This window comes from Oncorhynchus tshawytscha, unplaced genomic scaffold (assembly GCF_018296145.1).
Source record: "Oncorhynchus tshawytscha isolate Ot180627B unplaced genomic scaffold, Otsh_v2.0 Un_contig_10183_pilon_pilon, whole genome shotgun sequence".
Lineage (NCBI taxonomy): Eukaryota > Metazoa > Chordata > Actinopteri > Salmoniformes > Salmonidae > Oncorhynchus > Oncorhynchus tshawytscha.
In genome coordinates, this window is record NW_024609252.1 from 1 (window position 1) to 128,190 (window position 128,190).

Below are 128,190 nucleotides of genomic sequence, written 5' to 3' on the forward strand. Positions count from 1 at the left end.
GACTGGGACTCAACACTAGGTCTACGTCAGGTTAACAACAGACTGGGACTCAACACTAGGTCTATGTCAGGTTAACAACAGACTGGGACTCAACACTAGGTCTATGTCAGGTTATACACAGCACAGATCTGGGACAGACTAAACCCTAAAGAGTCAGCAGAAGCACTAAGTCTGGCAACTTAAAGAGACCCAACTACATCACAGTATTATTTTGTCATTGAGCAGACGCTCTTTATCCACAGCAGCTTAAAATTAACAATTAGAGTTAAGTGCCTTGCTCAAGGGCATGTCGACATAATTGTTTTTAACCTCGTCGGCTCCGGGGATTTAAACCAGTGACCTTTCGGTTACTGGGCCAACGCTCTGGACAGCTCTAGGCTATCTGCCACCCTGATTATCAGCAGAAAATCATGACGTGTTGTTTGGAGAAATAGAGAGAAGCCAAGAATAACATGAGTGAGGACGTTTTAATAGTATGACATCACAACACATGCTCAGAGCCTGGTGATGTCATCTTCCCCTGGGTGACACATGGGAGGTGGGGGGGGGGGCAGAAATACTTCTGAGCTGTGTTGTCTGACCATGTTAACTTAAACATCTAACGGGACAGATACATAAATAATAAGCAGTATCTGCGTCACACAGCTAGTTAGCTACAGTCACACAGCTAGCTAGCTACAGTCCGACCAGTCCCACAGCTAGTTAGCTACAGTCCCACAGCTAGTTAGCTACAGTCCCACAGCTAGTTAGCTACAGTCCCACAGCTAGTTAGCTACAGTCCCACAGCTAGTTAGCTACAGTCCGACCAGTCCCACAGCTAGTTAGCTACAGTCCCACAGCTAGTTAGCTACAGTCCCACAGCTAGTTAGCTAGTCACACTGCTAGTTAGTTACAGTCCGACCAGTCCCACAGCTAGTTAGCTACAGTCACACTGCTAGTTAGCTACAGTTCGACCAGTCACACAGCTAGTTAGCTACAGTCTGACCAGTCACACAGCTGATTGGCTACAGTCCCACAGCTAGTTAGCTACAGTCCCACAGCTAGTTAGCTACAGTCACAGTGCTAGTTAGTTACAGTCTGACCAGTCACACAGCTGATTGGCTACAGTCCCACAGCTAGTTAGCTACAGTCCCACTGCTAGTTAGCTACAGTCCCACAGCTAGTTAGCTACAGTCCGACCAGTCCCACAGCTAGTTAGCTACAGTCCCACAGCTAGTTAGCTACAGTCCACAGCTAGTTAGCTACAGTCCGACCAGTCCACAGCTAGTTAGCTACAGTCACAGCTAGTTAGCTACAGTCCCACAGCTAGTTAGCTACAGTCCGACCAGTCCCACAGCTAGTTAGCTACAGTCCACTGCTAGTTAGCTACAGTCCCACAGCTAGTTAGCTACAGTCCCACAGCTAGTTAGCTACAGTCCCACAGCTAGTTAGTTACAGCTACCAGACCCACAGCTAGTTAGCTCCAGTCCACAGCTAGTTAGCTACAGTCTGACCAGTCCCACAGCTAGTTAGCTCCAGTCCCACAGCTAGTTAGCTACAGTCTGACCAGTCCACAGCTAGTTAGCTACAGTCCGACCAGTCCCACAGCTAGTTAGCTACAGTCCCACAGCTAGTTAGCTACAGTCCCACAGCTAGTTAGCTACAGTCTGACCAGTCCCACAGCTAGTTAGCTACAGTCACACAGCTAGTTAGCAACAGTCCAACCAGTCCCACAGCTAGTTAGCTACAGTCTGACCAGTCCCACAGCTAGTTAGCTACAGTCTGACCAGTCCCACAGCTAGTTAGCTACAGTCTGACCAGTCCCACAGCTAGTTAGCTACAGTCCCACCAGTCACACAGCTAGTTAGCTACAGTCTGACCAGTCCCACAGCTAGTTAGCTACAGTCCCACAGCTAGTTAGCTACAGTCACACAGCTAGTTAGCTACAGTCACACAGCTAGTTATCTACAGTCCCACAGCTAGTTATCTACAGTCCCACGGCTAGTTAGCTACAGTCCCACAGCTAGTTAGCTACAGTCTGACCAGTCCCCACTAGTTAGCTACAGTCCGACCAGTCCCACAGCTAGTTAGCTCCAGTCCCACAGCTAGTTAGCTCCAGTCCCACAGCTAGTTAGCTACAGTCTGACCAGTCCCACAGCTAGTTAGCTACAGTCACACAGCTAGTTAGCTACAGTGACCAGTCCCACAGCTAGTTACCAGTCCCACAGCTAGTTAGCTACAGTCTGACCAGTCCCACAGCTAGTTAGCTCCAGTCTGACCAGTCCCACAGCTAGTTAGCTCCAGTCCCACAGCAGTTGGCTCCAGTCCCACAGCTAGTTAGCTACAGTCCCACAGCTAGTTAGCTACAGTCCCACAGCTAGTTAGCTACAGTCCTGACCAGTAGTTAGCTCCAGTCCCACAGCTAGTTAGCTCCAGTCCCACAGCTAGTTAGCTCCAGTCCCACAGCTAGTTAGCTCCAGTCCCACTGCTAGTTAGCTCCAGTCCCACAGCTAGTTAGCTCCAGTCCCACAGCTAGTTAGCTCCAGTCCCACAGCTAGTTAGCTCCAGTCCCACAGCTAGTTCCAGTCCCAGCTCCAGTCCCACTGCTAGTTTGCTCCAGTCCCACAGCTAGTTAGCTCCAGTCCCACTGCTAGTTAGCTCCAGTCCCACTGCTAGTTAGCTCCAGTCCCACTGCTAGTTAGCTCCAGTCCCACAGCTAGTTAGCTCCAGTCCCACAGCTAGTTAGCTCCAGTCCCACAGCTAGTTGGCTCCAGTCCCACAGCTAGTTAGCTCCAGTCCCACTGCTAGTTAGCTCCAGTCCCACAGCTAGTTAGCTACAGTCTGACCAGTCCCACAGCTAGTTAGCTCCAGTCCCACTGCTAGTTAGACCAGTCCCACAGCTAGTTAGCTACAGTCCGACCAGTCCCACAGCTAGTTAGCTCCAGTCCCACAGCTAGTTAGCTCCAGTCCCACTGCTAGTTAGCTCCAGTCCCACAGCTAGTTAGCTCCAGTCCCACAGCTAGTTAGCCCAGTCCCACAGCTAGTTAGCTCCAGTCCCACTGCTAGTTAGCTCCAGTCCCACAGCTAGTTAGCTACAGTCTGACCAGTCCCACAGCTAGTTAGCTCCAGTCCCACAGCTAGTTAGCTCCAGTCCCACAGCTAGTTAGCTACAGTCTGACCAGTCCCACTGCTAGTTAGCTCCAGTCCCACTGCTAGTTAGCTCCAGTCCCACTGCTAGTTAGCTCCAGTCCCACTGCTAGTTAGCTCCAGTCCCACTGCTAGTTAGCTCCAGTCCCACAGCTAGTTAGCTACAGTCTGACCAGTCCCACAGCTAGTTAGCTACAGTCCCACTGCTAGTTAGCTACAGTCCCACTGCTAGTTAGCTCCAGTCCCACTGCTAGTTAGCTACAGTCTGACCAGTCCCACAGCTAGTTAGCTACAGTCCGACCAGTCCCACAGCTAGTTAGCTCCAGTCCCACAGCTAGTTAGCTACAGTCCGACCAGTCCCACAGCTAGTTAGCTCCAGTCCCACTGCTAGTTAGCTACAGTCCCACTGCTAGTTAGCTACAGTCCGACCAGTCCCACAGCTAGTTAGCTCCAGTCCCACTGCTAGTTAGCTACAGTCTGACCAGTCCCACTGCTAGTTAGCTCCAGCTGGCTAACGCCCTGCTAGTGTTCCTGTTTCAGCTACCGGGCTGCTAACTAACTGCCTGTCGTTTACCCGTCACGAATAATGGTCCGGAAAGGTCAAATATAATCGTGTTTATTATTGTTGTTGTCTTACTTTGAAGTCGTTTCCAGATAGGTCTACCCCCCGGATAAAAGGCAGGACTCCGGTGGCAGCCATTTGTGCTTCGGGAAACCGTCCGTCGCTGCCGAGTCTCTGTTGGTGTTTATCAGGCGGAGCGGAGACACTGGTTACCACAGCCACAAAGTCGGAAACAGCTCTTTTATCTTCTTAAAATGGGATTTTAAACCTTACTCACACTGGGAATCTTACGCCTAAGATTATTAAATTAAGGCATATTTTTTTTTGTTTTCATTAATTTTTGTGATTATAGCCAACTATGTGGCGGTGGTAACTTGACTTTGTGGGTGTGGTAACTAGTGGAAACCCTGGTGAAGGATCCTGCTTTTGTCAAATGAACGTAAGATTTGACTTTTCGCAGCAGGTTTAGGGAAATGAAGTTAAGTAAAAGGGTTAGCTAAAATGATCAACATTTGACAGAACAGCTGCTGGGACCGGAAACACCCTGGCGGCCTGGGAACGGAACAGCCCTCCGGGGGAGGTGCGCCCCGTTCAACCATAGAAACTTGACTAACGCGCTGAAGTCAATCAATCAATAATGAAGTGGTCACGATCAAAGATATTCTAGTTTCGCCTATTCCTCTCTGCTATGATCTAATCAATAGAAACACCCATTTCCAATCCATTTAATTAGTTTTTACACAAGTCCTTCCTACTGTAACTTAGTACATATTAATCAACACAAGGGAGATATTTTAGAGGCACTCGTCAGACAGATTACAGGACAACAGATTGCTGGGATCAGTGATTTTATATAAACATTCAAAAATACCAGTATTAATCTCCCCTTTCTCCAGTCTGTCTCCTCCCAGCTGGATTTACAATTCTATTCTTTACACCAATGTTACATATTGGGGACAAATTACCATTCAAATCCATTCTTTTATTTCTCTGTAAACTATTGATCTATTCTCCTTTAAATGCAGTTTCTCTGTCAGAGGTGAGACACAGGCAGACTGAACCCAGTCCCACTCCTGTCCCAAATGAACCCTGGTTTAACACCTCTGGCCTCTGGTCCGTCTGGGATCCCCTCCTGATGTTTAGGGTTAAGGGGCGAGTTGAAGGTAAACTGATTCTAGTTCTGTGTTTATATCAAAAACATCAACCGCTGAGCTTCTTGATCACATTGGAGTTCAGAGGTCGGGGACAAGGTCACACGGGGGTCAGAGCATCTCTATGGCAGCAGTGGGATCAGGGGTTAAAGGTCAGCGCTGAGGGCAGGTGACACGTGTGTGTCCAGGCATGTGACAGATGCCACAGGTACGGGGCTTCCTGGTAGCGGGGGGTTTGGTGGTGGGGGGGGCTCCTCCTCCCCCAGTCTCCCTCCCCCTCTTCCCCCAGTCTCCCCCTCCAGAACCTGAACCTGGTAGAGACACAGACAGAGGGTTAGCAATGGGGGGTGGGTGTATGTGTCTGCATGTGTGTGTTACATTGTGTGTGTGTTATAGTGTGTGTGTGTTACAGTGTGTGTGTGTTACAGTGTGTGTGTGTTATAGTGTGTGTGTGTGTTACAGTGTGTGTGTGTGTTACAGTGTGTGTTATAGTGTGTGTTACAGTGTGTGTGTGTTATGTGTGTGTGTGTGTTACAGTGTGTGTGTGTTACAGTGTGTGTGTGTTATAGTGTGTGTGTGTTACAGTGTGTATGTGTTACAGTGTGTGTGTGTTACAGTGTGTGTGTGTGTGTTACAGTGTGTGTGTGTTACAGTGTGTGTGTGTGTGTTACAGTGTGTGTGTGTTACAGTGTGTGTGTGTGTGTGTGTTACAGTGTGTGTGTGTTACAGTGTGTGTGTGTGTTACAGTGTGTGTGTTAGTGTGTGTGTTACAGTGTGTGTGTTACAGTGTGTGTGTGTGCAGTGTGTGTGTTACAGTGTGTGTGTGTGTGTTACAGTGTGTGTGTGTTACAGTGTGTGTGTGTGTGTTACAGCGTGTGTGTGTTACAGCAGCGTGTGTGTGTTATAGTGTGTGTGTGTTACAGTGTGTGTGTGTTACAGCGTGTGTGTGTTACAGCGTGTGTGTGTTATAGTGTGTGTGTGTTACAGTGTGTGTGTTACAGTGTGTGTGTTACAGTGTGTGTGTGTTTAGCGTGTGTGTGTGTTATAGTGTGTACAGTGTGTGTGTTACAGTGTGTGTGTGTTACAGTGTGTACAGTGTGTTACAGCGTGTGTGTGTTATAGTGTGTGTGTGTTACAGTGTGTGTGTTATAGTGTGTGTGTGTTACAGTGTGTGTGTGTTACAGTGTGTGTGTGTTATAGTGTGTGGTGTGTGTGTTACAGCGTGTGTGTGTTACAGCCTGTGTGTGTTACAGTGTGTGTGTTACAGTGTGTGTGTGTTACAGTGTGTGTGTTACAGTGTGTGTGTTACAGTGTGTGTGTGTTACAGTGTGTGTGTGTGTTACAGTGTGTGTGTGTTACAGTGTGTGTGTTACAGTGTGTGTGTTACAGTGTGTGTGTTACAGTGTGTGTGTGTTACAGTGTGTGTGTGTGTGTGTGTGTTACAGCGTGTGTGTGTTACAGTGTGTGTGTGTGTGTGTGTGTGTTACAGCGTGTGTGTGTTACAGTGTGTGTGTGTTACAGTGTGTGTGTTACAGTGTGTGTGTTACAGTGTGTGTGTGTGTGTGTTACAGTGTGTGTGTTGTTACAGTGTGTGTGTGTTACAGTGTGTGTGTGTGTGTGTGTGTGTTACAGTGTGTGTGTGTGTGTGTTACAGTGTGTGTGTGTGTGTGTGTGTTACAGTGTGTGTGTGTTACAGTGTGTGTGTGTTACAGTGTGTGTGTGTTACAGTGTGTGTGTGTGTGTTACAGTGTGTGTGTGTGTGTGTGTTACAGTGTGTGTGTGTTATAGTGTGTGTGTGTTACAGTGTGTGTGTGTTACAGTGTGTGTGTGTTACAGTGTGTGTGTGTTACAGTGTGTGTGTTACAGTGTGTGTGTGTGTTACAGCGTGTGTTTCGTTACCTGGTGGTGGGATGTTCTCGTCAGCCCAGAGGAAGAATCCACACTGTTGATCTCTGGGCTTCCCACAGGTATGGAACACTTTTCCTTTATTAGGTCCTTCCTTCTGCACTGTCCTCTGAACCGCTGGCTCACTGCAGTTACAAACCACCTCCCCACGGAGGTCCCGGGGGCTGGTGTGGCCTGCTGGGTGGCGCGCCCCTGGGGGCCTGGAGGGTAAACGTTAGTGTCGGGCTGGTCGGTCCACAGGAAGAAGTTACAGCCTCCAGAGGAACACTTATAGAACTGTCTGCCCTGGTTAGGACCGTCTTTCCTCACGGTGAGGAGGACCGCCTCCGACCCACAGTTACACACTGTGATGTCACCACCTCTGGGGTCAGGGCGTGGGGCCTGGGGGTCAGGGCGAGGGTGGGGGGCCAGGATGAGGAGGGGGTTGGGGGCTTGGGGAGACAGGGGGTCCGGTCTGGGGGCTGGGCGAGGTCTAGGTTGATTGGTTGCAGTGTCTCCCCTTCCTCCTCCTCTTCCTTCCCCAGCTCCACCTCTTCCTCCCCCAGCTCCTCCTCTTCCTCCCCCAGCTGCTCCTACTCCTCTTCCTCCCCCAGCTCCCCCTCTTCCTCCTACTCCTCCCGCCACCCCCTCCACCCATTCTGAGGTATTTGAGGTTGAGCACCTCCCTCAGTGTCTCGTCACACCCTCCGATGCAGCCCACAAACTCCAGCGGCATCATGGGAGGGAGGCTGCCTCGTCGGAACTTCAACTTTAACCTGCAGAGGAAGAGACAGGAGGAGTCATGTAGAGTAGTCTTTATTACACCCAGGGGGCAGTCCCCTCAAATATGACCACCCATCGCCCCTCAAATATGACCACCCATCCCCCCTCAACTATGACCACCCATCCCCACTCAAATATGACCACCCATCCCCCTCAAATATGACCACCCATCCCACCTCAAATATGACCACCCATCCCACCCAGCTCAAATATGACCACCCATCCCACCTCAAATATGACCACCCATCCCCCTCAAATATGACCACCCATCCCACCCAGTTCAAATATGACCACCCATCCCACCCCTCAAATATGACCACCCATCCCCCTCAAATATGACCACCCATCCCCCTCAAATATGACCACCCATCCCCCTCAAATATGACCACCCATCCCCCTCAAATATGACCACCCATCCCACCTCAAATATGACCACCCATCCCACCTCAAATATGACCACCCATCCCACCTCAAATATGACCACCCTCCCCTCAAATATGACCACCCATCCCACCTCAAATATGACCACCCCTCCCCCCCACCCTCAAATATGACCACCCATCCACCTCAAATATGACCAGCCATCCCACCTCAAATATGACCACCCCTCCCACCTCAAATATGACCACCCCTCCCCTCAAATATGACCACCCATCCCCCTCAAATATGACCACCCCCCCCCTCATTACCACCCATCCCCCTCAAATATGACCACCCCTCCCCCTCATTACCACCCATCCCCCTCAAATATGACCACCCATCCCACCTCAAATATGACCACCCATCCCCCTCAAATATGACCACCCATCCCCCTCAAATATGACCGCCCATCCCCCTCAAATATGACCACCCATCCCCCTCAAATATGACCACCCATCCCCCTCAAATATGACCACCCATCCCACCTCAAATATGACCACCCATCCCACCTCAAATATGACCACCCATCCACCTCAAATATGACCACCCATCCCACCTCAAATATGACCACCCATCACACCTCAAATATGACCACCCATCCCCTCAAATATGACCACCCATCCCACCTCAAATATGACCACCCCTCCCCCTAAACTATGACCACCCCTCCCCCTCAGCTCAAGCGACCTGATGTTAGACAGGTCATTTGCTGAATCTGGCATTATCACTGGAGAATGTGTGACAGCACTATGACCACCCATCCCCCTTAGCACTGGAGAATGTGTGACAGCACTATGACCACCCATCCCCCTTAGCACTGGAGAATGTGTGACAGCACTATGACCACCCATCCCCCTTATCACTGGAGAATGTGTGACAGCACTATGACCACCCATCCCCCTTAGCACTGGAGAATGTGTGACAGCACTATGACCACCCATCCCCCCTTAGCACTGGAGAATGTGTGACAGCACTATGACCACCCATCCCCCTTATCACTGGAGAATGTGTGACAGCACTATGACCACCCATCCCCCTTATCACTGGAGAATGTGTGACAGCACTATGACCACCCATCCCCCCCTTAGCACTGGAGAATGGCAGTGGGACAGTTTTTACATGACGGAAACAAACGCCTCCGTAGCGCCAGCCGACGGCCCTGAATGTTAGAATGGATTAAATGAACCATCTGTAACAGACGGCCCTGAATGTAAGAATGGGTTAAATGAACCATCTGTAACAGACGGCCCTGAATGTTAGAATGGGTTAAATGAACCATCTGTAACAGACGGCCCTGAATGTAAGAATGGGTTAAATGAACCATCTGTAACAGACGGCCCTGAATGTTAGAATGGGTTAAATGAACCATCTGTAACAGACGGCCCTGAATGTTAGAATGGGTTAAATGAACCATCTGTAACAGACGGCCCTGAATGTTAGAATGGGTTAAATGAACCATCTGTAACAGACGGCCCTGAATGGTAGAATGGGTTAAATGAACCATCTGTAACAGACGGTCATCAGGGCCTCGTCCACTCTGAAACTGGAGAGATTCCTCAAATTGGCTTCAAAACTCAGTTTGCAGTAGTTTTACAGTATCAAGATATCTGTACTGATGTCTCCATCAGGACTCTTTGGTGTGGCTGGTTTATATCACTGTCTCCACTACCATCAGGGCGGGCAGGCAGACAAGCAGGCAGACAAGCAGGCAGACAGACAGACAGACAAGCAGGCAGACAGACAGACCGGTATAACAGACAGACAGACAGGTATAACAGACAGACAGACAGACAGACAGGCAGACAGGCAGACAGACATAACAGACAGACAGACAGACAGGCAGACAGGGACAGACAGACAGACAGACAGACAAGCAGGCAGACAGACAGACCGGTATAACAGACAGACAGACAGGTATAACAGACAGACAGACAGACAGACAGGCAGACAGGCAGACAGACATAACAGACAGACAGACAGATACCTACATGTGAACAGGGCGGGGCTGACAGGTGGGACAGACAGACTCGTCTCTGTTGACCTCTAACACCGTGTCCGGAAACCACACGGAACACTTGCATTCTGGGTAACCAACGCAGGACAGGTACTTCCTGTTAGAGAGAAAGGATTAGAAGATATTGAATAGCAGAGAAGCAGACTATGATAGAATACCCTCCAAGACTTTGGGTAAAATGTTGTGAAAGTGGTCAAAATGTCCGTTTGGAAAAGCTCAGAGAAAAAGTTGTTGAGGCAGAACAACAGAACCAACCTTCCTTCACAACAACAGAACGAACCTTCCTCCACAACAACAGAAGGAACCTTCCTTCACAACAACAGAACCAACCTTCCTTCACAACAACAGAACCAACCTTCCTTCACAACAGAACCAACCTTCCTTCACAACAGAACCAACCTTCCTTCACAACAGAACCAACCTTCCTTCACAACAGAACCAACCTTCCTTCACAACAGAACCAACCTTCCTTCACAACAACAAAATGAACCGTCCTTCCCTCCTTCACAACAACAGAACCAACCTTCCTTCACAACAAAACAAATCTTCACAAACAGAACCAACCGTCCTTCCCAACAGAACCAACCTTCCTTCCCAACAGAACCAACCGTCCTTCACAACAACAAAACCAACCTTCCTTCCCAACAGAACCAACCTTCCTTCCCAACAGAACCAACCTTCCTTCCCAACAGAACCAACCTTCCTTCACAACAGAACCAACCTTCCGTCACAACAGAACCAACCTTCCGTCACAACAGAACCAACCTTCCTTCACAACAACAGAACCAACCTTCCTTCAGAACAGAACCAACCTTCCTTCACAACAACAGAAAGTTTGTCTCCCCAGTCTCATCCCTCCCCCAGTCTCCACCCTCCCCAGTCTCCACCCTCTCCCAGTCTCCACCCTTCCCCAATCTCCACCCTCTCCCAGTCTCCACCCTCCCCCAATCTCCACCCTCTCCCAGTCTCCACCCTTCCCCAATCTCCACCCCCCAGTCTCCACCCTCCCCAGTCTCCACCCCACCCCTCCCCCAGTCTCCACCCTCCCCCCCCGTCCCCCGTCTCATCCCTCCCCCAGTCTCCACCCTTCCCCCAGTCTCCCCGTCCCCAGTCTCATCCCTTCCCCCAGTGTCCACCCTCCCCCAGTCTCCAGTCTCATCCGTCCCCCAGTCTCCACCCTCCCCCAATCTCCCCGTCCCCCAGTCTCATCCCTTCCCCCAGTGTCCTCGTCTAATCTGTCTCCCCGTCTCCACCCTCCCCCAGTCTCCATCCTTCCCCCAGTCTCCCAGGTCCCCCAGTCTCATCACTCCCCCAGTCTCCCCGTCCCCCCCCGTCTCATCCCTTCCCCCAGTGTCCTCGTCTAATCTGTCTCCCCCGTCTCACCCATTCCCCTCCTTCCTCCTCCGCAGCACCATGTCCCGCCCACACTGAGGACATTTCCTGACTGGGAGGGGCATTTCCATATCCTGCTGCTCTGATTCGCTGAACTCCTGGGCAGCGCCCAGATAGATAGACAGAGCCTCGTCCAACCTGAGAGACGACAAGAAACGACACATTACAACTGCTGTGTGTGTGTGTATACACTGTATGTGTGTGTGTGTGTGTGTGTATATACACTGTATGTGTATGTGTGTGTGTGTGTGTGTGTGTGTGTGTGTGTGTGTGTGTGTGTGTATATACACTGTGTGTGTGTGTGTGTGTGTGTGTGTGTGTATATACACTGTATGTGTGTGTGTGTGTGTGTGTGTGTGTGTGTGTGTGTGTGTGTGTGTGTGTATATACACTGTATGTATGTGTGTGTGTGTGTGTGTTTCACCTCTTGGCTTTCTGAACAGACTCTACGAAGACCGTCTTGTATTTGTGAATGTGGTGTCTCAACACGCTCTGTTTGTCCTTCCTCCCCTCCGATACCAGCTTCAGGTCCGCCTCCAGCTCCGCCCGCAGGTGTGGCTTAGACATCTCATACCCCATGGAGTTATAACCTACAGACACACATTCACATCAGAGTCATTTAGCAGACTCTCTTATCCAGAGCCACTACAGTAGGGAGTCATTTAACAGACTCTCTGATCCAGAGACACTACAGTAGGGAGTCATTTAGCAGACTCTCTTATCCAGAGCCACTACAGTAGGGAGTCATTTAACAGACTCTCTGATCCAGAGACACTACAGTAGGGAGTCATTTAGCAGACTCTCTGATCCAGAGCCACTACAGTAGGGAGTCATTTAGCAGACACTCTGATCCAGAGTCATTTAGCAGACTCTCTGATCCAGAGCCACTACAGTAGGGAGTCATTTAACAGACTCTCTGATCCTACAGACACACATTCACATCAGAGTCATTTAGCAGACTCTCTTATCCAGAGCCACTACAGTAGGGAGTCATTTAGCAGACTCTCTGATCCAGAGCCACTACAGTAGGGAGTCATTTAGCAGACACTCTGATCCAGAGACACTACAGTAGGGAGTCATTTAGCAGACTCTCTGATCCAGAGCCACTATAGTAGGGAGTCATGTAGCAGTAGGGAGTCATTTAGCAGACTCTCTTATCCAGAGGCACTACAGTAGGGAGTCATTTAGCAGACTCTCTGATCCAGAGCCACTACAGTAGGGAGTCATTTAACAGACTCTCTGATCCAGAGCCACTACAGTAGGGAGTCATTGAGCAGACTCTCTGATCCAGAGCCACTATAGTAGGCAGTCATTTAGCAGACTCTCTGATCCAGTAGTTCCTTCCCCCCATACCTACCCTCCACCAGTCCCCCATACCTACCCTCCACCAGTCCCTTCCCCCGTACCTACCCTCCACCAGTCCCCCCGTACCTACCCTCCACCAGTCCCCCGTACCTACCCTCCACCAGTCCCTTCCCCCGTACCTACCCTCCACCAGTCCCTTCCCCCCCCATACCTACCCTCCACCAGTCCCTTCCCCCGTACCTACCCTCCACCAGTCCCCCGTACCTACCCTCCACCAGTCCCTTCCCCGTACCTACCCTCCACCAGTCCCTCCCCCCCATACCTACCCTCCACCAGTCCCTTCCCCGTACCTACCCTCCACCAGTCCCTTCCCCCATACCTACCCTCCACCAGTCCCCTGTACCTACCCTCCACCAGTCCCTTCCCCCCATACCTACCCTCCACCAGTCCCTTCCCCGTACCTACCCTCCACCAGTCCCTTCCCCCCCCCATACCTACCCTCCACCAGTCCCCTGTACCTACCCTCCACCAGTCCCTTCCCCCATACCTACCCTCCACCAGTCCCCCCGTACCTACCCTCCACCAGTCCCCTGTACCTACCCTCCACCAGTCCCTTCCCCCGTACCTACCCTCAACCAGTCCCCCGTACCTACCCTCCACCAGTCCCTTCCCCCCTACCTACCCTCCACCAGTCCCTACCCTCCACCAGTCCCTTCCCCCGTACCTACCCTCCACCAGTCCCCCGTACCTACCCTCCACCAGTCCCTTCCCCCGTACCTACCCTCCACCAGTCTCCTGTACCTACCCTCCACCAGTCCCTTCCCCCCCCCATACCTACCCTCCACCAGTCCCTTCCCCCTGTACCTACCCTCCACCAGTCCCTTCCCCCGTACCTCCACCCTCCACCAGTCCCTTCCCCCAGTCCCCGTACCTACCCTCCACCAGTCCCTTCCCCCGTACCTACCCTCCACCAGTCCCCTGTACCTACCCTCCACCAGTCCCCCGTACCTACCCTCCACCAGTCCCCCGTACCTACCCTCCACCAGTCCCCCGTACCTACCCTCCACCAGTCCCTTCCCCCATACCTACCCTCCACCAGTCCCTTCCCCCGTACCTACCCTCCACCAGTCCCTTCCCCCCCTACCTACCCTCCACCAGTCCCTTCCCCCATACCTACCCTCCACCAGTCCCTTCCCCCGTACCTACCCTCCACCAGTCTCCTGTACCTACCCTCCACCAGTCCCTTCCCCCATACCTACCCTCCACCAGTCCCTTCCCCGTACCTACCCTCCACCAGTCCCTTCCCCCGTACCTACCCTCCCCAGTACCTACCCTCCACCAGTCCCTTCCCCCGTACCTACCCTCCACCAGTCCCTTCCCCCTGTACCTACCCTCCACCAGTCTCCCGTACCTACCCTCCACCAGTCCCTTCCCCCATACCTACCCATTCCACCAGTCCCTTCCCCCGTACCTACCCTCCACCAGTCCCCCGTACCTACCCTCCACCAGTCCCTTCCCCCGTACCTACCCTCCACCAGTCCCCCATACCTACCCTCCACCAGTCCCTTCCCCCGTACCTACCCTCCACCAGTCCCCCGTACCTACCCTCCACCAGTCCCTTCCCCCATACCTACCCTCAACCAGTCCCCCGTACCTACCCTCCACCAGTCCCTTCCTCCCGTACCTACCCTCCACCAGTCCCTTCCCCCATACCTACCCTCCACCAGTCCCTTCCCCCATACCTACCCTCCACCAGTCCCTTCCCCCGTCCCTTCCCCTACCCTCCACCGGTCCCTTCCCCCGTACCTACCCTCCACCAGTCCCCCCGTACCTACCCTCCACCAGTCCCTTCCCCCGTACCTACCCTTCACCAGTCCCTTCCCCCTGTATCTACCCTCCACCAGTCCCCCGTACCTACCCTCCACCAGTCCCTTCCCCCGTACCTACCCTCCACCAGTCCCTTCCTCCCGTACCTACCCTCCACCAGTCCCCCGTACCTACCCTCCACCAGTCCCTTCCCCCGTACCTACCCTCCACCAGTCCCATCCCCCGTACCTACCCTCCACCAGTCCCTTCCCCCGTACCTACCCTCCAAACCCACCACCCTTGCCCCGTGCCCTCAGGTACCCTCCACACCCACCCCCTTCCCCTGTACCTACCCTCACCAGTCCCCGGACATACCCTCCACCAGTCCCCGGTACCTACCCTCTACCCCCTTTCCCTCCAGTACCTACCCTCCACCAGTCCCATCCCAAGCTCTCCTGGTAGAAACCTCTGATCAGCTGTTAGTCCCACGTACATACGGCTCTTTATGGTCTCAATGTGATCTGCGTGGGTGGCATCCGTACCTGTTAAAACACACTGCAGTTAACCACTAACAAACACACTGCAGTTAACCACTAACAAACACACTGCAGTTAACCACTAAAAAACACACTGCAGTTAACCACTAAAAACACACTGCAGTTAACCACTAAAAAGCACACTGCAGTTAACCACTAACACACTGCAGTTAACCACTAACACACTGCAGTTAACCACTAACAAACACTGCAGTTAACCACTAAAAAGCACACTGCAGTTAACCACTAACACACTGCAGTTAACCACTAACACACTGCAGTTAACCACTAACACACTGCAGTTAACCACTAACACACTGCAGTTAACCACTAACACACTGCAGCTAACCACTAACAAACACACTGCAGTTAACCACTAACAAACACTGCAGTTAACCACTAACACACTGCAGTTAACCACTAACACACTGCAGTTAACCACTAACAAACACACTGCAGTTAACCACTAACAAACACTGCAGTTAACCACTAACACACTGCAGTTAACCACTAACAAACACACTGCAGTTAACCACTAACACACTGCAGTTAACCACTAACACACTGCAGTTAACCACTAACACACTGCAGTTAACCACTAACACACTGCAGCTAACCACTAACAAACACACTGCAGTTAACCACTAACAAACACTGCAGTTAACCACTAACACACTGCAGTTAACCACTAACAAACACACTGCAGTTAACCACTAACACACTGCAGTTAACCACTAACACACTGCAGTTAACCACTAACAAACACACTGCAGTTAACCACTAACACACTGCAGTTAACCACTAACACACTGCAGTTAACCACTAACAAACACACTGCAGTTAACCACTAACACACTGCAGTTAACCACTAACACACTGCAGTTAACCACTAACAAACACACTGCAGTTAACCACTAACAAACACACTGCAGTTAACCACTAACACACTGCAGTTAACCACTAACAAACACACTGCAGTTAACCACTAACACACTGCAGTTAACCACTAACAAACACACTGCAGTTAACCACTAACAAACACACTGCAGTTAACCACTAACACACTGCAGTTAACCACTAACAAACACACTGCAGTTAACCACTAACACACTGCAGTTAACCACTAACACACTGCAGTTAACCACTAACACACTGCAGTTAACCACTAACACACTGCAGTTAACCACTAACACACTGCAGTTAACCACTAACAAACAAACTGCAGTTAACCACTAACACACTGCAGTTAACCACTAACACACTGCAGTTAACCACTAACAAACACACTGCAGTTAACCACTAACACACTGCAGTTAACCACTAACACACTGCAGTTAACCACTAACACACTGCAGTTAACCACTAACAAACACACTGCAGTTAACCACTAACACACTGCAGTTAACCACTAACACACTGCAGTTAACCACTAACACACTGCAGTTAACCACTAACAAACACACTGCAGTTAACCACTAACAGTTAACCTGATTCAGCTGTGTGTGTATTGCGTGTGTGTGTGTGGTGTGTGTGTAGTGTGTGTGTAGTGTGTGTAGTGTGTGTGTGTGTGTGTGTGTGTGTGTGTGTGTGTGTGTGTGTGTGTGTGTGTGTGTGTGTGTGTGTGTGTGTGTAGTGTGTGTGTGTGTGTGTGTGTGTGTGTGTGTGTGTGTGTGTGTGTGTAGTGTGTGTGTGTGTGTAGTGTGTGTGTGTGTGTAGTGTGTGTGTAGTGTGTGTGTGTGTGTGTGTGTGTGTGTGTGTGTGTGTGTAGTGTGTGTGTGTGTGTAGTGTGTGTGTGTGTGTGTGTGTGTGTGTGTGTGTGTGTGTGTGTGTGTGTGTGTGTGTGTGTGTGTGTGTGTGTGTGTAGTGTGTGTGTGTAGTGTGTAGTGTGTGTGTAGTGTGTGTGTGTGTGTGTGTGTGTAGTGTGTGTGTGTAGTGTGTGTGTGTGTGTGTGTGTGTGTGTGTGTGTGTGTGTGTGTGTAGTGTGTAGTGTGTGTGTGTGTGTGTGTGTAGTGTGTGTGTGTGTGTGTAGTGTGTGTGTAGTATGTGTGTGTAGTGTGTGTGTGTAGTGTGTGTGTGTGTGTGTGTGTGTGTGTGTGTGTGTGTGTGTGTGTGTGTGTGTGTGTGTGTGTGTGTGTGTGTGTGTAGTGTGTGTGTAGTGTGTGTGTGTGTAGTGTACCGATGCCGTGTTTCTCCATCAGTGATATGAGGTCTGCCTCCGTGAGGAGTTGAGGAGGAGAGGTCTGGCCATCCAGCATCTCTATCGCTGACGGCTGGAACTGGCTACCCTGCTCATACACTGGGATCACCTGCAACACACACACACACACACACACACACACACACACACACACACACACACACAGTCAGATTAACAAACAAACATTATGTGGAGTCCCCCAGTGGTTCATAACGGGACCCTCATATATTCAACATGATAAAGACCCCCCCCAGGGGTTCATAACGGGACCCTCATATATTCAACATGATAAAGACCCCCAGGGGTTCATAACGGGACCCTCATATATTCAACATGATAAAGACCCCCAGGGGTTCATAACGGGACCCTCATATATTCAACATGATAAAGACCCCCAGGGGTTCATAACGGACCCTCATATATTCAACATGATAAAGACCCCCAGGGGTTCATAACGGGACCCTCATATATTCAACATGATAAAGACCCCCCAGGGGTTCATAACGGGACCCTCATATATTCAACATGATAAAGACCCCCCAGGGGTTCATAACGGGACCCTCATATATTCAACATGATAAAGTGTGTCCCCCCCCAGGGGTTCATAACGGGACCCTCATATATTCAACATGATAAAGACCCCCAGGGGTTCATAACGGACCCTCATATATTCAACATGATAAAGACCCCCAGGGGTTCATAACGGGACCCTCATATATTCAACATGATAAAGACCCCCAGGGGTTCATAACGGGACCCTCATATATTCAACATGATAAAGACCCCCAGGGGTTCATAACGGACCCTCATATATTCAACATGATAAAGACCCCCAGGGGTTCATAACGGACCCTCATATATTCAACATGATAAAGACCCCAGGGGTAAATGACGGGACCCCCCACCTTAGTGAAGGGGTATATTCAACATGATAAAGACCCCCCCGGGACCTTAGTATTCCAGATAAAGACCCCCCCCAGGGGGTCATAACGGGACCCTCATATATTCAACCTGATAAAGTGCCCCAGGGGTTCATAACGGGACCCTCATATACCCCCCGTGGTAAAATGACCCCCCACCTTAGTGCTCCAAGGGGTATGACACCCCCTCGTGGTAAATGACCCCCCCCACCTTAGTGCTCCAGCAGTCAGGGGTATGACCCCCCCTCGTGGTAAATGACCCCCACCTTAGTGCTCCAGCATGTAAAGACCCCCAGATAAAGATGACATGATAAAGACCCCCCAGGGGTTAACGGGACCCTCAAGTGCTCCATTCAACATGATAAATGACCCCCCCCTTAGTGCTCCAGGGTTCATAACGGGACCCTCATATGACCCCCCATGATAAATGACCCCCCCCTTAGTGCTCCAGCGGACCCTCAGGGGTATGATTCAACATGGTAAATGACCCCCCTTAGTGCTCCATAACGTAAAGGGGTATGACCCCCAACGTGGTAAATGACCCCCTTAGTGCTCCAGCGGACCCTAGGGGTATGACCCCCCCATGGTAAATGACCCCCCCTAGTGCTCCAGTGGTAAATGACCCCCCCCACCTTAGTGCTCCAGCATGAGGGGTATGACCCCCTCGTGGTAAATGACCCCCATCACCTTAGTGCTCCAGCGGTTAAAGGGGTATGACCCCCCCGTGGTAAATGACCCCCCCCTTAGTGCTCCAGCGGTCGTAGGGGTATGACCCCCGGGTAAATGACCCCCCACCTTAGTGCTCCAGCGGTCGTAGGGGTATGACCCCCCTCGTGGTAAATGACCCCCCCCTTAGTGCTCCAGCGGTCGAGGGGTATGACCCCCCTCGTGGTAAATGACCCCCACCTTAGTGCTCCAGCGGTCGTAGGGGTACACGTCCAGGTAGTTCCTCCTGATGATCATGAGGCCGTTTGCGGAGAACCTCTCGTGAGCCATTTCCACCTCGACCACCGTTTCCTGCCCCACAGCATCAAGGGATACGCACGCCAGGAAGTGACGCACAATGAACTCATACACACGCTGCTCGTTGCCCTGGAGACAGAAAACACATTTCAGGATAGTCAACTCAGGAACACGGTTGGTGTACTTGGTGTAGATACAGTTGAAGTCGGAAGTTTACATACACTTAGGTTGGAGTCAATAGTATATTATATGTTATATTATATGTTATATTATATGTTATATTATATTATATGTTATATTATATATATTATATAGACCTAGACCGTGTCCCGATGTCTCCATGTCCCTAGATACAGTTGAAGTCAGAAGTCAGAAGTTTCACATACACTTGGGTTGGATTCATTAAAACTTGTTTTTCAACCACTCCACAAATTTCTTGTTAACAAACTATAGTTATGGCAAGTCGGTTAGGACATCTACTTTGTGCATGACACAAGTCATTTTTCCAACAATTGTTTACAGACAGATTATTTCACTGATAATTCACTGTATCACAATTCCAGTGGGTCAGAAGTTTACATACACTAAGTTGACTTCATGAGCTACCCCAGTTCTGTACTCCATATTTCTCTGTGTACAATAAACATTTTGGTTCATTCATCCCTGCTTCCTCTTCAGAGTCCGTTCTTGGGTTCCCCCGTTTCGCTCCGCGTAACAATAAACACCATGGGACCACGCAGCCGTCAATCCGCTCAGGAAGGAGACGCGTTCTGTCTCCTAGATATGAACATACTTTGGTGCGAAAAGTGCAAATCTATCTCAGAACAACAGTTAAGGACCTTGTGAAGATGCTGGACGAAACAGGTACAAAAGTATCTATATCCACAGCAAAACGAGTTCTATATCAACATAACCTGAAAGGCCGCTCAGCAAGGAAGAAGCCACTGCTCCAAAACCGCCATAAAAAAGCCAGACTACGGTTTGCAGCAGCACATGAGGACATAGATCATACTTTTTGGAGAAATTAAGTGGATATTTTGAAGCAACATCTCAAGACATCAGTCAGGAAGTTAAGGAAGGAAAAGCTTGGTCACAAATGGGTCTTCCAAATGGACAATGACCCCAAGCATACTTCAAGTTGTGGCAAAATGCCTTAAGGACAACAAAGTCAAGGTATTGGAGTGGCCATGACAAAGCCCTGACCTCAATCCCATAGAAAATGTGTGGGCAGAACTGAAAAAGCGTGAGCGAGCAAGCAGGCCTACAAACCTGACTCAGTTACACCAGCTCTGTCAGGAGGAATGGGCCAAAATTCACCCAACTTATTGTGGGAAGCTTGTGGAAGGATACCCAAAACATTTGACCCAAGTTAAACAATTTAAAGGCAATGCTACCAAATACTAATTGAGTGTATGTATATATATACCTGTAGTGTGTTGGTGTACTTGGTGTATACAGTGCCTTGCGAAAGTATTCGGCCCCCTTGAACTTTGCGACCTTTTGCCACATTTCAGGCTTCAAACATAAAGATATAAAACTGTATTTTTTTGTGAAGAATCAACAACAAGTGGGACACAATCATGAAGTGGAACGTCATTTATTGGATATTTCAAACTTTTTTAACAAATCAAAAACTGAAAAATTGGGCGTGCAAAATTATTCAGCCCCTTTACTTTCAGTGCAGCAAACTCTCTCCAGAAGTTCAGTGAGGATCCCTGAATGATCCAATGTTGACCTAAATGACTAATGATGATAAATACAATCCACCTGTGTGTAATCAAGTCTCCGTATAAAGGCACCTGCACTGTGATAGTCTCAGAGGTCCGTTAAAAGCGCAGAGAGCATCATGAAGAACAAGGAACACACCAGGCAGGTCCGAGATACTGTTGTGAAGAAGTTTAAAGCCGGATTTGGATACAAAAAGATTTCCCAAGCTTTAAACATCCCAAGGAGCACTGTGCAAGCGATAATATTGAAATGGAAGGAGTATCAGACCACTGCAAATCTACCAAGACCTGGCCGTCCCTCTAAACTTTCAGCTCATACAAGGAGAAGACTGATCAGAGATGCAGCCAAGAGGCCCATGATCACTCTGGATGAACTGCAGAGATCTACAGCTGAGGTGGGAGACTCTGTCCATAGGACAACAATCAGTCGTATATTGCACAAATATGGCCTTTACGGAAGAGTGGCAAGAAGAAAGCCATTTCTTAAAGATATCCATAAAAAGTGTTGTTTAAAGTTTGCCACAAGCCACCTGGGAGACACACCAAACATGTGGAAGAAGGTGCTCTGGTCAGATGAAACCAAAATTGAACTTTTTGGCAACAATGAAAAATGTTATGTTTGGCGTAAAAGCAACACAGCTCATCACCCTGAACACACCATCCCCACTGTCAAACATGGTGGTGGCAGCATCATGGTTTGGGCCTGCTTTTCTTCAGCAGGGACAGGGAAGATGGTTCAAATTGATGGGAAGATGGATGGAGCCAAATACAGGACCATTCTGGAAGAAAACCTGATGGAGTCTGCAAAAGACCTGAGACTGGGACGGAGATTTGTCTTCCAACAAGACAATGTTCCAAAACATAAAGCAAAATCTACAATGGAATGGTTCAAAAATAAACATATCCAGGTGTTAGAATGGCCAAGTCAAAGTCCAGACCTGAAACCAATCGAGAATCTGTGGAAAGAACTGAAAACTGCTGTTCACAAATGATCTCCGTCCAACCTCACTGAGCTCGAGCTGTTTTGCAAGGAGGAATGGGAAAAAATTTCAGTCTCTCGATGTGCAAAACTGATAGAGACATAGCCCAAGCGACTTACAGCTGTAATCGCAGCAAAAGGTGGCGCTACAAAGTATTAACTTAAGGGGGCTGAATAATTTTGCACGCCCAATTTTTCAGTTTTTGATTTGTTAAAAAAGTTTGAAATATCCAATAAATGTTGTTCCACTTCATGATTGTGTCCCACTTGTTGTTGATTCTTCACAAAAAAATACAGTTTTATATCTTTATGTTTGAAGCCTGAAATGTGGCAAAAGGTCGCAAAGTTCAAGGGGGCCGAATACTTTCGCAAGGCACTGTATGTATATATATATATATATACCTGTAGTGTGTTGGTGTACTTGGTGTATATATATATATATACCTGTAGTGTGTTGGTGTACTTAATGGGGTGTATAGGGGGGTGAGCCTGATCTGTCTTGGTGCCCTGCCGTGGGTTGGGTCCCCCTGGCTGCTCCATCACCCCCCTAGCGAAGGCCCCCCAGGAGGGGCTGTGTGTCTGATGCTCCACCAAGGGGCCCAGGGCCAGGTCCTTAGGAAACAGGTTGGTCTCTGTACGCGGATAACTGATTAACCTAAACACACAGAGATGAAAATATTACCACACACCTCTACAACTGATGAGGGGGGCCTTCACAGGCATCCTGGGACACCCAGGTTTCACTCTCCTAGTTCCCAAAAGCCTGGGGAACTTGTTAACAGAAAGATTAATAAAAGCCTGGGGAACTTGTTAACAAAGATGATTAAAAGCCTGGGGAACTTGTTAACAGAAAGATGATTAATAGCCTGGGGAACTGACCAAGTGGCAGTAGCTTACCAGAGTACCAGCGCTGAATGCCAGCTCTCCCATTCAAATGCACTATCCTCCACTAACGTCCTCCAGACCTGCGACACTAACGTCCTCCACTAACGTCCTCCAGACCTGCGACACTAACGTCCTCCACTAACGTCCTCCAGACCTGCGACACTAACGTCCTCCAGACCTGCGACACTAACGTCCTCCACTAACGTCCTCCAGACCTGCGACACTAACGCCCTCCACTAACGTCCTCCAGACCTGCGACACTAACGTCCTCCAGACCTGCGACACTAACGTCCTCCACTAACGTCCTCCAGACCTGCGACACTAACGCCCTCCACTAACGTCCTCCAGACCTGCGACACTAACGTCCTCCAGACCTGCGACACTAACGTCCTCCACTAACGCCCTCCACTAACGTCCTCCAGACCTGCGACACTAACGTCCTCCACTAACGTCCTCCAGACCTGCGACACTAACGCCCTCCACTAACGCCCTCCAGACCTGCGACACTAACGTCCTCCACTGGCGTCCTCCACTAACGTCCTCCAGACCTGCGACACTAACGTCCTCCACTGACGTCCTCCACTAACGCCCTCCAGACCTGCGACACTAACGTCCTCCACTAACGTCCTCCAGACCTGCGACACTAACGTCCTCCACTAACGTCCTCCAGACCTGCGACACTAACGCCCTCCACTAACGTCCTCCAGACCTGCGACACTAACGTCCTCCAGACCTGCGACACTAACGCCCTCCAGACCTGCGACACTAACGTCCTCCAGACCTGCGACACTAACGTCCTCCAGACCTGCGACACTAACGTCCTCCAGACCTGCGACACTAACGTCCTCCAGACCTGCGACACTGACGTCTTCCAGACCTGCGACACTGACGTCCTCCAGACCTGCGACACTAACGTCCTCCACTAACGTCCTCCACTAACGTCCTCCAGACCTGCGACACTAACGTCCTCCACTAACGTCCTCCAGACCTGCGACACTAACGTCCTCCACTAACGTCCTCCAGACCTGCGACACTAACGCCCTCCAGACCTGCGACACTAACGTCCTCCAGACCTGCGACACTAACGTCCTCCACTAACGTCCTCCAGACCTGCGACACTAACGTCCTCCACTAACGTCCTCCAGACCTGCGACACTAACGTCCTCCACTAACGTCCTCCAGACCTGCGACACTAACGTCCTCCAGACCTGCGACACTAACGTCCTCCAGACCTGCGACACTAACGTCCTCCAGACCTGCGACACTAACGTCCTCCAGACCTGCGACACTGACGTCTTCCAGACCTGCGACACTGACGTCCTCCAGACCTGCGACACTAACGTCCTCCACTAACGTCCTCCACTAACGTCCTCCAGACCTGCGACACTAACGTCCTCCAGACCTGCGACACTAACGTCCTCCACTAACGTCCCCCAGACCTGCGACACTAACGTCCTCCAGACCTGCGACACTAATGTCCTCCAGACTTGTGTAGTGAATAGGGCTTAAGGTCTAGAGTTTAGGGAGTATGGTCTAGGGAGTAGGATCTAGGGAGTAGGGTCTAGGGAGTAGGGTCTAGGGAGTAGGGTCTAGGTAGTAGGGTCTTGGACGTAGGATCTTGGAAGTAGGGTCTAGGGAGTAGGATCTAGCGAGTAGGATTTAGCGAGTAGGGTCTAGGGAGTAGGGTCTAGGGAGTAGGGTCTAGGGAGTAGGGTCTAGGGTGTAGGGAGTAGGGTTTAGGGTCTAGGGAAAACCCTCACCCCTGTGTGTAGTGAGTAGGGTCTAGGTTTTAGGGAGTAGGGACTAGGGTTTAGGGTCTAAGGTTTTAGGGAGTAGGGTTTTGGGTCTAAGGTTTAGGGAGTAGGGCATAGGGTTTAGGGTCTAAGGTTTAGGGAGTAGGGACTAGGGTTTAGGGTCTAAGGTTTAGGGAGTAGGGACTAGGGTTTAGGGACTAGGGTTTAGGGTCAAAGGTTTAGGGAGTAGGGACTAGGGTTTAGGGTCTAAGGTTTAGGGAGTAGGGACGAGGGTTTAGGGAGTAGGGACTAGGGTTTAGGGACTAGGGTTTAGGGTCAAAGGTTTAGGGAGTAGGGACTAGGGTTTAGGGTCTAAGGTTTAGGGAGTAGGGACGAGGGTTTAGGGAGTAGGGACTAGGGTTTAGGGTCAAAGGTTTAGGGAGTAGGGCATAGGGTTTAGGGTCTAAGGTTTAGGGAGTAGGGTCTAAGATTTAGGGAGTAGGGACTAGGGTTTAGGGACTAGGGTTTAGGGTCTAAGGTTTAGGGAGAAGGGACTAGGGTTTAGGGTCTAAGGTTTATGGTTTAGTGAGTAGGGTTTAGGGTCTAAGATTTAAGGAGTAGGAACTAGGGTTTAGTGTCTAAGGTTTAGGGTCTCAGGTTTAGGGAGTAGGGACCAGGGTTTAGGGTCTAAGGTTTAGGGAGTAGGGACTAAGGTTTAGGGAGTAGGGTTTAGGGTCTAAGGTTTAGGGAGTAGGGACTAGGGTTTAGGGTCTAAGGTTTAGGGAGTAGGGTTTTGGGTCTAAGGTTTAGGGAGTAGGGACTTGGGTTTAGGGAGTAGGGTTTAAGGTTTAGGGAGTAGGGACTAGGTAGGGACTAGGTTTTAGGGAGTAGGGTCTAAGGTTTAGGGAGTAGGGACTAAGATTTAGGGAGTAGGGACTAGGGTTTAGGGAGTAGGGACTAGGGTTTAGGGTCTAAGGTTTAGTGAGTAGGGTTTAGGGTCTAAGATTTAGGGAGTAGGGAATAGGGTTTAGTGTCTAAGGTTTATGGAGTAGGGTTTAGGGTCTCAGGTTTAGGGAGTAGGGACCAGGGTTTAGGGTCTCAGGTTTAGGGAGTAGGGACTAAGTTTAGGGTCTAAGGTTTAGGGTCTAAGGTTTAGGGAGTAGGGTCTAAGGTTTAGGGTCTAAGGTTTAGGGAGTAGGGACTAGGGTTTAGGGTCTAAGGTTTAGGGAGTAGGGTTTAGGGTCTAAGGTTTAGGGAGTAGGGTTTAGGGTTTAGGGATTAGGGTTTTGGGTCTAAGGTTTAGGGAGTAGGGACTTGGGTTTAGGGAGTTGGGGTTTAAGGTTTAGGGAGTAGGGTCTAGGTAGGGACTAGGGTTTAGGGAGTAGGGTCTAAGGTTTAGGGAGTAGGGACTAGGGTTTAAGGAGTAGGGACTAGGGAAAACCCTTACCCCTGTGTGTATAGTTTCTCAGCGATTTTCATGGTCTCTTTGGCGCCGATTCTCAACTTCCTGGAAACCAGCTTCTCCATTTCCTATTGGACCAGACAACAACACAGGCAGACCATTGGTCAATAGACAGAAAGTGAGTGTGTGTATATATATATACGTGGCATGTGTCCTCACCACTGTGTCCAGGGGCAGCGGCCTCCACTTGCTTTTGGGTTTACTGGTTACCGAGGTGACGGTTGCTATGGGATCCTAGGAATTCAGGTCATTACATCATCATCACCGTAACAGTTAAGATTAGTATTTAATAGAGTCAGTAACATATTCAAAAATCTCCATGCAGACAGACAGACAGACACCCCTCCTACCTCCATACAGATCTGGTAGATCACTAGACAGGCAGACAGACAGACACCCCTCCTACCTCCATACAGATCTGGTAGATCACTAGACAGACAGACAGACAGACCCCTCCTACCTCCATACAGATCTGGTAGATCACTAGACAGGCAGACAGACAGACAGACAGACAGACACCCCTCCTACCTCCATGCAGACAGACAGACAGACACCCCTCCTACCTCCATACAGATCTGGTAGATCACTAGACAGGCAGACAGACAGACACCCCTCCTACCTCCATACAGATCTGGTAGATCACTAGACAGGCAGACAGACAGACCCCCTCCTACCTCCATGCAGACAGACAGACACCCCTCCTACCTCCATGCAGACAGACAGACAGACCCCCTCCTACCTCCATACAGACAGACAGACAGACAGACACCCCTCCTACCTCCAGACAGATCTGGTAGATCACTAGACAGGCAGACAGACAGACACCCCTCCTACCTCCATACAGACAGACAGACAGACAGACACCCCTCCTACCTCCAGACAGATCTGGTAGATCACTAGACAGGCAGACACCCCTCCTACCTCCAGACAGATCTGGTAGATCACTAGACACAGGCAGACACCCCTCCTACCTCCAGACAGATCTGGTAGATCACTAGACACACAGACAGACACCCCTCCTACCTCCACACAGATCTGGTAGATCACTAGACAGGCAGACAGACAGACACCCCTCCTACCTCCACACAGATCTGGTAGATCACTAGACAGGCAGACACCCCTCCTACCTCCATACAGACAGACCCCCCTCCTACCTCCAGACAGACACCCCTCCTACCTCCAGACAGATCTGGTAGATCACTAGACAGGCAGACAGACAGACACCCCTCCTACCTCCACACAGATCTGGTAGATCACTAGACAGACAGACAGGCAGACACCCCCCCTCCTACCTCCAGACAGACAGACCCCCTCCTACCTCCAGACAGATCTGGTAGATCACTAGACAGGCAGACACCCCTCCTACCTCCAGACAGACAGACCCCCTCCTACCTCCACACAGATCTGGTAGATCACTAGACAGGCAGACACCCCTCCTACCTCCAGACAGACACCCTCCTACCTCCAGACAGACAGACACCCCTCCTACCTCCAGACAGATCTGGAAGATCACTAGACAGGCAGACAGACAGACACCCCTCCTACCTCCAGACAGATCTGGTAGATCACTAGACAGACAGACAGACAGACACCCCTCCTACCTCCAGACAGATCTGGTAGATCACTAGACAGGCAGACAGACAGACACCCCTCCTACCTCCAGACAGATCTGGTAGATCACTAGACAGACAGACAGACAGACACCCCTCCTACCTCCAGACAGATCTGGTAGATCACTAGACAGGCAGACAGACAGACACCCCTCCTACCTCCACACAGATCTGGTAGATCACTAGACAGGCAGACACCCCTCCTACCTCCAGACAGACAGACAGACCCCCTCCTACCTCCAGACAGATCTGGTAGATCACTAGACAGGCAGACACCCCTCCTACCTCAAGACAGACAGACCCCCTCCTACCTCCACACAGATCTGGTAGATCACTAGACAGGCAGACACACCCCTCCTACCTCCAGACAGACACCCCTCCTACCTCCAGACAGACAGACACCCCTCCTACCTCCAGACAGATCTGGTAGATCACTAGACAGGCAGACAGACAGACACCCCTCCTACCTCCAGACAGATCTGGTAGATCACTAGACAGACAGACAGACAGACAGACAGACACCCCTCCTACCTCCAGACAGATCTGGTAGATCACTAGACAGGCAGACAGACACCCCTCCTACCTCCAGACAGATCTGGTAGATCACTAGACAGACAGACAGACACCCCTCCTACCTCCAGACAGATCTGGTAGATCACTAGACAGACAGACAGACAGACCCCCTCCTACCTCCAGACAGACAGACCCCCTCCTACCTCCAGACAGATCTGGTAGATCACTAGACAGACAGACAGACAGACAGACACCCCTCCTACCTCCAGACAGATCTGGTAGATCACTAGACAGACAGACAGACAGACAGACACCCCTCCTACCTCCAGACAGATCTGGTAGATCACTAGACAGGCAGACAGACAGACACCCCTCCTACCTCCAGACAGATCTGGTAGATCACTAGACAGACAGACAGACACCCCTCCTACCTCCAGACAGATCTGGTAGATCACTAGACAGACAGACAGACAGACACCCCTCCTACCTCCAGACAGATCTGGTAGATCACTAGACAGACAGACAGACAGACACCCCTCCTACCTCCAGACAGACAGACACCCCTCCTACCTCCAGACAGATCTGGTAGATCACTAGACAGACAGACAGACACCCCTCCTACCTCCAGACAGATCTGGTAGATCACTAGACAGACAGACACCCCTCCTACCTCCAGACAGATCTGGTAGATCACTAGACAGACAGACAGACAGACACCCCTCCTACCTCCAGACAGACAGACACCCCTCCTATCTCCAGACAGACAGACACCCCTCCTACCTCCAGACAGATCTGGTAGATCACTAGACAGACAGACACCCCTCCTACCTCCAGACAGATCTGGTAGATCACTAGACAGACAGACACCCCTCCTACCTCCAGACAGATCTGGTAGATCACTAGACACAGACAGACCCCCTCCTACCTCCAGACAGATCTGGTAGATCACTAGACAGACAGACACCCCTCCTACCTCCAGACAGATCTGGTAGATCACAGACAGACAGACCCCCCTCCTACCTCCAGACAGATCTGGTAGATCACTAGACAGACAGACAGACAGACACCCCTCCTACCTCCAGACAGACAGAGACCCCTCCAGATCTCCAGACAGACAGACACCCCTCCTACCTCCAGACAGATCTGGTAGATCACTAGACAGACAGACAGACAGACACCCCTCCTACCTCCAGACAGATCTGGTAGATCACTAGACAGACAGACAGACACCCCTCCTACCTCCAGACAGATCTGGTAGATCACAGACAGACAGACACCCCTCCTACCTCCAGACAGATCTGGTAGATCACTAGACAGACAGACAGGCAGACACCCCTCCTACCTCCAGACAGATCTGGTAGATCACTAGACAGGCAGACACAGACCCTCCTACCTCCAGACAGATCTGGTAGATCACTAGACAGACAGACACCCCTCCTACCTCCAGACAGATCTGGTAGATCACTAGACAGACAGACAGACAGACACCCCTCCTACCTCCAGACAGACAGACAGACACCCCTCCTACCTCCAGACAGACAGACAGACACCCCTCCTACCTCCAGACAGATCTGGTAGATCAGACAGACAGACAGACACCCCTCCTACCTCCAGACAGACAGACAGACACCCCTCCTACCTCCAGACAGATCTGGTAGATCACTAGACAGACAGACACCCCTCCTACCTCCAGACAGATCTGGTAGATCACTAGACAGACAGACACCCCTCCTACCTCCAGACAGATCTGGTAGATCACTAGACAGGCAGACAGACACCCCTCCTACCTCCAGACAGATCTGGTAGATCACTAGACAGACAGACAGACACCCCTCCTACCTCCAGACAGATCTGGTAGATCACTAGACAGACAGACAGACAGACACCCTCCTACCTCCAGACAGATCTGGTAGATCACTAGACAGACAGACACCCCTCCTACCTCCAGACAGATCTGGTAGATCACTAGACAGACAGACCCCCTCCTACCTCCAGACAGATCTGGTAGATCACTAGACAGACAGACACCCCTCCTACCTCCAGACAGATCTGGTAGATCACTAGACAGGCAGACAGACAGACACCCCTCCTACCTCCAGACAGATCTGGTAGATCACTAGACACAGGCAGACACCCCTCCTACCTCCAGACAGATCTGGTAGATCACTAGACAGACAGACAGACAGACACCCCTCCTACCTCCAGACAGACAGACAGACACCCCTCCTACCTCCTAGACAGACAGACAGACACCCCTCCTACCTCCAGACAGATCTGGTAGATCACTAGACAGACAGACACCCCTCCTACCTCCACACAGATCTGGTAGATCACAGACAGACAGACACCCCTCCTACCTCCAGACAGATCTGGTAGATCACTAGACAGACAGACCCCCTCCTACCTCCAGACAGATCTGGTAGATCACAGACAGACAGACACCCCTCCTACCTCCAGACAGATCTGGTAGATCACTAGACAGACAGACCCCCTCCTACCTCCAGACAGACAGACACCCCTCCTACCTCCAGACAGATCTGGTAGATCACAGACAGACAGGCAGACACCCCTCCTACCTCCAGACAGACAGACACCCCTCCTACCTCCAGACAGATCTGGTAGATCACAGACAGACACCCCTCCTACCTCCAGACAGATCTGGTAGATCACTAGACAGACAGACACCCCTCCTACCTCCAGACAGATCTGGTAGATCACTAGACAGACAGACCCCCTCCTACCTCCAGACAGATCTGGTAGATCACAGACAGACAGACACCCCTCCTACCTCCAGACAGATCTGGTAGATCACTAGACAGACAGACCCCCTCCTACCTCCAGACAGACAGACACCCCTCCTACCTCCAGACAGATCTGGTAGATCACTAGACAGACAGACAGACAGACACCCCTCCTACCTCCAGACAGATCTGGTAGATCACAGACAGACAGACAGACACCCCTCCTACCTCCACACAGATCTGGTAGATCACTAGACAGACAGACACCCCTCCTACCTCCAGACAGATCTGGTAGATCACTAGACAGACAGACACCCCTCCTACCTCCAGACAGATCTGGTAGATCACTAGACAGACAGACAGACAGACACCCCTCCTACCTCCAGACAGATCTGGTAGATCACTAGACAGACAGACACCCCTCCTACCTCCAGACAGATCTGGTAGATCACTAGACAGACAGACAGACAGACACCCCTCCTACCTCCAGACAGATCTGGTAGATCACTAGACAGACAGACAGACACCCCTCCTACCTCCATACAGATCTGGTAGATCACTAGACAGACAGACAGACAGACACCCCTCCTACCTCCACACAGATCTGGTAGATCACTAGACAGACAGACACCCCTCCTACCTCCAGACAGATCTGGTAGATCACTAGACAGACAGACCCCCTCCTACCTCCAGACAGATCTGGTAGATCACTAGACAGACAGACAGACAGACCCCCTCCTACCTCCACACAGATCTGGTAGATCACTAGACAGGACAGACACCCCTCCTACCTCCAGACAGATCTGGTAGATCACTAGACAGACAGACAGACAGACACCCCTCCTACCTCCAGACAGATCTGGTAGATCACTAGACAGACAGACAGACAGACACCCCTCCTACCTCCAGACAGATCTGGTAGATCACTAGACAGACAGACACCCCTCCTACCTCCAGACAGATCTGGTAGATCACTAGACAGACAGACAGACAGACACCCCTCCTACCTCCAGACAGATCTGGTAGATCACTAGACAGACAGACAGACAGACACCCCTCCTACCTCCAGACAGATCTGGTAGATCACTAGACAGACAGACAGACAGACACCCCTCCTACCTCTCCAGACAGATCTGGTAGATCACTAGACAGACAGACAGACAGACACCCCTCCTACCTCCAGACAGATCTGGTAGATCAGACAGACAGACAGACACCCCTCCTACCTCCAGACAGATCTGGTAGATCACTAGACAGACAGACAGACACCCCTCCTACCTCCTCCAGACAGATCTGGTAGATCACTAGACAGACAGACAGACAGACACCCCTCCTACCTCCAGACAGATCTGGTAGATCACTAGACAGACAGACAGACACCCCTCCTACCTCCAGACAGATCTGGTAGATCACAGACAGACAGACACCCCTCCTACCTCCAGACAGATCTGGTAGATCACTAGACAGACAGACAGACAGACACCCCTCCTACCTCCAGACAGATCTGGTAGATCACAGACAGACAGGCAGACACCCCTCCTACCTCCAGACAGATCTGGTAGATCACTAGACAGACAGACACCCCTCCTACCTCCAGACAGATCTGGTAGATCACTAGACAGACAGACAGACACCCCTCCTACCTCCAGACAGATCTGGTAGATCACTAGACAGACAGACAGACACCCCTCCTACCTCCAGACAGATCTGGTAGATCACTAGACAGACAGACACCCCTCCTACCTCCAGACAGATCTGGTAGATCACTAGACAGACAGACACCCCTCCTACCTCCAGACAGATCTGGTAGATCACTAGACAGACAGACAGACACCCCTCCTACCTCCACACAGACAGACAGACACCCCTCCTACCTCCAGACAGATCAGACAGGTAGATCACAGACAGACAGACACCCCTCCTACCTCCAGACAGATCTGGTAGATCACTAGACAGACAGACAGACAGACACCCCTCCTACCTCCAGACAGATCTGGTAGATCACTAGACAGACAGACACCCCTCCTACCTCCAGACAGATCTGGTAGATCACTAGACAGACAGACACCCCTCCTACCTCCAGACAGATCTGGTAGATCACAGACAGACAGGCAGACAGACACCCCTCCTACCTCCAGACAGATCTGGTAGATCACTAGACAGACAGACAGACAGACACCCCTCCTACCTCCAGACAGATCTGGACAGATCACTAGACAGACAGACACCCCTCCTACCTCCAGACAGATCTGGTAGATCACTAGACAGACACAGACAGACACCCCTCCTACCTCCAGACAGATCTGGTAGATCACAGACAGACAGACACCCCTCCTACCTCCAGACAGATCTGGTAGATCACTAGACAGGCAGACAGACAGACACCCCTCCTACCTCCAGACAGATCTGGTAGATCACTAGACAGACAGACAGACCCACCCCTCCTACCTCCAGACAGATCTGGTAGATCACTAGACAGACAGACAGACAGACACCCCTCCTACCTCCAGACAGACAGACAGACACCCCTACCTACAGACAGACAGACAGACAGACACCCCTCCTACCTCCAGACAGATCTGGTAGATCACAGACAGACAGACACCCCTCCTACCTCCAGACAGATCTGGTAGATCACTAGACAGACAGACAGACACCCCCTCCTACCTCCAGACAGATCTGGTAGATCACTCCAGACAGACAGACAGACCCCCTCCTACCTCCAGACAGATCTGGTAGATCACTAGACAGACAGACACCCCTCCTACCTCCAGACAGATCTGGTAGATCACTAGACAGACAGACCCCCTCCTACCTCCAGACAGACAGACACCCCTCCTACCTCCAGACAGATCTGGTAGATCACAGACAGACAGACAGACACCCCCCTCCTCCAGACAGACCTCACAGACAGACAGACACCCCTCCTACCTCCAGACAGATCTGGTAGATCACTAGACAGACAGACACCCCTCCTACCTCCAGACAGATCTGGTAGATCACTAGACAGACAGACACCCCTCCTACCTCCAGACAGATCTGGTAGATCACTAGACAGACAGACAGACCCCCTCCTACCTCCAGACAGATCTGGTAGATCACTAGACAGACAGACACCCCTCCTACCTCCAGACAGATCTGGTAGATCACTAGACAGACAGACAGACCCCCTCCTACCTCCAGACAGACAGACAGACACCCCTCCTACCTCCAGACAGATCTGGTAGATCACTAGACAGGCAGACAGACACCCCTCCTACCTCCAGACAGATCTGGTAGATCACTAGACAGACAGACAGACAGACACCCCTCCTACCTCCAGACAGATCTGGTAGATCACTAGACAGACAGACACCCCTCCTACCTCCAGACAGATCTGGTAGATCACAGACAGACAGACAGACCCCCTCCTACCTCCAGACAGATCTGGTAGATCACAGACAGACAGACAGACAGACAGACACCCCTCCTACCTCCAGACAGATCTGGTAGATCACTAGACAGACAGACCCCCTCCTACCTCCAGACAGACAGACACCCCTCCTACCTCCAGACAGATCTGGTAGATCACTAGACAGACAGACAGACACCCCTCCTACCTCCAGACAGATCTGGTAGATCACTAGACAGACAGACAGACAGACACCCCTCCTACCTCCAGACAGATCTGGTAGATCACTAGACAGACAGACACAGACACCCCTCCTACCTCCAGACAGATCTGGTAGATCACTAGACAGACAGACAGACAGACACCCCTCCTACCTCCAGACAGATCTGGTAGATCACTAGACAGACAGACAGACAGACACCCCTCCTACCTCCAGACAGATCTGGTAGATCACTAGACAGACAGACACCCCTCCTACCTCCAGACAGATCTGGTAGATCACAGACAGACAGACAGACAGACACCCCTCCTACCTCCAGACAGATCTGGTAGATCACTAGACAGACAGACAGACAGACCCCCTCCTACCTCCAGACAGATCTGGTAGATCACTAGACAGGCAGACAGACACCCCTCCTACCTCCCACAGATCTGGTAGATCACTAGACAGACAGACAGACAGACACCCCTCCTCCTACCTCCAGACAGATCTGGTAGATCACTAGACAGACAGACAGACAGACACCCCTCCTACCTCCAGACAGATCAGGTAGATCACTAGACAGACAGACACCCCTCCTACCTCCAGACAGATCTGGTAGATCACTAGACAGACAGACAGACACCCCTCCTACCTCCAGACAGACAGACACCCCTCCTACCTCCAGACAGATCTGGTAGATCACTAGACAGACAGACAGACACCCCTCCTACCTCCAGACAGATCTGGTAGATCACTAGACAGACAGACAGACAGACACCCCTCCTACCTCCAGACAGATCTGGTAGATCACTAGACAGGCAGACAGACAGACACCCCTCCTACCTCCAGACAGATCTGGTAGATCACTAGACACAGACAGACAGACACCCCTCCTACCTCCAGACAGATCTGGTAGATCACTAGACAGACAGACAGACAGACAGACACCCCTCCTACCTCCAGACAGATCTGGTAGATCACTAGACAGACAGACAGACACCCCTCCTACCTCCAGACAGATCTGGTAGATCACTAGACACAGACAGACACCCCTCCTACCTCCAGACAGATCTGGTAGATCACTAGACAGACAGACAGACAGACCCCTCCTACCTCCAGACAGATCTGGTAGATCACTAGACAGACAGACACCCCTCCTACCTCCAGACAGATCTGGTAGATCACTAGACAGACAGACAGACAGACACCCCTCCTACCTCCAGACAGATCTGGTAGATCACTCACAGACAGACAGATCTGGTAGATCAGACAGACAGACACCCCCTACCTCCAGACAGATCTGGTAGATCACTAGACCAGACAGATCCAGACAGATCAGACTAGACAGACAGACACCCCTCCTACCTCCAGACAGATCTGGTAGATCACTAGACAGACAGACAGACAGACCCCCTCCTACCTCCAGACAGATCTGGTAGATCACTAGACAGACAGACAGACAGACACCCCTCCTACCTCCAGACAGATCAGTAGATCACTACAGACAGACAGACAGACACCCCTCCTACCTCCAGACAGATCTGGTAGATCACTAGACAGACACAGACAGACCCCTCCTACCTCCAGACAGATCTGGTAGATCACTAGACAGACAGACAGACAGACACCCCTCCTACCTCCAGACAGACAGACAGACACCCCTCCTACCTCCAGACAGATCTGGTAGATCACTAGACAGACAGACACCCCTCCTACCTCCAGACAGATCTGGTAGATCACTAGACAGACAGACAGACAGACCCCCTCCTACCTCCATACAGATCTGGTAGATCACTAGACAGACAGACACCCCTCCTACCTCCAGACAGATCTGGTAGATCACTAGACAGACAGACAGACAGACAGACCCCTCCTACCTCCAGACAGATCTGGTAGATCACTAGACAGGCTGTGTGGTTGAACAGTCTGTTCCTCTTCCAGCTGAACTCTACTGATTCCTCCTCTACCTCATGGAGGACTGACACACACACACACACAGACACACACACACACACACACACACACACACACACACACACACACACACACACACACACACACACACACACACACACAGACACACACACACACACACACACACACACACACACACACACACACACACACACACACACACACACACACAGACACACACACACACACAGACACACACACACACACACACACACACACACACACACACAGACACACACACACACACACACACACACACACACACACAGACACACAGACACACACACACACACACACACACACACACACAGACACACACACACACACAGACACACACACACACACACACACACACACACACACAGACACACACACACACACACACACACACACACACACACAGACACACACACACACACACACACACACACACACACACACACACACACACACACACACACACACACACACACACACACACACACACACACACACACACACACACACACACACACACACACACACACACACACACACACACACACACACACACACAGACACACACACACACACACACACACACACACACACACAGACACACAGACACACACACACACACACACACACACACACACACACACACACACACACAAACACACACACACACACAAACCACAATTATTACTAAAATTGTTTTGATATGTGTGTGTGTGTGTGTGTGTGTGTGTGTGTGTGTGTGTGTGTGTGTGTGTGTGTGTACCTCTGATCTTGTAGAATGTCTCCGGTATAAATGCCTGGATGGATTTGAAACGTTCCACAACGAATCCCAGCGTAGGGAACTGACAACTGCCATACGAGATCAGCTGATTGGCCAACGAGGCAGGGAAGGTCTTCTGGAGGCGGAGTGTCTGGAACCTGGTAAACGATGCACCTGGAGAGATGAGGGGGATGAGGAGAAAGGAGAGAGGGATGAGGAGAGAGGAGAGAGGGATGAGGAGAGAGGAGAGAGGGATGAGGAGAGAGGAGAGAGGGATGAGGAGAGAGAGAGAGGGATGAGGAGAGAGGAGAGGGATGAGGAGAAAGGAGAGGGAGGGATGAGGAGAGAGGAGAGAGGGATGAGGAGAGGAGAGAGGGATGAGGAGAGGGAGGAGAGGGATGAGGAGAGAGGAGAGGGATGAGGAGAGAGGAGAGGGATGAGGGAGAGGAGAGGGATGAGGAGAGGGAGGGAGGGATGAGGAGAGGGATGAGGGATGAGAGGGATGAGGAGAGGGATGAGGAGAGAGGAGAGGGATGAGGAGAGGGATGAGGAGAGAGGGATGAGGAGAGGAGAGAGGGATGAGGGAGAGGAGAGGGATGAGGGAGAGGGAGGAGAGGGATGAGGAGAGGGATGAGGGGAGGGATGAGGAGAGAGGAGAGGGATGAGAGAGAGGGATGAGGGATGAGGATGAGGAGAGGGATGAGGAGAGGAGAGAGGATGAGGAGAGGGATGAGGGAGAGGGATGAGGAGAGGGATGAGGAGAGAGGAGAGGGATGAGGAGAGGAGAGGGATGAGGAGAGGGATGAGGGAGAGGGATGAGGAGAGGGATGAGGAGAGGGATGAGGAGAGGGATGAGGAGAGGGATGAGAGAGGGATGAGGGATGAGGAGAGGGATGAGGAGAGAGGGATGAGGGGAGAGGAGAGGGATGAGGAGAGAGGGATGAGGAGAGAGGAGAGGGATGAGGAGAGGAAGGGATGAGGAGAGATAGGATGAGGAGAGAGGGATGAGGAGAGGGATGAGGAGAGAGGAGAGGGATGAGGAGAGAGGAGAGGGATGAGGAGAGGGATGAGGAGAGAGGGATGAGGAGAGAGGAGAGGGATGAGGAGAGGGATGAGGAGAGGGATGAGGAGAAAAGACAGAGCTTTCACCAGCCTTGTGTTATCAGTTCAATGAAGGAAAGGTGAAAGTTCACGAGGAGAGGAAGTCGACAACTCTGAGTCGTGAGCCTAGCAACCTGTGATCTGACTGTTTAATCAGTATATAGCTGTGTGAACTGACTGTTTCATCAGTATATAGCTGTGTGAACTGACTGTTTCATCAGTATATAGCTGTGTGAACTGACTGTTTCATCAGTATATAGCTGTGTGAACTGACTGTTTCATCAGTATATAGCTGTGTGAACTGACTGTTTCATCAGTATATAGCTGTGTGATCTGACTGTTTCATCAGTATATAGCTGTGTGAACTGACTGTTTCATCAGTATATAGCTGTGTGATCTGACTGTTTCATCAGTATATAGCTGTGTGTGAACTGACTGTTTCATCAGTATATAGCTGTGTGTGAACTGACTGTTTCATCAGTATATATATATTTGAAACAGGGTGTAGTTACCCTTTAATGCAAGTGCCCATCTGGAAGAGACCGTCGTTTCTGTTAGGTTAGCCACGTTTCTGTTAGGTTAGCCACGTTTCTGTTAGGTTAGCCACGTTTCTGTTAGCCACGTTTCTGTTTGGTTAGCCACGTTTCTGTTTGGTTAGCCACGTTTCTGTTAGCCACGTTTCTGTTTGGTTAGCTACGTTTCTGTTAGCCACGTTTCTGTTGGTTAGCTACGTTTCTGTTAGCCACGTTTCTGTTAGCCACGTTTCTGTTTGGCTGTTTCTGGTTAGCCACGTTTCTGTTAGGTTAGCCACGTTTCTGTTAGGTTAGCCACGTTTCTGTTTAGTTTTGTTTGGTTAGCCACGTTTTCTGTTAGGTTAGCCACGTTTCTGTTTGGTTAGCCACGTTTCTGTTTGGTTAGCCACGTTTCTGTTTGGTTAGCCACGTTTCTGTTAGCCACGTTTCTGTTAGCCACGTTTCTGTTTAGGTTAGCTACGTTTCTGTTAGGTTAGCCACGTTTCTGTTAGGTTAGCCACGTTTCTGTTAGCCACGTTTCTGTTAGCCACGTTTCTGTTAGGTTAGCCACGTTTCTGTTAGGTTAGCCACGTTTCTGTTAGCCACGTTTCTGTTTGGTTAGGTTACGTTTCTGTTTGGTTAGCCACGTTTCTGTTAGGTTAGCCACGTTTCTGTTAGCCACGTTTCTGTTTGGTTAGCCACGTTTCTGTTTGGTTAGCCACGTTTCTGTTTGGTTAGCCACGTTTCTGTTAGCCACGTTTCTGTTTGGTTAGCTACGTTTCTGTTTGGTTAGCCACGTTTCTGTTTGGTTAGCTACGTTTCTGTTTGGTTAGCCACGTTTCTGTTTGGTTAGCCACGTTTCTGTTAGCCACGTTTCTCTTGGTTAGCCACGTTTCTGTTAGGTTACGTTTCTGTTTGGTTAGCCACGTTTCTGTTAGGTTAGCCACGTTTCTGTTAGGTTAGCCACGTTTCTGTTAGGTTAGCCACGTTTCTGTTTGGTTAGCCACGTTTCTGTTTGGTTAGCCACGTTTCTGTTTGGTTAGCCACGTTTCTGTTAGGTTAGCCACGTTTCTGTTAGGTTAGCCACGTTTCTGTTTGGTTAGCCACGTTTCTGGTTAGCCACGTTTCTGTTAGGTTAGCCACGTTTCTGTTAGGTTAGCCACGTTTCTGTTTGGTTAGCCACGTTTCTGTTAGCCACGTTTCTGTTAGGTTAGCCACGTTTCTGTTAGGTTAGCCACGTTTCTGTTAGGTTAGCCACGTTTCTGTTAGGTTAGCCACGTTTCTGTTAGGTTAGCCACGTTTCTGTTAGGTCAGCCACGTTTCTGTTAGGTTAGCCACGTTTCTGTTAGGTTAGCCACGTTTCTGTTTGGTTAGCCACGTTTCTGTTAGCCACGTTTCTTTGGTTAGCCACGTTTCTGTTTGGTTAGCCACGTTTCTGTTTGGTTAGCCACGTTTCTGTTTGGTTAGCCACGTTTCTGTTTGGTTAGCCACGTTTCTGTTTGGTTAGCCACGTTTCTGTTTGGTTAGCCACGTTTCTGTTTGGTTAGCTACGTTTCTGTTAGGTTAGCCATGTTTCTGTTTGGTTAGCCACGTTTCTGTTAGGTTAGCTACGTTTCTGTTTGGTTAGCCACGTTTCTGTTTGGTTAGCCACGTTTCTGTTTACCCATTCCACGTTTCTGTTAGGTTAGCCACGTTTCTGTTAGGTTAGGTTAGCCACGTTTCTGTTAGGTTAGCCACGTTTCTGTTAGGTTAGCCACGTTTGGTTAGCCACGTTTCTGTTTGGTTAGCCACGTTTCTGTTTGGTTAGCCACGTTTCTGTTTGGTTAGCCACGTTTCTGTTTGGTTAGCCACGTTTCTGTTAGGTTTCTGTTTGGTTAGCCACGTTTTAGGTTAGCCACGTTTCTGTTTGGTTAGCCACGTTTCTGTTAGGTTAGCCACGTTTCTGTTTGGTTAGCCACGTTTCTGTTAGGTTAGCCACGTTTCTGTTTTAGCCACGTTTCTGTTAGCCTGTTTGTTAGCTACGTTTCTGTTTGGTTAGCCACGTTTCTGTTGGTTAGCCACGTTTCTGTTTGGTTAGCCACGTTTCTGTTAGCCACGTTTCTGTTAGCCACGTTTCTGTTAGGTTAGCCACGTTTCTGTTAGGTTAGCCACGTTTCTGTTTGGTTAGCTACGTTTCTGTTTGGTTAGCCACGTTTCTGTTAGGTTAGCCACGTTTCTGTAGCAATAATGTGATTGCAGAGTTTGCGAAATTGATGCAAATAACAAAAGACGATATTCTGCCATGTAGCCATAGACTACTGTGTAGTTCCCATTTAACTCTATCGGAAGAAGGTTAGCATTAGCATCATGTTGCTAACGGCTACAGGAAGTGTGCCTACACCAGGTTGTCTAACACACACACACACACACAAAAAACACACACACACACTCACATTCCTGTTTCAGAAAGCTGCAAGGAAATACCCATCACTGATGAATTCTGTTCATGTATTATGATTCCCTACCAAGTTCAATACATCTAGTTGATTCCCTACTAACGTCAATACATCTAGTTGATTCCCTACTAACGTCAATACATCTAGTTGATTCCCTACCAAGGTCAATACATCTAGTTGATTCCCTACTAACGTCAATACATCTAGTTGATTCCCTACTAACGTCAATACATCTAGTTGATTCCCTACTAACGTCAATACATCTAGTTGATTCCCTACTAACGTCAATACATCTAGTTGATTCCCTACTAACGTCAATACATCTAGTTGATTCCCTACTAAGATCAATACATGTAGTTGATTCCCTACTAAGTTCAATACATCTAGTTGATTCCCTACTAAGGTCAATACATCTAGTTGATTCCCTACTAACGTCAATACATCTAGTTGATTCCCTACTAACGTCAATACATCTAGTTGATTCCCTACTAACGTCAATACATCTAGTTGATTCCCTACTAACGTCAATACATCTAGTTGATTCCCTACTAACGTCAATACATCTAGTTGATTCCCTACTAACGTCAATACATCTAGTTGATTCCCTACTAAGGTCAATACATCTAGTTGATTCCCTACTAAGTTCAATACATCTAGTTGATTCCCTACTAACGTCAATACATCTAGTTGATTCCCTACTAACGTCAATACATCTAGTTGATTCCCTACTAACGTCAATACATCTAGTTGATTCCCTACTAAGGTCAATACATCTAGTTGATTCCCTACTAAGTTCAATACATCTAGTTGATTCCCTACTAACGTCAATACATCTAGTTGATTCCCTACTAAGGTCAATACATCTAGTTGATTCCCTACTAAGGTCAATACATCTAGTTGATTCCCTACTAAGTTCAATACATCTAGTTGATTCCCTACTAACGTCAATACATTTAGTTGATGTAGATTTTATAGAGCCCTAGTGGGTGTGTGTGTGGTGTTTGGTGTGTGTGTGTGTTACCTATCCTGAGGTCCAGCTCCTGACGGACGTCCACAGCATCACTGACGTTGCCGCCTGGTTAGTGTGTGTAGTGTGTGTGTGTGTAGTGTGTTTGTGTGTGTGTGTGTAGTGTGTATGTGTGTGTAAGTAGTGTGTACATCTAGTTGATGTGTGTAGTGTGTCAGTGTACATGTAGTGTGTGTGTGTGTAGTGTGTGTCAATGTGTAGTGTGTAGTGTGTGTGTGTAGTGTGTGTGTGTGTGTAGTGTGTTAGTGTGTGTGTGTCTAGTTGTGTGTGTGTGTGTGTAGTTGTGTGTGTGTAGGTAGTGTGTGTGTGTAGTGTGTGTAGTTGTGTAGTGTGTGTAGTGTGCGTGTGTAGGTAGTGTGTAGTGTGTAGTGTGTGTAGTGTGTGTCAGTGTGTGTGTGTGTGTGTGTGTGTGTGTGTGTGTGTGTGTGTGTGTGTGTGTGTGTGTGTGTGTGTCTAGTGTGTGTGTGTGTGTGTGTGTGTGTGTGTGTAGTGTGATGTGTGTGTGTGTGTGTGTGTGTGTGTGTGTGTAGTGTGTAGTGTGTGTTGTGTTTGTAGTGTGTGTGTGTGTAGTGTGTGTGTGTGTGTAGTGTGTGTAGTGTGTGTGTGTGTGTAGTGTGTGTGTACTAAGTGTGTACATCTAGTTGATGTGTGTAGTGTGTGTAGTGTGTAGTTGTAGTGTGTAGTGTGTGTGTAGTGTGTGTAGTGTGTGTGTGTGTGTGTGTGTGTGTGTAGTGTGTGGTGTGTAGTGTGTGTTACCTATCCTGAGGTCCAGCTCCTGACGGACGTCCACAGCATCACTGTTGTTGCCGTCTGGTTAGTGTGTGTAGTGTGTGTAGTGTGTAGTGTGTGTGTAGTGTGTGTAGTGTGTAGTGTGTGTAGTGTGTAGTGTGTGTAGTGTGTAGTGTATAGTGTGTGTAGTGTGTAGTGTGTGTGTAGTGTGTGTGTTACCTATCCTGAGGTCCAGCTCCTGACGGACGTCCACAGCATCACTGACGTTGCCGTCTGGTTCCGTTAACGTGTCACATGCTCTCCTGATAGAGTTGGGAGTGATCTCAGAGAACCGAGCACGGAACACCTGCACACCGGGCTTGACTGGAACACAGAGAGAGGGGCAACTGCTATCACAACACACATTATCCAGCCAGAGGTGCACAAGTGTGTGTGTGTGTGTGTGTGTGTGTGTGTGTACCTGCTTTGCAGACGTCTATCACCTCAAAGCCGATGTTCTCTCCCTCTCTGTCACAATCTGTCCAGATGACAAGCGCCTGGCACTGACTCACCTCTCTCTCTAGGGTCCGCTAGGAGACACAGAGACACACCCCCACACACACACACAGGGAGAGACACACACACACAGAGACAAGGTTACACACACACAGGGAGAGACACACACACACAGAGACAAGGTTACACACACATCAGACTGAGAAGCTTGTTCGTTTCTGTCTTCGGAATCTTTCTATGTCTTTCAGAAACTCTTTCTCTGTCTTTCAGAAACTCTTTCAGAAACTCATTCTATGTCTTTCAGAAACTCTTTCAGAAACTCATTCTCTGTCTTTCAGAAACTCTTTCTATGTCTTTCAGAAACTCTTTCTATGTCTTTCAGAAACTCTTTCTATGTCTTTCAGAAACTCTTTCTATGTCTTTCAGAAACTCTTTCTATGTCTTTCAGAAACTCTTTCAGAAACTCTTTCTCTGTCTTTCAGAAACTCTTTCTCTGTCTTTCAGAAACTCTTTCTCTGTCTTTCAGAAACTCTTTCAGAAACTCTTTCTATGTCTTTCAGAAACTCTTTCTCTGTCTTTCACAAACTCTTTCTCTGTCTTTCAGAAACTCTTTCAGACACTCTTTCTCTGTCTTTCAGAAACTCTTTCTCTGTCTTTCAGAAACTCTTTCTCTGTCTTTCACAAACTCTTTCTATGTCTTTCAGAAACTCTTTCAGAAACTCTTTCTATGTCTTTCAGAAACTCTTTCTATGTCTTTCAGAAACTCTTTCTATGTCTTTCAGAAACTCTTTCAGAAACTCTTTCTATGTCTTTCAGAAACTCTTTCAGAAACTCATTCTCTGTCTTTCAGAAACTCTTTCTCTGTCTTTCAGAAACTCTTTCAGAAACTCATTCTCTGTCTTTCAGAAACTCTTTCTCTGTCTTTCAGAAACTCTTTCAGAAACTCTTTCTATGTCTTTCAGAAACTCTTTCTCTGTCTTTCAGAAACTCTTTCAGAAACTCTTTCTATGTCTTTCAGAAACTCTTTCTATGTCTTTCAGAAACTCTTTCAGAAACTCTTTCTATGTCTTTCAGAAACTCTTTCTATGTCTTTCAGAAACTCTTTCTATGTCTTTCAGAAACTCTTTCAGAAACTCATTCTCTGTCTTTCAGAAACTCTTTCTCTGTCTTTCAGAAACTCTTTCAGAAACTCTTTCTATGTCTTTCAGAAACTCTTTCAGAAACTCTTTCTCTGTCTTTCAGAAACTCTTTCAGAAACTCATTCTCTGTCTTTCAGAAACTCTTTCTCTGTCTTTCAGAAACTCTTTCAGAAACTCATTCTCTGTCTTTCAGAAACTCTTTCTCTGTCTTTCAGAAACTCTTTCAGAAACTCTTTCTATGTCTTTCAGAAACTCTTTCAGAAACTCTTTCTCTGTCTTTCAGAAACTCTTTCAGAAACTCTTTCTATGTCTTTCAGAAACTCTTTCTCTGTCTTTCAGAAACTCTTTCTCTGTCTTTCAGAAACTCTTTCTATGTCTTTCAGAAACTCTTTCAGAAACTCATTCTATGTCTTTCAGAAACTCTTTCTATGTCTTTCAGAAACTCTTTCTATGTCTTTCAGAAACTCTTTCTATGTCTTTCAGAAACTCTTTCTATGTCTTTCAGAAACTCTTTCTATGTCTTTCAGAAACTCTTTCAGAAACTCTTTCTATGTCTTTCAGAAACTCTTTCTATGTCTTTCAGAAACTCTTTCTATGTCTTTCAGAAACTCTTTCTATGTCTTTCAGAAACTCTTTCAGAAACTCTTTCTATGTCTTTCAGAAACTCTTTCAGAAACTCTTTCTATGTCTTTCAGAAACTCTTTCTCTGTCTTTCAGAAACTCTTTCACAAACTCTTTCTCTGTCTTTCACAAACTCTTTCTCTGTCTTTCACAAACTCTTTCTCTGTCTTTCAGAAACTCTTTCTCTGTCTTTCAGAAACTCTTTCTATGTCTTTCAGAAACTCTTTCTATGTCTTTCAGAAACTCTTTCTATGTCTTTCAGAAACTCTTTCAGAAACTCTTTCTATGTCTTTCAGAAACTCTTTCAGAAACTCTTTCTATGTCAGTGCATGATTGCAGCATTGAACAACATGCCAATGAGTCCAATCAAAGGAAGAGAACCACAGTAACAGTTCAAGACAGAAGACAGTAACAGTTCAAGACAGAAGACAGTAACAGTACGTTCAACTAGACTACCTTGATCTGAACAAAGTTCTCAGGACAATACTTCTCCACCTCCGCATCAAACAACAGGACAGGATTACAGCTGTGCCTGGAACACACACACACACACACAGTTACACACGCAGAGAGAGAGCACTATAGGAGGTGTCGTACGATGACAGAAGTCGTAAATCTCACCATTTCTGGAACTGAGCCTTGAACTCCAGACCCAACAGATGACCTGAAACTGACGTCATACACACCGTCACATTCTGTAGGGACACACACACACACACACACACACACAAAATGAGCCACCACCAAATCCCAAACACACCCGGGATAGAGCAGGAGTAGTGTTGCATGCTGCTACTTACCCTTCCAAACAGGTTGTATTCATACTCATAGAGTTTATTATAGACGGACAGCCCCTCCCTCTGAAACACAGACAGTTTATTATAGACAGACAGCCCCTCCCTCTGAAACACAGACAGTTTATTATAGACAGACAGCCCCTCCCTCTGAAACACAGACAGTTTATTATAGACAGACAGCCCCTCCCTCTGAAACACAGACAGTTTATTATAGACGGACAGCCCCTCCCTCTGAAACACAGACAGTTTATTATAGACGGACAGCCCCTCCCTCTGAAACACAGACAGTTTATTATAGACAGACAGCCCCTCACTCTGAAACACAGACAACAGACAGTTTATTATAGACAGACAGCCCCTCCCTCTGAAACACAGACAGTTTATTATAGACGGACAGCCCCTCCCTCTGAAACACAGACAGTTTATTATAGACAGACAGCCCCTCCCTCTGAAACACAGACAGTTTATTATAGACAGACAGCCCCTCACTCTGAAACACAGACAACAGACAGTTTATTATAGACAGACAGCCCCTCCCTCTGAAACACAGACAACAGACAGTTTATTATAGACAGACAGCCCCTCACTCTGAAACACAGACAGTTTATTATAGACAGACAGCCCCTCACTCTGAAACAGACAGTTTATTATAGACAGACAGCCCCTCACTCTGAAAACAGACAGTTTATTATAGACAGACAGCCCCTCCTCTGAAACACAGACAGTTTATTATAGACAGACAGCCCCTCACTCTGAAACACAGACAGTTTATTATAGACAGACAGCCCCTCACTCTGAAACACAGACAGTTTATTATAGACAGACAGCCCCTCACTCTGAAACACAGACAACAGACAGTTTATTATAGACAGACAGCCCCTCCCTCTGAAACACAGACAGTTTATTATAGACGGACAGCCCCTCCCTCTGAAACACAGACAGTTTATTATAGACAGACAGCCCCTCCCTCTGAAACACAGACAGTTTATTATAGACAGACAGACCCTCACTCTGAAACACAGACAGTTTATTATAGACAGACAGCCCCTCACTCTGAAACACAGACAGTTTATTATAGACAGACAGCCCCTCACTCTGAAACACAGACAGTTTATTATAGACAGACAGCCCCTCACTCTGAAACACAGACAGTTTATTATAGACAGACAGCCCCTCCCTCTGAAACACAGACAGTTTATTATAGACAGACAGCCCCTCCCTCTGAAACACAGACAGTTTATTATAGACGGACAGCCCCTCCCTCTGAAACACAGACAGTTTATTATAGACAGACAGCCCCTCACTCTGAAACACAGACAGTTTATTATAGACAGACAGCCCCTCACTCTGAAACACAGACAGTTTATTATAGACAGACAGCCCCTCCCTCTGAAACACAGACAGTTTATTATAGACAGACAGCCCCTCCCTCTGAAACACAGACAGTTTATTATAGACAGACAGCCCCTCACTCTGAAACACAGACAGTTTATTATAGACAGACAGCCCCTCCCTCTGAAACACAGACAGTTTATTATAGACAGACAGCCCCTCACTCTGAAACAGACAGTTTATTATAGACAGACAGCCCCTCACTCTGAAACAGACAACAGACAGTTTATTATAGACAGACAGCCCCTCCTCTGAAACACAGACAGTTTATTATAGACAGACAGCCCCTCACTCTGAAACACAGACAGTTTATTATAGACAGACAGCCCCTCCCTCTGAAACACAGACAGTTTATTATAGACAGACAGCCCCTCCCTCTGAAAACAGACAGTTTATTATAGACAGACAGCCCCTCCCTCTGAAACACAGACAGTTTATTATAGACAGACAGCCCCTCCCTCTGAAACACAGACAGTTTATTATAGACAGACAGCCCCTCACTCTGAAACACAGACAGTTTATTATAGACAGACAGCCCCTCACTCTGAAACACAGACAGTTTATTATAGACAGACAGCCCCTCCTCTGAAACACAGACAGTTTATTATAGACAGACAGCCCCTCACTCTGAAACACAGACAGTTTATTATAGACAGACAGCCCCTCCCTCTGAAACACAGACAGTTTATTATAGACAGACAGCCCCTCCTCTGAAACACAGACAGTTTATTATAGACAGACAGCCCCTCACTCTGAAACACAGACAGTTTATTATAGACAGACAGCCCCTCCTCTGAAACACAGACAGTTTATTATAGACAGACAGCCCCTCCCTCTGAAACACAGACAGTTTATTATAGACGGACAGCCCCTCCCTCTGAAACACAGACAGTTTATTATAGACAGACAGCCCCTCCCTCTGAAACACAGACAGTTTATTATAGACAGACAGCCCCTCACTCTGAAACAGACAGTTTATTATAGACAGACAGCCCCTCACTCTGAAAACAGACAGTTTATTATAGACAGACAGCCCCTCACTCTGAAAACAGACAGTTTATTATAGACAGACAGCCCCTCCTCTGAAACACAGACAGTTTATTATAGACAGACAGCCCCTCCTCTGAAACAGACAGTTTATTATAGACAGACAGCCCTCACTCTGAAACAGACAGTTTATTATAGACAGACAGCCCCTCCCTCTGAAACACAGACAGTTTATTATAGACAGACAGCCCCTCCCTCTGAAACACAGACAGTTTATTATAGACAGACAGCCCCTCCCTCTGAAACACAGACAGTTTATTATAGACAGACAGCCCCTCCCTCTGAAACACAGACAGTTTATTATAGACAGACAGCCCCTCACTCTGAAAACAGACAGTTTATTATAGACAGACAGCCCCTCACTCTGAAACACAGACAGTTTATTATAGACAGACAGCCCCTCCCTCTGAAACACAGACAGTTTATTATAGACAGACAGCCCCTCACTCTGAAACACAGACAGTTTATTATAGACAGACAGCCCCTCACTCTGAAACACAGACAACAGACAGTTCATTATAGACGGTCAGCCAGACAATAAACAGAGACAATCACACCTGTTGATGTGAGACATTATGTCATGGGAAGACAGCTGGAAGCAGAGATAAACAGACAATCGTCCCATGTACTGATAAAAACCATCTCTCTCACACACCTAAGACCCAAACACACACACAGACCCACCCTCCTCGCTCTGCCGTCAGACATGATCTCCGCGATGCCTTTGGCCGCGTCATTCTTCTCCGCCACACAGAGAACCCGTTTGATCTGAGTCCTCCGGATCATGTCTCCCGGGGAGTCTGTCCTCTTCTGTCCGGTGACGCTAAACCGCCTGTGGACCTGGAGCCGTAACGTTAACGGTCGTCCGGATGTGAACAGAGCCCTAGTCAGATGATGTATCAGCATAGCTAGCCTAGCCTAGCCAGGGCGCATTGGAGATACACTTGACATAACGTTACACACACACACGTCGTGCCCAGCTAAAATCAGTCAACATAACTCCTGAAGCGTTGTTACAAACTGTTATTTTGACTGATCCAACAGATTGACACAACATAAAACTGTCCAGATCTCACAGGGTCAGTTAGCTTGATGGGAGTAGCTCATGTCAAACTTCAACCCTGAAACTAAGTTTACATGCCGAAGCTTAACCTTACAATTTTCCTGATCACCTAAACACAATTTACAATGTAACGTGCATTAGCGTGGACCCAATCTGCTAATAAATAAATAGTTTTAAAACTATTTTTCCAACTGAAAGGGTTGGTAAAAACGGCAGATAAATGTGATGTTATTGATTTTACAAATTCCGCGCCTGTCAACAACAGCAGTCGTAAAACGACGATGTCGTAAAACAACTGTCGTAAAACCCCTTCCTGTTCGTGTGAATAATACTTTTTTATGCCGATGTCCTTTAATTTTACGCCAAAAATACTACGCGAAGAGTATCTATTTTCAAGATTGAAATTGTGATTCATAATCTTAAATCATGTTGAATGTGTAATATTAGGTTCGTAATTTTAGGACAGTTAGCTACTTCCTTATGTGAGCTGGTCACGTGGTAACTACCAGCGGATTTTAATATGGCGACGGTCAGAATGTACATTTAACATTAAATAGTTTCACCGTATTTACTACTGGGACTTTATTATACCAGTGCATGACGGGCCACTGCCGATATTACCCGGTAACGGTGCACGATTCCCCGGACGAGCAATGTGTCATTGATGGGGTGTCGGGATACGGTCGTGTTCCGTTACGCGTCGTCTGTTTGCCAGATAACTGTCTTGACGTCGGTACTGTACGGGGGGACGGAGCCAGAGAGATAGTCCCGGTGTTAAGTGCTATTGTTTATATACAGCGGTGACAGACATACAGACACCCTTTGGTCAGATGTCATGTTGATGTGTGGCCTTCCTCCATCGTATTTTATCATCATGGACAGACAGGTGAAGACCACTCCCAGCTGGTAGAGGTAACGGGACGCAGACAGACAGACAGACAACCGTCAGTGTCGTGGACTGTTACTCCCAGCGAGTAGAGGGATACAGACAGACGGACGGACAGTCAGACTGGCTCTCAGGCAGACATCTAGCCTAGTGGATGGACTTCCTCTGACGTCAAAGCTGACCCAAGCCCGGTCCAGAGAAAGATGATTGGTGCCCCAGACGTGGTGGCGTTTACTAAGGAGGATGATTTTGGGGAGGTAGGTTACCCCAACCCCTGGGTGGTGCCAGAAGAGTTCTCTGTCCCTCTGTTCCCATCGAATAACAACGCCAACCCCTGGGCCAAGACGTCATACGCCAAGTTCACTAAGGACTTCATCCTCATATCAGAGTTCTCTGAGCAGGTCGGTACCAGGGGCAACTGGGGGAGGGGTGTGTGTGTATGCCCGGACGGGTGTGTGTGTAATGAGCTGACCTTGTGTTGTCCTCCCACCAGGTGGGCCCCCAGCCTCTGCTCACCATTCCTGATGACCCAAAGGTGTTTGGGACCTTTGACCTCAACTACTTCAGTCTGAGGATCATGTCTGTTGACTACCAGGCCTCGTTCGTAGGACACCCCACCGGCAGCGGATACCCACGACTCAGGTAGCTGTCCTATTTTATTATGTTTTATTGTACTCTACTCTGATGTCCGACTGTATTGTACTCTACTCTGATATCCTATTGTATTTGTATTGTACTCTACTGATATTGTATTTGTATTGTACTCTACTGATATTGTATTTGTATTGTACTCTACTCTGATGTCCTATTGTATTTGTATTGTACTCTACTGATATCCTATTGTATTTGTATTGTACTCTACTCTGATGTCCTATTGTATTTGTATTGTACTCTAATGATATCCTATTGTATTTGTATTGTACTCTAATGATATCCTATTGTATTTGTATTGTACTCTAATGATATCCTATTGTATTTGTATTGTACTCTAATCATGTCCTATTGTATTTGTATTGTACTCTACTCTGATATCCTATTGTATTTGTATTGTACTCTAATGATGTCCTATTGTATTTGTATTGTACTCTAATGATATTGTATTTGTATTTGTATTGTACTCTACTGTAATGACATCCTATTTTACTGTTTTCTGTTACATTCTATTATATTCTACTCTAATTCTCTTCTACTGTAATTATTTTCTGTTGCATTCTATTATATTCTACTCTAATTCTATTATATTCTACTCTAATTATACTCTAGTTCTATTTTGTTTTATTCTACTCTAGTTCTATTCTATTCTGTTATTCTACTCTAATTCTATTCTACTCTAGTTCTATTCTGTTCTATTCTACTCCAGTTCTATTCTACTCTACTTCTATTCTAGTTCTATTCTACTCTACTTCTATTCTAGTTCTATTCTACTCTAGTTCTATTCTATTCTACTCTAGTTCTATTCTAGTTATATTCGACTCTAGTTCTATTCTATTCTACTCTAGTTCTATTCTAGTTATATTCGACTCTAGTTCTATTCCATTCTACTCTAGTTCTATTCTAGTTATATTCGACTCTAGTTCTATTCCATTCTACTCTAGTTCTATTCTAATTATTTTCTGTTATTTTCTGTTACATTGTATTAATGTTCTACTCTAATTCTGTTCTCTTCTACTGTAATTATTTTCTGTTACATTCTACTCTAATTCTGCTCTGTTACATTCTATTATATTCTACTCTAATTCTGTTCTATTCTAATTATTTCCTGTTACATTCTATTATATTCTACTCTAATTCTGTTCTATTCTAATTATTTTCTGTTACATTCTATTATATTCTACTCTAATTCTGTTCTATTCTAATTATTTCTGTTACATTCTGTTATATTCTACTCTAATTCTGTTCTATTCTAATTATTTTCTGTTACATTCTATTATATTCTACTCTAATTCTGTTCTCTTCTACTGTAATTATTTTCTGTTACATTCTACTCTAATTCTGCTCTGTTACATTCTATTATATTCTACTCTAATTCTGTTCTATTCTAATTATTTCCTGTTACATTCTATTATATTCTACTCTAATTCTGTTCTATTCTAATTATTTCCTGTTACATTCTATTATATTCTACTCTAATTCTGTTCTATTCTAATTATTTCCTGTTACATTCTATTATATTCTACTCTAATTCTGTTCTATTCTAATTATTTTCTGTTACATTCTATTATATTCTACTCTAATTCTGTTCTCTTCTACTGTAATTATTTTCTGTTACATTCTACTCTAATTCTGCTCTGTTACATTCTATTATATTCTACTCTAATTCTGTTCTATTCTAATTATTTCCTGTTACATTCTATTATATTCTACTCTAATTCTGTTCTATTCTAATTATTTTCTGTTACATTCTATTATATTCTACTCTAATTGTATCCTGTTCTCTCCTCCCCTGTAGTTTTGTGGAGGACTCCAGGGTGGTTCTGGGTAACTTTAAGGAGGGTGTGTTTGACTAGTCTGTTCTCTCCTCCCCTGTAGTTTTGTGGAGGACTCCCGGGTGGTGCTGGGTGACTCTAAGGAGGGGGCGTTTGCCTACGTTCACCACCTGACGCTCTATGACCTGGAGGCCCGGGGCTTCGTCCGCCCGTTCTGCATGGCCTACGTCTCTGCCGACGAGAGGAAGATCATGCTGCAGTTCCAGGAGCTGTCGCTCCTCTTCTCCCGCGCCTCCGAGTGCCTGAAGACTGGAAACCGACGGGCCTTCGCCCGCGAGCTGCAGAGGAAGCTACGTGACCTGGAGTACGAGGACACACACACACACGCTCTGACACACACACACACACACGCTCTGACACACACACACGCTCTGATACACACACTCTGACACACGCTGACACACACACACACTCTGACAGGTTCCTACTGCTACCATCTGTTGTAACTTCCTGTTGTGCCTCTCCTGCCAGGTACACACGGTCTGTTCTGCAGAAAGAGGAGGGGCTTCAGCGGGAGGCGGGGCCTCAGGGTGTTACTCCGCCCGCGCGGTGGACAAGGCCAATGAGCTTGCGGCGATGGAGAAGAGTATCTTCGAGCACCGAGACCTGCTGAGGCAGATCACCTCGTACCCCCTCCGCCCCCGCCGAGACCCCCACGCCGCACACTGTCAACACTGTGTCACCGAGTCACAGAGACACAGAGACGCACCGCCTGGCCCCGACCGTGACACGGGGGAGGAGGCGGGACAGAGGAGGCAGTCCTACACCCCGCAGCTGATAAAGGGGAAGTCGGCGAAGTGTTTCGCCAAGCGTCTGAAGAACCTGACGGAGTTGTGCGAGGAGAGGTTCTACGAGGCCACCGTGGAACTACTCAACCACACAGAGCGGTGTTTCCGGGGGACTTGTGTTACCTGTATACCCGCCGCCTGGACCGAGCGCTACGCAGGAAGCAGAGCATCACCAACTTCCTGTTTGAGGAGGAGCTAGGGGAGGAGGAAGAGGAAGTAGCGGTGCTGGGAAGAATCTTCTGTTCTCTCAAACACACAGTGGGGACGGACTCACATATACACACCCCTTCCATCATGCTTTGCCCCGAGCCACCGGAGTCTGTGGAGGTGAACCCTCCCTGCCCTGATAACTCTGCCCAGCAGAGTGAGGCCCTGACCGGGGAGGAGAGACTGGAGTCGTCACTCTCTGATCTGACCATGGAGACGCAGGACCAGGAAAGCTCTGAGGAGAATAAGGACAGCTTTAGTAGTGACAGGAGTGGAGGAGAGGAGGAGGAGGGACGGGAGGGAGGAGATCAGACCCCTGTTTTTCTGCTGGAGGCTGAGGAGGGGGGAGAGGGTGAGACACACCGTGTGTGTGAGAGGGAGGGAGAGGCAGAAGGAGTGTTGAACAGAGAGAGGGAGGGAGAGGCAGAAGGAGTGTTGAACAGAGAGAGGGAGGGAGAGGCAGAAGGAGTGTTGAACAGAGAGAGGGAGGGGAGGCAGAAGGAGTGTTTAACAGAGAGAGGGAGGGAGAGGCAGAGGAGTGGGAGGGGCTGAGACAGAGGAGGGAGGAGCTGAGAGGGGAGGGAGGGGCTGAGACAGAGGAGGGAGGGGCTGAGACAGAGGAGGGAGGGGCTGAGACAGAGGAGGGAGGGGCTGAGACAGAGGAGGGTGAAGGACAGAGGGCTCCTGACCCTGAGTTACTGGTCCAGATGGACACGGCCTGCTGCATGTCTCAGGAGGGCTTCCTGTACAACTCCTCTCCCCCAGACACGCTGCCTGCTTCTGGGCTGCAGCCCGGCTCTCTACCCCTTCCCCTGGTGGTCAACCAGGAGCCCCAGGCCCTGCTGCCGGTCCAGGGGGACTACGGCCTGGGTTCCCCCCACTGCCAGAGCCCTGGGGCTGGGCTGGACCTGCCCGTCTCCTCCTCGGGAGATACCACCTCCAGGGGTTCGGACCAGGACGGGTGGGACTGTACCATGTCAGCGTCTACGGGGTCCGAACGGGCCGGCTCACCTCTGGGGTACGGGGGGTTGGTAACGCTGAGGCAGAAGAAGAGGGCCGGGCAGGGAGCGCTCAGGTGAGTCACTCATTGGTTGACTAATTCATTCTATAGCTTAGAGGACTCCTGATATCTCCAGTCTATGTGTGTGTTTTCTATACCTGCTCCCCCCCATGGAAGGTGTTTTCTATACCTGCTCCCCCCCCCATGGAAGGTGTTTTCTATACCTGCTCTATACCCCCCCCCATGGAAGGTGTTTTCTATACCTGCTCCCCCCCATGGAAGGTGTTTTCTATACCTGCCCCCCCCATGGAAGGTGTTTTCTATACCTGCTCCCCCCATGGAAGGTGTTTTCTATACCTGCCCCCCATGGAAGGTGTTTTCCCCATGGAAGGTGTTTTCTATACCTGCTCCCCCCCCCCCCATGGAAGGTGTTTTCTATACCTGCCCCCCCCATGGAAGGTGTTTTCCCCCCCATGGAAGGTGTTTTCTATACCTGCTCCCCCCCCATGGAAGGTGTTTTCTATACCTGAAGGTGTTTTCTATACCTGCCCCCCCATGGAAGGTGTTTTCTATACCTGCTCCCCCCATGGAAGGTGTTTTCCCCCCCCATGGAAGGTGTTTTCTGCCCCCCCATACCTGCTCCCCCCATGGAAGGTGTTTTCTATACCTGCTCCCCCCATGGAAGGTGTTTTCTATACCTGCTCCCCCCATGGAAGGTGTTTTCTATACCTGCCCCCCCATGGAAGGTGTTTTCTATACCTGCCCCCCCCCCATGGAAGGTGTTTTCTATACCTGCCCCCCCCCCATGGAAGGTGTTTTCTATACCTGCCCCCCATGGAAGGTGTTTTCCCCCCATGGAAGGTGTTTTCTATACCTGCTCCCCCCCCCCTGTGTTTTCTATACCCCCCCCCATGGAAGGTGTTTTCTATACCTGCCCCCCCATGGAAGGTGTTTTCTATACCTGCCCCCCCATGGAAGGTGTTTTCTATACCTGCCCCCCCCATGGAAGGTGTTTTCTATACCTGCCCCCTCCCCCATGGAAGGTGTTTTTTTCTATACCTGGAAGGTGTTTTCTATACCCCCCCATGGAAGGTGTTTTCTATACCTGCCCCCCCCCCCCCATGGAAGGTGTTTTCTATACCTGCTCCCCCCATGGAAGGTGTTTTCTATACCTGCTCCCCCCCATGGAAGGTGTTTTCTATACCCCCCCATGGAAGGTGTTTTCTATACCTGCCCCCCCCCCCATGGAAGGTGTTTTCTATACCTGCCCCCCCCCCATGGAAGGTGTTTTCTATACCTGCCCCCCCCCATGGAAGGTGTTTTCTATACCTGTTTTCTACCCCCCCCCCATGGAAGGTGTTTTCTATACCTGCTCCCCCCATGGAAGGTGTTTTCCCCCCCCCATGGAAGGTGTTTTCTATACCTGTTTTCTATACCCCCCCATGGAAGGTGTTTTCTATACCTGCCCCCCCCATGGAAGGTGTTTTCTATACCTGCATGGAAGGTGTTTTCTATACCCCCCCCATGGAAGGTGTTTTCTATACCTGCCCCCCCCCCCCATGGAAGGTGTTTTCTATACCTGCTACCTGCCCCCCATGGAAGGTTTTCTATACCTGCCCCCCCATGGAAGGTGTTTTCTATACCTGCTCCCCCCATGGAAGGTGTTTTCTACCTGCCCCCCCATGGAAGGTGTTTTCTTTTCCCCCCATGGAAGGTGTTTTCTATTTCCCCCCATGGAACCTGCTCCCCCCCCATGGAAGGTGTTTTCTATACCTGCCCCCTCCCCCCCATGGAAGGTGTTTTCTATACCTGCTCCCCCCATGGAAGGTGTTTTCTATACCTGCCCCCCCATGGAAGGTGTTTTCTATACCTGTTTTCTATACCCTCCCCCCATGGAAGGTTTTTTCTCCCCCCATGGAACCTGTTTTCTATACCCCCCCCCATGGAAGGTGTTTTCTATACCTGCTCCCCCATGGAAGGTGTTTTCCCCCCCCATGGAAGGTGTTTTCTATACCTGCCCCCCCCATGGAAGGTGTTTTCTATACCTGCTCCCCCCCCATGGAAGGTGTTTTCTATACCTGCCCCCCCCCCATGGAAGGTGTTTTCTATACCTGCCCCCCCCCATGGAAGGTGTTTTCTATACCTGCTCCCCCCCATGGAAGGTGTTTTCTATACCTGCTCCCCCTGCTACCCCCCCCATGGAAGGTGTTTTCTATACCTGCCCCCCCATGGAAGGTGTTTTCTATACCTGCCCCCCATGGAAGGTGTTTTCTATACCTGTTTTCTATACCCCCCCATGGAAGGTGTTTTCTATACCTCCCCCCCCCCCCCATGGAAGGTGTTTTCTATACCTGCCCCCCATGGAAGGTGTTTTCTATACCCCCCCCCATGGAAGGTGTTTTCTATACCTGCCCCCCATGGAAGGTGTTTTCTATACCCCCCCATGGAAGGTGTTTTCTATACCTGCTCCCCCCTGCCCCCCCATGGAAGGTGTTTTCTATACCTGCCCCCCCATGGAAGGTGTTTTCTACCTTCCCCCCTATTTCTTTCTATGGAAGGTGTTTTCAATCATTATATATTACTGTCCCCCATGGAAGGTGAGCTGGAAGGTGTTTTCTATACCTGCCCCCCATGGAAGGTGTTTTCTTACTGTCCCCCCATGGAAGGTGTTTTCTATACCTGCTCCCCCCATGGAAATACCTGCTCCCCCCAAGGTGTTTTCTATATTGCCCCCATATATTACCTGTCCCCCCCCATGGAAGGTGTTTTGGAAATACAATCATTGCTCCCCCCATATATTACTGTACCTGTGGAGGTGTTTTCTAGACCTGCTCCCCCCCACATGGAAGGTGTATTTATTACTGCCCCCCATGGAAGGTGTTTTCTAGAAATACCTGCCCCCCAATCATTATATATTACTGTTGGAGCTAGAAACACCTGCCCCCATGGAAGGTGTTTTACTGACCTGCCCCCCATGGAGGTGTTTTCTACCTGCCCCCCCAGAAGGTGTTTTCTATACCTGCCCCCCATGGAAGGTGTTTTCTGTACTGTCCCCCCATGGAAGGTGTTTTCTATACCTGCCCCCCATGGAAACACCCCCATGGAAGGTGTTTTCTATACCTGCCCCCCCCTGTTGGAAGGTGAAATACCTGCCCCCCATGGAATGTTTTCTATACTGTTGGAGCATGGAAGGCATTATATATACTGACTGTTGAAGGTGTTTTAGAAACACAAGCATTATATATTTCTGTACTGTTGGAGCTAGTTTTCTAAACACAACCCCCCATGGATATATTACTTACTGTTGGAGCTAGAAACACAAGCATTATATATTACTGTTGGAGCTAGAAACACAATCATTATATATTACTGTACTGTTGGAGCTAGAAACACAAGCATTATATATTACTGTACTGTTGGAGCTAGAAACACAAGCATTATATATTACTGTACTGTTGGAGCTAAACACAAGCATTATATTATTACTGTTGGAGCTAGAAACACAATCATTATATATTACTGTACTGTTGGAGCTAGAAACACAAGCATTATATATTACTGTACTGTTGGAGCTAGAAACACAAGCATTATATATTACTGTTGGAGCTAGAAACACAATCATTATATATTACTGACTGTTGGAGCTAGAAACACAAGCATTATATATTACTGACTGTTGGAGCTAGAAACACAAGCATTATATATTACTGACTGTTGGAGCTAGAAACACAAGCATTATATATTACTGACTGTTGGAGCTAGAAACACAAGCATTATATATTACTGACTGTTGGAGCTAGAAACACAAGCATTATATATTACTGACTGTTGGAGTTAGAAACACAATCATTATATATTACTGTTGGAGCTAGAAACACAAGCATTATATATTACTGACTGTTGGAGCTAGAAACACAAGCATTATATATTACTGACTGTTGGAACACCCTCAATAACATTGCTAAAAACGTGTATGTGACCAATAACATGTGATCATCTCTCTCTCGGTCTCTACCTCCAGGTTTGTGCGTCAGTATCCGTTTGCCCTGCATGCCCTGTGGTCCCTACTGAGTGGTCGAACCCTGGTGGTCCTGGGATCTGAGGAGGGGAGGGTCAGGAGGCTGGTGTCCGCTCTGGCCCTCTACGTGCCTGGACCCGGGCGCTGTGGGGAGAGGGTCCAGCCCTGGCTCTCCTGCCCCTTCAGCCTCACTGACCTACAGCGATGGAAACTCATAGGACTGCAGAGGTGAGGAGGAGGAGGAAGGGGCGGTGCCTGTGTTCTACAGCATCCTGTTATAACTAGCCTATATACGGTCTATACAGTAGACATGCCTCCGCCTCCTACCCTATATACAGTAGACATGCCTCCTAGCTCCTACCCTATATACAGTAGACATGCCTCCTAGCTCCTACCCTATATACAGTAGACATGCCTCCTCCTACCCTATATACAGTAGACATGCCTCCTCCTACCCTATATACAGTAGACATGCCTCCTCCTACCCTATATACAGTAGACATGCCTCCTCCTACCCTATATACAGTAGACATGCCTCCTACCCTATATACAGTAGACATGCCTCCTCCTACCCTATATACAGTAGACATGCCTCCTACCCTATATACAGTAGACATGCCTCCTCCTACCCTATATACAGTAGACATGCCTCCTCCTACCCTATATACAGTAGACATGCCTCCTCCTACCCTATATACAGTAGACATGCCTCCTCCTCCTACCCTATATACAGTAGACATTCCTCCTACCCTATATACAGTAGACATGCCTCCTAGCTCCTACCCTATATACAGTAGACATGCCTCCTAGCTCCTACCCTATATACAGTAGACATGCCTCCCTCCTACCCTATATACAGTAGACATGCCTCCTACCCTATATACAGTAGACATGCCTCCTCCTACCCTATATACAGTAGACATGCCTCCTACCCTATATACAGTAGACATGCCTCCTCCTACCCTATATACAGTAGACATGCCTCCTATCTCCTACCCTATATACAGTAGACATGCCTCCTACCCTATATACAGTAGACATGCCTCCTCCTACCCTATATACAGTAGACATGCCTCCTCCTACCCTATATACAGTAGACATGCCTCCTACCCTATATACAGTAGACATTCCTCCTACCCTATATACAGTAGACATGCCTCCTAGCTCCTACCCTATATACAGTAGACATGCCTCCTAGCTCCTACCCTATATACAGTAGACATGCCTCCTACAGTAGCTCCTACCCTATATACAGTAGACATGCCTCCTAGCTCCTACCCTATATACAGTAGACATGCCTCCTACCCTACCCTATACAGTAGACATGCCTCCTACCCTATATACAGTAGACATGCCTCCTAGCTCCTACCCTATATACAGTAGACATGCCTACCCTAGCTGCTACCCTATATACAGTAGACATGCCTCCTAGCTCCTACCCTATATACAGTAGACATGCCTCCTAGCTGCCTCCTACTGCCCTATATACAGTAGACATGCCTCCTAGCTCCTACCCTATATACAGTAGACATGCCTCCTCCTACCCTATATACAGTAGACATGCCTCCTCCTACCCTATATACAGTAGACATGCCTCCTCAGTAGACTCCTACCCTATATACAGTAGACATGCCTCCTACCCTATATACAGTAGACATGCCTCCTAGCTCCTACCCTATATACAGTAGACATGCCTCCTACCCTATATACAGTAGACATGCCTCCTCCTAGACATGCTCCTACCCTATATACAGTAGACATGCCTCCTCCTACCCTATATACAGTAGACATGCCTCCTCCTACCCTATATACAGTAGACATGCCTCCTCCTACCCTATATACAGTAGACATGCCTCCTAGCTCCTACCCTATATACAGTAGACATGCCTCCTAGCTCCTACCCTATATACAGTAGACATGCCTCCTCCTCCCCCTACCCTATATACAGTAGACATGCCTCCTAGCTCCTACCCTATATACAGTAGACATGCCTCCTAGCTCCTACCCTATATACAGTAGACATGCCTCCTCCTACCCTATATACAGTAGACATGCCTCCTAGACATGCCTCCTCCTACCCTATATACAGTAGACATGCCTCCTACCCTATATACAGTAGACATGCCTCCTCCTCCCTATATACAGTAGAGACATGCCTCCTACCCTATATACAGTAGACATGCCTCCTACCCTATATACAGTAGACATGCCTCCTCCTACCCTATATACAGTAGACATGCCTCCTCCCCTATATACAGTAGACATGCCTCCTCCTACCCTATATACAGTAGACATGCCTCCTAGCTCCTACCCTATATACAGTAGACATGCCTCCTACCCTATATACAGTAGACATGCCTCCTACCCTACCCTATATACAGTAGACATGCCTCCTAGCTCCTACCCTATATACAGTAGACATGCCTCCTAGCCTACCCTATATACAGTAGACATGCCTCCTAGCTCCTACCCTATATACAGTAGACATGCCTCCTACCCCAGTGGACATGCCTCCTAGCTCCTACCCTATATACAGTAGACATGCCTCCTCCTACCCTATATACAGTAGACATGCCTCCTAGCTCCTAGACATGCCTATATACAGTAGACATGCCTCCTAGCTCCTACCCTATATACAGTAGACATGCCTCCTAGCTCCTACCCTATATACAGTAGACATGCCTCCTCCTACCCTATATACAGTAGACATGCCTCCTCCTACCCTATATACAGTAGACATGCCTCCCTCCTACCCTATATACAGTAGACATGCCTCCTACCCTATATACAGTAGACATGCCTCTAGCTCCTACCCTATATACAGTAGACATGCCTCCTACCCTATATACAGTAGACATGCCTCCTCCTACCCTATATACAGTAGACATGCCTCCTCCTACCCTATATACAGTAGACATGCCTCCTCCTACCCTATATACAGTAGACATGCCTCCTCCTACCCTATATACAGTAGACATGCCTCCCTCCTACCCTATATACAGTAGACATGCCTCCTACTCCTATATACAGTAGACATGCCTCCTCCTACCCTATATACAGTAGACATGCCTCCTCCTACCCTATATACAGTAGACATGCCTCTAGCTCCTACCCTATATACAGTAGACATGCCTCCTACCCTATATACAGTAGACATGCCTCCTCCTACCCTATATACAGTAGACATGCCTCCTACCCTATATACAGTAGACATGCCTCCTCCTACCCTATATACAGTAGACATGCCTCCTACCCTATATACAGTAGACATGCCTCCTACCCTATATACAGTAGACATGCCTCCTAGCTCCTACCCTATATACAGTAGACATGCCTCCTCCTACCCTATATACAGTAGACATGCCTCCTCCTACCCTATATACAGTAGACATGCCTCCTACTACCCTATATACAGTAGACATGCCTCCTACCCTATATACAGTAGACATGCCTCCTAGCTCCTACCCTATATACAGTAGACATGCCTCCTCCTACCCTATATACAGTAGACATGCCTCCTCCTACCCTATATACAGTAGACATGCCTCCTACCCTATATACAGTAGACATGCCTCCTCCTACCCTATATACAGTAGACATCCTCCTACCCTATATACAGTAGACATGCCTCCTACTCCTATATACAGTAGACATGCCTCCTCCTACCCTATATACAGTAGACATGCCTCCTAGCTCCTACCCTATATACAGTAGACATGCCTCCTCCTACCCTATATACAGTAGACATGCCTCCTCCTACCCTATATACAGTAGACATGCCTCCTCCTACCCTATATACAGTAGACATGCCTCCTAGCTCCCTACCCCAGTAGACATGCCTCCTACCCTATATACAGTAGACATGCCTCCTCCTACCCTATATACAGTAGACATGCCTCCTCCTACCCTATATACAGTAGACATGCCTCCTAGCTCCTACCCTATATACAGTAGACATGCCTCCTCCTACCCTATATACAGTAGACATGCCTCCTCCTACCCTATATACAGTAGACATGCCTCCTCCCCTATATACAGTAGACATGCCTCCTCCTACTCTATATACAGTAGACATGCCTCCTCCTACCCTATATACAGTAGACATGCCTCCTCCTACCCTATATACAGTAGACATGCCTCCTCCTACCCTATATACAGTAGACATGCCTCCTCCTACCCTATATACAGTAGACATGCCTCCTCCTACCCTATATACAGTAGACATGCCTCCTCCTACCCTATATACAGTAGACATGCCTCCTACCCTATATACAGTAGACATGCCTCCCTCCTACCCTATATACAGTAGACATGCCTCCTAGCTCCTACCCTATATACAGTAGACATGCCTCCTAGCTCCTACCCTATATACAGTAGACATGCCTCCTCCTACCCTATATACAGTAGACATGCCTCCTCCTACCCTACAGTAGACATGCCTCCTACTACCCTATATACAGTAGACATGCCTCCTAGCTCCTACCTATATACAGTAGACATGCCTCCTCCTACCCTATATACAGTAGACATTCCTCCTACCCTATATACAGTAGACATGCCTCCTACCCTATATACAGTAGACATGCCTCCTACCCTATATACAGTAGACATGCCTCCTACCCTATATACAGTAGACATGCCTCCTCCTACCCTATATACAGTAGACATGCCTCCTAGCTCCTACCTATATACAGTAGACATGCCTCCTAGCCTCCTACCCTATATACAGTAGACATGCCTCCTAGCTCCTACCCTATATACAGTAGACATGCCTCCTCCTACCCTATATACAGTAGACATGCCTCCTAGCTCCTACCCTATATACAGTAGACATGCCTCCTAGCTCCTACCCTATATACAGTAGACATGCCTCCTAGCTCCTACCCTATATACAGTAGACATGCCTCCTAGCTCCTACCCTATATACAGTAGACATGCCTCCTAGCTCCTACCCTATATACAGTAGACATGCCTCCCTCCTACCCTATATACAGTAGACATGCCTCCTCCTACCCTATATACAGTAGACATGCCTCCTAGCATCCCCTATATACAGTAGACATGCCTCCTACCCTATATACAGTAGACATTCCTCCTACCCTATACAGTAGACATGCCTCCTAGCTCCCCTATATACAGTAGACATGCCTCCTAGCTCCTACCCTATATACAGTAGACATGCCTCCTAGCTCCTACCCTATATACAGTAGACATGCCTCCTAGCTCCTACCCTATATACAGTAGACATGCCTCCGCCTCCTACCCTATATACAGTAGACATGCCTCCTACCCTATATACAGTAGACATGCCTCCTAGCTCCTACCCTATATACAGTAGACATGCCTCCTAGCTCCTACCCTATATACAGTAGACATGCCTCCTCCTACCCTATATACAGTAGACATGCCTCCTCCTACCCTATATACAGTAGACATGCCTCCTACCCTATATACAGTAGACATGCCTCCTAGCTCCTACCCTATATACAGTAGACATGCCTCCGCTCCTACCCTATACAGTAGACATGCCTCCTAGCTCCTACCCTATATACAGTAGACATGCCTCCTACCCCCTATACAGTAGACATGCCTCCTACCCTATATACAGTAGACATGCCTCCTCCTACCCTATATACAGTAGACATGCCTCCTACCCTATATACAGTAGACATGCCTCCTAGCTCCTACCCTATATACAGTAGACATGCCTCCTACCCTATATACAGTAGACATGCCTCCTAGCTCCTACCCTATATACAGTAGACATGCCTCCTCCTACCCTATATACAGTAGACATGCCTCCTACCTCCTCCCCTATATACAGTAGACATGCCTCCCTCCTACCCTATATACAGTAGACATGCCTCCTCCTACCCTATATACAGTAGACATGCCTCCCCTCCTACCCTATATACAGTAGACATGCCTCCTACCCTATATACAGTAGACATGCCTCCTACCCTATATACAGTAGACATGCCTCCTCCTACCCTATATACAGTAGACATGCCTCCTCCTACCCTATATACAGTAGACATGCCTCCTCCTCCTACCCTATATACAGTAGACATGCCTCCTACCCTATATACAGTAGACATGCCTCCTACCCTATATACAGTAGACATGCCTCCTCCTACCCTATATACAGTAGACATGCCTCCTACCCTATATACAGTAGACATGCCTCCTACCCTATATACAGTAGACATGCCTCCTATGCTCCTACCCTATATACAGTAGACATGCCTCCTACCCTATATACAGTAGACATGCCTCCGCCTCCTACCCTATATACAGTACACATCCTACCCTATATACAGTAGACATGCCTCCTCCTACCCTATATACAGTAGACATGCCTCCTCCTACCCTATATACAGTAGACATGCCTCCTAGCTCCTACCTATATACAGTAGACATGCCTCCTAGCTCCTACCCTATATACAGTAGACATGCCTCCTAGCTCCTACCCTATATACAGTAGACATGCCTCCTCCTACCCTATATACAGTAGACATGCCTCCTCCTACCCTATATACAGTAGACATGCCTCCTCCTACCCTATATACAGTAGACATGCCTCCTAGCTCCTACCCTATATACAGTAGACATGCCTCCTAGCTCCTACCCTATATACAGTAGACATGCCTCCTAGCTCCTACCCTATATACAGTAGACATGCCTCCTACCCTATATACAGTAGACATGCCTCCTCCTACCCTATATACAGTAGACATGCCTCCTACCCTATATACAGTAGACATGCCTCCTACCCTATATACAGTAGACATGCCTCCTACCCTATATACAGTAGACATGCCTCCGCCTCCTACCCTATATACAGTAGACATGCCTCCTAGCTCCTACCTATATACAGTAGACATGCCTCCTAGCTCCTACCCTATATACAGTAGACATGCCTCCTAGCTCCTACCCTATATACAGTAGACATGCCTCCTCCTACCCTATATACAGTAGACATGCCTCCTCCTACCCTATATACAGTAGACATGCCTCCTCCTACCCTATATACAGTAGACATGCCTCCTAGCTCCTACCCTATATACAGTAGACATGCCTCCTACCCTATATACAGTAGACATGCCTCCTCCTACCCTATATACAGTAGACATGCCTCCTAGCTCCTACCCTATATACAGTAGACATGCCTCCAGTAGACATGCCTACCCTATATACAGTAGACATGCCTCCTAGCTCCTACCCTGTATACAGTAGACATGCCTCCTAGCTCCTACCCTGTATACAGTAGACATGCCTCCTAGCTCCTACCCTATATACAGTAGACATGCCTCCTAGCTCCTACCCTATATACAGTAGACATGCCTCCTAGCTCCTACCCGATATACAGTAGACATGCCTCCCTCCTACCCTATATACAGTAGACATGCCTCCTAGCTCCTACCCTATATACAGTAGACATGCCTCCTAGCTCCTACCCTATATACAGTAGACATGCCTCCTAGCTCCTACCCTATATACAGTAGACATGCCTCCTACCCTATATACAGTAGACATGCCTCCTAGCTCCTACCCTATATACAGTAGATATGCCTCCTACCCTATATACAGTAGACATGCCTCCTAGCTCCTACCCTATATACAGTAGACATGCCTCCTAGCTCCTACCCTATATACAGTAGATATGCCTCCTACCCTATATACAGTAGACATGCCTCCTAGCTCCTACTCATACAGACAGCCTAATTAAAGTCTACACACCCCTTGCATAGTTCTCATTTTGCGGCCTTAAATTAAAGTATAAAAAGTGAATTTATTTGGGATCGTTTTCCCCCATTGATCAATATAAAATCTGTCTAGACTTTCACGAGGCGCTATGCATCTCACTCAGACTGAAGTTCTCCTCCCTCTTTACCTCCCAGGATGGCGTCTCCCGTGGGGACCAGCATGCTCTGCTCTCTGTCTCGCTACAGCCGTTACATCTCCGTCCTGGACGCCGACCGGAAGACCCTCCGTTGCCCCGGCTACCGCGGAACCCTCCTGGCCAACGTGGCGGACCACCGAACCCGTCTGCGTCGAGGTTCCACCTACTTCCTTCATCTCCAGAACGTGCTCAGTAGACTGGCTTCCCGGGCCTTCCTCCTTAGCTTTACGCATCACCTCCACCTTCCCATCAGCCACCTGGAGCAGAGACAGGAAGTGGAGGAGAGGACGAGGGGCTTCCTGAGGGATCAGCTCAGGCTTGGGGAAGACGACTGTTCCATCCTGATGTACCTGAGTCAGCTGATCACACAGCACTACCTGGACAGTACCCCAGGAGGAGCTGTTACTACACAACCCCACCTGGAGAAGGACAACACGCCTGGAACCAACCAGCAGCACCTGGACAGTACCTCAGGAGGCGCTGTTACGACACAACCCCACCTGGAGAAGGACAACACGCCTGGAACCACACAGCAGGACCTGGAAGCTAACAACATACTAGACCCTGCCACTGGGGGTGCTATAACCCCAGAGCAGTACCTAGACCCTACCACTGGGGGCACTATAAACCCAGAGCAGTACCTAGACCCTACCACTGGGGGCACTATAAAACCAGAGCAGTACCTAGACCCTACCACTGGGGGCACTATAAAACCAGAGCAGTACCTAGACCCTACCACTGGGGCGCTATAACCCCAGAGCAGTACCTAGACCCTACCACTGGGGGCGCTATAAACCCAGAGCAGTACCTAGACCCTACCACTGGGGGTGCTATAAACCCAGAGCAGTACCTAGACCCTACCACTGGGGGTGCTATAACCCCAGAGCAGTACCTAGACCCTACCACTGGGGGTGCTATAACCCCAGAGCAGTACCTAGACCCTACCACTGGGGGTGCTATAACCCCAGAGCAGTACCTAGACCCTACCACTGGGGGTGCTATAAACCCAGAGCAGTACCTAGACCCTACCACTGGGGTGCTATAAACCCAGAGCAGTACCTAGACCCTACCACTGGGGGCGCTTAAACCCAGAGCAGTACCTAGACCCTACCACTGGGGTGCTAGATCAGAGCAGTACCTAGACCCTACCACTGGGGTGCTATAACCCCAGAGCAGTACCTAGACCCTACCACTGGGGGTGCTATAACCCCAGAGCAGTACTAGACCCTACCACTGGGGGTGCTATAACCCCAGAGCAGTACCTAGACCCTACCACTGGGGGTGCTATAACCCCAGAGCAGTACTTAGAACCTACCATCCATCAGTCTGCTACTAGGAGCAGTGCTCTCTGTCCCAGCTTCACCTTTAACTACACCACCAGTCTCCTATACAAGATCTGATCTGAAACACTGACTGTGGTAATCTCCTGAGAGCCTCAAGTCCTCTCTAATCACCTCCTCAAAACAACACCGGAGGAGACAGATCTGCGGTAGATTCACTCTGGGTTGGAGACGGGAGGGCCTGTCTCTGTCTCCTAGGTAACCAGGAGAGACTGAGGGCCTGTCTCTGTCTCCTAGGTAACCAGGAGAGACTGAGGGCCTGTCTCTGTCTCCTAGGTAACCAGGAGAGACTGAGGGCCTGTCTCTGTCTCCTAGGTAACCAGGAAAGACTGAGGGCCTGTCTCTGTCTCCTAGGTAACCAGGAGTGACTGAGGGCCTGTCTCTGTCTCCTAGGTAACCAGGAGAGACTGAGGGCCTGTCTCTGTCTCCTAGGTAATCAGGAGAGACTGAGGGCCTGTCTCTGTCTCCTAGGTAACCAGGAGAGACTGAGGGCCTGTCTCTGTCTCCTAGGTAACCAGGAGAGACTGTCTCTGTCTCCTAGGTAACCAGGAGAGACTGAGGGCCTGTCTCTGTCTCCTAGGTAACCAGGAGAGACTGAGGGGGTTTAGTGAATGTAATGTAGCAGTGTTCACGTCATTGACGTCGCAATCATGCTGTCCATCAAGTCCTCCTTCCGATGAATGCCCTAACCTCGGGGGGACCTGGACGCTGATTTTGATTGATTGACAAGTCACTATGAACCGTCCTTCTGATCTGAGCGAGAAGTGTGTGTGTTGTGTGTGAAACGTTAATATGTTCTGTGTGCGTTCGTGCCGGTCTGTCTCCCGTGACGTTGCATGTTGTCCACGGAACCACAGTACTACTACAGTTGCTTAGGAACGTTGCCATTTTAAAAAGACCAGATTGGTGCCCATTCAACACATCTAATCTAACGAAAGAGGATCATTTGTCATATCTGTCATGATTTATGTTTTGTAACAAACCCACATGTAGTTACTTAAGTCCCGATATATTGGACTGTTTTCCCTGCGTAACATGTAGAAGTTGTCCCTTTTTCAGGTTTAGAAGAAGAGGTGACCGCTAAATGCTAACTCCCATCCGTATAAGCTGGTAGCATAGCTAGCATACAGAAATCGTTGATGGTAGTCATGTCGTTTAAAAAAAAAACTAATGCACTTGATTGGTGACGATGAGTTGATAACGTCCACACAAGCATTATACCTGAACATCGTGTGAAATAGACAATAGCGTAACTGTAGGCTAATTTAGCTTTGGGGTAGGGGGGACAATGAGAAAGCTTGGGGATCTTAACCCCGACGCGTTTCCATGGCAACGGCGTTCCCATTGTTTTGTTCAGTTGGATTTAGCTCGTTACTGCATCTGTAACCAACGACGTGTATATAAACTCTGGACTGCTGATGCTTTGTTTTGGCCATTTAGAGGCTTTAAGCCACCGGTCGGCCATTTTGACAGTCCTCCATAGGATGGAATGGAATTCTACAGCATTTCAATTAAAGGTTTCGAGGACCAAATTACATGTATTTCAGTATTTGTCGTTGTTGTAGTTTGGGACAGTAACATTAGTAGTTTTAAGGGGGGGGGGGCGTTTATTTTTTTTAGTGTAGCTCACATGTGTAAAATTATACATTTAAGGTGTATAATGGAATAAACGTGTCAGAAATGAATGTTGTGACATTAGTAAATGGATTTCTATATCTTCCAACATATTATTTACAATTGAGAGCCAAGATGGCTGCCGGTGGCTTCAATACAGCACCCCCCTGTCAGCCATCCAGGGTTTATACACATCATTAAGGAGAGCCAAGATGGCTGCCGGTGGCTTCAATACAGCACCCCCCTGTCAGCCATCCAGGGTTTATACACATCATTAAGGAGAGCCAAGATGGCTGCCGGTGGCTTCAATACAGCACCCCCCTGTCAGCCATCCAGGGTTTATACACATCATTAAGGAGAGCCAAGATGGCTGCCGGTGGCTTCAATACAGCACCCCCCTGTCAGCCATCCAGGGTTTATACACATCATTGATTTATAGAGCCCCATAGTGGTGTCATAATTCCCATAAAACCTAGCGGTCAAATAGGGAAATGGTTCCAATCATTTTTCCACCATGTTAATCTCTCTCGGACAAGGTGACTTTTATCAATATATTCGGCTCTGTTTACTCTGATTTGAAAATGCTAATTAGCATCAAAGTAGACATGCAAAACTACAAATCCCAGCATGCTCCTGCACGTCATCTCTAGCTGACACCTTTGCTAACAGGTATTGTGTCAATTAAAAACTTACACAAGACAGTTCGCAGAATTGTCCATTTAAATTAAATGTAGCCAATTTATTAATAACTACATTTAGCTAACATTAGATAGTTAATACAGATAGTTAATACAGAGATTCTTACCTTTGTCTCGATTCGTCAGTCTCTTGTCCAGATCATCATGGTATTTGTAGTTCTTTATGATAGCCACATTAGCAGCTAATTAGCGTAATTTTTTTAGTGTGTGTGGGGGGGGTAAATAAAGGCAACCTATATTTGATTTAAAGAATCACCTTGTCCAAGAGAGATTTACACAGCCCTTATTTTAAGATCCTGAACTGTATTCTGAGAAAAACTATTCGAACCATTCCCCTGTTATTGGGTCCTATGACTGTACTGTGGTACTCTACAGAGGGACTGTCAGATGTGAACCATTCCCCTGTTATTGGGTCCTATGACTGTACTGTGGTACTCTACAGAGGGACTGTCAGATGTGAACCATTCCCCTGTTATTGGGTCCTATGACTCTACTGTGGTACTCTACAGAGGAGGGACTGTCAGATGTGAACCATTCCCCTGTTATTGGGTCCTATGACTGTACTGTGGTACTCTACAGAGGAGGGACTGTCAGATGTGAACCATTCCCCTGTTATTGGGTCCTATGACTGTACTGTGGTACTCTACAGAGGAGGGACTGTCAGATGTGAACCATTCCCCTGTTATTGGGTCCTATGACTGTACTGTGGTACTCTACAGAGGAGGGACTGTCAGATGTGAACCATTCCCCTGTTATTGGGTCCTATGACTGTACTGTGGTACTCTACAGAGGGACTGTCAGATGTGAACCATTCCCCTGTTATTGGGTCCTATGACTGTACTGTGGTACTCTACAGAGGAGGGACTGTCAGATGTGAACCATTCCCCTGTTATTGGGTCCTATGACTGTACTGTGGTACTCTACAGAGGGACTGTCAGATGCACCATAATAACCTGAAGATAAAGCAGTACTGGAAGCCATATTTAAAATGGCATACGTGGAGCATGCTGGGAAGAAATCTGATTTAAAACAGGATTTATAATGGATTTTCAGATGGTCACCGTTCATATAATACATACAGTTGGAGTCGGAAGTTTACATACACTTAGGTTGGGGTCACTAAAACTCGTTTTTCAACCACTCCACACATTTCTTGTTAACAAACTATAGTTATGGCAAGTCGGTTAGGACATCTACTTTGTGCATGACACAAGTCATTTTTCCAACAATTGTTTACAGACAGATTACTGTCAGGAGGAATGAGCCAAAATTCACCCAACTTATTGTGGGAAGATTGTGGAAGGCTACCCAAAACGTTTGACCCAAGTTGAACAATTTAAAGGCAATGCTACCAAATACTAATTGAGTGAATGTAAACCTCTGACCCACTGGGAATGTGATGAAAAAATAAAAGCTGAAATAAATCTCTCTACTATTATTCTGACATTTCACATTCTTAAAATAAAGTGGTGATCCTAACGGACGTAAAACAGGGATTTTTTACTTGGATGAAATTGTGAAAAACTGAGTTTAAATGTATTTGGCTAAGGTGTATGTAAACTTCCTACTTCAACTGTACATCAGACGATATTGGCGAGCTATTTTCACAGGTACATTATTTTCCCCATTTCAACCTGATGCTTAAATATTGTGATATTTCAACCTGGAAGTAACATGTAAAGGGAGAAGTGCAATGTAACGACACAACAACAACCAGGAAATATGTAACAACACAACAACAACCAGGAAATATGTAACAACAACCAGGAAATATGTAACGACAACAACCAGGAAATATGTAACAACACAACAACAACCAGGAAATATGTAACAACACAACAACAACCAGGAAATATGTAACAACAACAACAACAACCAGGAAATATGTAACAACAACAACCAGGAAATATGTAACAAACAACAACAACCAGGAAATATGTAACAACAACAACCAGGAAATATGTAACAACAACAACAACAACCAGGAAATATGTAACAAACAACAACCAGGAAATATGTAACAACAACAACCAGGAAATATGTAACGACAACAACCAGGAAATATGTAACAACAACAACCAGGAAATATGTAACAACAACCAGGAAATATGTAACAACACAACAACCAGGAAATATGTAACAACAACCAGGAAATATGTAACAACACAACAACAGGAAATATGTAACAACAACCAGGAAATATGTAACAACACAACAACCAGGAAATATGTAACAATACAACAACAACCAGGAAATATGTGACAACACAACAACCAGGAAATATGTAACAACACAACAACCAGAAAATATGTAACAACACAACAACCAGGAAATATGTAACAATACAACAACAACCAGGAAATATGTAACAACACAACAACCAGGAAATATGTAACAACACAACCAGGAAATATGTAACAACAACAACCAGGAAATATGTAACGACAACAACCAGGAAATATGTAACAACAACAACCAGGAAATAGGTCCTTAATACCGTAGGGATGTTGGGTGTTATATATTTAAAGCAGCGTTTCCCCAAACTCGGTCCTGGGGACCCTAGGTTGTATGGTGCTAGGGGAAAAACACCAAAAGGTAGTACCCATTGGGGTCCCCAGGACCGAGTTTGAGAAACGCTGCTTTTAATGTATTACTGTCCACAAATGGTGACCACAGCTCTTCCCAAAATACATTTAAATAGTTTGTTTTATGCCCATTTGTTTTCATACCCTGCTCCGTGTATTCAATGTATTGCTGATGGGGATCCTAATGAATCCAATGTCCATTTGAAATGTGTCACCCGGTGCGGCTCGTCCCCGGGGTGAAGCGTCCGACAGTTCCTACTACACCCGGTGCGGCTCGTCCCCGGGGGTGAAGCGTCCGACAGTTCCTACTACACCCGGTGCGGCTCGTCCCCGGGGTGAAGCGTCCGACAGTTCCTACTACACCCGGTGCGGCTCGTCCCCGGGGTGAAGCGTCCGACAGTTCCTACTACACCCGGTGCGGCTCGTCCCCGGGGGTGAAGCGTCCGACAGTTCCTACTCTGTACGTTCCTGGTTACGGCGCTACGACACCCGGGCGGCGTAGGTTGTCATCGTAACGTAGTTCCTACTACACCCGGGCGGCGGCAACCACTTTCCCCATAGTAACCATCCAGCGTCTCCCTGGACACTTTTTAACACTACTACTAAATGGGACGTATTGAAACTGTTTTTCGAAGGTTGTCGTAGTAACGTTGTCGTAGTAACGTTGTCGTAGTAACGTTGTGGGAGGGTTGTGACGTCAGCATGAGGGTGTAAGGGGGTCGTTTTTAAACATTGACGCGACGACCACCGTTTTACTGAGATGTTGACCAAATGTTTGTGGATTGACGCGATAACCTGTCACCAGACCATTCCATCTATAATCTGTTACCAGACCATTCCATCTATAACCTGTTACCAGACCATTCCATCTATAACCTGTTACCAGACCATTCCATCTATAACCTGTTACCAGACCATTCCATCTATAACCTGTTACCAGACCATTCCATCTATAACCTGTTACCAGACCATTCCATCTACAACCTGTTACCAGACCATTCCATCTATAACCTGTTACCAGACCATTCCATCTACAACCTGTTACCAGACCATTCCATCTACACATCTATAACCTGTTACCAGACCATTCCATCTATAACCTGTTACCAGACCATTCCATCTATAACCTGTTACCAGACCATTCCATCTATAACCTGTTACCAGACCATTCCATCTATAACCTGTTACCAGACCATTCCATCTATAACCTGTTACCAGACCATTCCATCTATAACCTGTTACCAGACCATTCCATCTACAACCTGTTACCAGACCATTCCATCTATAACCTGTTACCAGACCATTCCATCTATAACCTGTTACCAGACCATTCCATCTATAACCTGTTACCAGACCATTCCATCTACACATCTATAACCTGTTACCAGACCATTCCATCTATAACCTGTTACCAGACCATTCCATCTATAACCTGTTACCAGACCATTCCATCTATAACCTGTTACCAGACCATTCCATCTACACATCTATAACCTGTTACCAGACCATTCCATCTATAACCTGTTACCAGACCATTCCATCTATAACCTGTTACCAGACCATTCCATCTATAACCTGTTACCAGACCATTCCATCCCGCTAGTTTCCCTCCGATATCCTAACTGCTGTTCTATCATCTACAGGTCAAAACCCTTGTGTAAATGAGGGACACAAAGTATATTGACAGCAGGTACTTCCACACAGGTGTGGTTCCTGACTTAATTAAGCAATTAACATCCCATCATGCTTAGGTTCGTGTATGAATATCCTGGGCAGGCCATTATTTTGGCTACCATGGTTATGCCCTCCATCCACAGGGAACGAGTGGTCACTGATTGGTTTGATGAGCGTGAACACGATGTGAACCGTACGCCTCGGCCGTCTCAGTCACCAGATCTCAACCCTATTGGACACTCGTGGGAGATTCTGAGACTGTTTGAAAGGTCAAGCTGATTCGATGTGTATTTTATTCTTCTGATTGTTACGGATTGGCTGAATGCCAGAAACTAAAACAGCCTTACCATGTGTTTCACCAGGTCTGGTTTCACCTAGTTATGTATAGCTGTCTGGTTTCACCTAGTTATGTATAGCTGTCTGGTTTCACCTAGTTATGTATAGCTGTCTGGTTACACCTAGTTATGTATAGCTGTCTGGTTTCACCTAGTTATGTATAGCTGTCTGGTTACACCTAGTTATGTACAGCTGTCTGGTTTCATCAGGTCTGGTTTCACCTAGTTATGTATAGCTGTCTGGTTTCACCTAGTTATGTATAGCTGTCTGGATACACCTAGTTATGTACAGCTGTCTGGTTTCATCAGGTCTGGTTTCACCTAGTTATGTATAGCTGTCTGGTTTCACCTAGTTATGTACAGCTGTCTGGTTTCACCTAGTTATGTATAGCTGTCTGGTTTCATCAGGTCTGGTTACACCTAGTTATGTATAGCTGTCTGGTTTCATCAGGTCTGGTTTCACCTAGTTATGTATAGCTGTCTGGTTACACCTAGTTATGTATAGCTGTCTGGTTTCACCTAGTTATGTATAGCTGTCTGGTTACACCTAGTTATGTACAGCTGTCTGGTTTCATCAGGTCTGGTTTCACCTAGTTATGTATAGCTGTCTGGCTTCACCTAGTTATGTATAGCTGTCTGGTTTCACCTAGTTATGTATAGCTGTCTGGTTTCACCTAGTTATGTATAGCTGTCTGGTTTCACCTAGTTATGTATAGCTGTCTGGGTTCACCTAGTTATGTATAGCTGTCTGGTTTCATCAGGTCTGGTTTCACCTAGTTATGTATAGCTGTCTGGTTTCATCAGGTCTGGTTACACCTAGTTATGTATAGCTGTCTGGTTTCACCTAGTTATGTATAGCTGTCTGGTTTCACCTAGTTATGTATAGCTGTCTGGTTTCATCAGGTCTGGTTTCACCTAGTTATGTATAGCTGTCTGGTTTCACCTAGTTATGTATAGCTGTCTGGTTTCATCAGGTCTGGGTTCACCTAGTTATGTATAGCTGTCTGGTTACACCTAGTTATGTATAGCTGTCGTGTTTCATCAGGTCTGGTTTCACCTAGTCACCTAGGTCCCCAGGCACCCTCATTTGTTGACTTCTGTGATCGAAAAAGCCTTGGTTTCATGCATGTCAACATCAGAAGCCTCCTCCCTAAGTTTGTTTTACTCACTGCTCTAGCACACTCTGCTAACCCTGATGTCCTTGCTGTGTCTGAATCCTGGCTCAGGAAGGCCACCAAAAATTCAGAGATTTCCATACCCCATACATCTTCCGTCAAGATAGAACTGCCAAAGGGGGAGGAGTTGCAGTCTACTGCAGAGATAGCCTGCAAAGTAATGTCATACTTTCCAGGTCCATACCCAAACAGTTCGAACTACTAATTTTGAAAATTACTCTCTCCAGAAATAAGTCTCTCACTGTTGCCGCCTGCTACCGACCCCCTCAGCTCCCAGCTGTGCCCTGGACACCATTTGTGAATTGATCGCCCCTCATCTAGCCTCAGAGTTTCTTCTGTTAGGTGACCTAAACTGGGATATGCTAAACACCCCGCCAGTCCTACAATCTAAGCTAGATGCCCTCAATCTCACACAAATCATCAAGGAACCCACCAGGTACAACCCTAACTCTGTAAACAAAGGCACCCTCATAGACGTCATCCTGACCAACTGGCCCTTCAAATACACCTCCGCTGTCTTCAACCAGGATCTCAGCGATCACTGCCTCATTGCCTGTATCCGCTACGGAGCCGCAGTCAAACGACCACCCCTCATCACTGTCAAACGCTCCCTAAAACACTTCTGTGAGCAGGCCTTTCTAATCGACCTGGCCCGGGTATCCTGGAAGGACATTGACCTCATCCCGTCAGTTGAGGATGCCTGGTCATTCTTTAAAAGTAACTTCCTCACCATTTTAGATAAGCATGCTCCGTTCAAAAATGCAGAACTAAGAACAGATACAGTCCTTGGTTCACCCCAGACCTGACTGCCCTCGACCAGCACAAAAACATCCTGTGGTGGACTGCAATAGCATCGAATAGTCCCCGGGATATGCAACTGTTCAGGGAAGTCCGGAACCAATACACGCAGTCAGTCAGGAAAGCTAAGGCCAGCTTCTTCAGGCAGAAGTTTGCATCCTGTAGCTCCAACTCCAAAAAGTTCTGGGACACTGAAGTCCATGGAGAACAAGAGCACCTCCTCCCAGCTGCCCACTGCACTGAGGCTAGGTAACACGGTCACCACCGATAAATCCATGATTATCGAAAACTTCAATAAGCATTTCTCAACGGCTGGCCATGCCTTCCGCCTGGCTACTCCAACCTCGGCCAACAGCTCCGCCCCGGCAGCTCCTCGCCCAAGCCTCTCCAGGTTCTCCTTTACCCAAATCCAGATAGCAGATGTTCTGAAAGAGCTGCAAAACCTGGACCCGTACAAATCAGCTGGGCTTGACAATCTGGACCCCCTATTTCTGAAACTATCCGTCGCCATTGTTGCAACCCCTATTACCAGCCTGTTCAACCTCTCATATCGTCTGAGATCCCCAAGGATTGGAAAGCTGCCGCAGTCATCCCCCTCTTCAAAGGGGGAGACACCCTGGACCCAAACTGTTACAGACCTATATCCATCCTGCCCCGCCTATCTAAGGTCTTCGAAAGCCAAGTCAACAAACAGGTCACTGACCATCTCGAATCCCACCGTACCTTCTCCGCTGTGCAATCTGGTTTCCGAGCCGGTCACGGGTGCACCTCAGCCACACTCAAGGTACTAAACGATATCATAACCGCCATCGACAAAAGACAGTACTGTGCAGCCGTCTTCATTGACCTTGCCAAGGCTTTCGACTCTGTCAATCACCATATTCTTATCGGCAGACTCAGTAGCCTCGGTTTTTCGGATGACTGCCTTGCCTGGTTCACCAATTACTTTGCAGACAGAGTTCAGTGTGTCAAATCGGAGGGCATGCTGTCCGATCCTCTGGCAGTCTCTATGGGGGTGCCACAGGGTTCAATTCTCGGGCCGACTCTTTTCTCTGTATATATCAATGATGTTGCTCTTGCTGCGGGCGATTCCCTGATCCACCTCTACGCAGACGACACCATTCTATATACTTTCGGCCCGTCATTTGACACTGTGCTATCTAACCTCCAAACAAGCTTCAATGCCATACAACACTCCTTCCGTGGCCTCCAACTGCTCTTAAACGCTAGTAAAACCAAATGCATGCTTTTCAACCGATCGCTGCCTGCACCCGCATGCCCGACTAGCATCACCACCCTGGATGGTTCCGACCTTGAATATGTGGACATCTATAAGTACCTAGGTGTCTGGCTAGACTGCAAACTCTCCTTCCAGACTCATATCAAACATCTCCAATCGAAAATCAAATCAAGAGTCGGCTTTCTATTCCGCAACAAAGCCTCCTTCACTCACGCCGCCAAGCTTACCCTAGTAAAACTGACTATCCTACCGATCCTCGACTTCGGCGATGTCATCTACAAAATGGCTTCCAACACTCTACTCAGCAAACTGGATGCAGTCTATCACAGTGCCATCCGTTTTGTCACTAAAGCCCCATATATCACCCACCACTGCGACCTGTATGCTCTAGTCGGCTGGCCCTCGTTACATATTCGTCGCCAGACCCACTGGCTCCAGGTCATCTACAAGTCCATGCTAGGTAAAGCTCCGCCTTATCTCAGTTCACTGGTCACGATGGCAACACCCATCCGTAGCACGCGCTCCAGCAGGTGTATCTCACTGATCATTCCTAAAGCCAACACCTCATTTGGCCGCCTTTCGTTCCAATACTCTGCTGCCTGTGACTGGAACGAATTGCAAAAATCGCTGAAGTTGGAGACTTTTATCTCCCTCACCAACTTCAGCTATCTGAGCAGCTAACCGATCGCTGCAGCTGTACATAGTCTATTGGTAAATAGCCCACCCATTTTCACCTACCTCATCCCCATACTGTTTTTATTTACTTACTTTTCTGCTCTTTTGCACACCAATATCTCTACCTGTACATGACCATCTGATCATTTATCACTCGTGTTAATCTGCAAAATTGTAATTATTCGCCTACCTCCTCATGCCTTTTGCACACATTGTATATAGACTCCCCCTTTGTTTTCTACTGTGTTATTGACTTGTTTATTGTTTATTCCATGTGTAACTCTGTGTTGTCTGCTCACACTGCTATGCTTTATCTTGGCCAGGTCGCAGTTGTAAATGAGAACTTGTTCTCAACTAGCCTACCTGGTTAAATAAATAAAAGGTTAAATAAAGGTGAAATTTAAAAATTTTTTAAAAAAAATTAAAAAGTTATGTATAGCTGTCTGGTTTCATCTAGTTATGTATAGCTGTCTGGTTTCACCTAGTTATGTATAGCTGTCTGGTTACACCTAGTTATGTACAGCTGTCTGGTTTCACCTAGTTATGTATAGCTGTCTGGTTACACCTAGTTATGTATAGCTGTCTGGTTTCACCTAGTTATGTATAGCTGTCTGGGTTCACCTAGTTATGTATAGCTGTCTGGTTTCATCAGGTCTGGTTTCACCTAGTTATGTATAGCTGTCTGGTTTCACCTAGTTATGTATAGCTGTCTGGTTTCACCTAGTTATGTATAGCTGTCTGGTTTCATCAGGTCTGGTTTCACCTCAAATCAAATCAAATTTTATTTGTCACATACACATGGTTAGCAGATGTTAATGCGAGTGTAGCGAAATGCTTGTGCTTCTAGTTCCGACAATGCAGTAATAACGAGCAAGTAATCTAACTAACAATTCCAAAAAAAACTACTGTCATACACAGTGTAAGGGGATAAAGAATATGTACATAAGGATATATGAATGAGTGATGGTACAGAGCAGCATAGGCAAGATACAGTAGATGATATCGAGTACAGTATATACATATGAGATAAGTATGTAAACCAAGTGGCATAGTTAAAGTGGCTAGTGATACATGTATTACATAAGGATGCAGTCGATGATATAGAGTACAGTATCAACGTATGCATATGAGATGAACAATGTAGGGTAAGTAACATTATATAAGGTAGCATTGTTTAAAGTGGCTAGTGATATATTTACATCATTTCCCATCAATTCCCATGATTAAAGTGGCTGGAGTAGAGTCAGTGTCATTGACAGTGTGTTGGCAGTAGCCACTCAATGTTAGTGGTGGCTGTTTAACAGTCTGATGGCCTTGAGATAGAAGCTGTTTTTCAGTCTCTCGGTCCCAGCTTTGATGCACCTGTACTGACCTCGCCTTCTGGATGGCAGCGGGGTGAACAGGCAGTGGCTCGGGTGGTTGATGTCCTTGATGATCTTTATGGCCTTCCTGTAGCATCGGGTGGTGTAGGTGTCCTGGAGGGCAGGTAGTTTGCCCCCGGTGATGCGTTGTGCAGACCTCACTACCCTCTGGAGAGCCTTACGGTTGAGGGCGGTGCAGTTGCCATACCAGGCGGTGATACAGCCCGCCAGGATGCTCTCGATTGTGCATCTGTAGAAGTTTGTGAGTGCTTTTGGTGACAAGCCGAATTTCTTCAGCCTCCTGAGGTTGAAGAGGTGCTGCTGCGCCTTCCTCACGATGCTGTCTGTGTGAGTGGACCAATTCAGTTTGTCTGTGATGTGTATGCCGAGGAACTTAAAACTTGCTACCCTCTCCACTACTGTTCCATCGATGTGGATGGGGGTGTTCCCTCTGCTGTTTCCTTAAGTCCACAATCATCTCCTTAGTTTTGTTGACGTTGAGTGTGAGGTTATTTTCCTGACACCACACTCCGAGGGCCCTCACCTCCTCCCTGTAGGCCGTCTCGTCGTTGTTGGTAATCAAGCCTACCACTGTTGTGTCGTCCGCAAACTTGATGATTGAGTTGGAGGCGTGCATGGCCACGCAGTCGTGGGTGAACAGGGAGTACAGGAGAGGGCTCAGAACGCACCCTTGTGGGGCCCCAGTGTTGAGGATCAGCGGGGAGGAGATGTTGTTGCCTACCCTCACCACCTGGGGCGGCCCGTCAGGAAGTCCAGTACCCAGTTGCACAGGGCGGGGTCGAGACCCAGGGTCTCGAGCTTGATGACGAGCTTGGAGGGTACTATGGTGTTGAATGCCGAGCTGTAGTCGATGAACAGCATTCTCACATAGGTATTCCTCTTGTCCAGATGGGTTAGGGCAGTGTGCAGTGTGGTTGAGATTGCATCGTCTGTGGACCTATTTGGGCGGTAAGCAAATTGGAGTGGGTCAAGGGTGACAGGTAGGGTGGAGGTGATATGGTCCTTGACTAGTCTCTCAAAGCACTTCATGATGACGGATGTGAGTGCTACGGGGCGGTAGTCGTTTAGCTCAGTTACCTTAGCTTTCTTGGGAACAGGAACAATGGTGGCCCTCTTGAAGCATGTGGGAACAGCAGACTGGTATAGGGATTGATTGAATATGTCCGTAAACACACCGGCCAGCTGGTCTGCGCATGCTCTGAGGGCGCGGCTGGGGATGCCGTCTGGGCCTGCAGCCTTGCGAGGGTTAACACGTTTAAATGTCTTACTCACTTCGGCTGCAGTGAAGGAGAGACCGCATGTTTCCGTTGCAGGCCGTGTCAGTGGCACTGTATTGTCCTCAAAGCGGGCAAAAAAGTTATTTAGTCTGCCTGGGAGCAAGACATCCTGGTCCGTGACTGGGCTGGGTTTCTTCCTGTAGTCCGTGATTGACTGTAGACCCTGCCACATACCTCGTGTCTGAGCCGTTGAATTGAGATTCTACTTTGTCTCTGTACTGACGCTTAGCTTGTTTGATAGCCTTGCGGAGGGAATAGCTGCACTGTTTGTATTCAGTCATGTTACCAGACACCTTGCCCTGATTAAAAGCAGTGGTTCGTGCCTTCAGTTTCACACGAATGCTGCCATCAATCCACGGTTTCTGGTTAGGGAATGTTTTAATCGTTGCTATGGGAACGACATCTACTTATGTATAGCTGTCTGGTTTCATCAGGTCTGGTTCCACCTAGTTATGTATAGCTGTCTGGTTTCACCTAGTTATGTATAGCTGTCTGGTTACACCTAGTTATGTATAGCTGTCTGGTTTCACCTAGTTATGTATAGCTGTCTGGTTTCACCTAGTTATGTATAGCTGTCTGGTTTCACCTAGTTATGTACAGCTGTCTGGTTACACCTAGTTATGTACAGCTGTCTGGTTTCACCTAGTTATGTACAGCTGTCTGGTTTCACCTAGTTATGTATAGCTGTCTGGTTTCACCTAGTTATGTACAGCTGTCTGGTTTCACCTAGTTATGTACAGCTGTCTGGTTACACCTAGTTATGTATAGCTGTCTGGTTTCACCTAGTTATGTATAGCTGTCTGGTTTCACCTAGTTATGTATAGCTGTCTGGTTACACCTAGTTATGTATAGCTGTCTGGTTACACCTAGTTATGTATAGCTGTCTGGTTTCACCTAGTTATGTATAGCTGTCTGGTTTCACCTAGTTATGTATAGCTGTCTGGTTTCACCTAGTTATGTATAGCTGTCTGGTTTCATCAGGTCTGGTTTCACCTAGTTATGTATAGCTGTCTGGTTTCATCAGGTCTGGTTTCATCTAGTTATGTATAGCTGTCTGGTTTCACCTAGTTATGTATAGCTGTCTGGGTTCACCTAGTTATGTATAGCTGTTGAATGAGTCTCGCCTGATGTCCCCAGGTGTGAATGAGTCTCGCCTGATGTCCCCAGGTGTGAATGAGTCTCGCCTGATGTCCCCAGGTGTGAATGAGTCTCGCCTGATGTCCCCAGGTGTGAATGAGTCTCGCCTGATGTCCCCAGGTGTGAATGAGTCTCGGATGAGAAGTAGAGGATGAGAACCAGAAGTGTTTCGGCTGACTGATCTAGAATCAGCATTCCTCCCCTCCAGTCCTAACGGCCGCCATTAGAGGGGTGATATAAGACTGACCTAGGACCAGTGTTAAACAGAGCTGAATGTCTGGTTCACACCATTAGAGGGGTGATATAAGACTGATCTAGGACCAGTGTTAAACAGAGCTGAATGTCTGGTTCACACCATTAGAGGGGTGATATAAGACTGATCTAGGACCAGTGTTAAACAGAGCTGAATGTCTAGTTCACACCATTAGAGGGGTGATATAAGACTGATCTAGGACCAGTGTTAAACAGAGCTGAATGTCTGGTTCACACCATTAGAGGGGTGATAGAAGACTGATCTAGGACCAGTGTTAAACAGAGCTGAATGTCTGGTTCACACCATTAGAGGGGTGATATAAGACTGATCTAGGACCAGTGTTAAACAGAGCTGAATGTCTGGTTCACACCATTAGAGGGGTGATATAAGACTGATCTAGGACCAGTGTTAAACAGAGCTGAATGTCTGGTTCACACCATTAGAGGGGTGATATAAGACTGATCTAGGACCAGTGTTAAACAGAGCTGAATGTCTGGTTCACACCATTAGAGGGGTGATATAAGACTGATCTAGGACCAGTGTTAAACAGAGCTGAATGTCTGGTTCACACCATTAGAGGGGTGATATAAGACTGATCTAGGACCAGTGTTAAACAGAGCTGAATGTCTGGTTCACACCATTAGGGGTGATATAAGACTGATCTAGGACCAGCGTTAAACAGAGCTGAATGTCTGGTTCACACCATTAGAGGGGTGATATAAGACTGATCTAGGACCAGTGTTAAACAGAGCTGAATGTCTGGTTCACACCATTAGAGGGTGATATAAGACTGATCTAGGACCAGTGTTAAACAGAGCTGAATGTCTGGTTCACACCATTAGGGGTGATATAAGACTGATCTAGGACCAGTGTTAAACAGAGCTGAATGTCTGGTTCACACCATTAGGGGTGATATAAGACTGATCTAGGACCAGTGTTAAACAGAGCTGAATGTCTGGTTCACACCATTAAATCAAATCAAATCAAATTTTATTTGTCACATACACATGGTTAGCAGATGTTAATGCGAGTGTAGCGAAATGCTTGTGCTTCTAGTTCCGACAATGCAGTAATAACGAGCAAGTAATCTAACTAACAATTCCAAAAAAACTACTGTCTTATACACAGTGTAAGGGGATAAAGAATATGTACATAAGGATATATGAATGAGTGATGGTACAGAGCAGCATAGGCAAGATACAGTAGATGATATCGAGTACAGTATATACATATGAGATAAGTATGTAAACCAAGTGGCATAGTTAAAGTGGCTAGTGATACATGTATTACATAAGGATGCAGTCGATGATATAGAGTACAGTATCAACGTATGCATATGAGATGAACAATGTAGGGTAAGTAACATTATATAAGGTAGCATTGTTTAAAGTGGCTAGTGATATATTTACATAATTTCCCATCAATTCCCGTGATTAAAGTGGCTGGAGTAGAGTCAGTGTCATTGACAGTGTGTTGGCAGTAGCCACTCAATGTTAGTGGTGGCTGTTTAACAGTCTGATGGCCTTGAGATAGAAGCTGTTTTTCAGTCTCTCGGTCCCAGCTTTGATGCACCTGTACTGACCTCGCCTTCTGGATGATAGCGGGGTGAACAGGCAGTGGCTCGGGTGGTTGATGTCCTTGATGATCTTTATGGCCTTCCTGTAGCATCGGGTGGTGTAGGTGTCCTGGAGGGCAGGTAGTTTGCCCCGGTGATGCGTTGTGCAGACCTCACTACCCTCTGGAGAGCCTTACGGTTGAGGGCGGTGCAGTTGCCATACCAGGCGGTGATACAGCCCGCCAGGATGCTCTCGATTGTGCATCTGTAGAAGTTTGTGAGTGCTTTTGGTGACAAGCCGAATTTCTTCAGCCTCCTGAGGTTGAAGAGGCGCTGCTGCGCCTTCCTCACGATGCTGTCTGTGTGAGTGGACCAATTCAGTTTGTCTGTGATGTGTATGCCGAGGAACTTAAAACTTGCTACCCTCTCCACTACTGTTCCATCGATGTGGATGGGGGTGTTCCCTCTGCTGTTTCCTGAAGTCCACAATCATCTCCTTAGTTTTGTTGACGTTGAGTGTGAGGTTATTTTCCTGACACCACACTCCGAGGGCCCTCACCTCCTCCCTGTAGGCCGTCTCGTCGTTGTTGGTAATCAAGCCTACCACTGTTGTGTCGTCCGCAAACTTGATGATTGAGTTGGAGGCGTGCATGGCCACGCAGTCGTGGGTGAACAGGGAGTACAGGAGGGGGCTCAGAACGCACCCTTGTGGGGCCCCAGTGTTGAGGATCAGCGGGGAGGAGATGTTGTTGCCTACCCTCACCACCTGGGGGCGGCCCGTCAGGAAGTCCAGTACCCAGTTGCACAGGGCGGGGTCGAGACCCAGGGTCTCGAGCTTGATGACGAGCTTGGAGGGTACTATGGTGTTGAATGCCGAGCTGTAGTCGATGAACAGCATTCTCACATAGGTATTCCTCTTGTCCAGATGGGTTAGGGCAGTGTGCAGTGTGGTTGAGATTGCATCGTCTGTGGACCTATTTGGGCGGTAAGCAAATTGGAGTGGGTCAAGGGTGTCAGGTAGGGTGGAGGTGATATGGTCCTTGACTAGTCTCTCAAAGCACTTCATGATGACGGATGTGAGTGCTACGGGGCGGTAGTCGTTTAGCTCAGTTACCTTAGCTTTCTTGGGAACAGGAACAATGGTGGCCCTCTTGAAGCATGTGGGAACAGCAGACTGGTATAGGGATTGGTTGAATATGTCCGTAAACACACCGGCCAGACCATTAGAGGGGTGATATAAGACTGATCTAGGACCAGTGTTAAACAGAGCTGAATGTCTGGTTCACACCATTAGAGGTGATATAAGACTGATCTAGGACCAGTGTTAAACAGAGCTGAATGTCTGGTTCACACCATTAGAGGTGATATAAGACTGATCTAGGACCAGTGTTAAACAGAGCTGAATGTCTGGTTCACACCATTAGAGGGGTGATATAAGACTGATCTAGGACCAGTGTTAAACAGAGCTGAATGTCTGGTTCACACCATTAGGGGTGATATAAGACTGATCTAGGACCAGTGTTAAACAGAGCTGAATGTCTGGTTCACACCATTAGAGGGGTGATATAAGACTGATCTAGGACCAGTGTTAAACAGAGCTGAATGTCTGGTTCACACCATTAGAGGGGTGATATAAGACTGATCTAGGACCAGTGTTAAACAGAGCTGAATGTCTGGTTCACACCATTAGGGGTGATATAAGACTGATCTAGGACCAGTGTTAAACAGAGCTGAATGTCTGGTTCACACCATTAGGGGTGATATAAGACTGATCTAGGACCAGTGTTAAACAGCATCACATTAAATTGTTGAATGTTTCTGTCGATTTGGAAGTTCTTGAAGTCTCCGTCATTCGTTGGGTGTTGTTACGGAGACGGATCCAATCTGATGATGATCAATATCAAAGATAAAACACAGCCGGTTCCTCTCCAGTCAGATAAAACACAGCCGGTTCCTCTCCAGCCGGTTCCTCTCCAGTCAGATAAAACACAGCCGGTTCGTCTCCAGCCGGTTCGTCTCCAGTCAGATAAAACACAGCCGGTTCCTCTCCAGTCAGATAAAACACAGCCGGTTCCTCTACAGTCAGATAAAACACAGCCGGTTCCTCTCCAGCCGGTTCCTCTCCAGTCAGATAAAACACAGCCGGTTCCTCTACAGCCGGTTCCTCTCCAGTCAGATAAAACACAGCCGGTTCGTCTCCAGTCAGATAAAACACAGCCGGTTCGTCTCCAGCCGGTTCCTCTCCAGTCAGATAAAACACAGCCGGTTCGTCTCCAGCCGGTTCGTCTCCAGTCAGATAAAACACAGCCGGTTCCTCTCCAGTCAGATAAAACACAGCTAGTTCCTCTCCAGTCAGATAAAACACAGCCGGTTCGTCTCCAGTCAGATAAAACACAGCCGGTTCGTCTCCAGCCGGTTCCTCTCCAGTCAGATAAAACACAGCCGGTTCCTCTCCAGTCAGATAAAACACAGCCGGTTCGTCTCCAGCCGGTTCCTCTCCAGTCAGATAAAACACAGCTAGTTCCTCTCCAGTCAGATAAAACACAGCCGGTTCGTCTCCAGTCAGATAAAACACAGCCGGTTCGTCTCCAGCCGGTTCCTCTCCAGTCAGATAAAACACAGCCGGTTCGTCTCCAGCCGGTTCCTCTCCAGTCAGATAAAACACAGCCGGTTCCTCTCCAGTCAGATAAAACACAGCCGGTTCCTCTCCAGCCGGTTCCTCTCCAGTCAGATAAAACACAGCCGGTTCCTCTCCAGCCGGTTCCTCTCCAGTCAGATAAAACACAGTCGGTTCGTCTCCAGCCGGTTCCTCTCCAGTCAGATAAAACACAGCCGGTTCCTCTCCAGCCGGTTCCTCTCCAGTCAGATAAAACACAGCCGGTTCCTCTCCAGCCGGTTCCTCTCCAGTCAGATAAAACACAGCCGGTTCCTCTCCAGTCAGATAAAACACAGCCGGTTCCAGCCGGTTCCTCTCCAGCCGGTTCCTCTACAGTCATCTTTCTCTCTCAATGGAAACATGATAAATGTGTGTATCTGGAACCAAATCCTAATGGCCGACGGGCTCTATATCTACCCACAATGCACGCTCTAATCACATCCATTGATTGACACATGCTATCTACAGTATCGTTCATCTTCTGAAGAAAAAAAGACGGTAGAGACCGAGGGGTGTTCCACATCTGAGTTTTATTGGTCTTGGGTTTCATTACATTAAACCGGTAAGGCAGAGGACAAACCAGTCAGTCAAACCGTTAAGGCAGAGGACAAACCAGTCAGTCAAACTGTTAAGGCAGAGGACAAACCAGTCAGTCAAACCGGTAAGGCAGAGGACAAACCAGTCAGTCAAACCGGTAAGGCAGAGGACAAACCAGTCAGTCAAACCGGTAAGGCAGAGGACAAACCAGTCAGTCAAACCGGTAAGGCAGAGGAGGAAACACAGTCAGTCAAACCGTTAAGGCAGAGGACAAACCAGTCAGTCAAACCGTTAAGGCAGAGGACAAACCAGTCAGTCAAACTGTTAAGGCAGAGACGGAAACACAGTCAGTCAAACCGTTAAGGCAGAGAAGGAAACACAGTCAGTCAAACTGTTAAGGCAGAGGACAAACCAGTCAGTCAAACCGTTAAGGCAGAGGACAAACCAGTCAGTCAAACCGTTAAGGCAGAGGACAAACCAGTCAGTCAAACCGGTAAGGCAGAGGACAAACCAGTCAGTCAAACCGTTAAGGCAGAGGACAAACCAGTCAGTCAAACCGTTAAGGCAGAGAAGGAAACACAGTCAGTCAAACCGTTAAGGCAGAGGACAAACCAGTCAGTCAAACCGTTAAGGCAGAGGACAGCAGAGAAGGAAACACAGTCAGTCAAACTGTTAAGGCAGAGGACAAACCAGTCAGTCAAACCGGTAAGGCAGAGGACAAACCAGTCAGTCAAACCGTTAAGGCAGAGACGGAAACACAGTCAGTCAAACTGTTAAGGCAGAGGACAAACCAGTCAGTCAAACCGGTAAGGCAGAGGACAAACCAGTCAGTCAAACCGTTTAGGCAGGGGACAAACCAGTCAGTCAAACCGTTAAGGCAGAGGACAGCAGAGAAGGAAACAGTCAGTCAAACCGTTAAGGCAGAGGACAGCAGAGAAGGAAACAGTCAGTCAAACCGGTAAGGCAGAGGACAAACCAGTCAGTCAAACCGTTAAGGCAGGGAACAAACCAGTCAGTCAAACCGGTAAGGCAGAGGACAGCAGAGAAGGAAACAGTCAGTCAAACCGTTAAGGCAGAGGACAAACCAGTCAGTCAAACCGTTAAGGCAGGGAACAAACCAGTCAGTCAAACCGGTAAGGCAGAGGACAAACCAGCCAGTCAAACCGTTAAGGCAGGGAACAAACCAGTCAGTCAAACCGGTAAGGCAGAGGACAGCAGAGAAGGAAACAGTCAGTTTTGCAGGTCAGCAGTCAAGTTTTCAAGATAAAGGATATTCAAGACGTATGATGATGTGGCAGGTGACATGAAAACATTTCATCTTGAAAACGGGTCTTTAAAGTTCCTCCAGACCAGGCATGGGGAACCCCCAGCGAAAGCCTCCACCTCCCCCTCAGCTCTGCTACCCTCTCCTGGTGCTTCCCCTCCCCTGCCAGGGCCTCCTTAAACTCCTTCAGGGTGGCCTTGGGCTGCAGAGAGGCCTGGATGTCCAGGGTCACCTGGATACCTGTAGGGAGAACGAGGGGTGAGAGGTCAAGGGGTTAGAGGTGGCCTTGGGCTGCAGAGAGGCCTGGATGTCCAGGGTCACCTGGATTCCTGTAGGGACAACGAGGGGTGAGAGGTCAAGGGGTTAGAGGTGGCCTTGGGCTGCAGAGAGGCCTGGATGTCCAGGGTCACCTGGATACCTGTAGGGAGAACGAGGGGTGAGAGGTCAAGGGGTTAGAGGTGGTCTTGGTCTGCTAGCTGGACATCTAGGGTCAGCACTATGTCTATAGACACAGAGGTCAGGGGTTAGGGGTGGCCTTGGTCTGCTAGCTGGACATCTAGGGTCAGCACTATGTCTATAGACACAGAGGTCAGGGGTTAGAGGTGGCCTTGGTCTGCTAGCTGGACATCTAGTGTCAGCACTATGTCTATAGACACAGAGGTCAGGGGGTTAGAGGTGGCCTTGGTCTGCTAGCTGGACATCTAGGGTCAGCACTATGTCTATAGACACAGAGGTCAGGGGTTAGGGGTCACCTCTGTGGATGAACTCTGCGACCTTCCTGAAGTCGTCTTCAACCATTCCTCTGGAGGTCAGAGCAGGAGAGCCGAACCTCAGACCGCTGGGACGCAACGCACTCTTATCACCTACACACACACACACACACACACACACACACACATTATGTATATACAGACAACTGGGACACAGAGCCCTCTCACCACCTACAGAGGACTGTGTCTGTTATCATATACAGACAACTGGGACACAGAGCCCTCTCACCACCTACAGAGGACTGTGTCTGTTATCATATACAGACACCTGGGACACAGAGCCCTCTCACCACCTACAGAGGACTGTGTCTGTTATCATATACAGACACCTGGGACACAGAGCCCTCTCACCACCTACAGAGGACTGTGTCTGTTAGTTACCTGGACAGGTGTTCTTGTTGCAGGCGATGGCAGCAGCTTCTAGAACCTTCTCAGCTCGTCCTCCGTCCGTCCCGTTGGGCCTCAGGTCCAGTAAGATCAGATGGTTATCAGAACCCCCTGGAGAACATTAACACAACCATAAAGCAACATTAGCACAACCCTACAGCAACATTAACACAACCCTACAGCAACATTAACACAACCCTACAGCAACATTAACACAACCCTACAGCAACATTAACACAACCCTACAGCAACATTAACACAACCATAAAGCAACATTAACACAACCCTACAGCAACATTAGCACAACCCTACAGCAACATTAACACAACCCTACAGCAACATTAGCACAACCCTACAGCAACATTAGCACAACCCTACAGCAACATTAACACAACCCTACAGCAACATTAACACAACCCTACAACAACATTAACACAACCCTAAAGCAACATTAACACAACCCTACAACAACATTAACACAACCCTACAGCAACATTAACACAACCCTAAAGCAACATTAACACAACCCTACAGCAACATTAGCACAACCCTACAGCAACATTAGCACAACCCTACAGCAACATTAGCACAACCCTACAGCAACATTAACACAACCCTACAGCAACATTAACACAACCCTACAACAACATTAACACAACCCTACAACAACATTAACACAACCCTACAGCAACATTAACACAACCCTAAAGCAACATTAACACAACCCTACAGCAACATTAGCACAACCCTACAGCAACATTAGCACAACCCTACAGCAACATTAACACAACCCTACAGCAACATTAACACAACCCTACAACAACATTAACACAACCCTAAAGCAACATTAACACAACCCTACAACAACATTAACACAACCCTACAGCAACATTAACACAACCCTAAAGCAACATTAACACAACCCTACAGCAACATACAGCAACAATAACACAACCCTACAGCAACATTAACACAACCCTACAACAACATACAGCAACATTAACACAACCCTACAGCAACATTAACAGAACCATACAGCAACATTAACACAACCCTACAGCAACATTAACACAACCATACAGCAACATTAACACAACCATACAGCAACATTAACACAACCATACAGCAACATTAACACAACCCTACAGCAACATTAACACAACCCTACAGCAACATTAACACAACCCTACAGCAACATTAACACAACCCTACAGCAACATTAACACAACCCTACAACAACATTAACACAACCATACAACAACATTAACACAACCCTACAACAACATTAACACAACATTAACACAACCCTACAGCAACATTAACACAACCCTACAACAACATTAACACAACATTAACACAACCCTAAAGCAACATTAACACAACCCTACAGCAACATTAACACAACCCTAAAGCAACATTAACACAACCCTACAACAACATTAACACAACCCTACAGCAACATACAGCAACATTAACACAACCCTACAGCAACATTAACACAACCCTACAACAACATATAGCAACATTAACACAACCCTACAGCAACATTAACACAACCCTACAGCAACATTAACACAACCCTACAGCAACATTAACACAACCCTACAGCAACATTAACACAACCCTACAGCAACATTAACACAACCCTACAGCAACATTAACACAGCCCTACAGCAACATACAGCAACATTAACACAACCCTACAGCAACATTAACACAACATTAACACAACCCTACAGCAACATTAACACAACCCTACAGCAACATACAGCAACATTAACACAACCCTACAGCAACATTAACACAACCCTACAGCAACATTAACACAACCCTACAGCAACATTAACACAACCATACAGCAACATTAACACAACCCTACAGCAACATTAACACAACCCTACAGCAACATACAGCAACATTAACACAACCCTACAACAACATTAACACAACCCTACAGCAACATTAACACAACATTAACACAACCCTACAGCAACATTAACACAACATTAACACAACATTAACACAGGTTACAGTCTGTTAACCAACCATGACATTATTGTCTCACCGGTGACGATCTTGTAGCCGTGGTTGATGAGGGCGTTGGCCATAGCTCTGCAGTTAGAGAGCACCTGGTACTGATACGCCTTAAACTCTGGGGTCAGAGCCTGCTTCAGGGCCACCGCCACACCTAGAGAAACATTAACACACACACACTAACCCTTAAACTCTGGGGTCAGAGCCTGCTTCAGGGCCACCACCTGGAGAAACATTAACCCTTAAACTCTGGGGTCAGAGCCTGCTTCAGGGCCACCACCTGGAGAAACATTAACCCTTAAACTCTGGGGTCAGAGCCTGCTTCAGGGCCACCGCCTGGAGAAACATTAACCCTTAAACTCTGGGGTCAGAGCCTGCTTCAGGGCCACCGCCACACCTAGAGAAACATTCACACACACACACTAACCCTTAAACTCTGGGTTCAGAGCCTGCTTCAGGGCCACCGCCACACCTAGAGAAACATTAACCCTTAAACTCTGGGGTCAGAGCCTGCTTCAGGGCCACCGCCACACCTAGAGAAACATTAACCCTTAAACTCTGGGGTCAGAGCCTGCTTCAGGGCCACCGCCACACCTAGAGAAACATTCACACACACACACTAACCCTTAAACTCTGGGGTCAGAGCCTGCTCCAGGGCCACCGCCACACCTAGAGAAACATTCATACACATTAACACACACACACTAACCCTTAAACTCCGGGGTCAGAGCCTGCTTCAGGGCAACCACCTGGAGAAACATTCATACACATTAACACACACACACTAACCCTTAAACTCTGGGGTCAGAGCCTGCTTCAGGTCCACCACCTGGAGAAACATTCATACACATTAACACACACACACTAACCCTTAAACTCCGGGGTCAGAGCCTGCTTCAGGGCCACCGCCACACCTAGAGAAACATTCACACACATTAACACACACACACTAACCCTTAAACTCTGGGGTCAGAGCCTGCTTCAGGGCCACCGCCACACCTAGAGAAACATTCACACACATTAACACACACACACTAACCCTTAAACTCTGGGGTCAGAGCCTGCTTCAGGCCCACCGCCACACCTAGAGAAACATTCATACACATTAACACACACACACTAACCCTTAAACTCTGGGGTCAGAGCCTGCTTCAGGGCAACCACCTGGAGAAACATTCACCCTTAAACTCTGGGGTCAGAGCCTGCTTCAGGGCAACCACCTGGAGAAACATTCATACACATTAACACACACACACTAACCCTTAAACTGGAGAAACATTAACCCTTAAACTCTGGGGTCAGAGCCTGCTTCAGGGCCACCACCTAGAGAAACATTAACCCTTAAACTCTGACATCGCAATACCCCATAATGACATCACACTACCCCATAATGACATCACAATACCCCATAATGACATCACAATACCCCATAATGACATCACAATACCCCATAATGACATCCCAATACCCCATAAGTATTCAGACCCTTCACTCAGTAGTATTCAGACCCTTCACTCAGTAGTATTCAGACCCTTCACTCAGTAGTATTCAGACCCTTCACTCAGTAGTATTCAGACCCTTCACTCAGTAGTATTCAGACCCTTCACTCAGTAGTATTCAGACCCTTCACTCAGTAGTATTCAGACCCTTTACTCAGTAGTATTCAGACCCTTTACTCAGTACTTTGTTGAAGCACCTTTGGCAGCGATTACAGCCTCGTGTCTTCTTGGGTATGATGCCACAAGCTTGGCACACCTGTATTTGGGGAGTTTCTCCCATTGTTCTCTGCAGATCCTCTCAAGCTCTGTCAGGTTGGACAGGGAGCGTCGCTGCACAGCTATTTTCAGGTATTTGTAGAGATGTTCGATCAGGTTCAAGTCTGGGCTCTGGCTGGGCCACTCAAGGACATTCAGAGACTTGTCCCAAAGCCACTCCTGCATCGTCTTGGCTGTGTGCTTAGGGTCGTTGTCCTGTTGGAAGGTGAACCTTCTCCCTAGTCTGAAGTCCTGAGCGCTCTGGAGCACATTTTCATTAAGGATTTCTCTGCACTTTGCTCTGTTCATTTTTCCCTCGATCCTGACTAGTCTCCCAGTCCCTGTAGCTGAAAAACATCCCCACAGCATGATGCTGCCACCACCGTGCTTCACCGTAGGGATGCTGCCACCACCATGCTTCACCATCATGGTGCCAGGTTTCCTCCAGACGTGACGCTTGGCATTCAGGCCAAAGAGTTCAATCTTGGTTTCATCAGACCAGAGAATCTTGTTTCTCATGGTTTGAGAGTCCTTTAGGTGCCTTTTGGCAAACTCCAAGCGGGCTGTCATGTGCCTTTTACTGAGGAGTTGCTTCCGTCTGGCCACTCTACTATAAAGGCCTGATTGGTGGAGTGCTGCAGAGATGGTTGTCCTTCTGGAAGGTTCTCTCATCTCTACAGAGGAAATCTGGAGCTCTGTCAGTGACCATCGGGTCTTTGGTCACCTCCCTGACCAAGGCCCTTCTCCCACGATTGCTCAGTTTTCCTGGGCGGCCAGCTCTAGGAAGAATTTTGGGGCTTCCAACCTTTTTCCATTTAGGTTTAACTTAACCTTTATTTAACTAGGCAAGTCAGTTATTTACAATGACGGCCTACCACAACCCGGACGAGGCTGGGCCAATGTGCGCCGCCCTATTGCACTCCCAATCATGGCTGGTTGTGATACAGCCTGGAATCAAACCAGGGTCTGTAGTGACGCCTCTAGCACTGAGATGCAGTGGCTTAGACCGATGCGCCACTCGGGAGTGATGGAGACCCACTGTGTTCTTGGGGACCTTCAATGCTGCAGATATTCTTTTGGTACCCTTCCCCAGATCTGTGCCTCGACACAATCCCGTCACGGAGCTCTACGGACAAATTGTTTTACCTCATGGCGTTTGCTCTGACGTGCACAAACATCTCAAGGATGATCAATGGAAACCGGAAGCATCTGAGCTCAATTTCAAGTCTCATAGCAAAGGGGCTGAATACTTATGTAAATAAGGTATGTTTTTATTCTAATTATACATTTGCCAACAATTCTAAAAACCTGTTTTCACTTTGTCATTATGGGGTATTGTGATGTCATTATGGAGCATCGTGATGTCATTATGGAGTATCGTGATGTCATTATGGAGTATCGTGATGTCATTATGGAGTATCGTGATGTCATTATGGAGTATTGTGATGTCATTATGGGGTATTGTGATGTCATTATGGAGTATCGTGATGTCATTATGGAGTATCGTGATGTCATTATGGAGTATCGTGATGTCATTATGGAGCATCGTGATGTCATTATGGAGTATCGTGATGTCATTATGGAGTATCGTGATGTCATTATGGAGTATCGTGATGTCATTATGGAGTATTGTGATGTCATTATGGAGTATCGTGATGTCATTATGGAGTATCGTGATGTCATTATGGAGCATCGAGTGTCGATTGAATAGGATTTTTTTAAATCAATCAATGTTAGAATAAGGCTGTAACGTAACAGAATGTGCACTGTATATTAGAACACCACACACACTGAGGTGTCCTGGCTACTGTACCTGTCATAGTGAGCTGTCCTGGCTACTGTACCTGTCATAGTGAGGTGTCCTGGTTACTGTACCTGTCATAGTGAGCTGTCCTGGCTACTGTACCTGTCATAGTGAGGTGTCCTGGTTACTGTACCTGTCATAGTGAGGTGTCCTGGTTATTGTACCTGTCATAGTGAGGTGTCCTGGCTACTGTACCTGTCATAGTGAGGTGTCCTGGTTACTGTACCTGTCATAGTGAGGTGTCCTGGTTACTGTACCTGTCATAGTGAGGTGTCCTAGCTACTGTACCTGTCATAGTGAGGTGTCCTGGTTATTGTACCTGTCATAGTGAGGTGTCCTGGCTACTGTACCTGTCATAGTGAGGTGTCCTGGTTACTTTACCTGTCATAGTGAGGTGTCCTGGCTACTGTACCTGTCATAGTGAGGTGTCCTGGTTACTTTACCTGTCATAGTGAGGTGTCCTGGCTACTGTACCTGTCATAGTGAGGTGTCCTGGTTACTGTACCTGTCATAGTGAGGTGTCCTAGCTACTGTACCTGTCATAGTGAGGTGTCCTGGTTATTGTACCTGTCATAGTGAGGTGTCCTGGTTATTGTACCTGTCATAGTGAGGTGTCCTGGCTACTGTACCTGTCATAGTGAGGTGTCCTGGTTACTTTACCTGTCATAGTGAGGTGTCCTGGCTACTGTACCTGTCATAGTGAGGTGTCCTGGTTACTGTACCTGTCATAGTGAGGTGTCCTGGTTACTTTACCTGTCATAGTGAGGTGTCCTGGCTACTTTACCGGTCATAGTGAGGTGTCCTGGTTACTGTACCTGACATAGTGAGGTGTCCTGGTTACTGTACCTGTCATAGTGTGGTAGTGAGGTGTCCTAGCTACTGTACCTGTCATAGTGAGGTGTCCTGGTTACTTTACCTGTCATAGTGAGGTGTCCTGGCTACTGTACCTGTCATAGTGAGGTGTCCTAGCTACTTTACCTGTCATAGTGAGGTAGTGAGGTGTCCTAGCTACTTTATCTGTCATAATGAGGTGTCCTAGCTACTTTACCTGTCATAGTGAGGTGTCCTGGCTACATTACCTGTCATAGTGAGGTGTCCTGGCTACATTACCTGTCATAGTGAGGTAGTGGGGTGTCCTGGCTACTTTACCTGTCATAGTGTGGTAGTGAGGTGTCCTGGCTACTTTACCTGTCATAGTGTGGTAGTGAGGTGTCCTGGCTACTGTACCTGTCATAGTGTGGTAGTGGGGTGTCCTGGCTACTTTACCTGTCATAGTGTGGTAGTGCGGTGTCCTGGCTACATTACCTGTCATAGTGAGGTGTCCTGGCTACATTACCTGTCATAGTGTGGTAGTGAGGTGTCCTGGCTACTTTACCTGTCATAGTGAGGTGTCCTGGCTACTGTACCTGTCATAGTGAGGTGTCCTGGCTACTTTACCTGTCATAGTGAGGTGTCCTAGCTACTTTACCTGTCATAGTGAGGTGTCCTAGCTACTTTACCTGTCATAGTGAGGTGTCCTGGCTACATTACCTGTCATAGTGAGGTGTCCTGGATACATTACCTGTCATAGTGTGGTAGTGAGGTGTCCTAGCTACTTTACCTGTCATAGTGTGGTAGTGAGGTGTCCTGGCTACTTTACCTGTCATAGTGAGGTGTCCTGGCTACTGTACCTGTCATAGTGAGGTGTCCTGGCTACTTTACCTGTCATAGTGAGGTGTCCTAGCTACTTTACCTGTCATAGTGAGGTGTCCTAGCTACTTTACCTGTCATAGTGAGGTGTCCTGGTTACTTTACCTGTCATAGTGAGGTGTCCTGGCTACTGTACCTGTCATAGTGAGGTGTCCTAGCTACTTTACCTGTCATAGTGAGGTAGTGAGGTGTCCTAGCTACTTTATCTGTCATAATGAGGTGTCCTAGCTACTTTACCTGTCATAGTGAGGTGTCCTGGCTACATTACCTGTCATAGTGAGGTGTCCTGGCTACATTACCTGTCATAGTGAGGTAGTGGGGTGTCCTGGCTACTTTACCTGTCATAGTGTGGTAGTGAGGTGTCCTGGCTACTTTACCTGTCATAGTGTGGTAGTGAGGTGTCCTGGCTACTGTACCTGTCATAGTGTGGTAGTGGGGTGTCCTGGCTACTTTACCTGTCATAGTGTGGTAGTGCGGTGTCCTGGCTACATTACCTGTCATAGTGAGGTGTCCTGGCTACATTACCTGTCATAGTGTGGTAGTGAGGTGTCCTGGCTACTTTACCTGTCATAGTGAGGTGTCCTGGCTACTGTACCTGTCATAGTGAGGTGTCCTGGCTACTTTACCTGTCATAGTGAGGTGTCCTAGCTACTTTACCTGTCATAGTGAGGTGTCCTAGCTACTTTACCTGTCATAGTGAGGTGTCCTAGCTACTTTACCTGTCATAGTGAGGTAGTGAGGTGTCCTAGCTACTTTATCTGTCATAATGAGGTGTCCTAGCTACTTTACCTGTCATAGTGAGGTGTCCTGGCTACATTACCTGTCATAGTGAGGTGTCCTGGCTACATTACCTGTCATAGTGAGGTAGTGGGGTGTCCTGGCTACTTTACCTGTCATAGTGTGGTAGTGAGGTGTCCTGGCTACTTTACCTGTCATAGTGTGGTAGTGAGGTGTCCTGGCTACTGTACCTGTCATAGTGTGGTAGTGGGGTGTCCTGGCTACTTTACCTGTCATAGTGTGGTAGTGCGGTGTCCTGGCTACATTACCTGTCATAGTGAGGTGTCCTGGCTACATTACCTGTCATAGTGTGGTAGTGAGGTGTCCTGGCTACTTTACCTGTCATAGTGAGGTGTCCTGGCTACTGTACCTGTCATAGTGAGGTGTCCTGGCTACTTTACCTGTCATAGTGAGGTGTCCTAGCTACTTTACCTGTCATAGTGAGGTGTCCTGGCTACATTACCTGTCATAGTGAGGTGTCCTGGCTACTGTACCTGTCATAGTGAGGTGTCCTGGCTACATTACCTGTCATAGTGAGGTGTCCTGGATACATTACCTGTCATAGTGTGGTAGTGAGGTGTCCTAGCTACTTTACCTGTCATAGTGTGGTAGTGAGGTGTCCTGGCTACTTTACCTGTCATAGTGAGGTGTCCTGGCTACTGTACCTGTCATAGTGAGGTGTCCTAGCTACTTTACCTGTCATAGTGAGGTGTCCTAGCTACTTTACCTGTCATAGTGAGGTGTCCTGGTTACTTTACCTGTCATAGTGAGGTGTCCTGGCTACTGTACCTGTCATAGTGAGGTGTCCTAGCTACTTTACCTGTCATAGTGAGGTAGTGAGGTGTCCTAGCTACTTTATCTGTCATAATGAGGTGTCCTAGCTACTTTACCTGTCATAGTGAGGTGTCCTGGCTACTGTACCTGTCATAGTGAGGTGTCCTGGCTACATTACCTGTCATAGTGAGGTGTCCTGGATACATTACCTGTCATAGTGTGGTAGTGAGGTGTCCTAGCTACTTTACCTGTCATAGTGTGGTAGTGAGGTGTCCTGGCTACATTACCTGTCATAGTGTGGTAGTGGGGTGTCCTGGCTACTTTACCTGTCATAGTGTGGTAGTGCGGTGTCCTGGCTACATTACCTGTCATAGTGTGGTAGTGAGGTGTCCTAGCTACTTTACCTGTCATAGTGTGGTAGTGCGGTGTCCTGGCTACATTACCTGTCATAGTGTGGTAGTGAGGTGTCCTAGCTACTTTACCTGTCATAGTGAGGTGTCCTAGCTACTTTACCTGTCATAGTGTGGTAGTGAGGTGTCCTGGCTACATTACCTGTCATAGTGTGGTAGTGGGGTGTCCTGGCTACTTTACCTGTCATAGTGTGGTAGTGCGGTGTCCTGGCTACATTACCTGTCATAGTGTGGTAGTGAGGTGTCCCTAGCTACTGTACCTGTCATAGTGAGGTGTCCTAGCTACTTTACCTGTCATAGTGAGGTGTCCTAGCTACTTTACCTGTCATAGTAAGGTGTCCTGGCTACATTACCTGTCATAGTGAGGTGTCCTAGCTACTTTACCTGTCATAGTGTGGTAGTGAGGTGTCCTGGCTACATTACCTGTCATAGTGAGGTGTCCTAGCTACTTTACCTGTCATAGTGAGGTGTCCTAGCTACATTACCTGTCATAGTGAGGTGTCCTGGCTACATTACCTGTGGTAGTGAGGTGTCCTAGCTACTTTACCTGTCATAGTGTGGTAGTGAGGTGTCCTGGCTACATTACCTGTCCTAGTGTGGTAGTGGGGTGTCCTGGCTACTTTACCTGTCATAGTGTGGTAGTGCGGTGTCCTGGCTACATTATCTGTCATAGTGAGGTGTCCTAGCTACTTTACCTGTCATAGTGAGGTGTCCTGGCTACATTACCTGTCATAGTGAGGTGTCCTAGCTACTTTACCTGTCATAGTGTGGTAGTGAGGTGTCCTGGCTACATTACCTGTCATAGTGAGGTGTCCTAGCTACTTTACCTGTCATAGTGAGGTGTCCTAGCTACATTACCTGTCATAGTGAGGTGTCCTGGCTACATTACCTGTCATAGTGAGGTGTCCTAGCTACTTTACCTGTCATAGTGAGGTGTCCTAGCTACATTACCTGTCATAGTGAGGTGTCCTGGCTACATTACCTGTGGTAGTGAGGTGTCCTAGCTACTTTACCTGTCATAGTGTGGTAGTGAGGTGTCCTGGCTACATTACCTGTCCTAGTGTGGTAGTGGGGTGTCCTGGCTACTTTACCTGTCATAGTGTGGTAGTGCGGTGTCCTGGCTACATTATCTGTCATAGTGAGGTGTCCTAGCTACTTTACCTGTCATAGTGAGGTGTCCTGGCTACATTACCTGTCATAGTGAGGTGTCCTAGCTACTTTACCTGTCATAGTGTGGTAGTGAGGTGTCCTGGCTACATTACCTGTCATAGTGAGGTGTCCTAGCTACTTTACCTGTCATAGTGAGGTGTCCTAGCTACATTACCTGTCATAGTGAGGTGTCCTGGCTACATTACCTGTCATAGTGAGGTGTCCTGGTTACTGTACCTGTCAGTGTGGTAGTGAGGTGTCCTAGCTACTTTACCTGTCATAGTGAGGTGTCCTGGCTACTTTACCTGTCATAGTGTGGTAGTGGGGTGTCCTGGCTACTTTACCTGTCATAGTGTGGTAGTGGGGTGTCCTAGCTACTTTACCTGTCATAGTGTGGTAGTGAGGTGTCCTGGCTACTGTACCGGTCATAGTGTGGTGTCCTGGCTACATTACCTGTCATAGTGAGGTGTCCTGGCTACATTATCTGTCATAGTGAGGTGTCCTAGCTACTTTACCTGTCATAGTGAGGTGTCCTGGCTACATTACGTGTCATAGTGAGGTGTCCTAGCTACTTTACCTGTCATAGTGTGGTAGTGAGATGTCCTGGCTACATTACCTGTCATAGTGAGGTGTCCTAGCTACATTACCTGTCATAGTGAGGTGTCCTGGCTACATTACCTGTCATAGTGAGGTGTCCTGGTTACTGTACCTGTCAGTGTGGTAGTGAGGTGTCCTAGCTACTTTACCTGTCATAGTGAGGTGTCCTAGCTACTTTACCTGTCATAGTGTGGTAGTGGGGTGTCCTAGCTACTTTACCTGTCATAGTGTGGTAGTGAGGTGTCCTGGCTACTGTACCTGTCATAGTGTGGTGTCCTGGCTACATTACCTGTCATAGTGTGGTAGTGAGGTGTCCTGGCTACTGTACCTGTCATAGTGAGGTGTCCTGGTTATTGTACCTGTCATAGTGAGGTGTCCTAGCTACTTTACCTGTCATAGTGAGGTGTCCTGGCTACTTTACCTGTCATAGTGAGGTGCCCTAGCTACTTACCTGTGTTAGTGCGGTTGTGAGGTTTCCTAGTTAATATCCACCTTAGAGATGTCTGTGTAGGTGCCTGTATATAAAGCCAATATACAGTGCCTTGCGAAAGTATTCGGCCCCCTTGAACTTTGCGACCTTTTGCCACATTTCAGGCTTCAAACATAAAGATATAAAAACTGTATTTTTTGTGAAGAATCAACAACAAGTGGGACACAATCATGAAGTGGAACGACATTTATTGGATATTTCAAACTTTTTTAACAAATCAAAAACTGAAAAATTGGGCGTGCAAAATTATTCAGCCCCTTTACTTTCAGTGCAGCAAACTCTCTCCAGAAGTTCAGTGAGGATCCCTGAATGATCCAATGTTGACCTAAATGACTAATGATGATAAATACAATCCACCTGTGTGTAATCAAGTCTCCATATAAATGCACCTGCACTGTGATAGTCTCAGAGGTCCGTTAAAAGCGCAGAGAGCATCATGAAGAACAAGGAACACACCAGGCAGGTCCGAGATACTGTTGTGAAGAAGTTTAAAGCCGGATTTGGATACAAAAAGATTTCCCAAGCTTTAAACATCCCAAGCAGCACTGTGCAAGCGATAATATTGAAATGGAAGGAGTATCAGACCACTGCAAATCTACCAAGACCTGGCCGTCCCTCTAAACTTTCAGCTCATACAAGGAGAAGACTGATCAGAGATGCAGCCAAGAGGCCCATGATCACTCTGGATGAACTGCAGAGATCTACAGCTGAGGTGGGAGACTCTGTCCATAGGACAACAATCAGTCGTATATTGCACAAATCTGGCCTTTATGGAAGAGTGGCAAGAAGAAAGTTATTTCTTAAAGATATCCATAAAAAGTGTTGTTTAAAGTTTTCCACAAGCCACCTGGGAGACACACCAAACATGTGGAAGAAGGTGCTCTGGTCAGATGAAACCAAAATTGAACTTTTTGGCAAAAATGCAAAACGTTATGTTTGGCGTAAAAGCAACACAGCTCATCACCCTGAACACACCATCCCCACTGTCAAACATGGTGGTGGCAGCATCATGGTTTGGGCCTGCTTTTCTTCAGCAGGGACAGGGAAGATGGTTAAAATTGATGGGAAGATGGATGGAGCCAAATACAGGACCATTCTGGAAGAAAACCTGATGGAGTCTGCAAAAGACCTGAGACTGGGACGGAGATTTGTCTTCCAACAAGACAATGATCCAAAACATAAAGCAAAATCTACAATGGAATGGTTCAAAAATAAACATAACCAGGTGTTAGAATGGCCAAGTCAAAGTCCAGACCTGAATCCAATCGAGAATCTGTGGAAAGAACTGAAAACTGCTGTTCACAAATGCTCTCCATCCAACCTCACTGAGCTCGAGCTGTTTTGCAAGGAGGAATGGGAAAAAATGTCAGTCTCTCGATGTGCAAAACTGATAGAGACATACCCCAAGCGACTTACAGCTGTAATCGCAGCAAAAGGTGGCGCTACAAAGTATTAACTTAAGGGGGCTGAATAATTTTGCACGCCCAATTTTTCAGTTTTTGATTTGTTAAAAAAGTTTGAAATATCCAATAAATGTCGTTCCACTTCATGATTGTGTCCCACTTGTTGTTGATTCTTCACAAAAAAATACAGTTTTTATATCTTTATGTTTGAAGCCTGAAATGTGGCAAAAGGTCGCAAAGTTCAAGGGGGCCGAATACTTTCGCAAGGCACTGTAGGTGTCCAGAGAAGTGCCTGTACCTGCGATGGCGTGGTTGTGGGGTCCTCCCTGTAGTCCTGGGAACACTGCCTGGTTGATGAGAGACTCCAGATTATACAGAGTCTCCTTTCCCTTAGGGTCCACACTACGTATTCCTGGAGGACAGGGACACAGAGAGAGACCAGCATGATTGTTACGGATACAGTTATCCTGTGTGTGTTTCTTTTCTCTCCTTCTCCCCTCACAGGTGAACATCATCACTCCCCAATCAGTCACCAATCAATCATCAATCAGAAGACACACCTCCCCCTGTTTCCTACCCTATCACAGTTCCTTTCCCTTGGTTTAAAAACCCCATCAGTTGTTTGCTCTAGAGCTCAATCTGTCTGTAAATGCCATGTCTGTAGATCTCTGTGTTTCACTCTCTCTTTGTGTCTTAACCTCTCTTTTGTTTGAGCACCTCCATAGCACTTTGTCATCACCTGTGAGTATTGTTTTTGGTTATGGTGTTTGTTTGTTGCTGGTGGGAAAAGGGGGAAACCAAGACAAGTCGCCCATGGGCATACACTACCCGTAGGTGAACTTTGTTAAATACACTAGTTAGAACTGGGCGGACCACCCACTGTATTTTTGGTTAGTTAGCTGTTGTTAAAATAGGCTAGTCTAGCTTAGGGGTGTTTTGGATGCTTATTGTTTCTTTCCTTGGGTCCAGCTCAGCCCCTTTTCCTGCTCCCCCATTACCGTGTTTTATTAATAAACCCTGAGTTTGACGGTATATTTCAGTTGTCGTATTATAATTATAATTATAATTCTAATTATATGTTGTATTATAATTTGCATGAGTTGTTACGGGTCTCATTACCATCCCCCTAGACTGTCGGGCCAAAAGGGATTCGTAACAATGATACACACACTAAACCCCACAGAGAGAGAGACCAGCATGATACACACACTAAACCCCACAGAGAGACCAGCATGATACACACACTAAACCCCACAGAGAGAGACCAGCATGATACACACACTAAACCCCACAGAGAGAGAGACCAGCATGATACACACACTAAACCCCACAGAGAGAGACCAGCATGATACACACACTAAACCCCACAGAGAGAGACCAGCATGATACACACACACACACACTAAACCCCACAGAGAGAGACCAGCATGATACACACACACACACTAAACCCCACAGAGAGACCAGCATGATACACACACTAAACCCCACAGAGAGAGACCAGCATGATACACACACTAAACCCCACAGAGAGACCAGCATGATACACACTAAACCCCACAGAGAGAGACCAGCATGACACACACTAAACCCCACAGAGAGAGAGACCAGCATGATACACACACTAAACCCCACAGAGAGAGAGACCAGCATGATACACACACTAAACCCCTCAGAGAGAGACCAGCATGATACACACACTAAACCCCCAGAGAGAGAGACCAGCATGATACACACACTAAACCCCACAGAGAGAGAGACCAGCATGATACACACTAAACCCCACAGAGAGACCAGCATGATACACACACTAAACCCCACAGAGAGAGAGACCAGCATGATACACACACTAAACCCCACAGAGAGACCAGCATGATACACACACTAAACCCCACAGAGAGAGAGACCAGCATGATACACACACTAAACCCCACAGAGAGACCAGCATGATACACACACTAAACCCCACAGAGAGACCAGCATGATACACACACTAAACCCCACAGAGAGACCAGCATGATACACACACTAAACCCCACAGAGAGACCAGCATGATACACACACTAAACCCCACAGAGAGACCAGCATGATACACACACTAAACCCACAGAGAGAGAGACCAGCATGATACACACACTAAACCCCACAGAGAGAGAGACCAGCATGATACACACACTAAACCCCACACAGAGAGAGACCAGCATGATACACACACTAAACCCCACAGAGAGACCAGCATGATACACACACTAAACCCCACAGAGAGACCAGCATGATACACACACTAAACCCCACAGAGAGACCAGCATGATACACACACTAAACCCCACAGAGACCAGCATGATACACACACTAAACCCCACAGAGAGAGAGACCAGCATGATACACACACTAAACCCCACAGAGAGAGAGACCAGCATGATACACACACTAAACCCCACAGAGAGAGACCAGCATGATACACACACTAAACCCCCAGAGAGAGAGACCAGCATGATACACACACTAAACCCCACAGAGAGAGAGACCAGCATGATACACACACTAAACCCCTCAGAGAGAGAGACCAGCATGATACACACACTAAACCCCACAGAGAGAGACCAGCATGATACACACACTAAACCCCACAGAGAGAGACCAGCATGATACACACACTAAACCCCACAGAGAGACCAGCATGATACACACACTAAACCCCACAGAGAGACCAGCATGATACACACACTAAACCCCACAGAGAGACCAGCATGATACACACACTAAACCCCACAGAGAGAGAGACCAGCATGATACACACACTAAACCCCACAGAGAGACCAGCATGATACACACACTAAACCCCACAGAGAGAGAGACCAGCATGATACACACACTAAACCCCTCAGAGAGACCAGCATGATACACACACTAAACCCCACAGAGAGAGAGACCAGCATGATACACACACTAAACCCCACAGAGAGAGAGACCAGCATGATACACACACTAAACCCCACAGAGAGAGACCAGCATGATACACACACTAAACCCCACAGAGAGAGAGACCAGCATGATACACACACTAAACCCCACAGAGAGAGAGACCAGCATGATACACACACTAAACCCCACAGAGAGAGAGACCAGCATGATACACACTAAACCCCACAGAGAGAGACCAGCATAATACACACTAAACCCCACAGAGAGAGACCAGCATGATACACACACTAAACCCCTCAGAGAGAGACCAGCATGATACACACACTAAACCCCACAGAGAGAGACCAGCATGATACACACTAAACCCCACAGAGAGACCAGCATGATACACACACTAAACCCCACAGAGAGAGACCAGCATGATACACACACTAAACCCCACAGAGAGACCAGCATGATACACACACTAAACCCCACAGAGAGAGAGACCAGCATGATACACACACTAAACCCCACAGAGAGAGAGACCAGCATGATACACACTAAACCCCACAGAGAGAGACCAGCATGATACACACACTAAACCCCACAGAGAGAGACCAGCATGATACACACACTAAACCCCACAGAGAGACCAGCATGATACACACACTAAACCCCACAGAGAGACCAGCATGATACACACACTAAACCCTCAGAGAGAGACCAGCATGATACACACACTAAACCCCACAGAGAGACCAGCATGATACACACACTAAACCCCACAGAGAGAGAGACCAGCATGATACACACACTAAACCCCACAGAGAGAGAGACCAGCATGATACACACACTAAACCCCACAGAGAGAGAGACCAGCATGATACACACACTAAACCCCCACAGAGAGAGAGACCAGCATGATACACACACTAAACCCCACAGAGAGAGAGACCAGCATGATACACACACTAAACCCCACAGAGACCAGCATGATACACACACTAAACCCCACAGAGAGAGACCAGCATGATACACACACTAAACCCCACAGAGAGAGACCAGCATGATACACACACTAAACCCCACAGAGAGAGAGACCAGCATGATACACACACTAAACCCCCAGAGAGAGAGACCAGCATGATACACACACTAAACCCCACAGAGAGACCAGCATGATACACACACTAAACCCCACAGAGAGACCAGCATGATACACACACTAAACCCCACAGAGAGACCAGCATGATACACACACTAAACCCCACAGAGAGAGAGACCAGCATGATACACAAACTAAACCCCACAGAGAGAGAGACCAGCATGATACACACACTAAACCCCACAGAGAGAGAGACCAGCATGATACACACACTAAACCCCACAGAGAGAGAGACCAGCATGATACACACACTAAACCCCACAGAGAGACCAGCATGATACACACACTAAACCCCACAGAGAGACCAGCATGATACACACACTAAACCCCACAGAGACCAGCATGATACACACACTAAACCCCACAGAGAGACCAGCATGATACACACACTAAACCCCTCAGAGAGAGAGACCAGCATGATACACACACTAAACCCCACAGAGAGAGACCAGCATGATACACACTAAACCCCACAGAGAGAGACCAGCATGATACACACTAAACCCCACAGAGAGACCAGCATGATACACACACTAAACCCCACAGAGAGAGACCAGCATGATACACACTAAACCCCACAGAGAGACCAGCATGATACACACTAAACCCCTCAGAGAGACCAGCATGATACACACACTAAACCCCACAGAGAGAGACCAGCATGATACACACTAAACCCCACAGAGAGAGAGACCAGCATGATACACACACTAAACCCCACAGAGAGACCAGCATGATACACACACTAAACCCCTCAGAGAGAGACCAGCATGATACACACACTAAACCCCACAGAGAGAGAGACCAGCATGATACACACACTAAACCCCACAGAGAGAGAGACCAGCATGATACACACACTAAACCCCACAGAGAGACCAGCATGATACACACACTAAACCCCACAGAGACCAGCATGATACACACACTAAACCCCACAGAGAGACCAGCATGATACACACACTAAACCCCTCAGAGAGAGACCAGCATGATACACACACTAAACCCCACAGAGAGAGACCAGCATGATACACACTAAACCCCACAGAGAGAGAGACCAGCATGATACACACACTAAACCCCACAGAGAGAGAGACCAGCATGATACACACACTAAACCCCACAGAGAGAGACCAGCATGATACACACACTAAACCCCACAGAGAGACCAGCATGATACACACACTAAACCCCACAGAGAGACCAGCATGATACACACACTAAACCCCACAGAGAGAGACCAGCATGATACACACACTAAACCCCACAGAGAGACCAGCATGATACACACACTAAACCCCACAGAGACCAGCATGATACACACACTAAACCCCACAGAGAGAGAGACCAGCATGATACACACACTAAACCCCACAGAGAGAGACCAGCATGATACACACACTAAACCCCACAGAGAGAGACCAGCATGATACACACACTAAACCCCACAGAGAGAGACCAGCATGATACACACACTAAACCCCACAGAGAGAGAGACCAGCATGATACACACACTAAACCCCTCAGAGAAAGAGACCAGCATGATACACACACTAAACCCCACAGAGAGAGACCAGCATGATACACACACTAAACCCCACAGAGAGAGACCAGCATGATACACACACTAAACCCCACAGAGAGACCAGCATGATACACACACTAAACCCCACAGAGAGACCAGCATGATACACACACTAAACCCCACAGAGAGACCAGCATGATACACACACTAAACCCCACAGAGAGAGAGAGACCAGCATGATACACACACTAAACCCCACAGAGAGACCAGCATGATACACACACTAAACCCCACAGAGAGAGACCAGCATGATACACACACTAAACCCCACAGAGAGACCAGCATGATACACACACTAAACCCCACAGAGAGAGAGACCAGCATGATACACACACTAAACCCCACAGAGAGAGAGACCAGCATGATACACACACTAAACCCCACAGAAGACCAGCATGATACACACTAAACCCCACAGAGAGACCAGCATGATACACACACTAAACCCCACAGAGAGAGACCAGCATGATACACACACTAAACCCCTCAGAGAGAGAGACCAGCATGATACACACACTAAACCCCACAGAGAGAGACCAGCATGATACACACACTAAACCCCACAGAGAGACCAGCATGATACACACACTAAACCCCACAGAGAGACCAGCATGATACACACACTAAACCCCACAGAGAGAGAGACCAGCATGATACACACACTAAACCCCACAGAGAGACCAGCATGATACACACACTAAACCCCACAGAGAGAGACCAGCATGATACACACACTAAACCCCACAGAGAGAGACCAGCATGATATACACACTAAACCCCACAGAGAGAGAGACCAGCATGATACACACACTAAACCCCACAGAGAGAGACCAGCATGATACACACACTAAACCCCACAGAGAGACCAGCATGATACACACACTAAACCCCACAGAGAGACCAGCATGATACACACACTAAACCCCACAGAGAGAGAGACCAGCATGATACACACACTAAACCCCACAGAGAGACCAGCATGATACACACACTAAACCCCACAGAGAGAGACCAGCATGATACACACACTAAACCCCACAGAGAGAGAGACCAGCATGATACACACACTAAACCCCACAGAGAGAGAGACCAGCATGATACACACACTAAACCCCACAGAGAGAGAGAGACCAGCATGATACACACACTAAACCCCACAGAGAGAGAGACCAGCATGATACACACACTAAACCCCACAGAGAGAGAGACCAGCATGATACACACACTAAACCCCACAGAGAGAGACCAGCATGATACACACACTAAACCCCACAGAGAGAGACCAGCATGATACACACACTAAACCCCACAGAGAGAGAGACCAGCATGATACACACACTAAACCCCACAGAGAGAGAGACCAGCATGATACACACACTAAACCCCACAGAGAGACCAGCATGATACACACACTAAACCCCACAGAGAGACCAGCATGATACACACACTAAACCCCACAGAGAGACCAGCATGATACACACACTAAACCCCACAGAGAGAGACCAGCATGATACACACACTAAACCCCACAGAGAGAGAGACCAGCATGATACACACACTAAACCCCACAGAGAGACCAGCATGATACACACACTAAACCCCCACAGAGAGAGACCAGCATGATACACACACTAAACCCCACAGAGAGAGACCAGCATGATACACACACTAAACCCCACAGAGAGACCAGCATGATACACACACTAAACCCCACAGAGAGACCAGCATGATACACACACTAAACCCCTCAGAGAGAGACCAGCATGATACACACACTAAACCCCACAGAGAGAGACCAGCATGATACACACACTAAACCCCTCAGAGAGAGAGACCAGCATGATACACACTAAACCCCACAGAGAGAGAGACCAGCATGATACACACACTAAACCCCACAGAGAGAGACCAGCATGATACACACTAAACCCCACAGAGACCAGCATGATACACACACTAAACCCCACAGAGAGACCAGCATGATACACACACTAAACCCCTCAGAGAGAGAGACCAGCATGATACACACACTAAACCCCACAGAGAGAGACCAGCATGATACACACTAAACCCCACAGAGAGAGAGACCAGCATGATACACACACTAAACCCCACAGAGAGAGAGACCAGCATGATACACACACTAAACCCCACAGAGAGACCAGCATGATACACACACTAAACCCCACAGAGAGACCAGCATGATACACACACTAAACCCCACAGAGAGACCAGCATGATACACACACTAAACCCCACAGAGAGAGAGACCAGCATGATACACACACTAAACCCCACAGAGAGAGAGACCAGCATGATACACACACTAAACCCCACAGAGAGAGAGACCAGCATGATACACACACTAAACCCCACAGAGAGAGACCAGCATGATACACACACTAAACCCCACAGAGAGAGACCAGCATGATACACACACTAAACCCCACAGAGAGAGACCAGCATGATACACACACTAAACCCCACAGAGAGACCAGCATGATACACACACTAAACCCCACAGAGAGAGAGACCAGCATGATACACACACTAAACCCCACAGAGAGACCAGCATGATACACACACTAAACCCCACAGAGAGAGAGACCAGCATGATACACACTAAACCCCACAGAGAGACCAGCATGATACACACACTAAACCCCACAGAGAGACCAGCATGATACACACACTAAACCCCACAGAGAGAGAGACCAGCATGATACACACACTAAACCCCACAGAGAGAGAGACCAGCATGATACACACACTAAACCCCTCAGAGAGACCAGCATGATACACACACTAAACCCCTCAGAGAGAGACCAGCATGATACACACACTAAACCCCACAGAGAGAGAGACCAGCATGATACACACACTAAACCCCAGAGAGAGAGACCAGCATGATACACACACTAAACCCCAGAGAGAGACCAGCATGATACACACACTAAACCCCACAGAGAGACCAGCATGATACACACACTAAACCCCACAGAGAGACCAGCATGATACACACACTAAACCCCCTCAGAGAGACCAGCATGATACACACACTAAACCCCACAGAGAGAGAGACCAGCATGATACACACACTAAACCCCACAGAGAGAGACCAGCATGATACACACACTAAACCCCACAGAGAGAGACCAGCATGATACACACACTAAACCCCACAGAGAGACCAGCATGATACACACACTAAACCCCACAGAGAGAGACCAGCATGATACACACACTAAACCCCACAGAGAGAGACCAGCATGATACACACACTAAACCCCACAGAGAGACCAGCATGATACACACACTAAACCCCACAGAGAGACCAGCATGATACACACACTAAACCCCACAGAGAGACCAGCATGATACACACACTAAACCCCACAGAGAGAGAGACCAGCATGATACACACACTAAACCCCACAGAGAGACCAGCATGATATACACACTAAACCCCACAGAGAGAGACCAGCATGATACACACACTAAACCCCACAGAGAGACCAGCATGATACACACACTAAACCCCACAGAGAGACCAGCATGATACACACACTAAACCCCACAGAGAGACCAGCATGATACACACACTAAACCCCACAGAGAGAGAGACCAGCATGATACACACACTAAACCCCACAGAGAGACCAGCATGATACACACACTAAACCCCACAGAGAGACCAGCATGATACACACACTAAACCCCACAGAGAGACCAGCATGATACACACACTAAACCCCACAGAGAGAGAGACCAGCATGATACACACACTAAACCCCACAGAGAGAGACCAGCATGATACACACTAAACCCCACAGAGAGACCAGCATGATACACACACTAAACCCCACAGAGAGAGAGACCAGCATGATACACACACTAAACCCCACAGAGAGAGAGACCAGCATGATACACACACTAAACCCCACAGAGAGACCAGCATGATACACACTAAACCCCACAGAGAGACCAGCATGATACACACACTAAACCCCACAGAGAGAGAGACCAGCATGATACACACTAAACCCCACAGAGAGACCAGCATGATACACACACTAAACCCCACAGAGAGAGAGACCAGCATGATACACACACTAAACCCCACAGAGAGAGAGACCAGCATGATACACACTAAACCCCACAGAGAGAGAGACCAGCATGATACACACACTAAACCCCACAGAGAGAGACCAGCATGATACACACACTAAACCCCACAGAGAGACCAGCATGATACACACACTAAACCCCACAGAGAGACCAGCATGATACACACACTAAACCCCTCAGAGAGAGAGACCAGCATGATACACACACTAAACCCCACAGAGAGACCAGCATGATACACACACTAAACCCCACAGAGAGAGAGACCAGCATGATACACACACTAAACCCCACAGAGAGAGAGACCAGCATGATACACACACTAAACCCCACAGAGAGACCAGCATGATACACACACTAAACCCCACAGAGAGAGACCAGCATGATACACACACTAAACCCCACAGAGAGAGACCAGCATGATACACACACTAAACCCCACAGAGAGAGACCAGCATGATACACACACTAAACCCCACAGAGAGAGAGACCAGCATGATACACACACTAAACCCCACAGAGAGAGAGACCAGCATGATACACACACTAAACCCCACAGAGAGAGACCAGCATGATACACACACTAAACCCCACAGAGAGACCAGCATGATACACACACTAAACCCCACAGAGAGACCAGCATGATACACACACTAAACCCCACAGAGAGACCAGCATGATACACACACTAAACCCCACAGAGAGAGAGACCAGCATGATACACAAACTAAACCCCACAGAGAGAGAGACCAGCATGATACACACACTAAACCCCACAGAGAGAGAGACCAGCATGATACACACACTAAACCCCACAGAGAGAGACCAGCATGATACACACACTAAACCCCACAGAGAGAGACCAGCATGATACACACACTAAACCCCACAGAGAGACCAGCATGATACACACACTAAACCCCACAGAGACCAGCATGATACACACACTAAACCCCACAGAGAGACCAGCATGATACACACACTAAACCCCTCAGAGAGAGAGACCAGCATGATACACACACTAAACCCCACAGAGAGAGAGACCAGCATGATACACACTAAACCCCACAGAGAGAGAGACCAGCATGATACACACACTAAACCCCACAGAGAGAGAGACCAGCATGATACACACACTAAACCCCACAGAGAGAGAGACCAGCATGATACACACTAAACCCCACAGAGAGACCAGCATGATACACACACTAAACCCCTCAGAGAGACCAGCATGATACACACACTAAACCCCACAGAGAGAGACCAGCATGATACACACTAAACCCCACAGAGAGAGACCAGCATGATACACACACTAAACCCCACAGAGAGACCAGCATGAGAGAGAGACCAGCATGATACACACACTAAACCCCACAGAGAGAGAGACCAGCATGATACACACACTAAACCCCACAGAGAGACCAGCATGATACACACACTAAACCCCACAGAGAGACCAGCATGATACACACACTAAACCCCACAGAGACCAGCATGATACACACACTAAACCCCACAGAGAGACCAGCATGATACACACACTAAACCCCACAGAGAGAGACCAGCATGATACACACACTAAACCCCACAGAGAGAGAGACCAGCATGATACACACTAAACCCCACAGAGAGAGAGACCAGCATGATACACACACTAAACCCCACAGAGAGAGAGACCAGCATGATACACACTAAACCCACAGAGAGACCAGCATGATACACACACTAAACCCCACAGAGAGACCAGCATGATACACACACTAAACCCCACAGAGAGAGACCAGCATGATACACACACTAAACCCCACAGAGAGACCAGCATGATACACACACTAAACCCCACAGAGACCAGCATGATACACACACTAAACCCCACAGAGAGAGAGACCAGCATGATACACACACTAAACCCCACAGAGAGAGAGACCAGCATGATACACACACTAAACCCCACAGAGAGAGACCAGCATGATACACACACTAAACCCCACAGAGAGAGAGACCAGCATGATACACACACTAAACCCCACAGAGAGAGAGACCAGCATGATACACACACTAAACCCCACAGAGAGAGAGACCAGCATGATACACACACTAAACCCCACAGAGAGAGAGACCAGCATGATACACACACTAAACCCCACAGAGAGACCAGCATGATACACACACTAAACCCCACAGAGAGACCAGCATGATACACACACTAAACCCCCACAGAGAGACCAGCATGATACACACACTAAACCCCCACAGAGAGACCAGCATGATACACACACTAAACCCCACAGAGAGAGAGACCAGCATGATACACACACTAAACCCCACAGAGAGACCAGCATGATACACACACTAAACCCCACAGAGAGAGACCAGCATGATACACACACTAAACCCCCTCAGAGAGACCAGCATGATACACACACTAAACCCCACAGAGAGAGAGACCAGCATGATACACACACTAAACCCCACAGAGAGAGAGACCAGCATGATACACACACTAAACCCCACAGAGAGAGACCAGCATGATACACACTAAACCCCACAGAGAGAGACCAGCATGATACACACACTAAACCCCACAGAGAGAGAGACCAGCATGATACACACACTAAACCCCCAGAGAGAGACCAGCATGATACACACACTAAACCCCACAGAGAGAGACCAGCATGATACACACTAAACCCCACAGAGAGACCAGCATGATACACACACTAAACCCCACAGAGAGACCAGCATGATACACACACTAAACCCCACAGAGAGAGAGACCAGCATGATACACACACTAAACCCCACAGAGAGACCAGCATGATACACACACTAAACCCCACAGAGAGAGAGACCAGCATGATACACACACTAAACCCCACAGAGAGAGACCAGCATGATACACACACTAAACCCCACAGAGAGAGAGACCAGCATGATACACACACTAAACCCCACAGAGAGACCAGCATGATACACACACTAAACCCCACAGAGAGACCAGCATGATACACACACTAAACCCCACAGAGAGACCAGCATGATACACACACTAAACCCCAGAGAGAGAGACCAGCATGATACACACACTAAACCCCACAGAGAGACCAGCATGATACACACACTAAACCCCACAGAGAGAGAGACCAGCATGATACACACACTAAACCCCACAGAGAGAGAGACCAGCATGATACACACACTAAACCCCACAGAGAGAGAGACCAGCATGATACACACACTAAACCCCACAGAGAGAGAGACCAGCATGATACACACACTAAACCCCACAGAGAGAGAGACCAGCATGATACACACACTAAACCCCACAGAGAGAGAGACCAGCATGATACACACACTAAACCCCACAGAGAGAGACCAGCATGATACACACACTAAACCCCACAGAGAGAGACCAGCATGATACACACACTAAACCCCACAGAGAGAGACCAGCATGATACACACACTAAACCCCACAGAGAGAGAGACCAGCATGATACACACACTAAACCCCACAGAGAGACCAGCATGATACACACACTAAACCCCACAGAGAGACCAGCATGATACACACTAAACCCCACAGAGAGACCAGCATGATACACACTAAACCCCACAGAGAGAGAGACCAGCATGATACACACACTAAACCCCACAGAGAGAGAGACCAGCATGATACACACACTAAACCCCACAGAGAGAGAGACCAGCATGATACACACACTAAACCCCACAGAGAGAGAGACCAGCATGATACACACACTAAACCCCACAGAGAGAGAGACCAGCATGATACACACACTAAACCCCACAGAGAGAGAGACCAGCATGATACACACACTAAACCCCACAGAGAGAGACCAGCATGATACACACACTAAACCCCCAGAGAGAGACCAGCATGATACACACACTAAACCCCACAGAGAGAGAGACCAGCATGATACACACACTAAACCCCACAGAGAGAGAGACCAGCATGATACACACACTAAACCCCACAGAGAGACCAGCATGATACACACACTAAACCCCACAGAGAGACCAGCATGATACACACACTAAACCCCACAGAGAGACCAGCATGATACACACACTAAACCCCACAGAGAGAGACCAGCATGATACACACACTAAACCCCACAGAGAGACCAGCATGATACACACACTAAACCCCACAGAGAGAGAGACCAGCATGATACACACACTAAACCCCACAGAGAGACCAGCATGATACACACACTAAACCCCACAGAGAGAGACCAGCATGATACACACACTAAACCCCACAGAGAGACCAGCATGATACACACACTAAACCCCACAGAGAGACCAGCATGATACACACACTAAACCCCTCAGAGAGAGAGACCAGCATGATACACACACTAAACCCCACAGAGAGAGAGACCAGCATGATACACACACTAAACCCCACAGAGAGAGACCAGCATGATACACACTAAACCCCACAGAGAGAGAGACCAGCATGATACACACACTAAACCCCACAGAGAGAGACCAGCATGATACACACTAAACCCCACAGAGACCAGCATGATACACACACTAAACCCCACAGAGAGACCAGCATGATACACACACTAAACCCCTCAGAGAGAGACCAGCATGATACACACACTAAACCCCACAGAGAGAGAGACCAGCATGATACACACTAAACCCCACAGAGAGAGAGACCAGCATGATACACACACTAAACCCCACAGAGAGAGACCAGCATGATACACACACTAAACCCCACAGAGAGACCAGCATGATACACACACTAAACCCCTCAGAGAGACCAGCATGATACACACACTAAACCCCACAGAGAGAGAGACCAGCATGATACACACACTAAACCCCACAGAGAGACCAGCATGATACACACACTAAACCCCACAGAGAGAGACCAGCATGATACACACACTAAACCCCACAGAGAGAGAGACCAGCATGATACACACACTAAACCCCACAGAGAGAGACCAGCATGATACACACACTAAACCCCACAGAGAGAGACCAGCATGATACACACACTAAACCCCACAGAGAGAGACCAGCATGATACACACACTAAACCCCACAGAGAGAGACCAGCATGATACACACACTAAACCCCACAGAGAGAGAGACCAGCATGATACACACACTAAACCCCACAGAGAGACCAGCATGATACACACACTAAACCCCACAGAGAGAGAGACCAGCATGATACACACTAAACCCCACAGAGAGACCAGCATGATACACACACTAAACCCCACAGAGAGACCAGCATGATACACACACTAAACCCCACAGAGAGAGAGACCAGCATGATACACACACTAAACCCCACAGAGAGAGAGACCAGCATGATACACACACTAAACCCCACAGAGAGACCAGCATGATACACACACTAAACCCCTCAGAGAGAGAGACCAGCATGATACACACACTAAACCCCACAGAGAGAGAGACCAGCATGATACACACACTAAACCCCAGAGAGAGAGACCAGCATGATACACACTAAACCCCAGAGAGAGAGACCAGCATGATACACACACTAAACCCCACAGAGAGACCAGCATGATACACACACTAAACCCCACAGAGAGACCAGCATGATACACACACTAAACCCCTCAGAGAGACCAGCATGATACACACACTAAACCCCACAGAGAGAGAGACCAGCATGATACACACACTAAACCCCACAGAGAGAGACCAGCATGATACACACACTAAACCCCACAGAGAGAGACCAGCATGATACACACACTAAACCCCACAGAGAGACCAGCATGATACACACACTAAACCCCACAGAGAGAGACCAGCATGATACACACACTAAACCCCACAGAGAGAGAGACCAGCATGATACACACACTAAACCCCACAGAGAGAGAGACCAGCATGATACACACACTAAACCCCACAGAGAGACCAGCATGATACACACACTAAACCCCACAGAGAGACCAGCATGATACACACACTAAACCCCACAGAGAGAGACCAGCATGATACACACACTAAACCCCACAGAGAGACCAGCATGATACACACACTAAACCCCACAGAGAGAGAGACCAGCATGATACACACACTAAACCCCACAGAGAGACCAGCATGATACACACACTAAACCCCACAGAGAGACCAGCATGATACACACACTAAACCCCACAGAGAGACCAGCATGATACACACACTAAACCCCACAGAGAGAGAGACCAGCATGATACACACACTAAACCCCACAGAGAGACCAGCATGATACACACACTAAACCCCACAGAGAGACCAGCATGATACACACACTAAACCCCTCAGAGAGAGAGACCAGCATGATACACACACTAAACCCCACAGAGAGAGAGACCAGCATGATACACACACTAAACCCCACAGAGAGAGAGACCAGCATGATACACACTAAACCCCACAGAGAGAGAGACCAGCATGATACACACACTAAACCCCACAGAGAGACCAGCATGATACACACTAAACCCCACAGAGAGACCAGCATGATACACACACTAAACCCCTCAGAGAGACCAGCATGATACACACACTAAACCCCACAGAGAGAGACCAGCATGATACACACACTAAACCCCACAGAGAGAGAGACCAGCATGATACACACACTAAACCCACACAGAGAGACCAGCATGATACACACACTAAACCCCACAGAGAGAGACCAGCATGATACACACACTAAACCCCACAGAGAGAGAGACCAGCATGATACACACACTAAACCCCACAGAGAGACCAGCATGATACACACACTAAACCCCACAGAGAGACCAGCATGATACACACACTAAACCCCACAGAGAGACCAGCATGATACACACACTAAACCCCACAGAGAGACCAGCATGATACACACACTAAACCCCACAGAGAGAGAGACCAGCATGATACACACACTAAACCCCACAGAGAGAGACCAGCATGATACACACTAAACCCCACAGAGAGAGAGACCAGCATGATACACACACTAAACCCCACAGAGAGAGAGACCAGCATGATACACACACTAAACCCCACAGAGAGACCAGCATGATACACACACTAAACCCCACAGAGAGACCAGCATGATACACACACTAAACCCCACAGAGAGAGACCAGCATGATACACACACTAAACCCCACAGAGAGAGAGACCAGCATGATACACACACTAAACCCCACAGAGAGAGACCAGCATGATACACACACTAAACCCCACAGAGAGAGACCAGCATGATACACACACTAAACCCCACAGAGAGAGACCAGCATGATACACACACTAAACCCCACAGAGAGAGACCAGCATGATACACACACTAAACCCCACAGAGAGAGAGAGACCAGCATGATACACACACTAAACCCCACAGAGAGAGACCAGCATGATACACACACTAAACCCCACAGAGAGAGAGACCAGCATGATACACACACTAAACCCCACAGAGAGACCAGCATGATACACACACTAAACCAGAGAGAGACCAGCATGATACACACTAAACCCCACAGAGAGACCAGCATGATACACACACTAAACCCCACAGAGAGACCAGCATGATACACACACTAAACCCCACAGAGAGAGAGACCAGCATGATACACACACTAAACCCCACAGAGAGAGAGACCAGCATGATACACACACTAAACCCCTCAGAGAGACCAGCATGATCCACACACTAAACCCCACAGAGAGAGAGACCAGCATGATACACACACTAAACCCCACAGAGAGAGACCAGCATGATACACACACTAAACCCCAGAGAGAGAGACCAGCATGATACACACACTAAACCCCAGAGAGAGAGACCAGCATGATACACACACTAAACCCCACAGAGAGACCAGCATGATACACACACTAAACCCCACAGAGAGACCAGCATGATACACACACTAAACCCCACAGAGAGACCAGCATGATACACACACTAAACCCCACAGAGAGAGAGACCAGCATGATACACACACTAAACCCCACAGAGAGAGACCAGCATGATACACACACTAAACCCCACAGAGAGAGACCAGCATGATACACACACTAAACCCCACAGAGAGACCAGCATGATACACACACTAAACCCCACAGAGAGACCAGCATGATACACACTAAACCCCACAGAGAGAGACCAGCATGATACACACACTAAACCCCACAGAGAGAGACCAGCATGATACACACACTAAACCCCACAGAGAGAGAGACCAGCATGATACACACACTAAACCCCAGAGAGAGAGACCAGCATGATACACACACTAAACCCCACAGAGAGACCAGCATGATACACACACTAAACCCCACAGAGAGACCAGCATGATACACACACTAAACCCCAGAGAGAGACCAGCATGATACACACACTAAACCCCACAGAGAGAGAGACCAGCATGATACACACACTAAACCCCACAGAGAGAGAGACCAGCATGATACACACACTAAACCCCACAGAGAGAGACCAGCATGATACACACACTAAACCCCACAGAGAGACCAGCATGATACACACACTAAACCCCACAGAGAGACCAGCATGATACACACACTAAACCCCACAGAGAGAGACCAGCATGATACACACACTAAAACCCACACAGAGAGACCAGCATGATACACACACTAAACCCCACAGAGAGAGAGACCAGCATGATACACACACTAAACCCCACAGAGAGACCAGCATGATACACACACTAAACCCCACAGAGAGACCAGCATGATACACACACTAAACCCCACAGAGAGACCAGCATGATACACACTAAACCCCACAGAGAGAGACCAGCATGATACACACACTAAACCCCACAGAGAGACCAGCATGATACACACACTAAACCCCACAGAGAGACCAGCATGATACACACACTAAACCCCACAGAGAGAGACCAGCATGATACACACACTAAACCCCACAGAGAGAGAGACCAGCATGATACACACACTAAACCCCACAGAGAGAGAGACCAGCATGATACACACACTAAACCCCACAGAGAGAGAGACCAGCATGATACACACACTAAACCCCACAGAGAGAGAGACCAGCATGATACACACACTAAACCCCACAGAGAGAGAGACCAGCATGATACACACACTAAACCCCACAGAGAGAGAGACCAGCATGATACACACACTAAACCCCACAGAGAGAGAGACCAGCATGATACACACACTAAACCCCACAGAGAGACCAGCATGATACACACACTAAACCCCACAGAGAAGACCAGCATGATACACACTAAACCCCACAGAGAGAGAGACCAGCATGATACACACACTAAACCCCACAGAGAGAGAGACCAGCATGATACACACTAAACCCCACAGAGAGAGACCAGCATGATACACACACTAAACCCCACAGAGAGAGAGACCAGCATGATACACACACTAAACCCCACAGAGAGAGAGACCAGCATGATACACACACTAAACCCCACAGAGAGAGAGACCAGCATGATACACACACTAAACCCCACAGAGAGAGAGACCAGCATGATACACACACTAAACCCCACAGAGAGAGAGACCAGCATGATACACACACTAAACCCCACAGAGAGAGAGACCAGCATGATACACACACTAAACCCCACAGAGAGAGAGACCAGCATGATACACACACTAAACCCCACAGAGAGAGACCAGCATGATACACACACTAAACCCCACAGAGAGAGAGACCAGCATGATACACACTAAACCCCACAGAGAGAGACCAGCATGATACACACACTAAACCCCACAGAGAGAGAGACCAGCATGATACACACACTAAACCCCACAGAGAGAGAGACCAGCATGATACACACACTAAACCCCACAGAGAGAGACCAGCATGATACACACACTAAACCCCACAGAGAGAGAGACCAGCATGATACACACACTAAACCCCACAGAGAGAGAGACCAGCATGATACACACACTAAACCCCACAGAGAGACCAGCATGATACACACACTAAACCCCACAGAGAGAGACCAGCATGATACACACACTAAACCCCACAGAGAGAGACCAGCATGATACACACACTAAACCCCACAGAGAGAGAGACCAGCATGATACACACACTAAACCCCACAGAGAGAGAGACCAGCATGATACACACACTAAACCCCACAGAGAGAGAGACCAGCATGATACACACACTAAACCCCACAGAGAGAGAGACCAGCATGATACACACACTAAACCCCACAGAGAGAGAGACCAGCATGATACACACACTAAACCCCACAGAGAGAGAGACCAGCATGATACACACACTAAACCCCACAGAGAGAGAGACCAGCATGATACACACACTAAACCCCCAGAGAGAGAGACCAGCATGATACACACACTAAACCCCACAGAGAGAGACCAGCATGATACACACACTAAACCCCACAGAGAGAGACCAGCATGATACACACACTAAACCCCACAGAGAGAGACCAGCATGATACACACACTAAACCCCACAGAGAGAGACCAGCATGATACACACACTAAACCCCACAGAGAGAGAGACCAGCATGATACACACACTAAACCCCACAGAGAGAGAGACCAGCATGATACACACACTAAACCCCACAGAGAGAGAGACCAGCATGATACACACACTAAACCCCACAGAGAGAGACCAGCATGATACACACACTAAACCCCACAGAGAGAGACCAGCATGATACACACACTAAACCCCACAGAGAGAGAGACCAGCATGATACACACACTAAACCCCACAGAGAGAGAGACCAGCATGATACACACACTAAACCCCACAGAGAGAGAGACCAGCATGATACACACACTAAACCCCACAGAGAGAGAGACCAGCATGATACACACACTAAACCCCACAGAGAGAGAGACCAGCATGATACACACACTAAACCCCACAGAGAGAGACCAGCATGATACACACACTAAACCCCACAGAGAGAGAGACCAGCATGATACACACACTAAACCCCACAGAGAGAGACCAGCATGATACACACACTAAACCCCACAGAGAGAGACCAGCATGATACACACACTAAACCCCACAGAGAGAGAGACCAGCATGATACACACACTAAACCCCAGAGAGAGAGACCAGCATGATACACACACTAAACCCCACAGAGAGACCAGCATGATACACACACTAAACCCCACAGAGAGACCAGCATGATACACACACTAAACCCCAGAGAGAGAGACCAGCATGATACACACACTAAACCCCACAGAGAGACCAGCATGATACACACTAAACCCCACAGAGAGACCAGCATGATACACACACTAAACCCCACAGAGAGACCAGCATGATACACACACTAAACCCCACAGAGAGAGAGACCAGCATGACACTAAACCCCACAGAGAGACCAGCATGATACACACACTAAACCCCACAGAGAGACCAGCATGATACACACACTAAACCCCACAGAGAGAGACCAGCATGATACACACACTAAACCCACAGAGAGAGAGACCAGCATGATACACACACTAAACCCCACAGAGAGAGACCAGCATGATACACACACTAAACCCCACAGAGAGAGACCAGCATGATACACACACTAAACCCCACAGAGAGAGAGACCAGCATGATACACACACTAAACCCCACAGAGAGAGACCAGCATGATACACACACTAAACCCCACAGAGAGAGACCAGCATGATACACACACTAAACCCCACAGAGAGAGAGACCAGCATGATACACACACTAAACCCCACAGAGAGAGACCAGCATGATACACACACTAAACCCCACAGAGAGAGACCAGCATGATACACACTAAACCCCACAGAGAGAGAGACCAGCATGATACACACACTAAACCCCACAGAGAGAGAGACCAGCATGATACACACACTAAACCCCACAGAGAGAGACCAGCATGATACACACACTAAACCCCACAGAGAGAGAGACCAGCATGATACACACTAAACCCCACAGAGAGAGAGACCAGCATGATACACACACTAAACCCCACAGAGAGAGACCAGCATGATACACACACTAAACCCCACAGAGAGACCAGCATGATACACACACTAAACCCCACAGAGAGAGACCAGCATGATACACACACTAAACCCCACAGAGAGAGACCAGCATGATACACACTAAACCCCACAGAGAGAGACCAGCATGATACACACAAAACCCCACAGAGAGAGAGACCAGCATGATACACACACTAAACCCCACAGAGAGAGAGACCAGCATGATACACACACTAAACCCCACAGAGAGAGAGACCAGCATGATACACACACTAAACCCCACAGAGAGAGAGACCAGCATGATACACACACTAAACCCCACAGAGAGAGAGACCAGCATGATACACACTAAACCCCCAGAGAGAGACCAGCATGATACACACACTAAACCCCACAGAGAGAGAGACCAGCATGATACACACACTAAACCCCACAGAGAGACCAGCATGATACACACACTAAACCCCACAGAGAGAGAGACCAGCATGATACACACACTAAACCCCACAGAGAGAGACCAGCATGATACACACTAAACCCCACAGAGAGAGACCAGCATGATAAACCCCACAGAGAGAGAGACCAGCATGATACACACACTAAACCCCAGAGAGAGAGACCAGCATGATACACACACTAAACCCCACAGAGAGAGAGACCAGCATGATACACACACTAAACCCCACAGAGAGAGACCAGCATGATACACACACTAAACCCCACAGAGAGAGACCAGCATGATACACACACTAAACCCCACAGAGAGAGAGACCAGCATGATACACACACTAAACCCCACAGAGAGAGAGACCAGCATGATACACACACTAAACCCCACAGAGAGAGACCAGCATGATACACACACTAAACCCCACAGAGAGAGAGACCAGCATGATACACACACTAAACCCCACAGAGAGAGACCAGCATGATACACACACTAAACCCCACAGAGAGAGAGACCAGCATGATACACACACTAAACCCCACAGAGAGAGAGACCAGCATGATACACACACTAAACCCCACAGAGAGAGAGACCAGCATGATACACACACTAAACCCCACAGAGAGAGACCAGCATGATACACACACTAAACCCCACAGAGAGAGACCAGCATGATACACACACTAAACCCCCAGAGAGAGAGACCAGCATGATACACACACTAAACCCCACAGAGAGAGACCAGCATGATACACACACTAAACCCCAGAGAGAGAGACCAGCATGATACACACACTAAACCCCACAGAGAGAGAGACCAGCATGATACACACACTAAACCCCACAGAGAGAGACCAGCATGATACACACACTAAACCCCACAGAGAGAGAGAGACCAGCATGATACACACACTAAACCCCACAGAGAGAGAGACCAGCATGATACACACACTAAACCCCACAGAGAGAGAGACCAGCATGATACACACACTAAACCCCACAGAGAGAGAGACCAGCATGATACACACACTAAACCCCACAGAGAGAGAGACCAGCATGATACACACACTAAACCCCACAGAGAGAGACCAGCATGATACACACTAAACCACAGAGAGAACCCCTAAACACAGAGAGAGAGACCAGCATGATACACACACTAAACCCCACAGAGAGAGAGACCAGCATGATACACACACTAAACCCCACAGAGAGAGACCAGCATGATACACACACTAAACCCCACAGAGAGAGAGACCAGCATGATACACACACTAAACCCCACAGAGAGAGAGACCAGCATGATACACACACTAAACCCCACAGAGAGAGACCAGCATGATACACACACTAAACCCCACAGAGAGAGAGACCAGCATGATACACACACTAAACCCCACAGAGAGAGAGACCAGCATGATACACACACTAAACCCCACAGAGAGAGAGACCAGCATGATACACACACTAAACCCCACAGAGAGAGAGACCAGCATGATACACACACTAAACCCCACAGAGAGAGAGACCAGCATGATACACACACTAAACCCCACAGAGAGAGAGACCAGCATGATACACACACTAAACCCCACAGAGAGACCAGCATGATACACACACTAAACCCCACAGAGAGAGACCAGCATGATACACACACTAAACCCCACAGAGAGACCAGCATGATACACACACTAAACCCCACAGAGAGACCAGCATGATACACACACTAAACCCCCACAGAGAGACCAGCATGATACACACTAAACCCCACAGAGAGAGAGACCAGCATGATACACACTAAACCCAGAGAGAGACCAGCATGATACACACACTAAACCCCACAGAGAGAGAGACCAGCATGATACACACACTAAACCCCTCAGAGAGAGAGAGACCAGCATGATACACACACTAAACCCCACAGAGAGAGACCAGCATGATACACACACTAAACCCCACAGAGAGAGACCAGCATGATACACACTAAACCCCACAGAGAGAGAGACCAGCATGATACACACACTAAACCCCACAGAGAGAGACCAGCATGATACACACACTAAACCCCACAGAGAGACCAGCATGATACACACACTAAACCCCACAGAGAGAGAGACCAGCATGATACACACTAAACCCCACAGAGAGAGACCAGCATGATACACACACTAAACCCCACAGAGAGACCAGCATGATACACACACTAAACCCCACAGAGAGAGAGACCAGCATGATACACACACTAAACCCCCACAGAGAGAGAGACCAGCATGATACACACACTAAACCCCACAGAGAGACCAGCATGATACACACACTAAACCCCACAGAGAGAGAGACCAGCATGATACACACACTAAACCCCACAGAGAGAGAGACCAGCATGATACACACACTAAACCCCACAGAGAGAGAGACCAGCATGATACACACACAAAACCCCACAGAGAGAGACCAGCATGATACACACTAAACCCCACAGAGAGAGAGACCAGCATGATACACACACTAAACCCCACAGAGAGAGACCAGCATGATACACACACTAAACCCCACAGAGAGAGAGACCAGCATGATACACACACTAAACCCCACAGAGAGAGAGACCAGCATGATACACACACTAAACCCCACAGAGAGAGACCAGCATGATACACACTAAACCCCTCAGAGAGAGAGACCAGCATGATACACACTAAACCCCACAGAGAGAGAGACCAGCATGATACACACACTAAAACCCCACAGAGAGAGACCAGCATGATACACACACTAAACCCCACAGAGAGAGAGACCAGCATGATACACACACTAAACCCCACAGAGAGACCAGACTCAGCATGATACACACACTAAACCCCACAGAGAGAGAGACCAGCATGATACACACACTAAACCCCACAGAGAGAGACCAGCATGATACACACACTAAACCCCACAGAGAGAGATCTGCAGCATGATACACACACT

The 128,190-nt window shown here is 47.9% G+C and overlaps 3 protein-coding genes and 1 long non-coding RNA gene across 4 annotated transcripts; 2 read left to right on the forward strand and 2 right to left on the reverse strand.

Annotated features, from left to right (window-relative positions):
* Positions 1–4,519: 4,519 nt before the first annotated feature.
* LOC121844485 (DNA topoisomerase 3-alpha-like) lies at positions 4,520–49,692 on the reverse strand. Its single transcript, XM_042314632.1, is given in 21 exon segments — positions 4,520–5,150; positions 6,739–6,892; positions 6,895–7,175; positions 7,357–7,499; positions 9,915–10,037; positions 11,324–11,470; positions 11,757–11,922; positions 14,872–14,985; positions 17,156–17,285; positions 19,003–19,188; positions 22,210–22,420; positions 25,831–25,913; positions 26,005–26,079; positions 36,180–36,280; positions 37,037–37,207; positions 43,057–43,200; positions 43,298–43,406; positions 45,549–45,624; positions 45,714–45,787; positions 45,893–45,952; positions 49,013–49,692. Coding segments are annotated over 21 exon segments (2,928 nt in total). The 5' UTR covers positions 49,235–49,692; the 3' UTR covers positions 4,520–4,992.
* A 201-nt stretch (positions 49,693–49,893) lies between these two features.
* LOC112242362 (guanine nucleotide exchange protein smcr8a) lies at positions 49,894–67,710 on the forward strand. Its single transcript, XM_042314629.1, is given in 9 exon segments — positions 49,894–50,678; positions 50,771–50,919; positions 52,807–53,067; positions 53,235–53,293; positions 53,296–53,646; positions 53,649–54,184; positions 54,355–54,833; positions 58,780–59,004; positions 66,678–67,710. Coding segments are annotated over 9 exon segments (3,012 nt in total). The 5' UTR covers positions 49,894–50,480; the 3' UTR covers positions 67,432–67,710.
* Positions 67,711–68,271: 561 nt separating this feature from the next.
* Positions 68,272–69,704, forward strand: LOC121844486. Its single transcript, XR_006082004.1, has 2 exons — positions 68,272–68,529; positions 68,561–69,704. It is a non-coding gene; the product is annotated as an uncharacterized LOC121844486 (long non-coding RNA).
* Positions 69,705–89,176: 19,472 nt separating this feature from the next.
* LOC121844484 (serine hydroxymethyltransferase, cytosolic-like) lies at positions 89,177–103,324 on the reverse strand (the record flags this gene model as incomplete). Its single annotated transcript, XM_042314631.1, has 5 exons — positions 89,177–89,292; positions 89,627–89,737; positions 90,026–90,142; positions 92,097–92,219; positions 103,211–103,324. Coding segments are annotated over 5 exons (566 nt in total), but the record flags the coding sequence as incomplete, so codon positions are not given.
* Positions 103,325–128,190: the final 24,866 nt, after the last annotated feature.